The sequence below is a fragment of the Eumetopias jubatus genome, unplaced genomic scaffold, assembly GCF_037043125.1.
Source record: "Eumetopias jubatus isolate StellerSeaLion01/CBP00866 unplaced genomic scaffold, mEumJub1_p1.0 scaffold_2, whole genome shotgun sequence".
Classification (NCBI taxonomy): domain Eukaryota; kingdom Metazoa; phylum Chordata; class Mammalia; order Carnivora; family Otariidae; genus Eumetopias; species Eumetopias jubatus.
In genome coordinates, this window is record NW_028274808.1 from 87,530,186 (window position 1) to 87,674,364 (window position 144,179).

The 144,179-nt window shown below is 36.5% G+C and overlaps 1 protein-coding gene and 1 pseudogene across 1 annotated transcript; both read left to right on the forward strand.

Moving 5' to 3' along the window:
- Positions 1 to 17,650: 17,650 nt before the first annotated feature.
- LOC114208273 (protein SGT1 homolog pseudogene) lies at positions 17,651 to 18,548 on the forward strand (annotated as a pseudogene).
- Positions 18,549 to 32,031: 13,483 nt separating this feature from the next.
- Positions 32,032 to 111,519, forward strand: SLC7A11 (solute carrier family 7 member 11). The gene is made up of 12 exons (XM_028102289.2): positions 32,032 to 32,616; positions 36,161 to 36,287; positions 39,876 to 39,991; positions 48,237 to 48,362; positions 52,454 to 52,553; positions 60,593 to 60,637; positions 86,505 to 86,628; positions 88,545 to 88,648; positions 89,484 to 89,580; positions 91,120 to 91,269; positions 92,537 to 92,714; positions 103,955 to 111,519. The coding sequence occupies exons 1-12, from the start codon at positions 32,340 to 32,342 to the stop codon at positions 104,020 to 104,022; spliced, it is 1,512 nt and encodes a 503-aa protein (XP_027958090.1). The 5' UTR covers positions 32,032 to 32,339; the 3' UTR covers positions 104,023 to 111,519.
- The last annotated feature ends 32,660 nt before the right edge of the window (positions 111,520 to 144,179 follow it).

Here is a 144,179-nt window from a genome sequence, read left to right on the forward strand (position 1 = left end):
CAAATTACAGGTAGAATACCAAAGCCAAAAAGACATGTTTTCGATTCTAGGAATGAAATGTTCCTCATCATATTGAAATATGCTGCTGCTTATTTTGCACTTTTAAATTTGTAATTTAAATAGTGGTATACAAATATGCAGATGTGTGCTGCATATATGACACACATATAAAGGATTTATGTTTTTTAGCCATTTAAACAAAAGCAGTGTCATGTCCCTATTAGCAGTGAATGGTTTTCCCATACAACTGGCCATACTAGTGTTCAGATATTTAAAACAGAGATCAAGATTAGACTGCTAGTACTCCAACTATAACTTGAGACACATATACATATAAAATGAATTCTTTATGACTTCCCTACCAGGTTAAGTTCAGACTTTTTTCTTTCATTGTCAAGAGAAAAGAACAAACACAATGCTAGATGACAGCAAGGAGAGAAATTAGAATACAGGGGATGCTTAAGTTGTATAATAATCACTAGCTTACCTATAATATATGGGTGTTGTGACAGTAATAAGGTGTAGCACATTAAAACATTTTGGAAAATGTAAAATGCTATAGCCAAACATAATTATGTTTGTGTTTTACAATTATATTTCTCTCTACTTAAATATAGATATTGACCCAATAAACTGTGCATAGCAGGAGTTCTTGTTTTAAAAATTCACAAAGATTTAAATGGATTAAAAAAATTTCTTGGAAACCTCATGGTTCTAATTATTCCCATTAAGTTGAATGTGGTTTCCTAAAAATAGGTCACTTTAGAACCATGCAGATTTTAGCAAATAGTATGTTTGAAAACAGTTTTTGCCGGGAAAAAATTAAGGCCAATAAAGACGTACTCCTGAACATGCCTGAATAAATCCAGTGGAATAAAATGCAAGATAAAGATTTACTTCAATGCAGTGTTAGCTTATGTTTTACCTTTTCCCCCTCATTCTTATCTGCCTGCTTGTTACAATATTGACAATGATATTTTCCCGTAAATTTTATTAAAACATTTTTCTCTATAATGGAGGCAGTGATCACAGATGTTGGTAGTTCCTGGTTACCTTTCCCCTCACCGCCTGCAAACTTTACTTTGATAGTCTGAATGAATTCCACAGGATTAATATTAGGAAAAAAAAGAAAAAAACTCCAATTCTGATTATTGTCTATGCCTGTTTGTGGCTCATAAGGCTATAAATTGTCAAACTTTGGGTTTAGCTTACAAACTTTGTATAATATATACACTATTGTTAACTTTTAGTGTGTAACATAATTAATATATATTTAAATGTGGACAGATATATACAAACAATAAATATCTACATATATTTGTGTATTTTTAAACATTGGACCATAAAAGACTAGACCTCTATTTTGCTATCATAGGATGATATTCCAGTTGTAACAATAAGGTGTAGTTTATAAATAGAGCATTTTATGTATCAGATTACTTGAATTGTGAAGAAATAATCTCTTTGCTTAAAATTATTGAGGTCTAACACCTGTAAATACTTTTTAAACCATAAAAAATATAACAGAGTTGCTCTCACAGCTGAAGATCAAGGGCATGTATCAAACAAAAAAAACAGACATCCCATCTGATTTTTAATTCTAGCAAGACACAGTCCATATTTCAGTTTACGTCTTTTCTGATTGATTCAGCAGGACTGACGCTGAGCAGCATATAATATCACCAGCTTGATGAGGTGTGACCTGTCCTAAGGTCACTGAGTAACTGTAAAAAAAAAAAACAAAACAAAAAAATCCCTGCACATATGTTCCCTAGTCTTGGGCTTCAAAATTGGACAATGTTACTTGGAAATATATTAAGAAATGATGTTGCCAATTGCTATGCACTTTTAAGGTTTACTTTGCTGAAAAGAATATTCTTTGGAGTAAATAGCAGTATTAGAGACAGAGCCAAGGAACATTTGTAATAGGAAATACTGAATTACTGTAGTGTAGCAACGACTTTTGCATTTCATTAATGAAACAAAAATTCCTTTGCTTTAAAATAGACAGTTGAGTTAGATAATTATGTCATTTTCTTTCTAGGTCTAAAAGTCTATAAGTAAACAATAAAGATTAATATTGTAGAAAGAAAAGCAGCAGAGCCAAATGGAGGCTTTCTTCTCATACTTTGTAACTTGGATCTTTGTTCAGGCTTTTCCTTTCAAATCATGTTTTCATTCAATGTATTAAGTATCCCAAACAGGAATCATCAAGTTAAATCAAGCAAAAACTTAGTAATGAGATAAACCAGGAGCTATCCAGAAAGGTAGCTGATGTGTTTATAGTCCTATCATTCTTGTTCATTCTACTTTGAAAATGGAGTATTTGTATGTCACTAGCAAAGTCCTTAGCAAAATAACCTCCAAATCTGTTTTAAAGTGGTTGAAAGGGAAGAGCAAAAGATAATTTGACTTCCACTCTCCCTGATATTTTCCCTTCCATTAAAAAAATCCATTTAAAAAGTGTTTAAAAGCTCTTATTTTTGACAGCACTGCAAAGGCAGGTCCTACGGCTGCACCGTCGTGCAACTGTCAGACAGCACGACCCGGGAGCATCTGGTTGAATAAATCTCCGGAATGATCCAAAATGATTATTGGCAATAAGTCATTTTTCCTCCCTAGCATCCTGGTCTTCAGTGTTGAATGACTTTCCTGTCTGAATATGTTTCCTAAAAGCATTGATAAGCAGAGGTGATGTGGGCAGAGATCATTATAAAGAAACATAATCTTAAAAATTGTGCTAATACCTATGCTTGGAAATGGTTATGACTTACTCTGATATATTTGTGTTTGCTTTCTGGTAGGTCTCCTAGCTCATGCAGCATTTCTAAGTTAAGCGTAGAAAATAGAGCCCCAGAAGCAAAGGGGAGGAGAATTTGGTAGGAAAATTTGCACCCTAATAATAGGATAAAACACTCCCACCTCTCTGAAATGTATTTAATTTTTGTAATCACTTTAAAGAAATAGTTAATTTAAAAAATACCCAGTGGAAAGTTATGTGCAACACTTGTACATTATCAGTTTCTCCCCTAAAGTTTTCTTAATAGAGAGATTATTTTTCTAAAAAGATCAAGGAATTACTTATTATAAAAACATTCTGAGTAGGATAAATTACAAAGCTGCTTAGAGTAGCATAGCTTAAAATATAATTTTGTCAAGAGCGTAGCACTGTAGCATTAATTTTCAATTACGAAAGTTTCAATTATGAAGTATGAACATCATAGATATTAAATATAAAATCGTAACTAAATTAAATCATTCTTAGGAACATTATTTTACCAATCTTTTCAAAATTATATAGAATATTTAGGGATTTTTGATAGAATTTAGAAACAAGTCAGGATTGTGTTAACCCACCCATTTTGTAGATGAGAAAATTGAGATGGAGACAAGATAAATCATTTGCCTAATATCCCATCAGGACTTGGTGTAGAATGGGCAGCAGGACTGTTGTTCATGGATCACACTTACTCTCTGCCGCCGGAATCCTTCTACGATGTAGACTGACATAGTGACATGTATCAGATGTAAATCCAGCGCCAGGAAATTTTTACCTAACTTCATATTGAAAATGCGTGTAATATTTCACAGTCACTCTGATGTAACATAAGTAAAATATTTTATGATTCTAATGAGTATTTTGATTCATAGCACAATACTTTCTAAATACTGAGGTGATTTGTTATTTGAACATGGTACACTCCTCGTGTCATTGCATGTTCTACTTCAGTTATCAGATGCACAGCATAAATGTATCTGCAGATAGAAGTTATGCTTTTGCTTTTGAACTTCACACCTGTTCATTGGAGAGAAAAAAAGTAATTACACAATTATACACTATTTAGTATATTTAGGAATTTGAATATTATAATCAAATTTTTAAAATCGTTTCATTTGATGAGAGTATCATTTTGGGAACATGTTGGCCAAATTGTAGCTTCCTGATGCAGGTGTCCTCAGAAGCTTACAGTCTATGATAAACTGAGGCTTTGTAGAGAACAACAACTGAGACTTCAGATACTGTTGCTACTTCCTAAAAATCCAATAGAGAGAATAACAGATGTGTTTCCAAGCATACTTCTCAATGCAAAAGGAAAAAAATGAAGAATATTGAGAGGTCAGGGATTATACACGTAGGTTAGAGATTGAAAAGAGGTGAAGTAAGCGTCAGAAAGCTTCGGAAAATAGGTGGATGTTGAAACACACGGTTAGACATAATTTGTGCACGGGCCCAAAGCTTCCTCGAAGCAAGGAAACATACTGTCAGAGAGGGTATGAAATGGAGGTTCGTGAGGAAAAAATATCACGGGAATCGAATTGTATGGGAAGGGAATTGGATGTTAAAGAGATAGGCGTCCTCTCTTATGCTCATGATTTCTAATTTCATACAATTCACACTAAACACAGAATTATGGACAAGAACATGGATTCTGGAAGCTTTATAACTTAAGTGTTCTAACTTTAAAATGTGGATAATAATTCCACTTACCAAATAGCACTTTTTGAAATCTTATTATGAGCCAAGATATAAACTCTTTACGTGTCAACTCATTAGACCTGAGGATAACTCCCTGAGGCAAGTTCGAATGCTCTTGTTATGAGGATTAAAGGGACAATTAAATGCCATGCACTTCAGTGAATATAGCAAAATCACCAAAAAGTTAGCAGTTAGGATCATCTTAATGAGATGGTCTTCAAATTAAAATGGACATACATTTAATCCAAATCTAGTAAGTTATTGTTGGTAGTGATATCGCCAATGTCAAGAGAATAAATGAACAGTTGCAGCTAGAATTATTTGTGAATTTGAGCTTCATTATTGTACCTGAAGATCAAAATAAATCATCCCATCAAATGTGGTGATGCTTCATATTTGTAGGTCAACTATTTTATTTGTTCGTTGTCTTTCAGGAAGTGCCTATTTTTACTGTACACAGATATGCCTTGAGGATGGGTTTTCTAATGAATACATTTTTGCTCTTGGCTAGTTGGTTCTGTTTAAAACAAGTGTAATTTGGGGCGCCTGGGTGGTTCAGTTGTTAAGCGTCTGCCCTCGGCTCGGGTCATGATCCCAGAGTCCTGGGATCCAGCCCCGCATCAGGCTCCCTGCTCAGCGGGAAGCCTGCTTCTCCCTCTCCCACTCCCCCTGCTTGGGTTCCCTCTCTCCCTGTGTCTCGTCAAATAAATAAATAAAGTCTTTTAAAAAAATAATAAAATCAATGTAATTTCTAATAAAATCTGTTAACCTTATGGTGGAATTTAGTTGATTCCTTAAGGATTTCCGCTCCTTGTCCACACCAGTTTATCTTTTCTCACTGTGGCAAGGCCTATCAGAAAATCTCAGTTTTCATAACAGAACTTTGCAGAAATAATTTGGGCCAAGGTTCTCCAACATGTTGGAACAGGTGCTGACTCTAAGCAACCGGAAGTTAATGACTTTAGCTGAAGCTGAGACTTGTTTCCACATCTCCCTGGTCTGTGACATAGAGCAATTAGGGTTAAGTAAGATAGGTATACTGATCTACTATAATATACATGAACTGGTGCCTATATCAATTGCAAATGAAGAAAAGGACAAAGGTCAATACCTCCTGAATAGTCACCCTAGATAAGAAATAGATTTGTCTTTCATACTAGATTTTGTGGTTTTCGATTGAGGTGTAATTGTTACCTTAAAATCTTTAGCTTTTTCTAGTTTTCAGATATTTGTATATTATAATTTAGTCAACTAACAGTCATTAATCAATAAATGCAGTATGAAGTACAAGATAAAGTGACTTGCCAATTAGGCACATGATTACTATCCTTGAGAAAACTATAATCGGGCAAATATTAGGGATATATTTTATTTTAGAAGAATGTACCTTTTTAAAAAAGATTTTATTTATTTATTAGAGAGAGAGAGAGCACTAGAGAGAGAGAAGAAGCATGAGTGGGGGGCAGAGGGAGAGGGAGAAGCAGACTCTCTGCTGAGCAAGGGGCATGATCTCAGGACCCTGAGATTATGACCCAAGCCGTAGGCAGATGCTGAGCCACCCAGGCACCGCAGGGATATATTTTTGGTTTCTTTTTTAATTAGGGGAATGATATGAATCCCTGGCTACAGAATATCCTTGGAGATTGGTGGAAGTTAATTTATGCAATATATTCAACTCAACATGATGGTCTATTTCTGTTATGATTATGTTGCAACTTTTTAGACATAACTCTAAAAGATAATATGCTAACTTGAAGAGCATATTATAAAAGTAGAGAAATTGAGCTCTGATACTTTTCAGAAAGCCAAAAAAGGAAGAAGTGGGAATAAATTTTGAAAAGTGTTTGTGAGGCTAAAATAATGATCTCAATAAAAATGCAGGAATAAAATATAGGCTGTGCTCCTATAAACGAGTAACCTCCTTGGCTGGGCTTCAAGTAATGCTCTTTCTGACTGAGCATTTTTTTCTTTAACAAGATGCAATATACACGTTGACTTGTCGGACTAATGAACCCCTCTAGAATCCACTGATGGCGATTCAACTCTTAACTCTGAGAGCGTTATATGAGATCTGATATACTCATCCTGAAGCTTCTTTTTCACACATAGGATGTTATCTCTATTTTTATTTTAATTTCTTTCTTAGTACGGAGAATCTATGTTGACCCACGTGGGTTTTTTTTTTTCTACCCTTCTTTTGTTTTCAGTGTTGTCTATATTCTTTTGAGAGTGGCTTTCTTCCAGTTGTTGACTCAATAACTTAGTCAACTTTATAAATCAGTTTCTACTTGGATCCAGCTTAAATTTTAAATGGATATACTGATGATTTATATGCAATCCCTTTAACAGCAGAAGTGATGACTGCCTTCTACAGTGATACAGAGAATGTTTTGCTGCAAAGCTATATTTGGAGTCTGTACATATTATCAGAGACAGAAAAACAAAACATTTGTCTTTATGGGAAATTGTACAGAGTAGCAATACTTTCACACATATTTCAAATACTAATTTTTCTCTGAGGATTTAAGAAATAATGCAGTTTTAGACTTCAAGATCCTTTGAAAATAATGTCCAGTCTTCTACAGTTGAAGAGGCAATATAGCAGAGTACCAAGAATAGATTTTGGAGAGAGACATCTCCAAGTTCAAATCACTCCTCATGGGACTTTGTAACCATCTGTCAGGTTCCTTAAACTCTCTGTGACTCTAATTCCTCATCTGTAAAATAAGGATTGTAGTATATCCCCCATAAAGTCATTGTGAACATCACATGGGATATGTGTGATTAAGCAAAGTAAAACATTATAACAGTGGGAGATGACAGTTCCAAAAGAGAAGAAAAATTTATCAAATTACAATGAGAAGTTTGCGGTTTATTTCAGTATAGAAGCTACTCCAATCATATTTGGTCTTGCTTTGTCAGAATTGAGAAGTAAAGTCTATAATCTAGGTATGCATAAACATTTTTGGTAGCCCCACAAACTACCTGTTTCTGCCCACGGAGTGTAATGGAGGGGAGCATGCTGTTCATATGGTGGTAGAAGTTTGTAATGAATGACTGGACCCTGGTCTGGCTCTCAACAGAACCAAAGTGAAAACATCAATTTAAATAGGAATATCTTTGACATTTTGCTAGGCAAAGAGATGGAGCAATGAATAAAAGAGACAAAATTTCCCGATTTCTTAGAGTTTATATATAGGGGAAGAGGACAGACAATAGATATGATAAATAGGTAATTTTGAACATATAATAGAAACAGAATAAGTGTTTTGGAGAAAAAACAATAGACTGATTGGGAATGCTCATTGGGTAAAGAGGGAAGGCCTCTTGCTCAAGACTTAAAAGAGGGAAGGAGCCGGTAAGTCTCTGGGGCTAAGTGTTCCAGACAGAAGAGCCCTGGTAGACGCCCTGAGGCATGAAGGAGCTGGCATTCGCAGTACCAGCGGGAAAGGCAACAGAAGAAGGTACTGAGGAGATGAAGAGTAAAAGCCCTCAGAAAGGCTGCAGAAACTTCTAGGCCATTGTAAGGACTTCTGTTTTCACTTAGCATGAGGCAGAAACCAGAGGACAGACCTGATAGGACTTCACATTTTAACTTAACTACAATCACTCTGGCTTCTGTGTTTCAAACTCTATGATCTGTGAAGGTGATAGGGAAGATGATTTATTTAAAATCTTAAAATTTGTGGGCACCTGGGTGGCTCAGTCCATTAAACACCTGACTCATGATTTGGGCTCAGGTCATGATCTCAGAGTCGTGAGATGGAGCATGGAATTGGGCTGCAGGTTCAGCAGAGTCTGCTTGAGATCCTCTCTCACCCTCTCCCTCTGCCCCTCCCCTTGTTCACGTTCTCTCTCTCTCTCTTAAATAGATAAATAAAATAAATCTTAAAATCTTAAAATTTGAAACTGAAGAATAAATGATAAAAGCAGTAGCATATACCTCTTGAAAGATTTACCTTCTGGTTAAATCCTGCATAGGTTTCATGTTACATAATCTCATTTAATCCTCACTAATGTAAGAGGTGGTACATATATTATCCCCATTTTACAGGTGGGAAAATGAGTTTATAGTTCAAGCAACTAAGGTCACAGGACTAAAAATGAGTCACATGGAGAAGATCTGATTCTAGAGTCAGGACTTGAATATGTCTGTCTTCATAGGACATTAGGTGAGATTTTGAAACCTTATGTGTGTGTGTGTGGATTTATTTGTGTATGTATTTAAATTTTTTTCTTTAAATTCTATCTTCTTTCTACTATGAGGCCTACTTATTAGTTTTTAATAAAACACATCGTCTTTCATATTAATGACCATGAGTACATGAAAATATCTTCACATTTCCACCTACTGTATTTTGTAGCAAGGACTTAAGGTTAGCAAACAGTTTTCTGTAAATCATATGAAATACTACTTAAATTAACATATGAATGCTCCGCAAGGGGAAGATATGTAAAACATTGATTCATAAATGTACGCTCTTTATGTCTTGACAGTCGTTAGCTAGTACAGGAGAAACAGACATGCTGGTTTTTGATGTAAAGTGTATTTCTTTTTTTCATTTTGACACACAGTTTGGCATCCTAATTAAGCCTTTCCAGGAAAACAGAAGATTTTGAAATGGATTGAAACGAATAGATATTTGCCTTTAATCTTAAACTCTTCTCATCTTTCAAATGTCTTCTGCTCAGATTCTAGTGTTATAGTTAAAAGTCCAAAGTGCAGTGACTGTTTTCAAAACACTAAATGTTTTTTTGAAAGCCTGAGGAATTAGTTTAGTTTATGTCCTGGTGAAAACATGAACATAATAACTGATCATAGCTTTGAGCAAGTGGAAGGCATATCTTACTTTGGCTTTCATACAGAAAGGTTAGTCTTCATGTGCTCCCTGTGGTAGGCTGAATAATATCCCCTACCCCCCAAAGATGTACAAATCCTAGTCTGAACTTTGTAAATATGTTACCTTACACTGCCAAAGGAACTTCGAAGGTGTGGCTAAGGATTTTAAGATGGGAAGATTATCTGGGAGTATGTAGGTGGGACCGATGCAATCACAAGGGTCCTTAGGGGAGGGAGACAGGAGATGAGAGAGGAGCAGTGGATGTGATGACCAAAGCAACAGTTAGAGTGAGACAGAGAGTAGCCATGAGCCAAGAGAAGAAGGTGGCCTCTGGAAGCTGAACAAGACAAGGGAAATGGATTGTCCCTTGCAGCCTACAGAAAGAACCAGGTCTGTGGACAGCTTGAGTTAGCCCAGTGAGGCTGTTGAATTCACTTCTGACCTCCAGAAATGTGAGAGAATAAATTTGTGTTGCTTTAAGCCAGTAAGTCTGTGGTAATTTGCTACATCAGCCTTGGGAAACTAACACACTCCTGTATTTCCCTCTAGTCTCTGTGCCAATATTCTCTTACAGCTGAACCTTTCCTTGAACTCTCTGCATAGAACAGCCATGCTCTTCTTACCAGCCCACCACCTCTGGAGCACCTTTCCTCTTCATTTGGTACTCTGCCGTTGAGGCTCTCCTTAGTGCAGAGTTTCATCTTGGGAGGCAGCGTCATTTGGTTAGTTTCAGGAATCCATGGGGTGTGGGTAACTCAGCACAGTCACACCTTACTATGACCCCTTTGCTCTCATCCATAGATTGGAGCTTGCAGAGCCCACTTGAAGTTTTTGGTGGCTGTTTATAGCTGGCCCCACAAAGCTTTCCAATGAGTATTTCTTGGCAATCGTTGATTTCTCCAGTTCTCAGGGCCCTCAGAAATCCCCTGTGCCTTACCTCTATTTTTTCCTTAACAGTTTCTGATGCCATGTGGTTCTTTCTACTTTTGGTGGCCTTGTGGCCACTAACTCATATTTTGGGATTTATAAGGATACTCTGTCACTTGAGTTTGTTGTAGATATTGTCTGTGAGTTTTGAGTCTTTGCTTGTTGTTTATGGGGGATTCAGGGAGATTCCAAGACTATGCCTCCACTAGTATCTCTTCCCAGAATCTTCTAATATCATTTTAAATATTCACAAATCTGGGAATGGGGCTTTGTGTTTTGTTTGGCTTTTATTTTTTTAAAACAGGTTTTTGAGAAACAGAAAAAACAATTATATATTACTTAGGGATTTTGCATCTAAAATTTTTAATTGACACTTACTAAATAGACTATTGGCTCAGTATGAACTACTACTTAACATTTTCTTACGACAGACCTCTCTTATTTAGAAGGGAAATCAAAGCTATTTCATTTACTATATGTTAGGCACTGTGAGGAGTAATGGGTGTACATTCGGTCAAGTATTCTATATAGCCTTATGAGGATATGTTAGCCACATGAGACAGTTAAAGACACTTGGGCTGAGTATGTTTGGTTTGCTTAAGGTGGTAGGTGGGATGCTTACAGAACGCTGGCTCCTGAGTGTGATGCAAAGACAAGGGTTCCCAAGAGAGATGTAGTCAGGGTAGAGCTCTAATTACAGCAGAAAAGAAGATGTGGAGAAACAGGAAGAAAATTATTCACATGGGTTGGGTTAGCATGTTATGGGTTTGGAACTTTAGTAATGGGATGGGCATGTGGATGAGCAGGAGCTACTCCTGCTGGCTTATGGGGGAAATGGGACAAGGCTTTCTCATCCTAACTCCCGAGTGAGTGAGGCTGAAAATTCATGACCTGTCTTAAGTAGCACCTGGGGTGATTAAGAGAGGGAGTGCTGTGGAGACAAGATAAGGCCAGTACGCTACAAACAGAGTGATAGATCGTTGGTTTTTAGCAAGAGTTAACAACCTATTAGAAAATCTATTGAATTAAAAAAAAATCTATTGAATTATTGTGTAATTACTCTTAAAATACATGGAATAAGATTACTCTGTCAGAGTAAGCAGGAGGTGCTTTGAAAGTTTCCAGGCCAAACAAACAAGCAAAAACAAAAGCAAAAACCAAACAAAATGAGACAAATAGACTAAAAGACCTGCCTACACATACCATACCATCAATTGATTTTAGTTAGAAAATATGTCTTTGATGTTTGGACTTGTATCTGCCCCATCTGTACTTAGTATGAATGTCTTTCAGTGAGGCTGCTTTTTTTGTTGTTATATATAAAAGAATGGGAGTTTTCATTGAAGAAAGCATTATTTTCTGTTATGGGGCACTTTAGTGAAAAGTGAATTTAGTTGGGGGATTTCAACAGACCAAAAGCATAACAAAATATTCAGCTAAAAGGAGGGAGAGGGACGACCAAAGGATGCCAGCAATAATTTTTTTCCTCGTTTACCATTTTCCCTAGTATACCACTGGAAACGTTCTCTTGGGAAGACTCCACATGCCACAGATTGCCTGTACTTCATCTTTGAAACCAGCAAAAATATTTTGATTCTGTCAAAATTATAAAAAATTGTTGATTGCAGTTTCTTTCTCTCTTATATTTAAAATATGTTGGAGAAAAATGAGTTATTATAATTAGACACTTTCCTCATATGACATTCTCAATGAAAATGACCACAAAACATGCAGTCATGTGTATACTTTTAAAGAATGAGCTTCTTCATTCTTTCTTTCCTCTTTCCCTCCCTCCCTCCCTCCGTCCCTCCCTCCCTTCCTTCCTTCCTTCCTTCCTTCCTTCTTTCCTTCCTTCTTCCCTCCTTCCCTGCCTCCCTCCTTTTCTTCCTTTCTTCTTTCTTAGAATGCAAACTAGCGTTGCCCCAGTTTGTTAGAAAATGATATGTGACCCTAACAGGTACAGTTTGAATCCTTATTTCTTTGGCATGTTGAACACCAAATCTTTAAGGCTATCAGTGGTCAAATTTCCTACCATTCTTATCAAGAAATCCAAGCCACCAAAATGTGATCAAATAGTTAGCTATGACAAATGCACTGCATGTTGCTGCTGGGTACATCACTGAAATGGCTGCATTCTGACCTGACGTTAGTGGAAGGAAAAGGCGTCTTCACCAAACTGAAAACTTGCTTCCAATTTAGAGCTTTGCAAATTTAAGTTATTGTCAATCATGCTGCATTTGAGTATACAGTCCCTAAGCATAGCATAACTAGCTGCATTAATTCAAAATTTTACACATGCCCTGAGTTAGCTTTACTTCTCATCTTCCCCTCCTTTTCAACCTTCTCATGAACACCTGTCAGGTCTTGACACTTTTTTCCTTTAACATTTTTCAAAAAGTGTTGGTTCCAGATTCATTGTTACTTTCCCAGGACATGATATATGTTTTTGGTTAGCTCCAACCTGGCTCTCTTTCTTGGTTCTTTCCCAAGACATTGTGCATTTGATCACTGTAGGGTTGGATGGGACAGACTGCTAGGTTGCAGTTTGCTCATTAACTTGGTCGATTAATCAATTCAGAGTTTTCATGGAAGGCAGAACAAATGTACCACATTGATGTTTGGTATGGTTGTCATTTCAGTGGCTACTTTAACCATCCTCACCTTTTTGACCAACACCTCTCCCCACCCACACCTCCCCCACACCTACACGCCCCTCCCCCAGCCTTGCACAGTGTACTTAACTTCCAGGAACCATAACTATGCCTGCATTTCTGAGCTTTCTGCCGCTGCGTGTCTGTTAGCCAATGTCTTAACATTTTTTTCACTTTGTCTTCATGTTGTATTTTGCCATATATTAGACTTTTTAGAAACTGTTGGGTACACACAACCCACACATAGTGTTAAATATAAACTTGTATTTGTTGGAGGGAATTCCATTATAATTATTTTAATAAAGCACTGTTACTACGAGGCACTGGCCAGAACTTTTAGACATATCTATTACAGCACATTTTACCTTTCATTATTATTCCTTTGATATTGATTTGTTTGCTTTTGCTTTATTTTTATTTACAATTATGCTTTCAAAATTGTAATAAAGGGGAAAAAGGAACCTGTTAGCTTAAACGGGAGGAAAGAATTTCTCTACAGTGAAACAAAGGAATTTCTTAAGTGTTGCGAGGGACCATTTGGTTTGTGGAATGATATCTTTCAGCATAAAAATAGTCTGAGCTAGGGGCATCTGGGTGTCTCAGCCAGTTAAGTGTCCGACACTTGACTTCAGTTCAGGTCGTGATCTTGTGGTTGTGGGATCAAGACCCCTGTCAGACTCTGTGCTCAGTGCCAAGTCTGCCTCACACTCCCTCTCTGCCCCTCCGTGCTTGCACTGTCTCTCTCTCTCAAGTGAATAGATGAAATCTTAAAAAAAAAAAAAAAAAAAGAGTAGTCTGGGCTAGGAGTGAGGCAAAGGCAAACCAGTTGCTCTGAATGGCAAAGTAAGAAGTTTGAATTTCTCTAGGCAGCCTGAGAATGAGACAGATGATGAAACTGGGAGAGGGAAGACAGGACAGTTAGCAACTTCCTATATGGAAGGAGGGTGGCCAGGCAAAAGTCTTCAGCGTCAGGAGTGTTTTGAGACCACATCTCAAAAAAGAGATTTGAGAAACAGGTCTGCCTAATGTTTAATTTCAAGTTGTTCTCTATATTGCTCTGGTAGGTAATCCCCACCTCCCACTCTGATTGCACCAGAATTTCACTCCAGTCTGCTAGACACATGTAAATAGGTAACTTTGAGTGGTTGCTATTTGGGTGTGTGTGAAAGGGTTAGGGCACTGTCCAAACAGGATGGGGTGAAGAGGGGAGGAAAATCAAAATAATAAGCAAAGGCAGAACAGTGATATAAAATTCAGTAAAGTAACCCGTGCCAGAGGCAGTTGGCAGAAATATAAGCGCTGCCCTCTTCTCATTCCAAATCTGTAACGTACCTGAGATGAGAGGTTTGGTTGGCTTTACTTAAGGGACAAGGTGGCCTTACAACTGTGAGAGGCTTTTCTTGCATCCAGGGGCTGACTTTTGCATCGCTATGTGATCTGTATGGAGGAAGGATCTCTGCTTCTGGGAATGCCACGATTATGCATGTATGTGTACTGATAGCCACAGGAGATCAAAAAGGAACACAAGGAGAAAGGTAGAAGAAAGAAGGGAAAGAACAACAGAGGGAGGAAAAGACATGTCAAAGTTCTCCTGTGCTTTTAAAATTGATCATGAACCTGCCGGCGATGCTCTTCTCTCCTCCTTTTCTTCCCTTTTTACTTTCTCTTCTTTTTTCTCTTCCTTCATTCCCTCCTTCTCCATGCCCTTCTGCTCTCATTTTCTTCTTTGCAATAAAAGAGAGCAGATTGAGAGGTAAAGGTGGCATGTAAGAATTTGGGAAGAAGGTAGCTCTCCATTGGCAGTTGCTGCTTCTCTTGGGTTTTACTTAGATGGCACAAGGAAATAACTGTGTGAGTGCCCATAGGAGTCTCTGCATACGAAATGGATGAAGGATATTTGCCAAAATTTGGAGATGGAGGCCAAACATGGGCTCAGCACCAAAGAGTAGATCAGGATGTGGGGAAGAAAGGGGTAAGAGGGAGGAAAGGGCTGAGTAAAGTCCATAGGGATCTGGCATTGGCTTTCAGAGACAAGCTGTATTGGGCAACCAGAGCACGATAAGGAAATTGCTGGAAACTGGGAGTATTCTTGTGCCTTCTCGGGGACCTCATCCCTGACTCTCAGACCATCTCCCTGTCATTTTGACTCGCAAAAGATTCCTTTTTAGTATGCATTATAATTATAATCAATTTATTAGTTGTTCCTTCCCTACTAGTTTGTAATCTTCATGAAAGTAGGGATTATAAAGTGTCTGGACATAACATCATCATCGTCATCCACTAAACATTCCCACCTAGTATAATGTGTGGCACATGATAAAAATGTATTGAATATTTGCTGGAGGAAGAAATGAATGGACAGAGGCTCAGGAGGAAAGCATAGATTGAAGAGGTCAATGAATTGGATTGGGTCTTCCAAAGCAGATGTTCTCATCTAAGGGCTTTATACAGTCAAGTACTTGACTTTGTATAGTATTTATATGCCTTCAAAGGATGTTCAAAGTGGAAAAAGGATTTGTTTAGCAAAATTAATTCAAATATTTACTAACATAAACAGATTTGAAAAGTAATCCAATTTTAGCAAAAGAATTTTATATTTTTTTGATTTTACAATTTATTTATAATTCTTTGTGACACCTGCTGTGGTGAGTCAGCCATTTTATAGAAATTGTTTTGGTGAATTCTGGCCCTGAATTTTAGATTGCGATTTTCATACAACTCATGATTGAATTAGCTAGGTTTGATTTCACAATTCATTAGTTGTTTTGTTTAATAGATAAAGTATGTAAATTTATTTATGTTAGAGACAGGATTCCACCCTTCCCTCCTTTTGGGAATGCTTTTATTTTATTTGCAATCATTCTCTGGCAAATTTCTTTAATAAGCTCTTTTTTTTTTTTCCCCAGTACAGAATATAAAGTTTAGCGCCTCTAACAAATTATTCCAGTGAATGCTGACATAAACCATATTGTAGAGATGCCGTCAGTAGTAATGAAAGGTGTATTCTTTTCAGCAATTATAAGATTTCCGGCTTCTTAAAAGAGGAAGGAGTGGTAATCCAAGTTGAGACTTGCACATAGCTATATTGTGATGACTCAATATCATGATTGAAATCAAAGCATACGATTTTTTTTATAGCATCAATTCTTGAAATGGAAATACCATGAGAATCATGGTTGTTCAGTTGTACATAAGACCCATATTTAAATGTATAAGTTACATTTATAATTTTCCTTCATTGCTTCTGAAATTTTCTCTGGAGCTCACATTTTCAAAAAAATTGCAGTACAAAAATTAAAGATTTTAATTACTCTAAGTGTTTTGAAATTGCTTACATATGAATGATTTTAGTTTGTTTAGGTTTAATATAACCTCAGCCATCTGTTACAAAAGAGTACTTTCTGCCATTCCCTGCGGATTGATACAAATTTATTGTATAGGAGGCTAAGGACTCTTCCCAAAATCTCTTTCACGTCACAGTTTAGGCTAAGTTGAGTCAAATAATTATAAGCAAAACTGGACATATCTCACTATTCCAAGGATTCCAGTGATTCCTTTATGTGTGTGCTACAAATTCTCACTGGAGCTAATGGTGATCACTGGGACTTTAGGTAAAATTTGAGATGGCAAATTATTTTCTTATAGAATTCAATTAAATTTTATTGTTGAAATAATTCAAACCTACAGAAAAATTTAAAAAATAATGTAACAAACACAGAGTACACAATTTGGATTTAACAGATGTTATTTTCCTTAAGTTCATGTTTCCGTAAGTTCACACCTTATTTTTATTTGAAAGCAATGATACATTAAAGATCCCCACAAAACCTCATCCTTGTAATCCTTTCCTCTTTTGCCTCCTCAAAGGTAGCCAGGTAACCTCTCTTCTGCAGTTAGTTATATCCCCACATGGGTTTTTGGCTTTTTACTACACATGGAATAGATTCATAAACAATATGCAAAATTGTATTGTGTACTTTAAAAAATATTTATTTGAGAGACTGCATGAGTGGGGGGAGGGGCAGAAGGAGAGGGTGCGGTGAGCACTAGCCCAATGTGGGGTTCAGTTTCACCACCCTGAGCTTATGACCTGAGGTGAAACCAAGAATTGAACACTCAACCAACTGAGCCCCCCAGGTGCCCCTGTATTGTGTACTTTTAAAACTCTACATAAATGAGATCATACTGTGTGCATCCTACTGCAACTTCATTTTTCTCATGTAAGCTTATGTTTTGGAGATATTAATGCATGCAGATTTAGTTCACACTTCTTACCAGTTGTATCACATTTTATAGGAATAAACTGCAATTTATCCATTTCCTTATGATGAATATTTGGGCATTTCCACATTTTTTCAGTTGTAAACAATATTTCAGGGAATGGTCATTGTATTTGTCTCCTTTGAGCAGTTGTATGGGAATTTCCTTAAGACAGATTTCTGGAAATGAAATTCATGACTCATAGGGCAAGTGCAACTTTAACTTTTTTGGATATTTCTACATAATTCTCTAAAGTTGTTGTATAAATTTTATGCTTTCAGATCAACATTAAGGTTTATTTTCCCCCATATCCTCACCAACATGTGGATGTTATCCATCTTAAATATTTATCAGCCTGGAAAGGGTGAAACATTAACCCCTCTTTATTTCATTTCCCTGTATAAAATATCTGGTTAAGATTTGTTACTAGGAGAGGGCGGTGTAGCTCATAACCTCGGAGGTAGCAGCTCTAACAGCAACAGCGATTTTTAGGGATGGCGGCAGCTGCAGCAGGACCTGCAACAGTCCAAAAGTTTTTCCAGAGCTTCTCAGATGCTCTGATCGAGGAGGACCCCCAGGCGGCGTTAGAGGGGCTGACTAAGGCTTTGGAACAGAAACCAGATGATGCTCAATATTATTGTCAAAGAGCTTATTGTCACATTCTTCTTGGGAATTACTGTGATGCTGTTGCTGATGCAAAGAAATCTCTTGAATGCAATCCCAATAATTCCACTGCTATGCTGAGAAAAGGGATATGTGAATACCATGAAAATAACTCTGCCGCTGCTTTAGAAACTTTTATAGGAGGACAGAAATTAGATAGTACAGATCCTGATTTCACTGTCTGGATTAAAAGGTGTCAAGAGGCCCAGAATGGATCACAGTCTGAGGTGTGTGCATCCCAGAGGACTCATCAGTCAAAAATCAAGTATGACTGGTATCAAACAGAATCTCAAGTAATCATTACATTTACGATCAAGAATGTTCAGAAGAATAATGTAAATGTGGAATTTTCAGAAAAAGAGTTGTCTGCTTTGGTGAAACTTCCTTCTGGAGAGGATTATAATTTGCAGCTGAGACTTCTTCATCCTATAATCCCAGAACAGAGAACATTTAAAGTACTTTCAACAAAGATTGAAATTAAAATGGAGAAGACAGAGCTGTGAGATGGGAAAAGCTAGAGGGGCAAGGAGATGTGCCTAAACCCCAGATGTAAAGAACTTATATCCATCATCATCTCATTATACAAGAAATTGGGATACATTGATGGAGTCTGGTGGTACAGTTTTGAGTACCAACTGGTCTGATGTAGGTAAAAGGAAAGTTGAAATCAATCCTCCTGATGATATGGAATGGAAAAAGTACTAAATAAATTAATTTGCTATCACTGTATTGCATATAAAAAAATTGTTACTAGGAGAGCAGAAGATAAGGTTACTCCCCTTTATTTCCTTTAGGATCTCAGGTGGAAGGAATTTCATTTATTATATTCCTAGGTTCATGATACAAAATCATAATTAGTCCATGCATGATCATATTTTTATTTGCCTGTTTATTTGTAAATAATGTTATGGACATCCCTGAACTTTTAAACATCTCTCTTTGCCTCCTATGGCCCTGAATTTTAAGGTGTTATCATTTCCTTGCTTTTTAGGAATTGTGCATTCGTGTGTGTGTTTGCTTTAGCTTTTTGAACTTCTTGAAGAAAGTATCATGTTGAATGATTTTGGAGACTTTATATTACTTAACATTATGTAAGATCATCCATGATGTTGCATGCAGTTATAGTTTCTTCCTTCTCACACTCCATTGTGTGAATAAAACATAATTTAAAAAATATTCTCCAGCAGAGGGAATTTGCATTGTTTGTAATGTTTTGCTTTCTGATTTTTCTTGTGGACATCTCATAGCGCACATATGTGAGCAATGCTCTTAGCAAAACTGCTATGAGTAGAATTGCTGGGTTGTAGGGTATGCAAGTTGCCAACTGTACTAATCTTTGAAAGTTTTTGTAAGACTCACCTGTAAAACCATCCTGATCTGTGTTACTCTCAAGCTTTTGCAACTCTCCAATTTCCTTCATAGTTACAGTGCCATTCAGACATTTCATGTCTTCACAGGTTAGTTTCATTAGGCTAATTTTCCCTAATAATTTGTCACCTAGGTTTTCATTACATTTGAATAAAGTTGTTGATAATATTCACTTACTACCTTTCTAATTTCAGTTGCATTATTGGTATCCTGTCTCCTTTATCATTCATATTATTTATGTATTCCCTGTCTCCTCTTATCCCTCAGTATTACCAGAGGTTCTCTTTTATGTTGTCACCTTTCAAAGATCTGACTTACAGTTTATGGAACGTCTCTATTTCATCTTTCTAATGATTTCCTTTACTTTCTTTGGGCTTACTGTTTGCTTCTAATTTTTTGTTAGACTTTTACTCTTCAATTTTTTGGTCTTCTTTTCTAACCTGAGCAGTTAAGGCTGTATATTCTCCTCAGTGAGGCCTTAATCAATGGCCCTAAATTTAAATATAGCATTTTGATTTTTATTAATCTCCACAAAATTTTAAATTTCTTGCCATTTATTTTGTGACCAATGAGTTCCTTAATGGGCATTTTATTTTTCCTATGCACAACTCCTTACTTAACTGTGTTGTGGTCAGAGAACATGACCTGTATGATAGATACCTTTCATCTGAAAAATTGTGAGATTTGTTTTATGGCCTGGTGTGTGGTCAACTGTGGTAATCATTGCATGTGTATTCAAGAAGAATGTGTTTTTTCTTCTGATTCTATTTTGGATGAAACTATGTTAGCCTAGGGTGGGTGAAGAAGCTGGATGAAGTTAATTCATGTCTAGGCGTTAACGTAGGGTAACTTGCAATCAAATTGTAGATTGTATACTTCTGAGATTGATGAGATAACCCTGGCCCAGATGAGGTGGTTTGGGCCCTTTCCCAGATTAGTTTACATGTAGAAGTAGTCCAGGATTATTTATGTCAGGCGAGGTCTGGAGAGTGGATGTCATGCACACAGAAAGCCAGGGGCACCTCACTCGTTCATATGTTCTGTTCTGCCACTGGTAAACTGGAACCTCCATCGCTGTTGAAGAATGTAGCTGAGATCTCTGAGGTATATCTTGAGTGCACTTGCTTCTCTGGCTTCTCTGCGCTTTAGGTAGGTAAGCCTCATTTGATTTTTCCAAGTGGTGCTGGAAGTGGCAAATTTATTATTGCCGTTTGTCAGTAAAGTGGTTGTGTACCTAACATGGTACACATTTTCATGTTTCTTGCCAGGTAGATTTTCTTTTCTGTGAATAGTCTGATTAAATCCTATATTTAATTGTTTTCCTTTTCTTATAGATTTGCACATATCTTTATATATTCTAGACTTTAAATCCCTCTCTTAGGGGGAATGTAAATATCTTTCAGATATGGCCTATTTCTACGTTTATGAAGATTTCTACAGAAAAATTTCAGCTCACTGTGGTAAATTTGTTAATACTTTTTAAAGTTTTTTTGTATTTTTATAATTATACAAATGTTATTGAGAGACTACTATGTGCTAGGTACTAGATCTTGGGGACAGAGGAGTGAACACAATAGATAAAGTCGCTACTCCCATCTCAACAGTGGTAATAATTTCTATGATGACACATAAAACAGGGTAATAATATAGAGAATATCAAGCATCAAGTATGGGGGCTACTCTCCTATATCTGGTGGTCAAATAAGGTCTTTATGACAAGGTGACATTAGAGCAGAGAACTTATTAAATGAGGAAGCAAGCCATATAGATATATTTCCTGTGTAAGAAATCTTTCACTATCTGGTGATATAAAATTTACTCCTATACATTCTTGTAAAATCTTTTTTTAATTTGCTTTTCATTATTTAAGGCTTTATCTGTCTAAAATGTTTGTGCACATGCATGCGCATGTGTGCGCACACACACGTGTGTGTGTGTGTGTGTGTGTGTGTTTGTGTGTGTTGTGTGAAGTAGGGGTATAATTTCAACTTTTTCTGCACAGGTGTCTTTTTTTACACTGTGCATTAAACAGACCACTCTGTCTCCACTATTCTGTATTGCTACGTGTCAAATACCAATACTTTCTATATAATTAAGTCTTTTTAATAAGCTCTCTGTTCTCTTCCAGTAGTCTGTTTTTGTACCAATATCCCATGAATTTAATTACCGTGTTTTTGTAATAAGTCATGATTTCCAGTTGGTTGAATCCTCTTATTACTAGTTTTTTTTTTTTTAATGTGTCCTGGATATTCCTGGCTTTTCATCATAACATAAATTTGAGGATCAGCTATCTAGTTTCATAAAATGTTAAGTTTTGATTTTAGTTTGATATCAGTTCACTTAGTGAGAACTGACATCTTTAAAATAAAGAGTTTTGTCATCCAAGAAGAGGGTATATATCTGTTTAACAAATCTTCTTGTAAGTCTTTCAGTAAAGACTATAATTTTTTTTCTAAAATTTGAACTTATCTTTAGGTAATCTGCATCTTTTTAAAAATCATTAATGATACTTTTTTTTAGAAGGGGTAACTTGGCATTTCACTTTTGATTGTTTGCTAGATGGAAATAATGCATATTTGCTTATTTAATTCTCTGCCACAGACCCATCACTTAGCAAATTTCAATTAATGATACTTTTTAAAGGATTATATTTTATAATTGTTTATTTTATGTTTAGAAATGTAATCTTTTTATATAATGATCTTATACCCAGCAACCTTACTGAAAATTCTTATTACTTTTAATATATTTATTGGTAGGTTCTCTTGGGCTTTCTATTTAGGTAGTAATATTGTCTGTGAATAACAAGGATTTTTAAAAAATAATTCTTATACTTTTAATTTCTTTTTCTGGCCTTTTTGTATTGGTTAGGAATTCCAAAAAATATTGAATAGCATATGTATGTGCATATTTTACTATATTTCCATATATAAAAATAATATATATAAAAATATGAAATAATTTTTAGCATCCACTAATTACATAATTTAAAATTTGCACTGACTTTTCTATTGTTAAACTAACTTTATATTATTGAGGTCACATGATTTGATTATTATGAATTGTTTAATACATTATTGATTATAGTTAATTAATATTTAATGATTTATGTTAGTACTTTAGCATGCATTTATCTGTGTTTCAAGTAAAACTGGACCCTCATTTTCCTTGTTTTTACTGTCTTTCTAATTTTTGATATCAAGATTACACTAACTTAATAAAGACAGTTGAGATTTCTTTTTCTCTTGCTGCTTTGGGTAACAGTTTGCTTAAGACAGAAAGTATGTGTTATTTGAATGTAGATTTTCCTATAAAATTACCTCTGTTTTTGGTTCATTTGTTATATATGATTTTTTAAATTCCTGATTAGTTTCTAACTATTAAAGAATGCAAAATTTCTATTCTTGAGTCATTTTGGTGATAAAGATTTTTCTAGAAAGTTGTCTGTTTAATGTGATTTTTTTCAAATGAATTGGCTTGAATTTGTACCACTTTCTTATAGTTTTTAAGCCTGTATTTTGTCGATAGTTATGACCCCTATATTTTACAAAGATTTGCTTTTACCTTGCTTGTTTATACCTTAATCCATCCTGCCGAAAGTATGCTTAACTTGTCAGTTTTTCATAGAATCATATGTTGTTTCTTTTGTTTGTTATTATCATCATTTATGCCAATTTCTATTATTGCCTTATTATGCTCTTTTTTCTACATTTTTTGAGCTTCCTCCATTGTTCTTTGTTAAAAGTATTGTTGTTAAAATAAGTATTCATTCACAGTGATTAAATATCAAATAGTACTAAAAAAAGGTATATAGTGAAAAATTCTTTCCTACTTTGATCCCATCTGCTCAATTTCCATGTGGAGATTTTATGCAGTCATATTTATACAGACACCCACACAATGAATGCTCTTCCTTTGTTACTTAATAGCATATATATTTTAGAAATCTATGTATATTGACATTAAGAAATTTGAAGGTTTGGGTTTTTTTTAAAATAGCTGGCTAGTATTCTATTGTATATTTGGATAATTATTTAACCATTCCAGTTTGGATGGGCATTGATGTTTTGAAACATTTGCTACCACAAACTATGATGCAATGTTAATATTTTACTGCATTTAACTTATCTCTCTTTAAACATAGTTTTGCTGAACCACTTGGAAATAAATTGCATACATTGTGATACCTTACCCATATTTATTTTATATACATCTGTGAAGGAAAATGATATTCTCCCATGTAATCACAATTTCATTGTCATACTTAAGAAAATTAACAAAAATTCCTTATATTATCCAAAACACAATTCTTATTCAAATTTCCTCAATTGTCCCAAATATATTTTTTATATCCTTTTTTAAAAATCTAAGGTCCAATCAAGTTTCACAGACTGCCTTAGGTTTTAATATCTCTTTAATTTCTTCTAATATAGAACAGTCCCCTTTCTCCCTTGTCTTGTATCACCCTGAATTTTTTTTACAAAATCATAGGCTACTTGTTAAATAAATGTTCTCTGATTATGGATGTTTCTAATTTTTTGCCCATCACTGAATTCAAATTAAATATTTTGGGCAAGAATTCTACATAAGTAATATTGGATTATCAGTATTGGTTACATCAATAGGCACTATTGGTGGTATTTACTTTGATCACTTAATTAAGGTAGTGACAGTGATAGCTCTGTGTTGTAAAAGGTCTGTTTTCTTTGAAAATTATAAATATTTTTTGGAGAGATAATTCAGACTTGTATAAATATTCTCTTTTTCAACAAGGTTTCAACCAGTGGTTTTGACACTCATAATGATTGTTATCTGAATCAATTATTGCATTGGATTACAAAATAATTGATTTTCTAATTCTTCACTCCTTTTACATATAATAGCTGTGATTCTTTAAAGAACAATTTTCCTTTTTTTCTTCTCTCCTTTCTCTCTTTCTCTCCTAGGGAAAATATACTTATTTTTTAAAATGTTTTAAAAAATATTTTTCTTTGCAATCATTATCTTTTATGATGCTCAAATTATTCCAAGTTTGGACAGTAAGAGCTGCTTCAAGAAAGCTTCTCTTCTTGACCAGCTCTACTTATTATTAAGCACATCCTTGATTTATGGAATTGCATTTCTCTCAATATGAGTAAGCTTGATCATCTTTTCACATGTATGAAAGGCATTTGTATTTCGTTTTCTGTAAAGAATTGATTCATACCCTTTGCTAATTTTCTATTTGGTTGATATCTTTTTTTCTATTGATTTGTATAAAATTGTTAAATTTAAAGAGACTAGATCTTTGCCTGTAATATTAAATATATCATCCCCATTTTCATTTTTGACTATGATTTTTTTGCCACATGGATTTTAAAATTTGTATTCTCTTAATATTATGATTTTTTTTAATAGCTTCTGGATTTTGTGTCACTTAGGTAAACTTTCTGCACTCTTAGATTCTACAGGAATTCTACTATATTTGTCATAGGACTTCTGTAATTTCATTTTTACATTGACACCCTGGATCTATTAGGATTTTGTTTCTCTTGTATGGTGTGTGGGACTGATTCAACTTTATGTTTTTCTAAATGGTTATCTAGCTTTCCTTACTTCATTATTGAATAGTTCATATTTTCCTCTCTAGTTTGAGATGATGCTTTTATCATTTGATAAAGTTCTGAATGTATTTAGGTCAATTCCTGGGTTTTGTATTCTATACTATTACTCTGTTTTTAAAATACTGATGCCTCAAAGTTTGAACTACTGAAGAATTATAATACATCTTGATAGTTTAGTATTCCCTCAATGCTTTTATTTTTCAGGATTAAGAAACAGCATTCTCAATGCAGAATCACTTTTTCTAGTTAAACAAATTTTTGGCATTTTCATTTGGATTGTGTTCTATTTACAAATTAATTTTAAAAATTGACAGCTTTATATTAGTCTTCGTATCCAAGAACATAACATACCTTTTCATTTGCTCAAGCTGATTTTTTAAGTATAGGCTTTGCCAATTTCTTATTAATTTAATTTTAATTTTAAATTTATTATTGTTATTATAAATAAGTACTTTCATTATTTCATTTAATTGTTTTTGTATGTAAACATACATATATCCAGTATATGAAAGCTACTGCTTTTCTATTCACTTACTTTTATTCGTTACCTTACAATACTTTGATTATGGTAAGAAATTTTCATTGTTCTTGTTAAATGTTTTGTTTTTTCCAGGTAATTATAAAATAGTGAGAATTTTTGCCTTCACTTCTTCATTTTTTTTAATGCTTAAGTTCTTTTTCTTATCTAATTGCAGTGGCTAGTACCAAATAGATAATATTAAATGATAATGGTGACAGTGAATTCCTTTTTCTTATTCCTGACATTAAGAGGAATGTTTCTAGTGTTCCCAAATACCAAAGAGCTTGTGCAAGGCAGTGCATCCCTTTTCAAGGGATGTGTTTTATCCCAGTTCACCTCGGGAAAGTCTTAGTAATTGCAATACAATAGCCTGACAGTGGCTATTAGTATTCTTCTTGCCACTAGTGTTGGGGTCTTTACTGCTGTTTGACAGGTGAGTGAGTAAACTACAAATCTCTTTCTTAGAGTTTGCATTCTAGACTACTTTCAATATCAACCATCTTCCGTCAGATTCTCCAGACGAATACTGTGAGATGAAGAATCACATCCAAGTGATCTACCAAAGAATGCTCTAATGAATACTGGTAAGAGTATACAGAAAGCAGGTTAGGGAGGATAAAGAAAATAAAGATACAATTTCAGGTAAAGTCCCAGCCTGTTCCTACAGGAAGAATTCTTAAGTCTCTTAAATAACTTCTCTAAGAAAGGAATTATTTAGTTCATGAAAATTCAGTAGGTCTCACATGTAAAACAAAGGGGGCCTCTTTTTTATTTATTTGTTGTCATTGTTTTGTTTTTTTGAGTCAAGCATATCCTTGATTACCACTTTAAATTGTTATTCAATTTTTCAATTTTTCTATTTATTCAATTTTTCTATTTCCTCTAGTGCCACTTCAAATTCTAATATTTGTTTTCCAGAAATATGTCCATTTACACTAGGTTTTCATATTATTTGCCATATAGTTATTATATTCCTTCATTATTTAAAAAAAACTGTCTAGCTCTCTAAGGTATTTTCTCTTTTTCATTCGGGATATAATTAATTTCCTAATTTTTCCTTGTTCACTTTTGTCAGACTTTTATCTATATTAGTTTTTACCAATAATTAAAATTTGCTTGTGGGGATATTTTCTATTGTCTTTTTGTTTTTACTTTCCTGACTCCTGGAATTATCTTTTGTCTTCTTTGAATATAATCTTTTTCTCCCAAATCTTGTGTTGGATATTTGACTTATTTGCCCTAAATTTTTCTCATTTTTAATTTTTAAATAAAAAAAATAATTCTAGTATAGTTACCATACAGTGTTGTGTTAGTTGCAGGTATACACTATAGTGATCCAACAATTCTATACATTACCCAGTGCTCATACTGAGAAGTGTACTCTTGATCTCCTCACCTATTTCACCCATCCACCCTTTCACCTCCCCTCTGGTAATCATCAGTTTGTTCTCTATAGTTAGGAGTCTGTTTTTTGGTTTATCTCTTTTTTATTTTGTTCCTTTGTTTTGTTTCTTAAATTCTGCATATGAGTGAAATCATGTGGTATTTGTCTTTCTTGACTGACTTATTTCACTTAGCATTATACTCTCTAGATCCATCCATGTTGTGCAAATGGCATAATTTCATTCTTTTTTATGGCTAATATTTCATTATATATATATATTATATGTATAATATATATATAGACCACCATATATATGTATATATATTAATATATATATTAATATGCCCCCTCTTATTTATCCATAGACATTTGGGCTGCTTCCATAATTTGGCTATTGTAAATAATGCTGCAGTAAACATAGAGGTGCATATATCTTTTTGAATTAGTGTTTTCATATTCTTTGATTAAATACCCAGTAGGGGAATTACTGGATCATATGATAAGTGTAATTTTAATTTTTTGAGGCACCTCCATACTGTTTCCCACAGTGGCTGCACAAATTTGCATTCCCACCAACAGTTTTGCATGAGGGTTTCTTATTTTTTGATTAATGGACTTATAACTTTGAATTTTTTCTTTATTAATTTTTTACTAAGTCTCACAAATTTGAACATATACTTTATTTAATTTTTAGTAATTTGTGTATTTTTCCCATGTTTCTTTTTAGTGTAAAGATACATTGATAATATAGTTTTAAATTTCCAGACATGCAAGGTTTATTTTTTAGTTTTACAATTGCTATTTTTAATTTTGATGCATTGTGATAAGAGTGTATAGTGTTGGTGTTAATTCTTCTCAACGTATTGGGGTTTCCTTTTATCATAGATATGGCTTCTTTTGTGAGAGCTTTATATATACTTTAAAATAATCTGTATTTTCTATTTGGTGGATAGGAAGTTCTCTATAGAGCTACTATCCTAAGTTTGTTAATCGTATTCTTCAGATTTTCTCATGTTTTGCTTATTTGTTTGCTTGATCTGTTTTTGAGAGGCTATCATAAATTTTCAACTGAAATGTTTATTTTTAAAAAATTGAATTTTAACATAAATACAGTAAAGTACAAAAATACAAGTGTACAGTCTAGTGAATTATCACAAAGTTGAAAGACTAATGTAATTACTACCCAGGTTGTTAAATAGCACATTATTAGGACCCTAGAACTACCTTTGTGGCCCCCCTCAATCACTAGAATCCAGTTACCTCCAAAGACAACCATCAGAGTTCTTACCCCATAGAGTCATTTGCTTGTTTTTAAATATGTTAATTAAATCATATAGTATTTTATTTTACATATATCTTGTAATATTATGTGAGAGTTATCCATAATGTATATAGCTATTGTTCCTTTTTTACTGTCTTGTTGTATTTCACTGAATAAGTACAAAAATACATCTGTCCATTCTACTGTTAATGGACATTTGTGTTGTTTTTATTATTGGCCATTGTGAATAAAGCTACTCTGAATATTTTTGTCTGTATCATTTGGCACGTGGATGTCCTGCATTTTTTGGTTTATATTCCTAGGAATATATTCCTATGGAATTTATTGGTCAAAGTGTACGTGTATATTTAACTTTAGCAGATTTTACTAGTTGTGTCACACTCTTACCACTCCAGGTGTTATCTTTCTCATGTGGGTCACTATGATGGTGGGAATTAATATCACATTGTGGTTTTAGTTTTAATTCCCCTAATGATAATATGGTTTTGCATTTTTTTAAAAAAATGCATTGGCCATTTTATCAAGTGTCTATTCAGATTTCTTGTGGTTTTTCTATTAGGTTGCCTCTCTTATCCCTATTGATTTGTAGGAATTTATTATTTATTCTGGATATGAGATCTTTGCCAGTTGCAAATACTTCCTCTTATTTTATGGTTCACTTTTCCAATCTCTTAAGCATGTCTTTTGATGAGCGGAAATTCTTAATTTTAATATATTTCAATATATCTTTCTTTTGTGATTAGTACTTTGTATGTCCCTTTTAAGAAATCCCTTCTTACACCTGTTGAAGAATATATTTTATGTTTTCTTCTAGATCAGCACTGACTATTAGAGATATAATGTGAGCAAGAAATTTGTGTCACATATATAATTTTATTTGTTTGTTTGTTTATTTATTTATTTATATATTAGGGAGAGAGGGAAAGAGAGAGAAAGAGTACGGGGGTGCGAGGGGCAGACGGAGAGACAATCTTAAGCAGACTCCATGCCTAGCGCAGAGCCCAACACAGGGCTCAATTTCACAACCCTGAGATTGTGACCTGAGGTGAAATCAAAAGTTGGGACACTTAATGGACTGAGCCACCCAGGTGCCCCATGTACCACATATATAATTTTAATTTTAAGTAGCCACTTTAAAAAAATGGAGTGAAACAGGTGAAATTAATATGAATAATATAATTATTAACAAGAGTTTTTTGTTCTTTTTCTAAAAACAAGATTTCAAATTCTAGTGGCTGTTTTACATGTATAGCACATCCCAGTTGGCCTAGTGACGCTTCAGAAGCTAATAATTACATGTCTATAATGACTATCATATATCATATATCAACCCATTTGAGAAGCTTTAATGATATGCCATTTGCATTTAGCTCTACCACCCATGTCCCTGTTTTGTGTGTGTGGCATGAGGTAGCATATCTAACAAGGAAACTATGTAACTTCTAGAATTGAAGGACGATCTTCAGGATCTAGAGCCAATCTGGGTCCCTTGGGAATGAAATCAGGCCTTGATGATTCTGGGAATTTGAAAGTGTCTCTCATCTCTGCATATTCTCTTTTATTTCATGAGGATTTACTCAACATGGCAGAGCACATGGCCACCAGTCGTTCTGGGTCACATCTTTACAACTTCCAGTCGTTGAGAAAAGATAAATCTCTTTCTATTTAGTAATGGCCTGGCTCAGGTCATGTTCCTATACCTGGCAGCCAGGAAGAGGATTATTTTTGGCCAGATCATTACATGCCCATATATTTATAATCATGGGACAGAAATTATTACCAGAAAAGGGAAGCTACCACAGTATACCACATCTGGTTTCTTCTGTCAGACACTTTTAGAGAGCTGGGGTTATCCATTGTGCACAGAGAGCACTAGATAGATATTTGTAAATAGCACTAATTTGATAGGAATGCTTAAAATGAAGCCTGAGGCAGGAGGAATATAAATGCACTGGCTTAGAACTCATTTTTATGATAGATACACACATATTTGAAGACTATAAATTCTTAGTTTACAAGTTTAGGACTGTTGATTATAAGCGTTTGTTAACATTGAAGGTAACTCAACATTTTCTTTGTAACCTGAATTTTCTGCAAATTTGTGGGTGGTTGGAAGAGGTATGCTGTGCCTTGGTGACTATGTACAGCTTTGCAGAATTTTTGAATATGACTCTTATATGATAGTACAGTCCTTTTGGTCATTAGTCGAACTTCAAGTTTTCTTCAGAATACTGCAAAGGAGGGAAAATGTTGTTTGATATTAAAAGAACATTTTTTCTTCTTTTAGAATTTATCTGACTTCCTGTCTGAGTGGGGTCACAGTCTCAATTTATCACTTCAGTCATTTAGCCCAAAGTTTAAAGTCAAAATGTGGTTCCATATGAGGTAAAGATGAAAAGTTATTCCCTGGGATTCCTAGTGTTCTACTTTTAACTCCCTATTTCTTCAGCACTCGTCAGTTCTCCTTTTGGGGAAACAGAGAACTCTCCCCTCACTTGTGTGATGGGAAGGAGAGGTAGGGAGAAGAGAAGTGAAGAAGACTCTTCCTTTAGCTTCCTTTTTTTTTAGGAGTGTCAACAAGATTGAATGAGGGAAACTACCCATTTTTACTTTATGAAAGGCATTAACAACTGGGAAAACGTATTTATTTTGGCTGTCTAAAAACCCTGACTTCGGATACCCAAAGCACATTAGATAGGATTTAGGTGGATAATATAAAAAGGAAATGATTAAAGGCTCAATTATTTGGCTGGAAGAGCATTGAGGCGGTAGAATTTTCTCAGGTGCCAAAATAACAGAAATGGTTCTAACCTTCTCCGTGCTACGTTCCTAGTGGCTGTTCCTTTCTTGCGCCCTCCTGAGCTTCCCGCTCCCCTCATCCCCACCTCTCACACACAAGTTTTTTGTTTGTTATTCTTGTTCAGACATTTAGAAGTGTCGTTAAGGGTGTTTGTAAGTGTAGCTTCAGGTAGCTTCAGATAATGTTAAATTCTCACTGACTCTGAAACCATCTATAAATACAGCCAAAAGTGATATCTAAGATTCCTTTTCTTTTGGTATTTGTGTTATGGACACTAGATTAAGAAAGTTAGTAGGGTTTGAAAATGTTTTGCCTTTCTTATTGTTTAAAGTAAACATTTTAACATTAGCTTATATTTCCAGTTCATTTTATATTCATAATCATGATATAACAATAGATCATACCCTTTAGAAAAAAAGTCATACATAATATCACACCTTCCAAAGCTGCTATTCTATGTATTCCTTTTCAAGTGTTTGCTGTATGCATAGTTTTATATCATTGTGATCATTGCTTAATTTTGAAATTAATTTTTTTGGTAATGCAATGAAACAACATGCAAATGAAGAATATGTATCTTTTACTTAGTTTAGGAGATCACCCAGAGCTGATGAGAATCAGAAAATAGTTATTTTCTGTTTATTCCAGGTAGCAAGAAATCATTTTTATCTTTTAATGTTGAGTAAGTCTCACAATTGTTATGTGCATGACAGTGGCTACACAGACTCATCCTAGCTTTGTAAATACTAGATTTGCCTATATTACTCAGAGACCCCGCCCCCCCCCCAAAAAACTAAGCAGGAAACATGAAATCTAAAAACTTTTTTGTCATAAACAATGCAGCTTTGGGTTGTGTTCTGTTATCAAAGCAGTTGCATGTGAAATGTTTTACGCGTAAGTTAAAAAAGAAACTCCCTAAAAAGCAGTGATCATTTCCTGTTTCATTTTTCATTCTCTTTTCGCGTGAAGAGCTTTTGTCCCTCACTAGGAGTTGCTTTTGTAAAATCTCTGGGAAGGTCTGTTCCGAATTTACTGCTTCTGGATTGGTTAAGATCCCTTTTAAGTGTGTGCTTTGTTCTCTGAAAAGCTTAGGTCAGTTGAGCAACATGCTGCTAATTTTTTTTTTTTTTTTTTTAAAGAGCTGAGTAATGCTGGAGCCTTCTCATGTGGCTGATGCAAACCTGGAGAATTTGCATCATCATTAAGCTGGAATAAGTTGGTGTGACAGGCAGAAGCTTAAATACCAGCCCCTGAGGAAGCTGAGCTGGTCTGTAATCATAGGGCAGTAACAGCGGCCGCAGCGGCAGAGGTAGTCCGAGGAGGTGGAGGAATGAGAGCACCATGAACACACAGGTGTCTCTGAGGGGTAATTAGATAGCTGTGGAGGAGAAAATACACCTTTGAGTTCTTACCTGTGAACACAAAAGCACTGAGCGAGACAGTCTGAAAGCCAAGAGGAAGAGGTTTGGTCAGTCACACCAAGAGACACCAAAGTTGAAAGTTTGTTTTTTTTTTTTTTTTTTTTCTTCTTCCTCTGTTTCATTTTTCCCGTGTGCCACTACAATGGTCAGAAAGCCTGTGGTGTCCACCATCTCCAGTGGAGGTTACCTGCAGGGGAATGTTAATGGGAAGCTGCCTTCCTTGGGTGGCAAGGAGCCACCTGGGCAGGAGAAAGTGGTGCTGAAGAAGAAAATCACTTTGCTGAGGGGCATCTCCATCATCATTGGCACCATCATTGGAGCAGGAATCTTCATCTCTCCCAAGGGCGTGCTCCAGAACACGGGCAGCGTGGGCATGTCTCTGATTATCTGGACAGTCTGTGGGGTCCTGTCACTATTTGGTGAGTGCAGCTTCTTCTCTGGGGGTATGTCTGCGGCGCTGGGCAGTTTGCTGTCTGGGAAAGCAGAGGGTAATTTTTCAGGAGTGAATGAATGGCACAGGCTACATCAGATTTTCTGATTTTTGTTTAAGTGTGCAAACTACCCAAACACAGTGTTCACTCTTGGCAGGAACCTGAATTCCACCAAGTTGCTTCCTGCAGCCCGTACTCCCTTTTCCTGACTAAGACAGACTGTTTTCTGACTTTCCCTGTGGCCATGAGAGCAAAAGCTAACTGATGACCCAGTAAAATACATGTGAACTTTCTGTACCAGGCAGTTTGCTTAGTTACGTATGTTTGAGGCATCTTGGCAGCCAGCATGCTGAATGAAACACCTGTGAAGTGAAACCCGGCGTGGCCTATTTAGGCACAGAACTGAGCATTCAGCAGAAGTGTTACGGTGTTTTTATTGCCAAAACAAACCAGGCGGGATGGGGTGCAGTCTTTTTCTTTTTAACTTTTGAACTTCGCGTGCTTGTCAGTTCCTAATGTTTTCTCAAAAGGCCTTGCCATGATACCATGTATGGTGGCACATAACTCGATTCCTGTGATAAGTGGGAATATTGCAAGGGTCTGAGCATATTTCAATTTTTTTTCAATCTTTCATCTCTCCGTAACACCTATAAACTCTTGCAATATAAATAGGAAAACTGGAATTGGGTGTTAGCTTGCCATGCTTGCCCAGATCTGTTTCCTTCATTTATAGTTCACTTGGTCTTCAGGGACATGGATAACGCGTCCACCTGTCCACTGAGTCAGTCTGAACAGAACTACTAGTAGAAGCATGATGATACAATTTTGCTTCAAAATCTACATCGCTTTTATTGATTTGATGTTAATAGCAAAGAGGTAATAAATGCCTTTCATGGGGTGGGCAAATTACTAGAAAGCTGCCTGAGTTAGTTATAAAGGTGACAAAAACTGGTGGAGGGTCAAAAAAATTAAATTTTGCTTACACTATGTGGTAAATGTCCAAGATATATTTGCTCTTTTGTAACAACTAGTGTGTTTTAATTCTAAAAGTCTCTACTAACACAAAGCTTTGTCCTAACTCTAGGGCTAAGTCTTAACTCTTGGTCCTACGCGTACCAATCCATTCATTCTTAAGGCCTTGTGATGTTTTAATGCATTCCTTTGGGTATTCATCTAGAGAACCCAAATTTCCATTATTAGGAAGAAGGTATTTCATGGAAAACTTGTTAAAACAAAGCCTTAGTATAGAAAGATATATAGAAGAATTATTTTTGGGTTTTTAAAGAGTTTGTGGTATTCTGTATGGTTCTGGCATGTACATTTATAGACAAAAAGAAACCTAATTGTTGCTCTTAAATGACTTTGTGCACCCTCAGTCTTTAATCTCCTACAAATACTTGGTAAATTCAGAATACATCAATGTCTAGTAGGAAAAACCATAACCAATTTCCTGGACTTTTCATACTTGTATACATGCAGCTCCCACTGTGTGCTTTGATGTGTGTATGCAATAAAAGGTTATTCAGATATAGTAAAATGGATTGGGCTGAGGACTGAACTAGTTAAAATGCTATAGTGCTATGAAAATATGGTTCTGTGTAAGTATATCGACTCAAGCAGACGCAGAGGGAAAAAAAATTAAAAGGACTAGCTAAGGTTACACTTGAGTTTATATTCTTTGATTACTAATCACAGGGAGCATGCTCCTGTATTAATCTACTTATCTGTATTTACATTTTATTTGTCATTTAAGTTCCTAGGAGCTTTTTGACAGGAGTGCCTTCCTAACAGGAAGCAAAGCAAAATGTAAGGAAAACAAATCCTTTTTCTTAAAACTCTAGAACTCTGGGACTAAGGGTAAAGAATCTGTATATTTGGTTTATAATTTTTTTTTTTTTTTTTAAAGCCAGGGTCAATACATGTTTTTTTACATCCTGTTTTGAACTTTTTTCATCTGGGTAAAATGGTTATGGCGCTTGAGACTTTTAAATGAAAATCTCATTCCTCTAGAATCCAATTTAAACCTAGGGCAACCATCCTGGAGTTTCAGCAAAGCATACACAGGTCTGGATATTGATTCTCTGGCAATAAATTCTGAGGTACTTAAGACTTTCCAATAACATTTTATATTGGAAGCTTTTTTGTACAGGCTACCAGCATGGCAACTGGTTTCCAACAGAGTGAATTGCAGCTAGTTACAATTATTTACAAATAGGCAAGCTATATTAGTGATCCTCAAATATCAATCTGCAGACCAGTTACTTTAAAATCATCTGTACAAATTTTAAAATAATAGATTTCTTTGGATCCCTCTATTGGAGATCTGGACTCACTTGGTAGAGAACAGGTGTGGGGTATGGCCTTAGAGTCTGTTCTTTGTGTGTATTTAAGTAAGAAATTTACTTCCATATGATTCTGATACAGAGCTAGGTTCAGGAACAGGATAAATGATATTAAGATTTCACTGAATATCCAAATTTTACTCCTCTTGGACAGTTCTGCCTGAAGCTTTTCTGATCAGTAATAATTTCCCACACTTTTAGTCTCTGAAGTAGCTCTGCCAAAAATTGTGTTACATTTGAGTACTTTGCAGTATGAACAGCATTTTTCACATAGTATCAAGATGTATTTTTCATTTTCCTGATAGTTAATTGCTCAAATTAATAAGTATATTTCATGAGGTGTCCTCTGTGTATCAGGCCCGGTACTGTCCTTGGTGCCCATTATCACATGTGTACACACAGCTCCCTTATGAGGTAAGAACCGAGATCTCCATTTTACAAAGGAAGAAACGTAGGTTTGGGGAGGTTACATGACTTGCTCAGGTCCATGTGAATCGTATTGCTAAATGTTGAAATTGCTAACTGTTTAAAATTAATTTTACCTAATATACATAAGTTATAGCATCTCTTTTTAAACAGTATTTCAACTACCCAGAAGTGTGCATTTCAAAAGAATCCAAGAAAACCTTTTCTAGAAATAGAATATTGGAGTCAAAATTCATTTTGTTGACAGACCATGTCCTACAAATTAAATGAGGTCTTGCAAGGCCTAGAGTCTATACTTTTCTGAAGAACAAATAAATCTTGTTAATTTTGATGTGTGACAGAAATACCATTTATTAAAAGGATTCTTAATTTTATGAGGTCAGTTTGAGATAATTCCTTGTCTTGGTGTGTAGTTCCTTTAAAAATAGGTTAGCATTATTGGCATCTACTCTTTTCCTCAGGTTTGAGATTAAAAATTCTTAATAATATGATACTACTTTAGAAGTTTGTCTTTACCATTTCAAGTAAGATTACATTGTTTGAATACAATGAACTAGTTCTCAAATATGAGGAAGTTATAAGGAGAATTTGGTGGCTTCTAACAATCAGATGACTGTTTCTTCTCCTGAAATGAGGACCTCATTCAGACCAAATGATGTAGTAACGTTAATCTCATGTAACATAAACATTATTGTATCAATTCTTCTCTTGGATGACTTGGTAATATTTTAACTCTGTACCTTTTTATTATGTACTTTTCACAGGAGCCTTGTCCTATGCTGAATTGGGAACAAGTATAAAGAAATCTGGTGGTCATTATACATACATTCTGGAAGTCTTTGGCCCATTACCAGCTTTTGTACGAGTCTGGGTAGAATTGCTCATAGTACGGTAAGAGCATAGATAAGAAAAATATTAAGGAAAAATAAATCCATTCATTACACTCTCTTTGAATCATCTTAATTATTTTTAATGGATTAGAACTATGCATGTCACGTGACTATGTTGTAAACAGGCCTATTTCAGGGTTTGAAGCCTGTATGAAATACCTCTGTCAATTAATGTTTTTAACGCAGTTCTGTCACTTGTAGTACTTCTCTGTCCATGCCAGACTTTTAAAGTTACTGATTTTCTTTACTGTTCAATTATTCTCTGACATTTTTGGAAGATATGTTGACCTGAAAGGATACAAATCATGAAAATCTACCTTGATAAATCATACCTTTTGACTGGCCAGACAAAATAAGTGCTATGCTAGTAGTTGGGGTTTTTCTTCTTGTAGATTACATTGTCATTTAACTCTACTGAGTTGTCGTGACCAGGAAACTTCTGTGCCTAACAACTTAATGTGTCACTGAGTTTACTACTTTACAGAAAACAAAACAAAACAAAGCTCGAGTGACTCACTTCCTCTTGTCAGGCAAATCAGTGAACTATAGTTGTGAAAAAAAATTTTTATTGCTGTAAGATATGTGCTCCTTTCTAATTGGCTTGGCTTAAAATCAAACCAAATAGTGCTAAGTCACTCTGAATAGCAAATTTCCTTTACCTTTGCGGGAAATCTGTGATGTCATATGAGAAGTGTAGAGTATCACAGTTCCTTCAGGCTGACTGCTACCATAATGTGACTTGCACATTCTGATTGCAGACTTTAACAGAAATAACTGGAGAAACTTGCTCTTACCATAAACTTATCAGACATATGCAGCGGAGAGCTCCTGTGAGCTTTTATCCTAACATTTTTCTAACAAAGAGCTTAGAGTAGTATTTACTTCTATAAGTCTGTTCTCATTTTAGACAATTCTGCATTATTTTAAACTTGTTATAATGAAATAATAAGAAAGGAGTATTTTGGTCATTTTCTAAAATCTGGGATTTGCCTGGGGTGTACCTTCTGATCTTTTTTGATTTATTTGAATATTACTCTTCAAAGGTTAACCTAAATCCTGTCTTTTCCACAGTTCATTTCCTGTTCGCCCTAGTTTATATTTCTTTTCTCTCTTAATTCTTCGGAAAAAATGCAGTCTCTTCTTATTTGACATTCAACACGATATCTTGTAGTCTTACTTAGTATTTCCAGGTATCTATGTTCTGTTTCCCCTATCAGAAATGCAGGCATTTTAAGTACATAAGACCAACTCTCACACTTTTTGAAACCATTATACTTCTTAATCAGTGTCCTGAGTATCACAGATAGTAAATTCTTTTTGAGCAGCAATATTAAATTCTTTTGAATAATTTAATTCTTTTTGACTGAAAGTTTAAAGTTATAATATTTTGAATACAACATTCCCAGCACTCAAATGAGGATACTACTTATTTAGAGTGCTGGCCTATTAGGATGGTGAGAGCCTGATATAGCTGCACTTGAATCCCTCTTCAGCTGTGTATTTGTTGCATGGCTTTGGCTGATTGCTTGGCATTATAATGAACATGATCGCTCTTTTCACAGTAGCACAGATACAGTGCTCATTCACTTATTTATTCATTCCTTAAACAGCTACTGAGTGGTGAATGGTAAGTTAAAGAGATCTAAAGTGGAAGGAGCCACAATTCCTGTTCCCAAGTAGCACAAAATTAAACATTAGTTAACTGCAAGACAGCTGCTTCGTGGTGTGTGTGTGCATGCGTGTGTGCGTGTGTGTGCGTGTGTGTGTGTGTGTGTACTGACAGAGGAAATTACCCAGATATATTCTAGAAGCTTTTTTTTGAAGGGTTCATATATTCCTTTGTAATAAGGGACTCACATTGCTTGGCTGGTCTTCCAAATAAGCAGAGTAATGAATGACTTGAGGATTGATAAGATACCTAGGTACTTTAGTATTTCTCATCTGTTAACAACACCCATGGTGTCTAAATACTTAAAATGATGCTTCATACTTATCAGGAATAATCTGTAGGACACAGATTTCAAGAAAATAAATATCATACATCAGTACATAGCAGGGGTCTTTAGACTGAATTCACCTGTTAACCATATATTCAAATGTTTATTGGATTTCTACTTATGATAGATACTATACTAAACACTGGGGATAAAATAGTGATTAAGATGGACAGAGTCTGGAATTCATGGAGCTCAGGGTCACACGAGGGAAATAGTTATCAATCAAGAAATCACATAGTGAAGATAAAGTTGCTACTGTGATAAGCACCGTGAAAGGGAAGCCATGAGACTGAGTGAGCAAGTGTACTTACTCATAGAGCTCTCACCCAATCAGAAGGTTAAAGGAACTTCCTTGAGCAAAAAAAAAGATTGAACAAAGATATGGGTATAAAAAATGTCAGTGAGTTGCTGGGGTTCCTGGCAAAGGGTATTCATCTCCTAGTGGGAAGAAGCAAACCAAGAGGAAGGGAACGCTTAGACCAGATGGAGCATGGAAGGATTTTGCATATCCTGAGCATGTTTTGAAAGCACTAAAATGACGTGATCAGATTTTAATTTATACATTAAAAATTTGCAAATGATGTAGAATAGGAAAAATCATCTCTTGGGAGTGGAAGAGGGGAGGGTCTTTAGGAAAAGAAGAAAATCAAAAAAATATATGGTGCTGTCTATTACAAGCAGGCTAACGTTGGAACATAATGGTGGTTGGTTTTCTGACAATCTAGGGATTTAGCATGGGTGCTGAGTAACTCTGAGAAGAGAAGCTGAAAGCGAAGATTGGCATGAGAAGTTAGATAATTCCATGAACTTGCCTGTGTATTTAAAGAAGATGCATTCATATAGGAAATATATTTAAAGGCACATGCAATTTTCTCATAGAAATATTTGAAGAATTAAAGTAGAATGGTTTGTTACCTATTTTACTATAGACGTGAACTTATTTAATTTTCTTATCTCATGCACGTTTTCTCAATTGTATAAAATCACAACAACATTTTTATTTTTCAACTTATGCTTCGCATCTAAATGTTTCTATGAAGCTAAAAATAATCACTGGGCTCTTCAAGTTTTTGTCTGTACTGGAAAAATAAGAATATAATGTCAAGGACAAAAGCATATATTTGCAATGAGCAATTATTAATAATAGTTTTTGAAGTTGGGTTTTGTATTCATTTTCCTGACCATGCCCTGACTCAATAGTTCTGTACCCTTAACCTGTTTGTGCTGTGACTGGAGTTTAGTTGTTGACTTATTGAGAAGATGCTTCTTGTAAAGCTCAGCTCTGTTAGGATCTCAAATAGTAAACTAGATTTTTAAGAAAAAAAAAGTCAAATCTAGGAGAGCAGGGACAAAACTGATGTCACCCAGTCTTACTTCCATGGATAGGGGAAGTTTAAACTGGCCACCAAAGCTATAGGCCATATTTTACTTGGATTGTCTGTGACAACCTAAGCAAATAGGAAGTTTGGAAAATTATAGGCTTTTATATTTAACATGTTCTTGATGTTGAATAACATTACCTCAAGGTAGAATAAGTTTAGTGAAGATGCTATTTGTTTTTTCCTTTGTTAACCTAATTTTTTCTTTTCCAGCCCTGCAGCCACCGCTGTGATTTCTCTGGCTTTTGGACGCTACATTCTGGAACCATTATTTATTCAATGTGAAATTCCTGAACTTGCGATCAAGCTCATTACAGCTGTGGGCATAAGTGAGTATCGTAGGTATAAATATGAAAAGGAAAAAAAAAAGCAAAAGTGATTGATGACAAAGTTTCTATGGAACTTTTTTTGCATGATGGGACTGCTCTCCACATCCTGCTCTTTTGGCTTCAGTTCCTTGCCAAATCTGTGTTGGAAAATAAAAGAAGGATTCGGAGTAATCCCTGGTATCACATTACATGCCAGGTTTGCATTGGATCAATAGATATGATGTCTAACCTTTTGATGTAGGCAAACAAAAACCACCTTATTAGTAAAATAGTACACAAAAAGAGAATTTAACAGATGAAAACCCAATTATTTTATGGATTTTTGAATTAGAAATTATCCTTCCTCACTGATAATATGTTGAATGATAACTCACTTATCCTCATGTGTTGGGTGTGTATGTTGTGTTCATATATTTTATAGTGTTAGCAGACTGTCACTTTCAGTGTTACAGTTTTAGCTGCCAGTTGATGGTCATGATAAAAGTCTTTTAATATGTGATTATTAGTAGCACTTCTCAGATTAGGTCTCCAAATTAGGAATTTGTTCATTTTTATCAATGGGCACAAATACTAGACTTTTTTTAAAGAAATAAAAAAGAGGAAAATACACAGCATTACATAAGTGATATGAAGCCAAACCTTTGGATATTATGGGAAACAATAGCTCAATTTTAGATGCTAATTGAATCAGTTCTAAGAATTAATATGATCACATTTGATTAAGTTTGAACTATTTGGAAATAGTAAATGACACAGGAGTAGCTGAATTGCATACTCAAGAAAAAAAATTCAGTTATGCATAGCAAAAATATTTCAGTAGAACAATGAAGAGAACAATGCACATTCGCCAGTAGAGAGGTGAGTGCTTTGTTTGCAGGAAAGAGTTAGGAATTACACATAAAAGTACCTCTAGTGTAGATACATATATTTTTGAACTTAGGTCCATTCTGGATTTGCGAAAATGCCAATTCACCAAACATGCACATGCTATTATTCTATGAAATGTTTGAAGAAAGACAAAGAAAAATACTCGAAGTAGAGATTTCTGAGTTCTGGAGAGGTAATGGCAAACTTCACTCATCATGCCCTTAACACACGCTACAGATGTGAGACTCAGGGACAAATCATTGAACCTTTCCACACCTCAGTATTCTTACCTGTAAATCCTGCGGAGTCTCATCGGGTGTCTTGTGAGGATTAAATGACATTAACTGAGACAATGTATGTATAGTGTTTTGGGTAATGCCTGCAATTTATTAAGAACAAATTGCAAATGGTAGCTGTTTATACTCTTGGGGGAAAGCATCATTTGAAGTTCCCATGAGACCAAGGGTCCTTTCATTGCTATATTTCCAGGCCTTCACGTGGCTCCTTGTGTGATATTTGTGTTCACTAAATATTTGTTGACTCACTGGTTTTTTTGAGAGAGGTCTACGAATTTTTCTCTAGCAGAAAAATCTCCTTGTTGAACCTGGAGGATTACACATCTTCAGTTTTCTCAGGCAGTAGGACAATGGTGGTAAATGAAACAGAGTTTGTTCAATGTGATCTTCAGATCTAATAACATGAGCTTTGGTGGGATGAACTATCTTAGCATAGTAGTTACAGCTTAGGCTCTGAAGGCAAACAGCCTGGAACTGAAACTTATTGTGACAATTTCTTAGGTGATTTGGAGCTAAATATTAAACCTACTTAAGTATTACTTTTATTAATTGGTAAAATATCTGTGAAAAGATAATCTGTCTTGGAAGGCCGCAGAAAGATGAAATCACGTCAGGTTTTTAAGGCCTTTAGCAAAGTGCCTTGCTTGTAGAAAGTTCTTGATAAATGTGGTGTCCCACTAAGGGATTGGACTAACAGCCAGTATTATAACCGTTATATTCTTGTCCCTTGAATGACTGAGGCAGAATCATACCACAATTATTATATTAAAAAAGAAGATAGAGGTAATGTTGCTGAGGGATTTGTAAATTTACAATAGAAGTTTTAAGAGCTCTCTCTTGTGTAGGCACGCATATTTCTCAACTTAATTAAAAGAATTAGCAAACTTTCAGTAGATTTTATGTAAACATTTACAAGTCTGCAAATATTGCCTGCTTTGGACTTCAAATGAGATGGATAATCATGACATACTACTACATCTGAGAGTCTGGATGACTCTTTTTCTTATCCCAATGCTATTAAACTTTTTGAAGGGAAAATTTGTATTTTGTAGGAGAAAATGGAAACTGTTCAAACCAAAATTTTAACACAGTTGTAGGTAAGGCCAATTGTGGTTTACCAAACTCCTGTGGTAGAGATGGATGATGGAAGAGTTCACAAAGCCTGAGTAAATCTTGGGTGAACCTAGACATTTTCTTCATTTTTGCCATTAGTTATGACATTAGCTTACAAATTTTGATGTTCCGTTTGCAAGCTTGAGATTCTGAGGAAATGCATTCCTATAATCAGAAGCACTGAAAGAGGAAACAAGGTATTGTTATGACTCAGTGGTAGGTCGTGCTGTGGGGGAAGGTGAGACTCTTCTTTGAGAAGAATTTAGCTTTGATGCAGCAACAGGGTGGACATGGAGATGCAGTGAGGAAAGTGAGACTCTTCTTTGGGAAGAATTTAGCTTTAATGCAGCAACAGGGTGGACATGGAGATGCAGAAGGAGAAATTTGGCTAGGGACAAATCTCTCCTATTCTGCATTGTTGAAAGTGAGTATCCATGATTTTCTGCCTGTGAAGGGTGGAAGTTTAGTGAGATGTGGAAAACAGAGTTTAACTGCATGAATTGCTTCCCTGTATTCCTTGGGGGAAGGAAACAGTTTGTGATACTTTGAAATCTCTAGTTCAAGTGTAGAAGAAGCGCAAACGTGAAGGATCTTGTTAGAATCAAGTCACAGAAAAAAAGGAATGTCAAGTTTTGTGAAATGTCAACCAACCATTTGAGAAATGATAGTGGGGTGGGAGTGGGGAGTTACTAAATGCTAATTTTATCTGCCCTTTGTTGAAAGTACTCGATTTCATTTCTGTCAATTTGATAAAGATGAAAAGTTTTTGCTTATCCAAACTCCTGTCCATTTGGGTAAACACGTCAGGCACAGGGAAGTCCAGCTGGAAACTCATACACATCCACACGAGGTGCTCTCCTCTAGCCCAGTCTCAACATCATACCCATGCAACGCCAGCAGGTTTCCCTGTCCATGGAGCTTTGGCAAGGATTGAAGGGTGTTCGATCCGTAAAATGATATCCAGTCTTTTGTTCTGGTCTTCTGAAACTCTTCCTTATATAGTATATGCTTGAATGGCAGAATATTATAATAAAAATACTTTCTTCAAAATATGAAACCTCATCCCAGATCCATTCCTAACAATCTCCGAGTCTCATTTTCTTCTCTCTTAGTGTGTGTATAGGTGAGTAAAGGACCCCACCCTGCTTCTCATACCTGGTGGGAATAATTAGAAGAAGCAAAGAAAATAACACTTGTGACTGCATTATAGGAAAAAAAATAGCCAGTTCCATTCCATATCACTGTACTTTCTTTTCCCAAACTATTTTCCTGGCATCACTGAATTACATGAAAGAAAATCAAGGATCAGTTCTGGGCTAGCATTTCAAATACAGCATGTGGAGTGGTTTTGCGTAAATATTCTGAAGTCTGGCTCTGCCACACCTAAATTACCAAGACAATGTATTCTTAGGTAGATATACATGGTATTGAAATATATAAGCACTACAAATCAATAACCATATCCTTCAGGAGGATGACAAATAAAATGTAGGATCAAAGTATCCGGAAACCCTAGCCAAGATAAACATGAACCTTAGCAGAGAAGCAGAGCCACTAGGAGTTTGGAAGACCTAGGTATACTAGTGAGATCACGTGTGTCTTTTGAGCTACTTCCTCATTGTTACTTGAGAGCTAGGCGTAAAAGTGTGGACCCTGAAGTCAGTTTACCTAGGTTCCAGTTTATCTTTAGGCTTACCTGTGTGAACATAAGCCTGTTAAATACTATCCCAACTTTCAGCTGCCCATCTGGAAAGTAAAGCAATGATGGTGACCCCATCATAGAGAGATGAGGGTTAGATAACATTAACCATGTAAAGTCTTTGTACAATGCCTGCCATGTGATATTAGTTTACAATTATTTAATGTTTACCAATTTCTCAATATCGAGATCCTAGATATAGACTGTCTCTCCTTTTTAAAGATGTTTATGGCTAGACGCGTTTATCTTCTCTGAAATCAATGCATCCAGGAAATGACTGCGAACAAAGAGAAAGGTAACCCAGGCAGCTGTTATAAAAAACCGGGGAATGATCGACTTTAACTCACCACATGGCATACATACAGCATCCATATATTTTATCAATTTAGCGTGAAGAAGTCAGAAGTAAGAAACCATTGAGAACCTGAACCTGGGAGAAAAACCAATATATCCAGGCTCAGTAATCTTACTCAGCAAATCTGAAGATGGACTTGAATTATAGAAGTGCAGAAAGAAACACGTGGCAGTCCTTCACATTTCCCTAAACATCCTCTTCAGAAACAGCTCCCTTCAAATATGTATTTCTTATCTCCAAGATTTATACATATAGCTTTCATGGCTGTGTTTCAGTTCTTAGAAAACTGCTCTATAAATAAGTAAATAAAAATTATATGTCCCTGTTTTTTCATTTTGGTAAGGAAAAAAAGCCAAAATTGACATAAATAGTTTCTAATGTGTGACATTTGCAATTATTATTCAAAGGGAGTAAAACTAGGTGGGACCACAGAACTTACTCAGATTTCTTTTATTACAATGTGGGTAGACCATCTATAAAAATCAAAGTAGATATTATTTGTTGCAGAAACTCAGAAAGCTCTTGCATTTAGTGAACCCCAAAGCCCCTTTTCAATATTGTTGGATAAGCAACATATGTAGACGGAAATTTCTGTGTAAAGGCACACGATGAAACAGCACTTCTAGTCACTTGAGGACCTTCACGGTGCCTCTGTCCTGGCTGCCTGTTAAGCTGTATCCTTCAGGGTCATAGAGGTACATCTCAGCTGGAATCTGGTGTACCAAATAATGAGTGCAATGTGTGGCTGTTCAGATACAGTGGGATTTTGAGAAACCTTTGAGAAGAATCAGTTTTAACCAGAATTTTTACTACAGCTGCCCGAGGGGAGTGCAAGATGAGAGAGATTATCGATTCATAGTATTTGCTTGATTTTGTCTTCCATTTTTAAGAAAACTTTACAAAATAGAAAATAAAACCCCAAATGCTCACTTTTTTTATTTCAATAGGCATTAAGTCTTATATTCTTTATGAAAGTAACAAATCCTCTTTCCTCTCCTCAAATATATAGATAGAGGTTCCAAAAATAAGAATGCCTCTTTCTTTGTCCCTCCTCCTCCCTCTCTCTTCCTTGCCTCCCTCCCGTCCGCCTTTCTTTTCTTCCTCCCCCACTTCCTCCTTCCCTTTCCTTTCCTCTTTTTCTCTTTCTCTTTCTCTTTCCTTCGTTCTTTTTTTCTCTCTATACAACAGCTCTTTTCTATTGTGGAGTACTTTCAGAAATAGTGTTTTAGGTTTTAGGAGCTCTATTTAAAAGAAAACAGTGCTTTTTTGTTAGTGGTGGGAACATGAGTCCAATTTTTTTCAGGCCAATTCTGAATCTCCTTAACTAAAAAAATAATGCTTTTCACATGATGACTCATTTATCACAGAGTCATTTGCATAGAAAAAAAGAAAAGAATAACTGGATGATGAAGTGGGGAAGAGGGTTGCATTAAATTATTTTCAGCACAGAAGTGCTTTATGTTGAAGAAAGAAAAATAATTTTACTGTTTTATCCTCCGTCTGATAAAGTAATGCACTCTGCCATTAACAATGGACCTGTCTTTCTTCATGTGTTTAGCTTCAAACATAGGTAAAATATTTCCCTTAGCCTCCCATGGAGATTATTTGGGGTTCCAGCCTTTCTGATCATTCTCATCATTACTCCTTTGAAACATTTCATCATTAGTAGACCCCTATTTAACTTTGTATGGGATCTTCTGATCCCTTATTTTCCCATCTTTGAATTTTTCAAAAATGAAAATTGTTTTATTGATTTTCACTTAGAATGCTGCATGTCCATTATAAAAAATATTGAATGCAGAAAAAGAAATAAAAATAAAAAATTATTCAGTATTCTGTCATCTATAGAAACCTTCTGTTAGTGTTTTGGTGAACACTCATTCAGATATTTTCCCTTCATTTCTCTCTGTCTTTGTCTCTCTCTCTGTCCATCCATCTATCCATCCATCCATCCTTCTCTCTGTAACTTGCTATACTCGTCAGTAATATATCAGGAACACCCTTTCATGAAATACATATTTAACTGCATCATGATTTTAAATGGTGCATAGTAAATCATTAAAAAGGTGTACCTTAATTAGCCTTCCTTTAGGAGTCTAGGTTATTTTAAAATTTTTGCCATTACTGTATATGTTATGTGTTGGTAACATTTGTACTGATTCTAAAGTTCTGAAATGAGCTAGTGATTATACAAGGCAATGGAAACTATGAAGATAACTGATGACTGTGTAATAGGAATACTTCCTATTGCAACTCGAATTATCAAAATCCTGTGTATTGTTTTGTCCCCTGAGAAGTATCTTCATACATCTGTGTTATTTGTTTAGGACGGATACACCTTTTAAAAGATAAAGCTTATAGAAAATAACTGCAAACGTCAGGTATGAAGTAGCTTTGGCGGGGGTGGGGGGTTAACACTGAATATAAACTTCTGGGAAGAGCATGAAGTTGAAATCCGTGCTCTAGAAGAACCTCTAGAAGTCATTCCAGCTGAGTATAAAAGTCAGGGTCTTAGAGTATCACCATTCGTTTCATGCCTTCTTGGCTGAAGGGTAGTTTTTTTAAACTGAGGATCCAACTCATTCATTTATTCAACAAAATTGTGTTGATTATCTTCTTGGGCTAAGCATGGAGCTGGACACTAGCAATACAGAGATAGAAAATGCTTGTTCTGGGGCGCCTGGGTGGCTCAGTCATTAAGCGTCTGCCTTCGGCTCAGGTCATGATCCCAGGGTCCTGGGATCGAGCCCCGCATCGGGCTCCCTGCTCCGTGGGAAGCCTGCTTCTCCCTCTCCCTCTGCCCCTGCTTGTGTTCCCTCTCTCGCTGTGTCTCTCTCTGTCAAGTAAATAAATAAATAAATAAATAAATAAATAAATAAATACAAATAAATCTTTAAAAAAAAAGAAAATGCTTGTTCTATCCTCAGGGTTCTCATGCGCTACCATGTGGGGAGAGTGGATAGTTGAGTGCTACTCAGGAAACTGTAGATGGCATCATTAAGAAAGGGAAATTCTGCTGGCTTCACACCCAAGGTGTATCCTAGGCCTGGAACTCTTTTGGACTCATTACTTAGAACTCTTTTTGTCCAAGTCCCCAGACACATCTTGGAAGCCTGTATTTTTAGGGTAGGTTGAAAGTCAGTCACTCCTTCATGTGCTAATTGGAAGGTGGAGAGGAAAAGCAGAGTGCCCACTAGGGCGAGGTCTGAGAGTGAAGAATAAAATACTAGCCAACTTCTTGACATCTTTCTTGAGTGATTCCATCCTGGCAAGTGCATATGCGTAACATCATGACAGTAGGAAATAGTTGCCTGACTTACCAAGCTGGAGAGTCATATTCAGCAATTTGATTGCATATTATGATGACTTTAGGATTTGGTTAGAAGATAGACATATTTTTTTAAAGATTTTATTTATTCATTTGAGAGTGAGAGAATGAGAGAGAGCACATGAGAGGGGTTAGGGTCAGAGGGAGAGGCAGACCCCCGCCGAGCAGGGAGCCCGATGTGGGACTCGATCCAGGGACTCCAAGATCATGACCTGAGCGGAAGGCAGTCGCTCAACCAACTGAGCCACCCAGGCGCCCAGTTAGACGATATTTTTATATGATTTTTAAGAAACTACAGTATATGCCCACTCTTACTGACATATACAAAGACCAAGAAATGAATTTTTACTGTCTGGTGGTTTTATCCAAGCTTCTCAAACTTCAAGGTATGCATAAAAATCACTGAGACATCTTGTTGAAATGTATCTATTAGGTCTAGGGCAGTTCCTGAAATTATGCATTTCCAAAATGCCTCCAGGTAATGCCAACTTTGCTGGTTAATGGGTGGCACTTTGAATAGCAAGGACCTAAGATGTCTTCATGCCAATGAGAATTCACCTTTTGTGACTTCATCTATTTGTTTGCAGCTGTAGTGATGGTCCTGAACAGCATGAGTGTCAGCTGGAGCACCCGGATCCAGATTTTCCTAACCTTTTGCAAGCTCACAGCAATTCTGATAATTATAGTCCCTGGAGTTATGCAGCTAATTAAAGGTATGGACTGGAAAGTAAATGCTTTTTAAAATACGTATCTGCTTTTGATCTTTCCTAGCACTAACTTCCACTTGTACTAGCAGAATCCCTTAATTAGTCTCTGTTTGTGGAACTTAGACTCTATACTGTCATCGAATTGATTTGAAAGACTGCTGCACTGGGTGGGGGGGTGCACTGGTATTTACAGCTGAATGGCAACAAGAGAATTAAGACTGGGCCAAGCAACAAAATAAGGCATCAATGAATTCTCTCCATATAAACTCTTTGGAGTGAAAACTCAAAGTGGAAAAACAAATCTGCCATTAGTTTCAACTACAGATAACTATAGCCTCTTATATTTACTTTAAAATAGTTCACTAATAGTAATAAAGACTAAAGGAAAAAGGATATCTGGAAAATAATGAAAGATGACCAGTAATTCTTTTACTCTATGGCTATTATTACTTTTACCTTGAGAATAGTTTTGATGGAAGGGGAGTCAGATATGGGAATAGCATTCCGAAAAACCAAATATTATCTGACAAAAAAAAGTTGTAAAAACTTAATTTTTATTGTTACTTTATTTTTAAAGTAAAATATGCTTTTCTATGGGAATGTAATATCATTCTGGGGGAGTATATGTAGAGTTGACTGTTTAATAAGAAAAGATGAGATGGTTGAGCAGGTGATGTTATTTAGAGTTTCAGCTGTTTTAGGGAAGAAGCTACATGCAATTGCTTGGATCCAGTGGAAGTTGTTGGAAGCGTAGGAGGTCCAGGTGAATTCATTGACAATGGGCTTGGTAATAGGGAATAGGAACGTGAGATGAAATTGTGAAAGAGTGACGTATAATTTGGGCATCTTAAATATTTAATGTTTACATTGATATTGTCTGTTCCAGGAAAGGGAATTTAGAGAGAAATTTTATGAAGTTGCAGGAGAAGAATTACACAAAGCAAAAGGAAATGCCAAAATTCAGCAAAATAATTGCTGATGATAGAGGCATCAAACAATAACAAACACTGAAAGATCTGTCACTCTGTAGCTAGGGCAAGGGAGCTGCTCTTGTGCATTTACTAATGGAAGATCTTAGAACTCTCCTGGCTAAATGATTGCATCAAATCAAGCAACTTTGGCCAACTCAGAGTAAACACAATAAAGATTTTAATGCTATGGCTTACACTAAAGAGAAGACGTGAGCTCGCTCTTCTAGTTCACATTGGCCGCCACGGAGCTGGCCTGCTCATTTTATCTGATCCATTAGAAGTGTGGAGAACATAATCTGTTTTGTTAGTGCTTTCTTTTTATGGGCTAACTCTTTAGTCTTCTGTAAGGAGTTTCTTCCATTTTTGGAGAGTGCAGAGACCCTGAGTCATTGACCTTACTTCAGTTCTAGTTTAGGTTCCAAAAGATGATATACTATCCTTTAAAACTCTAATATAAGACTGTAGTCATTTTTTTTTAACCACCTATTTATATATGTATGTGAGATGAGGTGAAGTTTTCCAAATGCTATTTTATTGTAAATTCCTTAAGAACATAGATCATAATATATCTTTTGCATCTTTCTCAATTTAAAATAGAATGATCCTTTAATTAATATTTATGCTGTCTTATCAGTGCTTAATGTGAACAGGCTTCCTTTTATAGCTCACCTAATAGAGAAATGCTGTAACAATATTACTACATTTAAAGAAAATTTTATTATTTTGGAGACCATTCTTAGCAAGCATATTTACTCTATTAATACAAAATGTTGATTTTTCTTTCTAACTTAATCACAAATTTTTCACATTAATTTGAAACTCCAGGAAGATAAAAGCTTTACTAATACAGAGTGTGCATTTATTTCCACTCTAATCAGATCCTGAAAATAGTTGTATGTTCTGTACTTATGAGGATTTGTTAAACTTTCCTTTGAATATTATGACTTTCATATTCCTGAGACCTCTGTTATTCATCCGAAATATTCCTGAAGTCTAAAAAAGCCTCTCTTTTGTAATACTCTCAAAATAACACTTTTTAGGATTTATACTTTAGGACCTGATCTTCAATAAAGTTTGGTTTTTCTTATTGCTTATTCAGTACTCTACCCTTAGAATATTATCTCTTTAGGCCAAGGAGACCATATGTCATGATAAAAGAATATTCAACAGATGTTTTTATCTGAGCTCCAGTATTTATATTTCCCTTCTATGAGGACACAGAGATGTTTTAGTAAAACAGGCATTTCTGAATTCACTGTGTCATTTTTTTTAAATGAACTATATTTTGGCACTGGTTACTTTGAGGGAACAATTATTTACTGTACAACTCAACCTTCTCCATTTTTGGTCTCAAAGCTCGTACATATTATATTAATATATATTGTTGTCTGGGCAACCCAGGCAACAACTGAGGTTTCAGTGAAGAGAGAGGGTCATAATCACATATATCATCTACCTCCCATCCCTCTTTTTTTTTCAGATAAACAATGGATTATATTTTACATAAGTATATCTCAAATATTCCATGACACATAGTTAAACTAAAAAATTACTATTTCTACAGAAAAATAACACAGTGATAAATATTCTGAATCTTTTATATGCCCATCCCTCTTTTATTTACTTGAGTGAAGACCAATTTTGAAACAAAATCACATTTCCCATTTTGGTGATCTCATTTGCTATTTTCTTTAAGAAAGAGACTTTTTGTGTTTAACTTTGAATATTGGCTAAATCTGAATTTTTTTTTTTTGTAATTATCCAAAGGATAAACAAGAAAAAGGCCCAGTATGATTCACAAAGTAGGGAAAAATGTTATGAATTAAAGCATTCAATCCACATGTTGATGCAAAATTTGTTAAGAACTATCTATTTTAAAATTCAGTATAATCTCTTTTCAGTGTTTCTAGAAGGAAACCATGCCATTCTCTAAGACAGGGTCAGTGGACTTTCTCTATAAAGGGCCAGATGGTAAATATTTTCAACTTTGCTTGCCATACAGTCTCCTTCACAACTACCCAACTCTGCCATTGCAGAGTGAAATCAGCCATAGACTGATAATATCAATCCTAATACACAAATAAGTGGGCCTGGCTGTGCTCCAATGAAACTTTATTTACACAAGAAGCTTTGGAAGGCAGATTTGGTCCACAGGGTTTTCTACCACTGTGGGTACTTAATAGACTACAGGGGAAAATAGAAAACAGAATGAAAATTAAATGATGTGAGAAGGTGGTTCTTGGGTTTTTTGCTACCTCCTCATTGAGAGTAGAACTGTGGATATTTCTTTCCAAGCGTAGATGCCAAGGGCAGTCTGCCCCGAGATGGGCTGCTTTGACATGAACATTATTTTGAGTTAAAAGCAATCAAAACCCAGCAGATTCAGGAAAAGCTCTTTACCTCCCCCTGAGCTATTAACAAGATAGTTTCCTCTTTACCTAAGAGACTCATCTTACATAGTAGGGCAACTTTTGTTTTCCACACATCTCCTTTTACCTTCCTGCTAATGTTCTTTCTCCCCTTTATATCCTCAGAACCCTACTCCCCTTCCTAGCTCATGTAACTATCATATTGCCTCACTGTCTTTGGAATTTCCATGTCTGTGGAGGTTCCCCATATGTATGCTATTAAATTTGATTTTCTCCTGTTAATCTGTCTCATGTTAGTTTGATTCTTAGTCCAGCCAGAAGGATTTTAAAGGGCAGAGGAAATTCTTTCTCCCCAACACAAGCATTAAATTATCTTTATTTAAAAGAATTCTATCATACTCCTGTTAACTGTAATCTGTATGGTTTACAGATTATTCCTTAGTCTTCTTTTATGCTCAAACTCTGTAAGAGTAGAGGCACACTCAAACAAGGAACTGCTTTGCTCTTTGCTATAATTTTATTAAAAGAGAAATGTGAAATAGTGTCAGTGGTAATCAATATACCTTTGGGACTCCTCCTCTAGAATGGATACAGTATTAATAGATGAATCTGGCAATGAGCAGGAAGTGAGAAATCTGGACCTGAAACAGTATAGTTCATCCCCAACTCTCCCATTTCTTTCTCCATGTTTATGGTTAAAGAATGAATAATAACCAATTCTTTGAAAAGTCCTAAAATCTTTCTGTTCTCATTACAGGGCAAACACAACACTTTAAAGACGCCTTCTCAGGAAGAGATGCGAGTATTATGGGGTTGCCACTGGCTTTTTATTATGGAATGTATGCATATGCTGGCTGGTAAGTTGATATCTCTAGATCTGGTGGTTTGTATGGGTCATTAATTCCTTCGTGTATTTTGGTTAAGTGCCAAGCAAGCTGCTAGACGAGTGTGAATAGTCACAATCCAGCACAATCTGCCTTTTTTGAAGTGAGGAAGATGGTGTGGCTCCCTCCACCAGGCCACTTACTGTGCATATGACTTAATGTAAGCACAACTGAGTTTTTCAGTCAAGTTAACTATTAGACTTAGCCCGATGTTATAAAAAACAAACAAATGTGGGTCTTAATATTGCCAAAAGATCTGTTACAGCCACTAAGTCAGGAAACAAATGGGGAGGCCTGGTGTACTTTGCCAGGGACAACTGCTCCATCCTGGGGAATCCTGAGGGGGCTGAACAAATTGAAAGTACAGCTCCTGACTGGGCTTCCCAATACTGTTGCTGAACAAACTCAGATGAACTTGTTGCTAGAGAAGCCAATAACTCAAGCAACGAGGGTTTAGAAAAGGGAAAGAGAAATTTATTTCAGATGCTGGCACCTGGGGGAGGTGGCAGGCTCAAGCCTTAACAATCAACCTCTCTGCCTGTAAGATGAACACCTATGGGAGAGGTTTGGGGGTTAAGTGCAAGAGAGCAGACAGGATGCACGTAATCATGGGGTGAGTATGTGTTCAGCCCTTGATCATGGGTAGGGAAGGGGACATGTGGGGTGTGGTCTTCTAGGCATTCCATTGTTAACAGGGCTTTTCTGGTCCAGTGGTTAGAATGTTCTGGTCATTGCAAAATGTCTTTGTGCCTCAAGAAAGTATAATAAGAAACAAGCACAATGGGTTTAGTTAGAGCATGAGTTAAGTGGTTTTGTCTATTTCTGGTTCTAACTGTTGGGGTCTACAATTGAGCAAGAGAACTCGCTGACATTAACCAATGCAAATCACTTATAAGTCTGTATCAGTGAGGACATAATAATGCCATGAGAAATTAAAGATTAATTCTTTGCTTGTCAAAAGGGCTTTCAGTTGAAGCTCCAAGGTTGTTTGCAAATAGTGGTTAATTGATTTTTCTCTACTGTCCCATGAGAATGAAATCATTCAGATATAGAAATAAGTAAGGTGTTCCCAGAAGGTTAAATGATACTCGAAAAGCAGGGTAGGAAAAACTAAGATGGTGAAAACAGGTATACTAGATAATCTGTTACATTTAAAGGCTCTTACAAATTCCTTAAAATTTCCTCAACATTTGAAAAACAAAATATTCAGCAAAGATGATTAAAACCACTATGCCATGGGTACATTTCCTTTGTGCTTGTTAAGCTGTGATAACCATTCTGGTTGAAGCATTAGAACTTCATATTTATGCCTTATTTTATTCAGGAACTTGAATAACAATAATCATGGATAAGGGTGTGCGATTTTTTACTAATTAAATTTTATTGATCTAAGACTCAGTGGAAATGACTGTTACAAGAAAGCCCACTAGGTAGAAAAGTATTGCTTAACCATCAAAATCATTGTAGTAAAATTAAATTTCACTGTTTTGGAGTTATTAATAGCAAAATCTCTTTTTAAAAATTATTTATAGAGCTAATAGTTGTACAACTTTAGCTGTGAGAATGTTCTATGAACATAAAAATAGTATCAGGAAACCACACTAACTCAGAAATTATGTAAATGCATTTAATATAAATTTTATTTTCTTCCGTTTCTTTAGTTTTTAGATTCTTACCTTCCAGTTAGTGCTGGAATATAAAGATATGTTTCAAAATAAATGGAGTATTTACCCTATTAATCTCATTGAATTGTGAAAATACAGCATTAGAGGAAAATTAGGAGGGTATAGGAATTTAAAATCTTAACCTAGCTTTTGAAGAAAAGTATGTTTGAAAGGCATTACAAGGTTGTAGCTCTATGTGGTATAGGATAAAATATTTGTATATTCAAGAAATATTCTTACAGCTATTGTGTATAAGTATCAATCTTGAATCACACAGTATATTTAAAGTCTTTTTATTTTTGTCCAAAGCACAATGTGGTGCTGGGCAGAGAGAAGAACAGAGTTGTGATCACAGGGTTAGTAGCAGAATCCACCATTCTATGGCTATTCAGCCTGCATCAAAGCTCTGGTGCCCTGGGGCAGCAGCCAAGCTACTGGGAGGGTAACCCAGAGACCAGAGTGAAGTGGGGAGGTGGTAAAAGCTTTCAGCTAGAGCCAAGTGTTGGGAGCCCAGCAATATTCAATCAGGAATGTGGAATGTGGAGATAGTCACAAAGGAGATTTGATTAATTCTATTGAATGAAGTTTCTTTTGCCTTTGAGTGCCATGCATCTGTTACCACCGAATCTTAAAATATTCTTCTATCCAACTCACTCTCCCACTACCAGTACCAGATATTCAGGTCAGCAGCTTTGTGTTGAGCAAACCTTCTCTACTTCTGTAGGCTTTGGAGGGCTGAGGGATTTTTCCATTTCTCTCACTCTTTTCATTTTAAATTATCTTATTATCATAATATTTTGTTTTATTGATGCTGAACCTAAAATGCTGCTCATGCCAAAATGATTTAAAAAATAATTTGGGTGATATAGACAGACTTTAACAATTCATGAAGTGGGCAGTCTCTACTTTCAAGAGTCTAGAGAACCACAAAGTGGGGTGGAAGACAGGAAGCTTTTATAGGATATGCTTTTATAGAAATCTTTCAAAGCATAAGGGACAAGGAAGAGAAAAATAGAAAATGAGTAAGGAACAAGGAAGTAAGTATAGATCCCAGAGTTGGCATCTGGGGACTCAGTGGCCCCATTTTGGGCCGAGAAATGTATTTCAGTGCTCTCTTTACAGGGAACGTGGGTTTACGTGAACTTTTGTTTACACTTTTACCCATATGATCCTTCTCTCCACTCCCTATTTTAAAGAAGAGGAAACTGTTGATTTTCTCCTGTTCTTAAGAGGGGTTCGAGTATAGTACTGGAAATGAAGACCGGGATTTTAAATGCAATATTACCTGATACAAGTGGCTTGTGCAGAGACAGAGGACTAACTGCATTTCTCTAACGTGGTTGTTATGCTACCTGAATGCTGCATTGTGGATAGGTAGAAATAATCTGGTTGTTAATCTGTGGCCGTCAGTCTTAGAAAAAGGAAACTGTGTCTAGAAGAAATAGTCTGTTGGTTCAGAGTTCCAGAGAAAAAGTTAATATCTGGTTGTAAGTAGAACAAGATGGAGACGAAAAGAGTTCACAGAGAGGGGTATTTATTCCCTTCCCAAATGTAATCCTGCCTCTCTGACCTCTCTCTGTCTTTCACAGTATAATGACAAGACTAGGTGATGGAATTATAAATGGGACACTGTAAATGAGTCTCCACTCCCCATGCAGCTGCCGTGACAACGTTTGATGCAAACAAAAAGTGTGGGGGGCATTGCAAATAAGTCAGACGGAAGCAGCTACTGTCATCAGAACTTAACCACCTAGGGTGTAAGTAAAAGCAGCGAGACCTTTGTCGATGGGGAGGCCTTGCTCTGTTAGTAATTCAACTTCGACATGGTGAATAGGAAAAAGACCCTGCCAAACCTTGGGTCTGAATAGAGTAGGCTTTTGGCTATGAGCAGTGCAGAACCTTTTTAGAATGATGAAAACTCCTTCACAGAAACATGATTAGGGGGAAAGAAATCATTAACCCAGCCAGGGCACAGAGTTGGGTCAGAGCAACTTTAATATTATTACCAGTGTCTGCATTCAGAGAGATATGTCTGCCAGTCTTCCTTGTGGCCCAAGGGAACTCAACCAATTTCAGTCCCATATCCTGATCCAAAGCTAAATATTGCTTTGTGGGGTTTTTTAAAACTGTGTAATAGAAAGTTTTTCTGTGTCTTTTTTCTCCCTTTTAAATCCGATCCTCGGTGGATTTAGTCTTTCTAAAGTACCTGCTGGGATTATTTGGTACCATTGTGTCAAATCTAATCTAAAGAATAAGCTTCTTTTTAAAATAATTCACATAGTTGGGTACTGGAATGCATTGCCAGCTTTGTGGTACTTTTTATACACAATTATGGAAAAGCTGAAACAATAGATCTTGTGAATATTCTCGAGAGGCCTTGAGGAGATGTAAAGCAAGGAGAATGCTATGGACTCATTGCTGGAGACTAGGAAAGCATAAAGGTGTATTTCCCACAGGATGTGAATGTTTGGACCAAAATAAGAAGCTTTCTCCTTCACACCCCCACCCTGCCCCAGGCCCTTTCCTTTTCTCTATTCTCTGGAGCTATGGCAAATATTTGAAATTGTGTTCCTTTTTTCACAAATATTTCCTTTCTTGCTGTAAACATTGTTGGAAAATACCAGTTTTTAAAACAACTATTAAGAAGGAGCTGGATATTTTTGACATGAGAAGCCTGGAAACGTGTGTGTGTGTGTGTGTGTGTGTGTGTGTGTGTGTGTGTGTTGGTTATTTTATATTTGGGTTTCTTTTCTTTCTTTCTTTCTTTCTTTCTTTCTTTCTTTCTTTCTTTCTTTCTTTCTTTCTTTCTTTCTTTCTTTCTTTCTTTCTTTCTTTCTTTCTTTCTTTCTTTCTTTCTTTCTTTCTTTCTTTCTTTCTTTCTTTTCTTTCTTTCTTTCTTTCTTTCTTTCTTTTTTCTGCAGGTTCTTCCTGTACTTCCCATTGCTTTGGCCTTATAACAAACACATGAAATCCCTCATAGTGCATATCCCAGATATAAGTATTGGTTGTTGCTTGCCTTCATGGTATAACTACAGCCTCTATTTTTAGAAGCTTACTTTCTAGTCATTAAAAAATAAACTTGACTGCTAACTTTTTAGATCACCTTTACTGCTACTGTTCTGTCAGCTATTAAAATGCTTCTACTTAAGACATAGTCCTTAAAATATTGGATGCCTTAACCTTGTTAAAAGATAAACTGAAGCATATTAAAATTTTTAAGAGTTTATTTGAGCAAAAGTTGATTTGAATCAGGCAGCATTTAATCTAGCAGATAGAAAGGAGCTCTGAGGAACTGCATAAAATGAGACTTTTATAGGCAGAAGGGAGCAGGAACAAAGAACTTAGTGTAGGCAAAAAAACAGGTTGGTTTTTGCAAGGTTACTTTCATGTAAGCAATGGCAGGGATCTGTCAGGAAGATTACCTAACTAGTACCAATCAAGTGATTCCTGATTGGTTTAAAATTCCCTTACTGGGAGAGCAGAAACTATAATTATCTTGGTTTGGTGTTGTGGGGCTTAGCATAAGCAACTCCATTTTGGACTTGTTGTCTAGTTTTTGACAACCATGAACATCAACTTCGTAGTTGTGAATTTAGATGGGTTTTTATAAAGATGAGATAAGACAGGTTTCTCTTTCTTATATTAAGTTATGAGATACTTTAAGTATATTAAAGCTGTTGGGCTAATATTTTAGCCATTTGGTTTTAAGTAATAGAAAAATTTGTACTTACAGACCCAAGATTCTGTGTACCTATATAATGGCTGTTTTGCCTTCTGCAGAAAAATAAGAGAGCAGAAGAGTGTTTTGAAAATATGACTTTTTATTTTGTGGAAATGACCTAAGCCTATCAGATGAAGAGATAGACATGTCTTTGTCTTTATATGTTTAGCTCTCCCATTATGATCCCTTGGTTTTCCCATCTTCACAATTCGGTTATCTATGTATGCTTATTTGAGGATGGAGTTTACCTCAGTTGTACATCTTGGAACCTGGAAAAAGAACTATATGTTGCCTAACTGAACATAATAAAAAAATTATAAGGGCTTTAAAGAGTCTTGAGCAGTCCCTTTCGATTGGAAAAATAAGGGTACAAGGTGGTAGACATTTTCTGGGTGGGATAAGTAGAGTCACAGAGTAAAAGAAAGGAATCTGAATTTCTCTAGGGCCATAACTTTAGGGTAATATTTGTAATCCTATGAAACTTGAAAGTGAAATATTGTATGCCTAGAATGCTTTTTGTCATGTGAGGGACCCAGAAAAGTGTTCAGAACTTGGGAAAACTTCATAGTCTTGTGACTTGAGGTTATTTGGATGGGCATATACCAGAAAACAGTGAATGGAAAGGAAGACATGCAAATTGAGAATCTATTATCTTTGATACCATTGTCAGTTCCTACTTGCCCTTTTGTGTTTATATATGGCCAACTCCCTAAAACTGTGAAATGCTATTGTCATACATTTCTTGCCCTATAAGCTTTGATTGACTTGCCAACACCACTAAAATCTGGATTCCTGGAAGCCAAAGCCATCTGGTACTTAAATTCTGTTCTTGCGGTGCCTGGGCGGCTCAGTCGTTAAGCGTCTGCCTTCGGCTCAGGTCATGATCCCGGGGTCCTGGGATCGAGCCCCGCATCGGGCTCCCTGCTCAGCAGGAAGCCTGCTTCTCCCCCTTTCCCACTCCCCCTGCTTATGTTCCCTCTCTCGCTGTGTTTCTCTCTGTCAAATAAATAAATAAAATCTTTAAAAAAAAATAAATAAATTCTGTTCTTACTGCTCCTGTCACACTTTGCAGTGCAAAATAGTAAACTGTTGCTCACACCCCCGTGCTCGTGCAGGGTACTCAGTCTGGACTGTCCTTCACCACTTCACTAGGGCTCGATGTTGAGCATTTCTGAAGACTCCACTTGGGTGATGCCTTCTCTAGAAAACCTTCCTGACTTGCCAGTCTGGGTTAGGCTTTGTCCCTGGCTCCCACTGTCCTTGTATATGGTCCAGCACTGACGCCTGTGCTCTGTCACACTATTCTATCGGCCATTCTATAAACCATGGGCTCCTTGAGGAGAAGTACTGTGGGTTTCCCACTTTGTTTTCCCCACTCACTGAAACATGATAATCTCCTATATTGCTGGGAGTGCAAAAACGGGAAAAAATTGTTTGACAGTAAATGTACATCTACCCCATGACCCAGTGATCATATTCTGAGTATATGCTGAAGAGAAATGATTGTGTGGGCCCCCAAAAAACATGTACAGGCATATTTATGATATCTATTATAACAGCTGTAAGTTGAAAGTAATCTGAAACCATCAACAGTAGAAAGTATGGTGTAATAAAATGAACAATATCAATAAAAACAATGAATTATTGCTACATATAACAGCATGGATGAGACTCACAAAAAAAAAGTCCAGAAAGAAAAGCCAGATGCACAAAAAAATAATTATTGTATAATAGTGATACAAGCAAATATTAGTCTATTGTGGGTTTTTTTTTAAGATTTTATTTATTTATTAGAAGAGAGAGACCACAAGTAGGTAGAGAGGCAGGCAGACGGAAAGAGAGAAGCAGATTCCACGCTGAGCAGGTACCCCAATGCGGGGCTTGATCCCAGGACCCTGGGATCATGACCTGAGCCCAAGGGAGACACTTAACCAAATGAGCCACCCAGGCACCCCAGTGTTAGTCTATTTTGATCAAACAAGTAAAACTAATCAGAGGTGATAATAGAATAACAGTTGCCTTTACAAGAGAATGGTATTGACTGGAAAGGGCCATAAGGGAACTTTCTAGGGTTCTAGGACTGTTTTATCTCTTGATCTTTTCGTTGGTTCCATGGGTGTATAAATATGTAAAAATTCATCAAGTTGTTGATTAAGATTTGTGCACTTTACTGTTCATATGGTATACCTCTATAAAAATGTTAAAAAATAAAAAAATAACTCTGTACATATGGTTTAATAGAAAAATGATCTATGGGAACTTGGATTGTTGGAGATTTTTATCTTACAGTAAGTATTTGTTTTTAAATTTTTTTTTAAAGATTTTATTTATTTAATTGACGGAGAGAGAGAGAGAGAGACAGCGTGAGAGGGAACTCAAACAGGGGCAGTAGGAGAGGGAGAAGCAGGTTTCCCGCTGAGCAGGGAGCCCAATGCGGGGCTCAATCCCAGGACCCTGGGATCATGACCTGAGCCGAAGGCAGTTGCTTAACCAACTGAGCCACCCAGGCGCCCCTGTTTTTAAATTTTTTATAATTCTGAGTTTGATTATAAATGTTTAAGAATTGACATTTTGTGTTATAATCGTAAAATATATTGATAATATATAACTCATTTATATCTTTTTAGGTTCTATCTCAACTTTGTTACTGAAGAAGTGGAAAATCCTGAAAAGTAAGTGGCCATATTTACTCTGAAATATTTATGAGGAATAAAATGTAACGTTATACAATTGAAAAAGCAGACCTAAAGAAGCTCCTCAGTAGGGGCTAATTACCTTGATCCTTATACTCCTCCTCATTTTCTTAGGCAGATAAAATTTATTTGAATTTATTATAAATTAGATGTAAATAACTTTAGTATCTATTCCACATTCAACATGAAATTATCTGATAACCTGACAGTATAAAATACTAAAGTTTTATTTTAAGTAATCCATTTCGTAAAAGCCTGCATACAACTTACCATGGACTTTCAGCTGCCCACAGATGTTCCATAAGACATGAACTCTTTCTAATAATTCATGTGAGTTTTTTGGTAACTATTCAATTAAAGAGAATAATGCAATTAATGAACAGTTAGTTATGAAAGCTGAGAAGTAACTGCAGAATACTATAAAAACTTGTAAATTTTAGTAGCTGGATGATTGCTTTTACTTTTTGTTCCTAGGTAATACTTTTGATGATTAGGTAATTTGATGATGATTTACATAATGTTCCTAAATTGAATTATTTTTAACTCAGGACTTAGATAAGTGAATTTTGTGGTTTCCATAAAAACGTTTGACTTTCTACAGGAAAGCAACATAATCTATGGGCAGAAGAGGGAAATTTTAAGAAATGCCATGTAAGATATGGACTGAATTATTAAGTAATTTAACTCATCTGGCATTCATTAAACTTCTACCGTGTTTTAACCAATGTGCTAGGAACTTCTTACATGATGAATAAAGCTTGTATTTACGATTTTATGGTCTAGTCAGTTAATCAAATGTGTAAACAAATGAAAGTAGCATAGTATGATGCCATAATAGATTATTTACTCAATTTGACAGAGAGTAAAGGAGGAAATACTTAACTCTGTCTAGGGAGATGTGCTTATTATGTAGGGTCTCAAATGATGAACAGGTATTTTTAGGTAAAAAAGAGTGAGAAAGAGTGAGAGTGAGAGAGAGAAGGAAAAAGGGGGAAAGACATCCAAGAAACAAAACATGTACAAAGGTGAGCAAAGGTGAGTCAGTATGAAATTGCCTAAGTATCAGAGAATAAGCTCAAATGTTCACAATTCACATTAAGGTAAACAAAGAAATTCTGGCACTGAGTATATCGGGAGGGAGATAGTAAGCCGATTAGATCTGGCCACGTAGTGGGGTTGTCAGAATTTTGAACACGCAAAACAGCAATCGGGGTTAAAATGATGTGTCATACTATCTGATTCAACTGTTATGCAAATCAATATGTAATTTAAACATGTGAAAAAGTTATTTTATTGAGAAATATGAGAAATTTATGACAGCACTTTCATATTTATAACTGGAATTGTGGTAGAGAACATACATTTACCAGGAACTCATTTCTTCTAGCATTACTTTGAAATGATAAGCCACTTTGTGACTCCAAATCTATTGATTACAGAGATAAATAGGTTGCCCTGTTTTTACTGTTTTTGAGAATAGTGTGTAAGTGGTAACACAGAGAACATATTGCTCTTACTAGGTTTATATATGTAAAATATGTATTGAATTTCCATTGTATAAAAGAGATATCTATGGTTTATGTCTTTTAAGTCTAAAGACCCTTTAGAGAGCCCAGTTACTAAAAATCTAGTATCAGAAATATTTCTTAGGGAAAAAAAAAGGCAAGGTGTAGGTTTGTGGATAGGACCTATAGTGTGACATTTGTTATATGGTACATCAGTGGTATAGATACAGTTCAGATTCTCTTGTAATGGTGTTTAACAGTTTAAGTGTGGTTTTATTTGCTGTATATATAATACTATTGTGTATATTAAGCATATTTTGAAATTATTTATGCCATGATTACCTTGATCTGAATTTCTGATGCATTCTATTGAAAAAGTATGCCATTCAAGATTTTCTCTCTCTCTTTCTTTCTTAATTTAAGGGTCTTAGTTTTACACATTGATAATGTCCATGATTCAGTATGTACAACTACTAAAGAACAGTTTTGTATTGATTTGGTGTTTTGTTGTTTTTGTTGCAGAGAAGTTTCCTCATCTCAAAAAAGTGAGAATAATTATAGCACTTACCTCATTGGGTGGTGGTAATGAGTTAATATGCATAAAGTGCCTATATTAGTGACCGTACTTTTTAATCTCTACATAATTGGTTGTTTTTACTGTAATTATATTCTGATTTTAAGAACAACATAAAGTATTACTCATATTAGAGTATTTCCTCGGTTACAGTATCCTAAGCCATTCTCTTTCTTCAGTATTTCTGAAAGAAATATGAAAAATTATTTCACACCATACTGAAGCCTGTTCCATAAACTTTCAGCACTGAAATTGAATATCCATTTTATGATCTCTCCTCTTCTTGTGTACAGATTTCATTTAATTTTTTATATTCAGAGAAAGTAAACTAGTATTTTAAGGGAAAAACATAGGATAGAAGAGTTTCATAATAATTTAAAAGTAACTGTCAAAACTGATTTAGACTGATTATTATCACTGGGTATGTCAGACAAAATATTTTCATTTTCTGGCAATCATGATTCTGTAAATGTCATTAAATATTTCTAAATACTTTTTTTTTCAGTTTAACTCTTTTATTTATTTATTTATTTATTTATTTATTTATTTGTTTGTTTGTTTTAATACCCATCACCAGGCTAACCCATCCCCCTACCCCCCTCCCCTCCAGAACCCTCAGTTTGTTTTTCAGAGTCTACCATCTCTCATGGTTCGTCTCCCCATCCGACTTACTCCCCTTCATTCTTCCCCTCCTGCTATCTTCTTCTTTTTCTTTTTTCTTAACATATGTTGCATTATTTTAATTTGATATTTTAAGGTCTTAAACTAAGGAACTCTCAGGAGAGATTAAGTAAGAATCTATGGAATTTTAGGTCAAGATAATTAGTAACTGCTAAGTCTTAAGTTGAAGAAAGAAACCTCTGGTACTTTTTTGTTCTGCTATACTAGGGTACTTAAGTATCCAATTTTTGCCTAGAAGATTCTGTGTAAAACTTAGGTTACATGTTTGTTTTCTCAAAATCAGAATATAAGAAATCCACAAAATCCCCTTAATGGAAAGCAAAGACTAAATTTGTACTGTGTACTTATCAACCAAAGAAATTCAAGGTTTTAAGCAACTTATTCAGTGTCTTAATTTTAAAAACAGCATTTCCCTATAACGTTGACAATCAGTCCAGGTCTTTTAAAACTAAATCTTATTTTTTAAACACAAGGAACAATTTGGGAAATATTTATGGTTGAACATAGAGAACAGATGGTAAAGTTATGTGAACCTCGTCCAGATGTGTAATTTGTATTATTTTGTAGGTAGATATAGCTCCAAAATATCTTTAGTTACAAGGGAGAATAATTATAATTCCGTCTCCTTTGTGACATGCCAAGATAAATGTGTTTCCCAATCAGTCATGGGTGCATGTGTCCAGGTGTGCTGCAACGGGTAACTTTCTGGCAGCTGGTGAAATGAATCATCGGCTGAACATACAACACCTTTTACTATCCCCCTCCACCTAGGCAATAAAATTTTGCTAAAATTGTGACCTAATAGAAAAAGTGATCATTAATTTAGATCACTGAAAATAACAATGTGATTTAAAATATACAGAATGTAGAATAAGGTTTCATGATCACAATTGACTATCCTTTACATATAATTTAATTTCGGTGGAAATCTTTCAAATTACCTAATGTCACTCTATGGAGTAATTTCGGAAGTGCTGTTATGAGCATGACTTATAGTACAGTTCTCTAAGTGTTAAAACAAGTGAGAGGTAAACTGGGAGATTAATGGAATCAAAATAACTAGCTCCTGACTTCTTTCTTGTATTATGTCTCACTTTCTCTTTAAAGCTTGTAAAGCACTAATCCTAAAAATTGGGGTAAAATTCCGGCTATATGATTACATTTATAATGCTAAAAATGTTCCCAGTGTCTTTTTATAATGTTTTCTTCTCTAAGAGTAGTTTTGGATCTAAGGAAGTATCAATCCTTTAAGAGGCACTTAATATATTTATGTAAAATGACAGTAATTATTGTGGAAATTTTTGTAACATTTTGTAATTATCTATAGCATGGTGGCTGACTCCGTAAGAGCAAAAATAGTATTCTGAGAAGCAAGAATGTCCGAAGTTTGGACCATGAAGGTGATAGAATCCCAAAGAATATCTGAATGTCCCCCCATCAAATGAAATGCCTAGTAGTAGTAAGGATGGCTAATGTGTACCTTCGTTTTTAAACACCGAAGTGTTTTTCTTCGCAAATATAATGAGTTTTGCCTTATGACATTACTTGTGTGGAGACTGTGCAATCTATCATTGTTCCCAAAGTTACACAGTGCAAAGAACATATCATTGAGATGTATAATGTTTGTAATCCTGCTCTTCAATTGATCAATCATGTCTTGTGTTGAGGAAAGCCAAGAAATGAATTGCTTTACTTTGACCTTGGGGGTCTGAGATTAGTCGGTTTGTCTATTAGACTTGTTCCAGTGTTCTTCTCACTTCATTTATTCCCTCTGTCTTCAAGAGTTGGAAATAGTCGACTTGGTGGAAGTCAGTAAAGCTTGATATCATCAGTCATTTTTAAAGAACAGGCTATCAACATGGTCTGAATAATCAACTTTAATAGAAGGTTTAAATAATCAGAGTGTCATGTTTAATTAATACTTTGCCTACTTCCAATTTATATTAATTGATGCCTGAAAGTCATCACACCTTGTACCAACGATAACTTGGAAGAAGAGAAACTTGGCTTGGGGAAGATGCCCAAAGACCTTTATTTAGGGCAGTGTGATCGATCAGACTGGTTCATAAATGGTCCATGATCACGTTATTTGCGTTCAGTTCAGATATTGCCATCTTAAATTCTTATGTGTTTCTATCCTTATTGATTGATATTAAGTCAGTGTAAAGGCATTTCTTAATAACATTATACTGTTTTATAAGGCCTATTGCTTACAGGACATGTAAAACTGTTAACCTGATTAAAAACACAGCAGAACAAACCAATCTAAAAATCTTGCCCGAATGTTCTATAGCTAAGTTGCATGACAGAACATTAAAGGTTGATTTGAGGTCTTTTATTTTGCATTTTGGCATTTTAAGGATCCAGTTTTCTATGAGAGACAAATCTTCATCTTTATCTACTTTGTAGCTTTCTAGCTTAGCCGTTGCTGGAAAATAGCATATAATGTCACGAGTATATAAATGTGTAGATTACAGCACTACTATGAGTTGTGATTTTTTTATTACAAAGCAATGTTATCTGCATTCTTAGAATATTTCTGAAGTTTATTTGACAAATACTCAAGTGATATATGTTCTTAAGGAATGTAAACTAATTTCCACAGAGAATTAGCTCACTGCAAATAAATGCATATAAAAAATCTGGATTATTAAGCAGAATTAATTTGTAAAAGTATTTGCTGAATGAATTTCTTCAAAATGATGTCTCCTAATTGGGTTAACTTATAAAAAATTTTTAAAGATTTTATTTATTTGAGAGAGAGTGAGATATAGTGAGAGAGAGCACGAGCAGCAGGGGGAGAGGGAGGAGCAGGCTCCCCGCGGAGCAGGGTGCCCGATGCAGGGCTCTGTCCCAGGACCCTGGGATCATGACCCGAGCCGAAGGCAGACGCTTAACCGATTGTCACCCAGGCGCCCCTAAAATTGAATTTATACCCAAGTTACAAAGATTACTTTGGCATAATGAAGTATCTCTTTATTAATGACAATAAGGAATTGTTAGAATTATCTTAATATGTGACAATGCTTCTCTTCAATCATTGAAATAATTGATGCCTAAACTAAAATCATTCTATTTTGTGCATTTCTTCTGGAAATATAAGTAAAAAGTTTGGTATATCCTTTTTTAAATATATTTCAAAATATGTATATAATCATACTGGTTGAGCCACTGATATCACAGAGAAGAGATGATTCTATGTTCAAAGAACAAGGTCACCAAGTTACTCTTCCTGGCTTTGCTTAGTCTAAAAATTTCTCAGTGATGGAACATGTGGTTGATGTACCCTGGGATCAAAATTCTTGCATTTCTCAGCTTCACATATGCATAAAAAATACATTTGGCTCAAACACAGTTTGTTCATGTAAAGTTGAAGTGTCAAATAAGTGGTGCAGAAATTATAGGATTATATTATAATATTTTATCAGGCAGTAATAGAAGAAGACAGATATTAATCCTTCAAGTGCTTTGTGGAAGCCATTTAGTTTAGTTTTTTTTTTTTTTTTTTTTTAAGGATTCTGACCCCATTAGGTGGCAAAAATTTGAAGGTCAATGCTTTTGACTGTTTTACATCCTTTCATATTACTTGTTGCTAAATTTTAATTTTAATTTTATTGAAGTTTATATTTTGAGTTTAGAATCATGAACTAATGTTTTAGGTGAAGTACAAGTGGCTGATTTAAATTTACCCTATGTTTCTGTTTCCTTTAGTTATTCATAAAATAAGAGACCAGAAATGGTATAATGAGTGGAATCAAAAAATTTCAGAATTAGGAGGGCTCTTGGACACTGTGTAATCAAGCTCTCCATCAGAGGCATGAATCACCTCTATAATATCTTTAAACAGATGTAACTCATATAAAATAAAATGAGAAACCGACTATACCTATTGTGAACTGGGCTACCAATATTTTTTCCTTTCACATGTTGATTAGCAGCCTGCTAATTTCTGTGACCATTTCAAGCTTTGATAAATTGTTGGTGGGTAGTATAAAGAGGGTAGGGCAGACGTTTTGACTGTAACAGGTACAACCCAATGAAAAATTAAATGACACACATCAGAGGTTACAGAGTTAGAATTCTTTTATCTGAAAGGAAATACCTTTTGCAATCAGATGTAAATGTCAGTCATTAGATTGTCTCCTGCTTTTGAGTTCACAGTTTAGTGACTCCCTTATCCATATTCTCATTTATGCAAATAAGCTACTTTTCTCTGTGCCTGGATTTGAATGTTAATGATCTTACCCCAAAAAGTAGCTGGACAGATAAGTTTTACATTCTGGGGTATACTTGGTGAAAAACTTCTTAGACCACTGATATCTTGTCTGTGGTCTGCTGCTTGGCATTTATTCAGATTCAGTGTTGTTTAAAATTCACAAAAATAGGATATCCCATGTTGTTCTTTATGCACAGAGACAAAATGTGTCCAGGCCATTGTATTTACACTGGCCATACACTGTCATAATTTTGATAATTTTACTCTAGTCATAATCAAACATTGACTCAGCTTATCGATCTACTCAGGAAAATGAGTAACTTTTGAATTTGTATAGGCACAAGCTAAAACTGTATTACCAATGTAAACATCTAAAATGAAGCAAATGAAGTTGAGACTTCCCAGTGAAGAAAGATTTCCTTCACTTTTAAATGAACTGTGAAAATATTTACTTACTGAGTCTTTGAAAATAGCACCAGTTTAGGAAATCAAAATTCTAAGACTATCTCCTCTTTAAGTAGCTATTTGACCTTGGGCAGGCCTCTAAGTTGCTTCTGAATCTTTGTTTATCAGTCTTAAATGGAGGGTGTTAATTCCCATATTAGAGTTCTCGTGGGGTTGTGAGGATAAAATATGTGAAATTCAAAAATGTTAATGAGCTCGACAAGTAATATACAAACGGTTGCCATCTGCAACCCAAACCTATATTCTTGAAAGATTAGAATATTTCATAATTTTTGAAAAAAATTAGAGGATTAGCATAATTGTTTTATGAACAGGGGTGCCTTTTCTACACAAATGACCTATTAATCAGCTTGAAAAGTTGTTCTGCATCATCAGCAAAGTACCCAATTATTAGTAGATAAAAGGTTCAAAAGATGATGAGAACTGCTTTTTATTTAGTAGTCTCTAATCTCCCTTAGGTAGCAATATGCTCACGCATCATAATCAGGATAAATTTCTTGGCAGGTTTTTTTTTTCCTTTTAAACCAAATATTTGTATGCCCACACCCATACTGTCACCAGCACACTGTGGGCTGATGGTGCTGATATCATGGATGGACTATTTGTACTTCCAGTGCAGTCACTTATTTTTAGGTTTACTCTCTCACCAAGAAACTCCTTTATGAAATTTGACAAACAAGGGTTTGATCTGAGTGACTGGCATCATGTATTTAAATTTTTATTCTAATTTCCAGAAGAGAAGCTATTGAATTGGTATAAAACAGGAGAACACAAGTATTAGTTTACCCCCCAAATGTTTTTTTAATGAATTTTTGCCTAACTGAAAAATGCATAGCCTTTATTAAAAATATAAATTGTATTTGTTATCTTAGTAATAGATGGATTACAAAGTAACACTTCAGATTATTTTTCAATAATATGATGTATATTATTTCCATTGTTTTTTTTTAACGTGGGGCCCAAACTCATGACCCCAAGATCAAGAGTTGGATGCTGTACCCACTGAGCCAGCCAGGTGCCCTTATTTCCATTCTTCAGTTGAGAAAGTTAAAGCTCATAGAAGTGAAGTAATTTTTCATGGCTGTGTAATTAGTGAGAAGATTAGGATTATAATCCATGTTTGACATAGTGCATGGACTGTTTGTTTTCAGAGAGCTTGTACCCTTTCCAGCATGCCAACTGGTCTCTTTTAAGAGGCAAAGCAGAAGTGACTCATGTGTGTACAAGGTGTTGTAATGGCTAAGAAAGTAACTTTGCGGTGGAAGAGGAAGTTGGAAGAAAAGTAGGATTTACAAAGGCAGAAGAGAGAAGTCAAGCCATCTCAATGGGGAATGGGCATACACAAAGTCCTAGTTTCAAGGAATAATGTATAGATTGCTCTAGCTTCAGCAAAGGATTGTAAAGAAGAGGGGAAGGCAAAATGGTAGTAAGATGTGGATGCTGATATGGGGTGAGCCTCCATTATAAGAATTTTGGACCTGAGCCAGTAGCCAATGGGATAGGGTGAGTGGGGGTGTGTAGCAAGTTTTGGGTATATATGAAATGGTGGTTAGGGAAGATGTACCTGATGGCAGGTTCAGTGGGTTTTCCTTTTGTGACATATGTACAGTTTAAAGAGAGTTATAATCCACGAAGTCACATTTCAGGCTTCTTTTATACGTTTATTATCAATAACAGCAAATGTCTTTGAAAAGTTAATTGCCTTCTGGACCTGAACATTACTACAGTCAGACATGGTGACAAATAATGTGGCAGAAAATTCTGGCAAATAGCATCATAATGGCCACATTGTCCCAACTCAAAGATAGGAACTAAACTGCTTAGAGAAAATGGATGAGTCAACCTGGTGTTTACCTACTCTCTTAAAAAATAGAGTTGTCCTTTTTTTTTTTTAATGAAAAAGATGGAATAATTTATTCTCTATTCCAGAGGAAGAGCAAATGAGATCAATTTAAATGAGAAGAAAGTTCATTTTAAGATAAAATTATATTCAAAAGTATTGAAACAAGAAAAATCTCAAAATAGAGATAAAAGAAATGATCATTTAGCCATGATTCTTTAGATACTTAGGTGGAAAAATGAGGCAGACCATTGCTTAAGCTTGCTTCTAATTCTATAATATTTTGGTTCTATTTTTAAGTTAGTGAATATATGGGAACCAACGTGGGGAATCACGTACTACACCACAGGTCTGTGTTACTGGAGAGAGGTGTCACATGCTAGGAAGATAAAGGAAACCCTTGCTTAAATTGTAAGGTCAAATAGAATCCTGAGTCAAAGTTTGGAAATATTTCAAATAAGATGTGTCAATGATCTGGCTTTCAAACATTTGGTATTCTAGGAAAGGGCGAGTTAAGGAGGGGACGGAGACAGCAATGTCAGTACAGGGGAAGATTTGGGCTGGAAAGCAGCGGGTACCACCAAGCACAGTGAGACTCACATTGGTTTTGTGGAAAGAGCTCTGTGCCTGGAGTCATGTGACTAAGAACTTCCAGTTCTGGAAATATGTAATTCTGTGACCATAGCTATATCCTTTAATCCTCTCTGAGCCTCCAATTTCTCAGCTGTGGAAATGGAATGGTAGAGTATCAAATTCTGAGTTTCCTTTCAACTCTAGTATGTTCTATGATTCTTACAGATGACATGGAAGTACCTCGTTTAACATGAAGATATCATTTGGGAATATGGCCAACGGTGAGAAACATAGGCAGGAGATCTGTCTCAGGAAGAAAAACAGACCCAGAGAAAGGGATTTTGCAGCCAGTTTCTAGATATCATGATGATTGGGAGATTAGGTAGGACTAAAACTTTATGAGTTATTTCAGGAAATGATAAGAAGTCTGAATGGACAAATGGGGAAAGGGGAAACAAAACCAGAGCGATACCCTACCACATGGGAACTTAATTATTAGATCCTGACATTCTACTGTCATGGTCATTCTTTTAGGGAATAGATAGCAAAGGGTGTGATAATGTCTCTAAATTTCTAAATTCTTTCAGTTTTCATGTTACCCATGTGTACAAATAGTTCTCCACCCATTCACCTTCTTCCATTCACACATTGGCATGCTGGCCTAGTTTATTAGACTAACTACCTATTACAAATAAAAAACACAGTGGACTTGACCTTGAGAAAATATGTCACAAAAGCCTGAGATTTTTGAGTTGGGAAGGAAGTAGCCGTCAAATTTTCTATCCCTTTCATTGTAAAGATAAAGAACTGAAGCCAGAGAGATGGATTGATTTGTCTATATTTACATTTGTTTATATTTAAAATAACTGATCCCTTTCTAGTCCTCTTTTCAAACACATAGCGTTGTTGAATACAAATCTAAGAGTGATGGATATGGCAAGATTTTAGCCTCGAAATTAGCTGGGGGGAAGAATGTAATCATTAGGAGTGACTGTATGTTATTTGAGATTGGAACGAAATGGCTTTTAAAAATGTATAAAAGCATTAACATTTGCCTGCATTTGACTTTCTAAAGCTGTTTTCAAACACATAATGAAAGGGGTCCTAGGCTAGCTGAATTAAATAATCTATTTCAGGTTGTTTATTGAAGGTCATTTGGTTACATGATTAAAACAGAAACTTTATGACTAGGAAATGCTGAAATGCTAGGATATTGTAAGGAAATAGTTGCTTTTTATTTTCTCTAAGATTTTTACTAACACACTGATTCTCAAAATAGTTCTGATATCTCTTTGGGGGGACAATATTTAATTTTTCTGTATTGATATTATCAAACAATCAAGATCTCACTTGCCATATTCTGGCCTGGGGCAAGCAAAAGAGAAATTGATATAAAAGACACGGTTAATTTTGTTTTGAGCCAGAAAATGAGAAAAGAAATGAGTGAGATAGATTGCAAGAGGAGGTCATGCTTATAAACTACTGATTTGTAGCTGCTCGGGGTCTGGTGGAAGAAAGGGTAAATGTGTTTTAAATGTATGTAAGTGTTTTGCTATTTGATCCTCTTCATGCCATGGCCTCTGGCCAAGGAGAGGCAATCAGTGGCAAGTGCTGGAAGAAGACAATGGCCTGTTGAACTCAGCGATGTCCGGAGCCCTTTGTCTTTTTGTCGAGCCACAACCTGAACTCTGAACTGCAGTGAGGGAGACAGCTTCAGCCTGGGTATGGAGGTGCTTTTCAACCTTCAAGTTTCTGATGCAAGTCCTCTTCTCCAAAAGACAGGGCTACTTCTGCTCCTGTTGTTGTCATTTCTTTTTTTTTTTTTTTAAGATTTTTTATTTATTTGTTTGAGAGAGGGTAAGACAAAGTGCACAAGCTGGAGGGGAGAGACAGAGGGAGAAGCAGACTCCCTGCTGAGCAGGGAGCCCGATACAGGGCTGGATCCTAGGACCCTGAGATCATGACCTGAGCTGAAGGCAGATGCTTAACCGACTGAGCCACCCAGGTGCCTGTGTTGTTGCCATTTCTAAGGCAGCTCCCTGCAGACTTCCCTCACCTCTGAGCCCGGGCTTTCCAGCTCCATAGCTCAGATCAGGGGGCACCCGGGAGCACAAGACAGCCTGACGATCTCCCGCTCCTATTTCTCCTAAAAGACACATCTTGTTTATGCCATTTTTAAGTGGCTAGGATGCAAATTTCCACCTAGCAGTTATGGTCAAATGATCCATTTAATCAAGTTCTAGAAAGGAAAACTTCTATGTTTTCTAGACCCTGCTAGAAAAAGTAATCGTAAAACTTTACGATTTTCATAGTATTTTCATTAACAGTAGGGGGTCTTCCCCCTTTTATTTTAATAAAGTAGTAGTCAAATTTTAAAATACCAAAAACTATGTAGAAGAAAATTACAATCACCTGTTGTCTCATAATCACATCACATAGAAGCCCCGTTACTCTTTTGATGTTTTGCTTTCTCCCCGCGGTGTGCAATGTGCCTGTGTTTGTGCTTTGCTCATATGTATTGCATTATATTACTTGAGCTAAATGTACGTATGCATTTTTCATCGTCACTTTGGCATTACATTATGGGTTTAATTGTTTATGTGTTGGCTGTTTCCCCTATGAGGGCCTGGGCCTCCTTCTGTGTCATTCATTGCTCTATCCCCAGCAGCTCAAGGGCAACCATGTAGTCTATCCTGCCATCCAGATTTGTTGTATCTTAAGCTCAGCTCTAGCACTTTTTATTCATCTAGATCTATACTGCTTTTCTCACTTAACATCATTTCATTAGATTTTCCTGGATCTTGTGAATCTTAGCAACACCGTTTGTAATGGTGATACAGTATTTCACTGGGTAGGTATACCAGCATTTACTCATTTTTCTGTTAGGCATTGAAAATGTTTCCAGTTTCTTTTAGTGTAATAATGCTGTGTTATACATTTGATAGATAAATCTTTGTACATATTCAATTATTTTCTTAGGAAGATTGCTGGAAGAGAATTACTATGTCAAAGGCAATAGACTTTTAAAAAGTCTCTCTTTGTATTACCAAGATGCTTTCCAAAGCATGTACATTGGTTTCCTCACTCAGTAGCAATACTTAAGAATACTTAATCAGCATTGAGTGTCATTATTTACAAAAATCTTTGTTAATTTGTTAATTGAAAAGCAAAAATTATACCTCATTGTTTTAAATTGCATTTTTAAAATCACATATGAGGCTTAATACTTTCCCCATGTTTAGTAGCTGTATGTGGTTGACATTTTGGGGCATGAATATTTGTGATTCAACACAATTCTTTGTATATTATGGGTGCTAATTCTTTATTATATTGATTGCCAAATTCTATCACAGTTTTTCATGTAACTAAATTTTCTTTATGATTTAGCTCATAGAACTTTGAATTTATATATCATAATTTAATTAAATATTTAAGTTTGTTACATTTAAATGTAAGTTTTAAAAATATTTCTGTGTATTGCTTTTCTGTCATAAATCTTTTTACATCCCTAGATCATTTAAATATCACTCATATTTTCTGTTTGTTTGTTTATTTGTTCCTGATTTCTTTTTGACATTAAGCTTTTTCACTTATGTGGAATGGATTTCTTTTAGCATGATATAACGTAGGCTTTTGATTCCCCTCCAATTTTTCAATATCCCAGCATTTGTTGAACAGTCATATTACCCCCTAGTTTATGATATTTACTTACTTAGTTTATAACATTAACTCATAAATTATGACAGTTGTTATATACTAAGTTGTATTTTGAGGTAATTTATTCTGCTTGACTTATCTTTCTATTGATACATCAGCCAATTACTATATAATTTTTATTGAAAGTTTTAATATTCTTTCTTATCTGGACAGAAAGATGGCCTTACTTATTACTTTTTCTCTCTGAATAAATAAATATTCAGTATAACATATTTGGAGGGAGGCAGTTTCTACTCTTGGCTTTTCATGAATAGGGAGAAAAACTGTATAATGCTTTGAAATTTAACACTCACAGTTTTTCAAATTATCTTGGTAGTATTATCTTGCAGTAGAATCTGCCCTATATAAAGATATATTCTATATGTATGGCTAAATCCTTTATGGTCCATACATTTCCTTTCCTGTATCCTATAGTTAATTATTAACTTGTTTTCTTCTCTTTCTTCTTTCACATTTTGAAAATACTAATTAAAGTAACCTACAAGGTACCTGTCATTGATACTAGTCTCTTTTCCCCTTTATGCCTTTCTTTTTTAATCCCTGAACCTTTCTAACGGAGCACAATTTATAATGATTTTCTGTTTCCCAGAATATTTTTTTAACAAAACACCAAATGGTGTTATTAATGGAAATATCAATGGAAACATGCAAAAAATATTTCCTTATGATCCTTATAATTGTTGAAACTGCCCTTTTAGGGATCAAACATAAATGAAGTTAATTATTTTATATATATATATATTTATACATTATATATATTGTATTATATCATATTATATTTGAACCAGTTGAATTTATATTCCTGATAAAAAATCCTTTACCAAGTACATTATAAACATGGTAATAAACACAGTTCCTAAGCAAACATACATTAGAAAGAATAAGATATTTTTTCCTTGACACCTTTCTTATATATGAACCAAGTATCTGTTGGAAAATATTCGAGTCACATTTTTATACATCTTTTAGGTGTTTACTCCTTTTTGTTTTTTACAGAAGGAGAATGGCAATGTTGGAATATTTCATTACTAGCCTCTGTTTTCTTACGGTGGTTCCCGTTCACTTGGTATATTCTAAATTTATGCGTAAAATTCAACACAAAACCACAATTGAGTTGCTGTCTCAAATCTAACAGTCAATCGGGAAGCTCAGGGTTTTGACCAGGACTGTGAGTTGGCTGCCTTAGTGTATTTAGAAATGAGTTTTCCTCGAGCCCCTTTGCCTTCCTCACTGACGTCGGTTCAGTCTGCGGTCCATTTCCATTGGCTGCTTCATCTTGATTGCGAGGCCTGATCCCTCCCACAGTTCGAACACCCTGTTTGTTTGTTCTGCCGACACCCCACTGATGGCCGCCAGCCGGTCGTGCCGTGCTGTGTTTGTGTTTTATGGGGAAGTGTTCATGTGTGGTTGCTGTGTTTGATATTAAATCTGAGATGAACTTCAGGAGGTTTCCTGCTTTTTATTAAAAATGATTTTGGCTAGGGGCTGTGTTATCCTGTTCATAAATCAGACGTTCTGAGATTTAATAATTTAGAATTCTCATGAGGATTTGGTGGAATAAACATTTCTTTTCTCAGTTAAAGCTGCCTCTTAACTTTTTTTTCTTTTTTCCTCTTCATAGCTTCCATTTATTTATTTTTTAAAAGTCTTCTTTTGGAAGGTTTGTGCAGATCTGTCTCATGGCTGTGAAAACAATGTAAAAGAAAGTCAAAATGATAGCTTCGTTTGGTTGAAGTAATTTAAATTTGGTAACTTTTTTTTAAAGATTTTATTTATTTATTTGAGAGAGAGAGAGAATGAGAGATAGAGAGCACGAGAGGGAAGAGGGTCAGAGGGAGAAGCAGACTCCCTGCTGAGCAGGGAGCCCGATGCGGGACTCGATCCCGGGACTCGATCCCGGGACTCCATCCCGGGACTCCAGGATCATGACCTGAGCCGAAGGCAGTCGCTCAACCAACTGAGCCACCCAGGTGCCCCTAAATTTGGTAACTTTTATGAGTCCTCCCATCACTATTGCAAACAAGTTTCTATTTTAAAATTTTCTTAAATCCCATGTTATATCTTTCAAATTAGTCCTCTTGTCTCCCTACTTTAATGAACCACGTGTCCTAGAAATAAAAGATTGATAAAAAGAAAAAAACAACAACCAGAAGCCAAGGAGGCCGGGAACTCTTTCCATATGTGGTTATAAGCTACATGAAAAGCAGAGGTATCTTTGAGGGTAACAAAGAGTCCTGTCAACTCCTCTCAAAAATGTTTGCACTACAGATTTAAAGGAAATACTTTGAGGGCACTTTATAATGCTCAGTGAATGGCCTTAAGTTCTTTGTAAAATTTGGTGAGTATGAATAGATGTAAATGACAAATGATAATATTACTACAAATGTCCTCCTAAAATTCAGGTGATTTTTTAAAAAGATATTTGCAATACAGTTTTGATAAAAGCTGAGGCATAAAATATAGTGACTTGCAAAGACATTGCATGAGTGTCTCTGATAAAATGGTCTTGTAGTGTGGCCTTCCAGAGGTCTGACCTGATCTACCGATACCATTTTAGAATCTGGAAGAATGGACAGCCACTTTTCCTTTAAGTGATCTTTAGTAATGATCATTTTTTTTTCAGCCAGGGTGATACTTTGAAGTTGTAATGATAGAAGGTGCTTTGATGGGCTGGCATTCCTGGTCGAGGATAGAATCATAATCTCCAGAGCCCAGGAGAAGAGATTGTAAAGTCAGCATCCTATTCCTTCCTCCGAATGACAGGACAAGGCAATGGCAGGCATTTCCTAGGAATGCTCTGGTACACGAGCAAGTGCTCCACGGAGTTTTTAAAGTATTCTGTCAAACAATCTTTATGGATTAGCTCTATTTGCTAAAGTGGTTGAATAATAAACTTTCAGGTAAAATAGATTTTAGACTCTATTCATTCAATACCCTTTTTAATTTAATTATTTTTATTTATTTATTTTTTAAAGATTTTATTTATTCATTTGACAGAGAGAGACACAGCGAGAGCAGGAACACATGCAGGGGGAGTGGGAGAGGGAGAAGCAGGCTTGCCGGCGGGCAGGGAGCCCGATGCAGGGCTCGATCCCAGGACCCTGGGAACCTGACCTGAGCCGAAGGCAGACCCTTAACGACTGAGCCACCCAGGCGCCCCAATACCCTTTTTAAAAAAAGATTTATTTACTTATTTGAGAGAGAGAGAGAGAGAGCGAGTGCACACACGTGTAAGTTTGCATGTGTGTGAGTCATGGGTGGAGCAGAGGGAGAGAATCTCAAGAAGACTCCCTGCTGAGCATGGAGACGGACCTGGAGCTCAATGTCAGGACCCGTGAGATCATGACCTGAACCGAGACCAAGAGTCCGAGGCTCACCTGACTGAGCCACCCAGGTGCCCCAATTCAATACCCCTTTTAGCTGATAAGGAAGTTTAAACCTAGAGAGATCCAGTGATCTTGAGTCCCTGCAAGTGACTGGAATGTGAGCAGATCCAGCCTTCGGATTGGGGTCCAGAACATTTTTCAAAACTCTATGAACTTAAGACAAAATCAAAAGCAAAACTCTAGAGAAAAGATGTTGCGAAAAGACAATTTACAACTGGGATGGTGTATATATATATATATATGTACACACACACACACACATATACCAATATTTATATTGGTATTAGGATTTGGGGAATGGGGCTGAGAGAAGTATGAAGGAGAGGGGGAATTAAAAGATGGGCAAATGTGAGGACTGCTTCTGTTTTCCTAGTCCCTCAGTCACTGCACAGTGTATCTGACTTGAGAAAATTATTCTTAGAGAGAGACTTGCCTATGAATCCTTGTAGCCTAAGAAAGGGCATTAGTAATTATAAACTATAGCACAAAAGCTTATTGTTCAGAGGGTTTAACTTTTGAGCCAAAAGATAAAAGATCACAGAATTTCCGTTTCTGCTGTGAGTATGAATCTCTGTGAATGGACAGCCTGGAGAGCAGAGGGACGGCTTGCAGGAGGTTCTGCCATTCTCTGGGCCTTTGTGACCTTTTTGGGGAGTTGTGAACTGTTCCAATCAGGAGTCTGCATCATCACTTTCTTGACAGTGACATATCACCTCTCTCAACCGGCAAGGTGCTTGGCCCATCAACTCTATGTCTTCTCATTGTTGCCTTTCTCTACTGCTTCATCAGCCTGCTGTGTCATGTTCTCTGTGGTCCTGCCATATGGATTTACCACGTACTGAAGCCGGGCCGTAACTCTTGGCTCGTCTATCAACTTTGAACCTTTCCTACTAAGAATGACCCTATGAATAGGGAGTATAAATAGGGACTTGTTGCAGTAAAAAACATTATTTTCAACTTTATAGGGTCAAATATATACATACATACTTGTATAATCATTCATATATAGCTACTTTATGAAACGAATTCATGTATTTTCAAAACCGTACTTTAGGAAGCCAGTATTGGGTCCAAAAAATAATCTGAAGACATAATTCAACATGTAGAATGTAGAGCAGTGATTTTAAAACTATTCAAAAGCCTCACTTGTGTGGCAGAATATCAGTGCATAAAACAAATAAGAGAGGACGGATTTGGTTGAAGTGCGTGAGAAGAGGGTGGTTTGTAATCTTGCCAATTGTCCAGTTTCTGTTCCGATTCCCAGAGCACCCAACTGGGAAATCACTTGTCTATATGACCACCAGATATCGAAGTAAAATTATTACTAATAATTAGATTTGTCGTTGTTGGTCAGAAATGTCGAAGGCAATTTTTGGTGGTAGGAGCAGTAGTTTATTCGTCATGGCTGAACGTCTCCATGTTTACCTATTCCATTTCTTATCATGTGGCTGATCAGAAATGTGCCTGGACCTGATTTATGCATGTGTAGTAGGAGAAATGTTGTCTCTTCCTTCCAAGATAGTGCTTATGGCCTGAGGGAATTTTGACTCTAATTCTCATTTACTATGCCAGAGTGGGTATATTTATTTTACGTGGCCTTGTTCTTGGCATAAAAGTATATTTATGTAACATTGCATTGTGTATTATTATATGTCCTTGGTCAAAACAAGAAGCGATTGTGCTTTGATCTTTGTTGGATTGGTGGCAATTGTTAGAAGTGCAGGAGATTTTGTATTTTAAAGTGGCAAACAAGGGGCTCTATCTTTGCTCTGTTTCTGGGAAGTCTGAATAATGACTAACTTTTACTATTCTCAGAAGTGAATGTTTTCATTTGGCTTTTGTAATTTGGGACATTGTTTTAAGAATTTTATATCATATACTGGTCTCTTATAAAACAATAAATACAGGATAAAATTTAATGAGGACCCATTTCAACTCTTATATAAACTAATTAATTGAGATCTTGATATAATGAGGCCTTTTATTCTATTAGTTAGGATAACACTGACTGCTACAGCAGACAAACTGCAAGTTTTCAATGGCTTTAAACAATCAAAAATTTAATTTTTAAATCATGTAACAGTCCAGTGTTGGTGTACCTGGCTAACTGGTGGGCCCTCCTCCACATGTTGATTCTGTGACCTAGAGTCCTTCCATAGCGTGACTTTGCTACTCTGTAGATCCTCTGCAACAGCTCTCAGTTAGGCAAAGGGGTTGACAGGCGGCCCACTTCTTATCCAACTGGGCCTTTAACTGCCACATCAGTTGACATCAAGGATAAGTCACCTTCTCACCTAAATACAAGATAGTCTGGCAAACATGGCCCATGTGAGCAGCTCTTCTCAGGAACAATTTATACTGTGGAAAGAGGTACGCAAAGTGTGGTAGGTAGTTAATGTTTCAGCCATATATCTGAATTTTAGGGACTCTGTTACAAAGAATGGCTCACTGAGATGTTGCATTATTGTAGTGTACATCAGGCCAAGTCCTGAGGAAAATAATGAAATTTTAAAAGGCATATGGTAAAAATAGTGTAACAAAAATAAGAACTGAACATCGGGGTGAAATTCATTGTTATTAAAATATTTTATCTTTCCAGTTATTTAATTGCTAACATTTATTGGAAACCAATAATGTTTTTGTGTGTTCAAAATTGCCTACTAATATCTTTATGTTTATCCATGATAAATATGAATCATTGTAATATATCTGGAAAACATACTCTAAATCTCTAGAACATGAGAAAAAGTGAGATGTAGCCCATGGTTTGTTTTTTTTTTTTGAGTAAAATTCAAGCAAATGAAAATTTACTTTCAAGATTAATTTTATTTAGTGATGGATTTATTTTAATAGGATAAAAATAAGTATTTTGGGGGATTAAACGCTTATACTAACGCTTCTGATTGCTTCTCACCCTCTGTTTCTGAATTGTAAGTTTCCATCTCAGTTCTTTGTTCTCTTTGGTGTTGTCGTACCTACTTCCCTCCTTACGTTCTCCCACGAGACGCCTTCAGCCCGGCAGTCTTTTAATCTGTGTCTGTTCATTTCTTACATCTCTCTGCAGGTCTTTCTGTCTTCTCTTTCTGTTTACGGACTTCTTCATCTGTGGACAACGGAGAATGGTGAGATTTAGATTAGACCTGAGCGGTATTGAAATTTAAAATGTTTCAGTGGAAACATCCATAGCCTTGCGGTGATCCTGAGGAGCAGAGGGCTGGTGTTTAATGCCTGAAATCAGTGGGATCACTGTGTACCTTTATGTGACACTCTGCTGGTCACATCTCTGTGTTCATCCTTGGCCCAGAAATTGTCATTAAGTCAGAAATGAATATGATTCGTCCCTCTTGCTACATTTTTTTTCTTTTAGTGACAGCCTACACATTTCCCTCAGCTACTTGCCATGTCTCCTCAAGTACATTTCTTTTATGTTATTAACAGCCCAACTCCCACTCGCCGTGGGTAGCTAGAGATGTAGTGATAGCACTAAATGACAGTGAGGCAAAAATCACTGAAAAGGTACAAAGGAATCTGTGATTCCAGCCATCTGTAATCTAATTGTTTCAAGTCTGGAAAACTATTAAAAACACTTTTTTGTAATTCAATCCCTGCTAGAAATGTCAGAAATGACATAGCCAGATAGGATGATTCTGTGCCCAGGGCTCTCTGGAGCGTTTGGTATGAGCAAGAGTCAGGGAAAGTATGCAAAAATGTATGGAAAAAAAAAATCACGTGAATGAAAAGTATAGATTGATTTTCTTTAAGATATACTATTACTTATGTTTATGTCTATAACACATGACTGAAGTTTGAGAAGTGAGATAAAATTAACAGCAGTGTATAAACAGAGTGATTCAGCAAAAATTAATTAATTCATTGACCGGTGGATACAAAAGAGAGAAATAAAAGAGGTGCTTGAGTCATTTCTGTGTCAGGGCTATAGAAAAGCTCTCAAGGTCTTTATAGGGTAATTATAAAGAAAGTGTGAAACAAGATGATACTAAAATAAAAACTTGGAATCAAGAGGTACTTAATATAATTTTAAATAGGTAGTGTTGAGATGAATCACAGTTACATTTTCAATTATATATGAATAAATAGTACCTAGTTTATTAATAGCCTTGCAAAAATATTTTGCAAGTTGTTGTACATTTTTTTTTTTGCATCTCACATATTAAGAAGTTTACCATTTTCTTGCACTTCTTAAGCCCTCCTTCCCCTGCTCCTTTCTCCTGAATGTTATATACATGTGTTAAAATATTAATGATTTTTAAATAGAAAGTGTGAAGCATCAGTTACTTCCCTTAGAAAATTCTTGAACATAAAAGAGCAGGCTTCACAGAACTGACTGTCATCATGCCCAGTCCCCTGGCTCAAAGACAACTTTAGATGCTCCACGATCAATGAGTTCTGTGGTCCCCATTGTGTGGATGCAACACTTGGGATTGTGTGTGAATTATTTTGGTTCACACAAATCTAGGAAAATTTGGATCAAGTTATAAAACAATTTTAGGAATATTCTAAATTCAAGTGATGACTAAATGCCTCATATGGTTTGACAATCAGGAATCCCTGTAACCTTCAGGTGTCCTCAAATCTCTGGAGAATCAAGCGAGGTTGACTCTGTTTGCAGCAAGAGTCTTTCTAGTCAATATAAAACATTGGAAACAATGGTCATTTCTGATGTTTTATTATACAGTTGCAAAGCATATTGAAAAATGCATCCCATGCGGCATTATTTGCAAGTTTATTTGTGATGACTGTTTGGTTCATAGAGAAAATACACTTGGCATAAAACGTGTCACATTGTTACATCCAGCCTTCGGGTATTTGGGTTACTTATACAAAATAAAACACATGTTTGTCAGCTCATAAGAATCCTAGGGACCTTGTCCATGGAGTTAAAGCAGGCACAAGGGAAACATGGTATCATGACAGGATATATGGTGAATGTGGAATCTGGAAGATGTAGGCTCAAGTTTCAGCCCTCCTACTTATTCTTGTAACCTTGGCCACATCACTTAACTTTCCGAGTGTTGGTTCCCTTATTTGAAAATGGTGGGAACAATTTCATCAACCTCTTGCTTCATTCGGTTGTTGTGAATTTTGTTTGTTATTTGTTTATACTCTCTCTCATTCCACAAAGGATTTGGAATGGCATGTGTATATTTGATGATAAAGTGTATTTGTCAGTGCTTTGTAGATTATACAAATATAAGCTACCAGCCATTACTTTCGGGACCATTTGTATTCCTGGGGAGGTCTGTTCCTTAGAATGAAGTGCTTTTAAGCAGATGTTGCAGAGACTTCCATTTAATAATTTCAAAGAAAGCAAATATTCATCCATGTGTGACATAGACAGGTTATAGGTACCAATTTAAAGTAAACCCACAGGAAAAGAAGACTATTCAAGACCTTTTGATTGAAAACTAAGTGCAGCTAATAAAATTATTGGATTCTCACATACTTAATGGCCTTTAATTGAAAAGACTTTGTATAATGACGAGGTCTTAAGGATTAAGTAACTCTTTTCAGTACATTTGTATTTTGTTAATCATAGCAGACATGCACAAACATTCAAAAAAGAGTAGAACTCATAGGTGTGAGTCATTTTTATTCAGCTTAAAGACAATGCTTTTGTTGCACTTAGAATTGGAGGGTACCTCACAATAACACAGAGGCTTTGAAATATCAGTGGTCTACTCGTCCCTTTAATTCATTTTATTATCACGTGCCATTTGCCTTAATCTTGAGTTACTAACCGTGCTTATCTGCCCTCTGCATCTAAAGCCTCCAGAAAGATTGCTCTGGCATGGCCTAATAGCTTTTATCAGCTCACCCAGTGGCTCTTAAGCCTTGATGCTTGAAACCCAGGAGTTAACCACATGGTGCCAAGCCCTTCTGAACACGTCAACTGCTTTCCTCGGTAATTGATTGCTGTTTAAGCCAAGGCAGCCACAAACTCTTCTCCTCCTTCCCTTTGTCAAAGTGAAAGGGAACCTGAGGACAGAAGACAGTGGCTCTTTTGCCACACCCCCTCCAACTCTCACGGCTTAATTTACTCAGAGAGGAATTCCTGGGCATGTTATGAATTGCAACAAGGTTGGACCCTTTCTCACTTTTGTCTTGTATTTTAAGCTCCTTTGATTTTTCCCTCTAGTATCTATATAGTATATCTGGCTGATCGTAAAATTGTTAATAATCTATACATTTCAGCTTCTCTGACAAACATGCTTGCTTTTCCTCCTTTCCTGCAAAAATTGTTTAGGGAAATTTATTAAGTGAGCTTCCGTTGTCTTTTAAATCTAAAAAAAAAAAAAAACCCATTTCCTAAAAATTGAAACTTTTGAAAACATTCACTTGACATTACGGTTCATGTTACACAGAAAAATTATAAAAATCATGGAATAACTCTCTTCCCGGCCTTTATAATAAATAAAACTGCATTTTCAGTGACTACATGAGAAATACAGTCTTGATAAGAGCTTTGCAATAAACATAGTCAACAATTATGATTTCTCTGAAAATGAAGAGTTAAAAGATTGAGGATTCACATGCATGAGAGAGAGAATAGTACACTTTCGTGGTTAAAATGCTGTGACTTCAGCAAGGATCGATCAGCCGATTTCTGGGTTCCCATTTACCAGTTGGGAATCCTTAAACAGTTATTTAGACTCTCTAAGACTTCATTTCCTCACATATAAAATGGTGATGATGCTCCTAACTCACAGGATTTTCCGAAGATAAAATGAGGCAAATATGTAAAGTACCTAATAAAATACCCGGCACGTAACAGCCACCAAGTAAACGGCAGCAGCTATTGCTATAGTTTTTGTCATTGACAAGCAGAGAAAAAAAAGTTGGATTTTTTAGGATTCTTTCTGCTAAAATCAGTTTAGAATACTTCCCTCAGACATACGATAATGTCAAAGCAGGAAGCGGGGAGGTTGCCTTGGAAGAGCCGAGCAGAGGAGAGATTCTATGCTGGGAGGGCCACAGCCCACGTTTCAGACTGACTTGTCCCTGCTATTTTGCAGTGCCACACAATGTGACAGGGCTACCTGTCCTGGACAGGTTAGCTGCTTCACTGCATTTAACAATGTCACCTCAGTTTTTATTAACAGAAACTTTACACTTCTTAATCCAATCCTTGCAAGGAATAGAGAGTCTCTCTCTCTCTCTCCCCCTCTCCCTCCCTGCTTCTCTCCTCCAGAGAAGGAGCTTAACACACCATTTGGGATGCTGTAAAAACAGAAAAGATTCAAGTTTAAAATAATACAAGTGAGTGGTTGAAAAGCTGCACATATACCTTCAAGTTTGCCTTCTTAGCCCTTTGCATTTACATCTCGTCTTTCTTTCAGAGAAACAGAATTCATCTTTAATGTGCCTTATGCCTCTCACTCCTTTGTATTTAATTGGCCCAGTGATTTCCTCCGCTTAAATTTAGCATTTATCAATCACAGCTAGCAATGCATGTTATCGTGTTAACAGAAAATTCCACAGGACCCTGTTCACACTGGGGAAGGGGAACATCTGCTACTTTTATATTAGGATGCCAGGATTTAGAGGTCAGTGTGTTTCCCCATCAAGGCTTAAGGCTTTGGGGATCAGGGGAAGTGTCAGGCTCCAAGCAGCATAATGAATGGCAGTTGCTGACTGGCTAGGTTTGCCCGTTCTCAACAGGGGATAGTGCTGTTCAGCCTAATGAGCTGGGACTTTGTGTGCTAAACATACCCAGCTTGGGGAGTGAGGCAGGCTGTGCCTCTTTTAAAATTTTTTTCCTCTCCCAGCTCTGAACTGTATTTTCATCTTGGAAGAAATTATATTGAGGTCTTCATTAGTGGCACCCAGCAGGGTTAAGGCTCCATGAGGGCTGATAAGCTGTGTGGCTAAAAAACCCATCAGCCTTTGTGCAGGGAGCTGAAGGTTTAAGTTGCTTGAACTGGAAAGAGTCTGAAGAGGCGATTATGTTAAGCAAGTAATGTGTATCGGTAACACGGAATCAAATTATTAGGGTCAGTAACTCCTGGCTTTCCCGGTGCATTAAATGAAGACATAACATTGCATTTGTGCCGGGTACTTGTGGATGCCGCAGAGTGTCAGCACGGTCTGGTCATATGTACTTCTCAGCATGTCACCTCTAATTTCATGGGATTATCTGCACTGTTGCTTTAATAGAAACTCACGATCTTGAGCTTCCTTTGAACTCACAGCAGGGCAGTGCAAAGTCATTATTGCGAGCACTTCTGTGCTTTTTGTGTTATATATAAAATTATCATTACTATCATTTAGAATGGTAGATATATCTTGCTCTCACTCATCCAAAAGCGTACAACTTATTTGCTGATACGGGAAGCTACTGAAGGGGAAAAGCTGAATGTGAAAGACCTTCCTGGGGCCTAGTATTGGAAAGGTGTCGAGGCAGTAAATTAGTATTCGAAAGGTATATAGGCCCATGGTTCTCAAAGTGTGGTCCCCTGGCCAGCAGCAGCACAATCACCCAGGAACTTGTTAGAAACGCAAGGCCTACTGAATCAGAAACTCTGAGATGGGATCAGCAAACCGTGTTTCAACAAGTCTTCTAGCTGATGCATGGTCACGTGTGAGAAACACTGCTGTAGCATTTATGGATTCCAAGAATGGGATGGACCCACATGTTCTGGGGGTAGAGCAGTAGACAAGACAATGAAGTCTCTGCTCCCATGGACCTTATTAAATTACAAAGGACTCTGTAGTGCTTCACCCTGATAAAATATACATGCCCAACAGAGCCTATAATTATCATACATACTATTTTATTCTTTGTTTGAATTAGCCTGTTGTCGTACGGTCTTTGCTTTCAGAGAATGACTAACAATGCTGACTAATAAGCAATTCCTTTGTGCATTTCAGAACCGTCCCCCTTGCCATTTGTATCTCCATGGCCGTCGTCACCGTTGGCTATGTGCTAACAAATGTGGCCTACTTTACGACCATTAGTGCCGAGGAGCTGTTGCTGTCAAATGCGGTGGCGGTGGTAAGTCCAAGTTGAGAAAAGGCCAATTTGAATTTAGGTTAATGAGTTGATGCAATTTCACAGTAGTTCCCTCCAGCAGAAAGTGTTTTGAAATTCAGTGATCATTTCTTGACCTGAATAATTATGAGCATTTAAAAATTTTAGAACACACCTTAGCATACTCCATTTAACTGATACAGCCAAAGTCCTATATGATTTCTCTGCATTGTTCATTTCGTGTAAAACATTTCCCCATATTCATGCTTGAAAACACATTTCCATGTGTGCATGTTGAACAGAAGATAGTATTCTCCCAACGTGACTTTCAGGATAGGTGGGCAGTTACTGAATTTAAATGAATGTATTTTTTGGTATGCAAATTGTAATTTATTCTGTACTCTTTCCTGTTTGTAAACTTTTCAGATGCTAACTGAAAATCTTTTTCCCAAAGTACCACTTGAGAATTTCCAAGGGATGACCATATATAGTTGTTTGTTCTAGTATATCCTTTTGAATACCAGTAATAGGATATTACTAATTTTTAGAAATGCTGTTATTCAAAGTTAAACAGATGTCATTGCTACAGCACTTCTCAGAATATTGAAGATGCTAATGTACATTTTAGCTCCCTAAGAAGTGGATACTCATAATTTTACAGCATTTTCCAAAATTTATTTGACTTCAGGACCATCTTTGCTCTCAAAGGTCAGGTTATGGGCCTGTTATTCTGTGACACAGACTTTTATTTTGTATAAAAACTTAGCTGGTAAGGGGGCATTTATTCATGACCTCATAACAATGAAAGGTGAAAAAGTAACTTCCCATCACTAGATGTCAGTTCCTTTTAAAATAGTCGCTATTACCTCATATAGGCAACATCCACAGGGAACAAATTATCTCATTTCATGTGAACCTATGTACGTGTTCACTGTATTAAAAAAAAAAAAAAAAGACTTTGCCGCTGCTGTAAGTCCTACCAGACAACCAAGTGTCCAGAGCTTACTGAGGTTGGGTCAGCTATCTTGTCTTACTAGACAAAGGGCACCACTTACTCTTTGAGTATAATGTGGTCTATTAATTACACAGCACCAGCTGCATCAAGGACAACTAAGGAACCTCACACAGTTGTTTTGTGTGTGTGTGTGTGTGTGTGTGTGTGTGTGTGTGTGTTTAATACATCCTTCATGGAAATTTGCAGTGTTGCCTGTGCCATGGCATAAAAGGAAATTTCAGAAGTTTTGTCATTTATCTTTCATATTTTCTGTGGCTGGATTTTCTCATTGTATTTGCATTCTAGCCTTTTTATAGAAAACCACAGAAGGAATTGGCAGATACCTGAGAGGGAGGGAGCGACTCAATAAACAGACATTCAGCTAATGTGATTATTTGAGGCAAAAGATTTTCAGAACTGCTCGTATATGCGATATAAATGATTAAGTCATCAGTTATATCTCACTGTACTTCTGTGTCATAACAGAAGGACTGGTATATGAAACAAGTATGGGTGATACTTCTCGGTGTACCTTTGTACTTCGCTGTCAAAATATGGCTTTCCAGGCTAAAGGGAAGGCATTTTACAGAAGGCTTTCTGTTTCCAATAGGAGAACTTCTGAATTGAGCTTTTTCTACCTACCAGAATCAGAGACGATAGATATCACAGTTGATAAAGATTCCATAAATGGATCGTTGATTTTTGAAAGTAGAGAGAAGGTGCTTGTTTAGACCTTTGCCCATAGTTTTGCAACAAGCAATGCCATGGTACTTGCTTTTGATTATTGTCTAAGAAGTTAGTCTGACCCTAACCAAAAAGAAAGATTATAAAACATACACGTATCAGCAGGCTAAAAGAAAGTCATAGAGCGAGTTTGGACTAAATTGCTTCATTTTATTTCACTTTCTGGCAGAGCATTAATTTGCTTCATTCTGTCTTTCACTAGACCTTTTCTGAGCGGCTACTGGGAAATTTCTCATTAGCAGTTCCGATCTTCGTTGCCCTCTCCTGCTTTGGCTCCATGAATGGTGGTGTGTTTGCTGTCTCCAGGTGAGTGAGTTCAAGCATTTCCAGAAATGCATTTCTGTTTTTGAGATTGGATGTGATAAGGGTAGGTTTAAAAAGAAAAGAAATAGTGCCTCCAAAGCTGTTGTTTTTAAAGAGACATTAAGATTGAAATCTTTGTCCAAGTATCAACAGCATGTCTCATTCTGCCCATTAGAGGGCACTGCTTGTCTACTCATAGCCTACACTGAAGCCGGGCATGGAGCCTTTTTTTTTTTTTTTTTTTTTTTTTTAATAGTATGTCTACAGAGTCTAACAACAGCATTTTATTTCTGGTGATAAAATCTTTTGTTTCTCTAAAGGTGACAAGAAAAAAAGTAAAGTAAGAGACACCAGAAATCACCACCCTACCACCCGTATCCCTTTTGTTTTGTTTGATACAAAAACCCCTTTTATTTTAACATGAGATTAAGATCCAATCAGAAAAATGTAAATGTTACGCGTGTACATGGGCATGTCTGTGTGTGCGCGTACCTGTGCATGTGTGTGTATGTTGGGCTGGATTGGATGGACAGCACACATACAATACTAGGAATCTAGAACTATTCCTATGTAGGGAGAGCCATGCTGAACCGGATGTTGCTATTGTGTCTCCTCAAAGAATAAGAGAAATTATTGGCAGATTTTATAAAATTTGAAGTCAGATTTCTCTTGATGATTCTCTGCCTTACCTGAACAGTGAAACTGAAGTAATCCACCTAAGAAAAGCCAAACCGTTTGGTATGGAGTTAGATGCAAGTTTTCTCTTAGATTTCTGGATTTTTCTCTTTTGAAATGATCAATTGTACAGTCAATGCCAGCCACGTTTTTCTCCCATCAGGTTATTCTATGTTGCGTCTCGAGAGGGTCACCTTCCAGAACTCCTCTCCATGATTCATGTCCGCAAGCACACCCCTCTGCCAGCAGTTATTGTTTTGGTAATGCATATTAAAAAGTATACCTGCATATAAGTTTGAATAACCAGTTAGCAAAGAGGATTTCGAAGCAGACTTTAGATAGGGCTTTACTTTCTCATTCATTGCTGGATTGGCTCTCTCTGTGTGTATCTTGGAGTTTGGGAGGCAGGATATTTTCCATCGCTTCCCTTTGTTCAGTATTTCCGATGCATATTTGATGCTATGGGGCAATAAGCACATCACTTCTTTTTCACCTTTGTAGAAATTTGCGAGCTCTGAGGGAAATGACTACCTTGGCTTCTGTCACTGACACAGAGCCTCACAGAAAAGGATGTAGAGCAACAAGTCCCAATTCTGCGAACTGAAAGTGGAGCTAAAAGCCACAGTCCAGAAACACCTAGGTGTACATTATAGTATCGTAGGCCCCTTATAGTGAAATGCATACAAAACTAATAGAAAAAAATCTCATGAAGTCCTAGACAGTGCAGTAATTCTGTGATTAAAAGTGAGCTATCTGAGACCAACTCTATAGGGAAGAAATAAAAGCACCAAAACTGAAATTTGAGTTGTAAAATTCTTAATGCAAAGTGTTTGTGAAGCGTGGGATACAAAAAACTGCATAAGGTGCAAAAGTCCTTTATAATACCCATTGGCAATGTTATATTTGTTTTTACCTACTATTTTTGTAACATTTTTGTCAAGTGGAATCTGCTGTCAGGAGCACCATAGAATACATTGGACATTTTGTTTCATGTATTTAATTTGTTTCAGAATGTTTCCTTTGAAATCTCTTTGTAAAGTATGCATACTCTGTACTCTCTGTGTGGAATCTGGAAGTTAAACCGTCACTCACTCGTGGGAACAGGATGTATTACTCGGAGGAGAGGGCTTCCATTTTAAGCCTCTGCTATCAGTCGTGCTGTCCTTGGCGTGTGCAGCTGCAGAGACTTGCTATGCTGACCTCTGTGCTTCATTCTTTTCTGTGGTCTTGAGGGTCACACATGGCAAGCGCAGGGGGAGAGTAAGTGTGGAGGAAGGAAAGGTCAATATTTTGCATTCAGGAGTCGGCGGAGTCACCTCGAAGTGGCTGTGTTTCACGTGTGTGCATAGCCAAGGGCTTGTCAGAAACCATTTACAGAGTGCTCTGCGAATTTTCTAATTGGGTACACTTTTGATTTTTAGTATTAGTTATTTGCTAACCATCTCAGTCTCTGGGTCTTTAAGTTTAAGTCATTGACGATCCTGTGTTCTACTCTTGGAAAACACGTTCTCTTCTCTCAAATGAAAAAACAACTAAGAACTACACTTCCATATAACATTCCGTCTGATTAAGTGGTAATGGTGATGATCTTCTCACGCTGTTACTGGTGCGTAATGGGGTATAAGAGCAGAATATAGATAAGAAGTTAGTTGAATATAGGTTTTAATCACTGTGGTCGTTTATCAGTATAAATAATCATATGAAAAAGGTAATCATAATGTGTAGTGATGTTATTGTTTGTTATCACCTGTGCTCTCTTTGAACTCACTGAGCGAGGTTTCTCTCCCCCTTCACCCTAGTACCCTTTGACGATGATAATGCTCTTCTCTGGGGACCTCTACAGCCTTTTGAATTTCCTCAGTTTTGCCAGGTGGCTTTTTATTGGGCTGGCGGTTGCTGGGCTGATTTATCTTCGATACAAACGCCCAGATATGCATCGTCCTTTCAAGGTAACCTCAGTAATCTTGATGGGTTTACATAAATCTTTCTTCTAATACCTAGTCCTCCCTTTATCATAACCTGATGATGAGGAGCTTGGGCGGGGGGGCAGCATCCTCTGGAATAAAATGTTTAACTCTTGCAGGTTAGTGCCTTCATGTTGAATTTATGTTAGCTTGGAAAAATAATTCATCAAGTCGTTTATGTGATGTACCCAACTTTGTATGTCACATCTCTGAAAAGGGGTAGATATATAGATATATATATATATAAGGTATTTGTTATGTTGCTATTTCTTGGATGTGTCTAATGACCTGATGTGTTCAAAGTATGGGATACTTGTATCTTTATGCTGAGTAATTGTGGATAGCCATGCTGAGAAAGAGGGAGGCAGATATATGTGGAATTGTCACTAATTGAAACTCTACAAAGGATGCTGCTTTACAAAACAGTCGTTTTAAGTATTCTTAAATCTGACGACTTGTGACATTGCTCTTTTTTTACATTATATGTTCTAGAAGGAATAAAAGTGTACACACATGGGGAAAGTGAAGGTATATGTATGAATGTATCACTTAAGAGAATACCTTTTACTATAACCAAGCATTTCCTTTTGGGAGGGCTGACGAATCTATTTCTCATCTCCTTTAGCTGTGAATGTTCATGGATTGATTTGACCTCACTATTTATTTGCTTTTAAAAAATAACACAGATAATGTTGTCAGTCATGTTGTCAGAATTTGTTTCTAATTACATCCATTGCCTAATGCTAGCAACATCTTTATTAGCGGTTGAATAGGAATTGGTCTGTTTTATTCCTGTCAGTTCTTATTGTGAATCTCCAACAGAAAATCAATATGCACTGAAAGACTTTAACATGTAACAAGCAGCCGTTGCTCTTGACTCTACATTAAAGCAGATTCTAGTCACAATTATCAGAGCCAACCTTTTAAAATCAAAAACGTAAATCATAATGGTACTTATCTAGTCCAACCATTCAAACAAAACATCTCTAATGAAACACACTTATTTATCCTCAGGTTTTATTCTATTCAAAGATTTTTTTTTTTTTTTTAATTTAAGGGAGTGTGTTTGCTACATTCTCTGCGCCCTATCAAACTTGCTGTTAAGGTAAAGGTAGGATGGTGCCGGTCACCTGCTCACATGACCAGTGGGGATCATCCGATCCTATGACTGATGTGCTCCTCTTGAACCCATCTTCTGTCTCTGGAACTGTTTGAAGTGATTTTTTTTTCTTTTCCCTGTGCTGTGTTCCAGGTGCCGCTGTTCATCCCAGCATTGTTTTCCTTCACGTGTTTCTTCATGGTTGCCCTTTCCCTGTATTCGGACCCATTTAGTACAGGGATTGGCTTCATCATTACTCTGACTGGGGTTCCTGCATACTATCTCTTTATCATATGGGACAAGAAACCCAAGTGGTTTAGAAGACTGTCAGGTAAGACTTTTGCAAAGTTTCAGGACCTCTTGAGGGACCATGTTGTGGAAAACCCATCTATTTGTACACCCACACCCCTTAAAGTTTAAGAATATAAGTAAGACAATTGCTAGTTTAAATACATTATTGCATTTTAATTAGAACTAGGAGAAGAAAAAGCAGGAAGGATGTTTAGGGTACAGCCACTCAATCCTTTCAGGATATTTAGCTTGAGCTGCTCTAATCACTTCTTAAGAGAATAGTTATTTTTTTTAGATAGAATTTTATCAGCAGTTCTATAAATAACCTAACTGCTTTCCTGAATCCCTTACTGACCTAATTATTTTTTATTCTGGGTTGGACTCAGTTTATTGATTCTATATCATAACATGCTACTTGCTGAGTGACATGAGATTTGGTAGGGAGTGAGATAGAGACCCACAAAGGTCCTAAATATCACGATTATGACACAACCCTATTTAATAGGCATGGCAATTCACAGAAGGGTCATAAGAACAGCAAGAACAATGAAGAGAAGAATAACAACTCATATTTACTGTGTGATTTCCGTGTGTTAGCCCATATATGACCTTATTTAAATCTGTATAACAGCCTTCTGAGGTAGGAAAAGTTCTCATCCCCATTTTATAGATTTTGCGTTATACTGTGGAAGAATTCATGTGACTTGTTTCAAGTCATGCAGATATTAGGTAGACCAGCTAGAATTCAAACTCAAGTAGTGTTGTATTTCATAAAAATCATCCTGGGTATAGTGCGAATAGATTAGAGAGGGTCGAGGCTGAAGAGACTCAGGATTGGTAGTTACCACAGTAACCCGTACAAGGATTAAGAAGAGTCTGAACATGGACAATACTGGCAGGGTCCAAGAGAAAATGAAAGCTGTTAAAGAGGAAAAACTCAAAGGGCTTGGTGACGAGGTAAGTTGGGGAAAGAGGCAATATAGGCTATGAGTAGGTAGGAAGGGTACTTAGGAGCAGCCTCTGTGGGGAGCCTACCCCTTTGTCAGGGGCTCAGCTGGGTGAGGCCTTTCCCCACACACATCATCTCATTCCATCTTCCACAAGCTCCCTGTGAGACATAATGTTTGTTATTCCCATACCCGGTGGGAAACCAGGATTGAGGCAGATAGAGGATTTATCTTTGAGTGTACAGATCTTAAACCATTGAGCTAGGATTTGAACCCACATCTGCTGCACTTCAAAGTCCATGCTCTTTCTCCAGTAGGTGCTTGGGGGACAAGAGCAAAGTAAAAACCTGTAGCCAGAGGAACAGCCATGTTCTTGCTGGTGAGTTTGGTGAGTTTAGTGAGTTTAGAAAACAGCTATTGTTCTTGTCCTTCATTTTAATTTACTTCTTTAACCATAATTAATTTTTAAAGGCCCAGTAAGAAGTTCAGGGAGATTTCTGATATTTCCGGTAAAATGGTTAATAAATAATGTCAGTGTTACTAAAACTAAAAAACAAAAAAGCCCGAAATATGTATACATATTGGCTCTCCAGTGTGCTACACAAACTCATTTAGAAGTCAGCCATTTCAAATAGGCTTTTGCTACTACTCTTTATTAGCTTTTAATTGGTATTTGGTATCTTTAGACCTTATGCTACGATTTGTAGCTGAATTTTTTTTCTAGCCAGCAACACTTACTCCCTGAAGAGGCATTACTCTAAAAGTTGGGTTCCTTAAGGCTAACACGGGCACACTGATTGTCTGGCAGAGTATTTAATCTCTATTTCCTGTTAGATCACACTCGTTTTCTGCAGAGTATTTTTAGTTACACTTTCTCTGTTGTAGGCAATAAAAATAGAGGCTTTCCTGAAAAGAAAAAAAAGAATATTGTTAAGCAAACTACCCTTAGGATTGCTGTCCTCATTACCAATGTTTGGGACAGATTAGCGTTCATCATTGCGAGGTCTGTGTCTGTCTCAGATCCTGGCTAGAGACAGTTCAAAGCCCCGAGAGCCATGGGAAAGCAGGGGAATTGAGGAAGAGAGAGCTAGTAGCCCTAGAGTTGGACGATTATGAGGCAGAGCATGATGAGAGAGCAGATTCCGTGCCTTCTCCTGCGTAGTAGGCATTGTGCTCCTGCAGCTGGGAGGCAGCCAACTCTAAACATCCTTTCCCCTCGCTACCATGTACATATTTTGCAACATTTCTTTGTCAGTTTTCACACTTGATCCTTTTTTTGATGGTTTTCCATGGTTATGTGATTTTGAAGTTTGTTGTTGTTTTTCTGTTTCTAATGATGTTTCAAACATCTCCAAGGATTCCAAATTTAGTGTAGCCATTGTGAAAGCAGCCGTGATGCGGTAGTCCCATAATGGTTATCTGGATCTCAAAAATGCCATTACGTCTTACCAGGGAGCATGGCAATTCTGCCTTTAAACTGCGGGCCTTGTAACCCTTTATCTTTATAGCCGCCTTGAAAGTGAGTAGCAAAAAACAACAGTCCTCCATAATTTTGTTTGATTTTCCTCTTAGGCAGCATTCTTGTAGTAAAATAAAGACAATTCATAATATTTATTGCTGCAATACCAAGTAGTTTCCTAGCCTTTGGCCAAAACAAAACTCTTGTACATAGACACACCAACAGCAGAGTCCTGCCCACCACCTTGCCTCTTTTCCCAACTGCCTCCTTGTTGGGGAAAACCTCAGTGTGAACTTGGAGAGCTTCATATCAGATTTTTGTTGTTGTTGTTGTTGGGTAACATTCTCTAGACTTTCTATTATCATTTATTTTCACCCTGATATACAGGAACGGGTTAGCCTTCTGAAATGATAGTTGATCTCAATACATCTTACCTTAGGTGCTTTCACAGACTATGTGAGGTGACTGAACAGCCTTCAGGAAATGGTGAAAAGCTGCTTGGTACAGATAGCCAGGAATGTTCACAACCTGAGGATCTGAGATTTTCAGAGATTTGATGAATTTCTCTGGCCACAGGATGCCAGTATTGAACCACAGTTTGTTTGATAGCGTTCCTAGGGTGAAAAGAAAATGTGCTCTTAAGGGAATAGTCAGATACACAGAACACATTTTTCTGCCATCTGTGACAGAGTAGTGAATTTTTCTGGGTATTTATTTATTTATTTATTTATAGAAACATGAGCTTCTTACCCAAGGAAAATGGGGCAGACACCCCACTGACATACTCACTATACACGAGGGTAGCTAGACCTGGCGAGCTCTGGCCAGGGCTTTCAGTAGCTTTTGGCTTGGCTGCTTCTATTTATCAGCCGGACTGTCACAGCTGAGATGCGTGGGATGACTGGAAGCTGGTCCCTCTTGCTAAAGCAAGATATGGAGGACAGCTGCATTTAGGCAACATCTTTGATAACAAAGAATCATACTGGGGAGCACCAGCAAAATGATCATAGTCCATCTCTGTAGACAATGACTTTGCAATTCCGGGGTCCTAAAAGCATTATGCTGCTTATGGTGATCATTGGTAACTTAGCTTCTGATACCTCACCGAAAGCTCCTTAATGAGTTTGGCTGGCTCTTCATGAAGTCTGCAGGGCAATATTTTAAATTAGTTAAGCTTGCCTACATCTCTTAGGGGCCTAAACCATCTTCATTGTAAGGATAAAATGAGACCATACATGTGAAAAGTTTTGGCAGCCTTTTTAAAAACAACACATACTATTATTTTCATTATGACTTGTGGGGAAGATTGGTTTTGTGCTAATACTTCACAGACTTAGCTTTGGCTATAGATCTCATGCTTGTATCAAGCGTGGTTGGGTAAATCAGATTTTGCAAGGTCAGTTGTTGTTTCAGCTGATTTCAAAAACTACTTTACTACTGAAAAGTAAAACTAAAATTACTGCAATTGCTTTTTGCTCTTGTAACTTGCAGTTACTGAAAACACCAAGTATAGACTCATTGGCTCAACTTTATTTAAAAGAATAGTATCATGGAGGGGCTCCTGGGTGGCTCAGTTGATTAAGTATCTTGTCTTCAGCTCAGGTCATGATCCCAGGGGCCTGGTATCGAGTCCCATGTGTGCTCCCTGCTCATTGGGGAGTCTGCTTCTTGCTCGCCCTCTGCCCCTCCCCTGCTTGTGCTCTCTCTCTCTCTCTCACTCTCTCTCAAGTAAATAAATAAAATCTATAAAATCTATATATGTAAAAAAGAAGAGTATCATGGAGTTGATTATCCCCAAAGTCAAAAGGCTTATATGAGCACAGATGCAGCTGAATACTACATGCGCCACAGTTCTCCTGGGCGAGCAGGAAGCTTCCACAGAGGCTTATTTGGGTCTGCTGAGTACTCCTATCTGACCCCATCGCTGTAGATGACCTAGAAGGAAAAGCTGGTGTAGTTCCAACAGCTTACTCATGGCCAAGATCGGTCATTCTAGCCAAACCTCCATTATGATAATTATTCAAATCTTGGGATCCCAAGGGAGAACATAGAAAAGTCATAGGAGAGAATGTAATAGGACTGATTGAAAATGGAAGAAGAGAATGGGTGCACAGAACCAGAAAACAGATTCTTTGGCTCCATATGTACTGCTGAATAGAAGATCTAAATTGAGTTTCAGAAAGGAGAATGTCATACGAGCAAAACATCAAGATCTCTAAGTTGCTCTCCTTTTCTCTGGAACTGATGCAGTATTGTGACATGGGTAAGTAAGATGTCTAAGAAAGCAAAGGGCTGGGGGTCCCAGAATACAGAAACAGACTTTTGGAAAAGGCTTTTGTTCAGGAGATACATGCCTGAATAGTCACACACACACACACACACACACACACACACACACACACACACACACACACACACTCAAGTCAGTCATTGTAGGGGTTAGTTCAGGGAGGAAGAGATGGAGAGGATATAAATTTAATCCCAATGCTTTGCAATCCAGCATTGCAGATGCCTAAAATCTCTTACTGTTTCAACCTATCAGAGAGCCCTGTCTCCTTCTCTGCTTACAAAAGCCATATATCCCATACTATTGATACTTACTTTTCCACAGTCTATTTTTCTCAGATAATTTTGCCACTTCCCTTTTCTGTAAACATGGACTGTTATTACTCTTGAGCACTCCCTTGTATTCCACATATATATCTCAGTGTAGAGTGGGCTGTAACAAATATGATTTATTCAAGAAAGATTTACATGGGGTTTATCATTTGCCAGAACTGTGCTGAGCTCTTGATAATTAATGTATATTATAAAAATCAGTGTGTGGAGAAAAACAACTTTGGGGAACACCATTATAAAGCAAAGGATGAAAAAGATATCTTTTTTAGTGACGTGAAATACTGCTTGAAAGGGACTGTTACAGGTGACAAGTCATGAAAGAGGAGAAACATTGCATGTCTGGATGAGAGACAACGTGGGTCTGAAACTATGAAGAAGATAAGCTCCAGAGGTTCCAGGATCAGTAGCAGTTTAAAGAGATTCTGTAGGGATCTATTACAAAGATAAGAGATGAACAAGAACGAACACCCTGGGAAACTAGCATCGCAGAGTTCTAGGACTGCCAAGATAAAATGACCTTAGAAATCATCCAGCCCACTGGTTTCTATATTTTAGTGTCTAGCAGAATCACAGATTTCTGGGCCCCACCTTCAGTTTCCAATTTAGTAGGTCTGGGATAGCACTTTGAAAAGTTGCATTTCTGATAACTCAGGCTATGCTAATATTCCCAGTCCAGGGATTACACTATGAGAACTACTTTCTAGTCCAAGTCCCTTCTTCTTTTTTTAGTTATCTTTTTTATTGAGATTAAATTTACGTTATGACGTTATATAAGTTTAAGGTGTATAATGTGTTGGTTTGATATATTTGTATATTGTAATACGATTACTACACTAGCATTAGTTAACCTTTTATAATGTCATGTATTTATCATTTCTTTTTGGTTCAGATTTAGTCTCTTAGCAATTTTTGTAATTTATTGTACTGTTGACTATAATCACTATGTTGTGCACTAGATCTCCATAACTAAATTTGTACCCTTAAACAACATCTCCCCAATTTCCTAACCCTCTAGTCCCTGGTAAACATCATTCTACTCTGTATTTTAACAAGTTCATTTTTTTTTTGGATTCCATAATGTAAGTGATATTATACAGTATTTGTCTTTCTCTGTCTGACTCATCCCACTTAGCATAATGTTGTTGCAAACGGCAGGATTTCCTTCTTTCCCATGGCTGAATATATTCCATAATCACATCTTCTTTACCCATTTTTCTGTTGATGAACACTTAGGTTGTTTCCGTATCTTGGCTATTGTGAGTAATGTTGCAATTAACATAGGTGTGAAGATATTCCTTCAAGATACTGACTTCAGCTTCTTTGCACACATAACCAGGAATAGGATTGCTGGGTCACAGGTAGTTCAATTTTTACTTTTTTGAGGAATTGCCATTATGTTTTCCATAATGGTTATACCAGTTTACATTCCCACCAATAGTGTTTAAGGGTTCCCTTTCCTTCACATCCCCACCGATATTTGTTATCTCTTGTCTTTTTGATAAAAGCCATCCTAACAGGTATCAGGTAATATCACATTATGGTTTTGATTTGCATTTCCCTGGTAATTACTGATGTTGAACACCTTTTCATATACCTGTTGGCCATTTGTAGGTCCTCTTTGAAAAAATATCTATTCAGGTTTTGGCTCATTTTTAATTGGATTATTTTCTTTTTTTGCTATTAAGTTGTCTGCGTTCTTTATGTATTTTGGTTATGAGTCCCTTATCAGACATGATTTGTGAATGTTTTCTCCCATTCAGTAGGTTATTTTTTAAATTTGTTGATTGTTTCCTTTGCTCTGCAGAGCTGTCTAGTTTAATATAGTCACACCTGTTTATTTTAGTTTTTACTGCCTGTGCTTTTGGTGACTTATCCAAGAAGTCATTGCCTAGACCAATGTCAAGGATCTTTACCCCTAAGTTTTCTTCTAGGAATTTTATGATCTCAGGTCTTACATTTAAATATTTGATCCATTTTGAGTTAATTTTTGTGAAAAAGGTAGGGGTCCAAGCTAAGGTTTCATTCTTATGTATGTGGATTTATGTATATAGGCTCTCTGTTCCATTCCTGTATGTGCCTCTTTTTATGCCAGTACCATACTGTTTTGATTACTGTAGCTTTGTAATATGGCTTGAAATAAAGGATTGCAATGCCTCCCACTTAGTTCTTTCTCAGGATTTCTTTGGCTATTCAGGGTCTTTTGGGGTTCCAAACTAATTTTAGGATAGTTTTTCCTATTTCTGTGAAAAATGTCATTGGAATTTTGATTGGGATTGCATTGACTCTGTAGATCACTTTGGGTCATTTTCACAATGGACATTTTCACAATATTAATTCTTCCAATTTAGGAACATAAGGTATGTTTCCATTTATTTGTGTCTTCTTCAGTCTCTTTCATCAATGTCTTATAATTGTCAGAACACAGGTCTTTCACCTCCTTGGTTAAATTTATTCCTAAGTATTTTATTGTTTTTGATGCTCTTCTAAATGGAAATGCTTTCTTAATTTCTCTTTCAGATAATTTGTTGTTACTCTATAGAAATGCAACTGATTTCTATATGTTGATTTTGTATCCTACAATTTTACTGAATTCATGTAATAGTTAAAACAATTTTTTAGTTGAGTTTTTAGGGTTTTCTGTGTATGAGATCACCCATCTGTGAACAGAGATCATTTTACTTCTTTCTTTCTGATATGAGTGCCATTTATTTCTTTTTCTTGCTTAATTGCTCTGGCTAGGACTTCCAGTATATGTTTCATGCATCCTTGCATCCCAGAGATAAATCCCACTTGACCATATGTAAATGATCCTCTTATTGTGTTGTTGAATTTTACTTGCTAATATTTTTGAGAATTTTTACATCTATATTCATCAGGAATATCAGTCTGTGATATTCTTTTTTTATAATGTCTTTGTCTGACTTTGGTGTCAGCATAATGCTGGCCTCATAAAATGAGTTTGGGAGTGTTCCTTCTTTTAGAATTTTTTGGAACAGTTTGAGAAGGATTCATGTTAATACTTCCTTGAAGGTTTGCTGGAATTTACCAGTGCAAACCATCTATTTCTAGGCTTTTCTGTGTTGGGAGGTTTTTTTATTACTAATTGAATCTCTTTACTTGATATTGGTTTATTTAGATTTTCTGCTTCGTGATTTAACTTTGGAAGAACATATGTTTCTAGGATTTATCCATTTATTCTAGGTTATTCAGTTTGTTGGCATATGAGTGTTCATAGAAGTCTCTCATAATCCTTTGTATTTCTGTGGTATCGGTTGTAATGTCTCCTCTCTCTCTCTCTTTTTTTTTTTTTTTTGAAAGAGGGACAGAGAGAGAGAAAGGGCTGGTGGAGGGGCAGAAGGAGAGGGAGAGAGAGAATCTTAAGTAGGCTGCATGCCCAGTGCGGAGTCCGATGCAGGGCTCCATCTCACCACCCTGAGATCATAATCTGAGCTGAAATCAAGAGTTGGATGCTTAACTGACTGAACCACTCAAACACCCCTCCTTTATCTTTTGATTTTACTTTTTGAGTCTGCTTCTTAGTTAATCTAGATAAAGGTTTATCTATTCAAATAATCTGTTCTTAATTTCATTGCTTTTGTTCTGTTGTTTTTCTGTCTCTATTTCTTTTAATTCTGCTCTGATCAAAATGAGAGTATTTTGAATTTGACTATATATTCATCCTCACCAGTGAATTTTCTACTTTCCTATGTTTTCATGTTACTATATATATATATATTTATCTTGAAGAACTCTCTTTAGCATTTCTTGTAGGCAGGTCTATTGGCTATAAATTCCCTCAGCTTTTGTTTGTCTGGGAAAGTCTTTACCTCTCCTTTATTTCCTAATGACAGCTTTTCTGGATAAAGGATTCTTGGTTGATGGCAGTTTTTTTGTTTTGTTTTGTTTTCTTTGAGCCCTTTGAATATATAATCCCATTCCCTGCAAGTTTTCTGCTGAGAAATCTGCTGATAGCCTTACTGGGATCTTTTTGCCCATGGGAGGAAGCTCTAGTTAAGGAGTCCCTCCTTGGCACCTGGTCAGTCATGCTGACACTCAGAGCCCTCAGAGCAGAATTAGAGCTGGCATCCTAGACTCAGGTGCATGTGGAACTATCACAGTGCCTAGATCCTGGGGCATAGATGTGCTGGCTGTGGCTCTGGCACTAATGTCTAGAGTGTGGGAATATGCAGATATCCCATGTAACTGGTACCTGGGTCTCAAAGATTCACCACTGTGACTTGTGCTGGTAGGAGGGAATGCAGCAGGGGCAAGAGTCCTGGAATAACAAGATGTGACGGTAGCACAGCCTGAGGATGTGGGTGAAAGTCTCAATTCTGGCAGCAGTACACTCACAAGATAGCAACAGCACAACTCTGGTAGTAGTCTGTTTGAGGTACATGTAGGGCTCCAGGGATCTGGGCACAGGGCAGTGGCCGCACTGCCCTGGCAATGACATTCTAGAGCTGCAACCCAGGACCTGGGGGGTAGGGTTAAGGGCAGCAGTAGCCTTGTCCCAGCAATGATAGGTCAGACCCCCAACGTGAAACTTGAGGGATGGGGCTCCGGGTAGTGTCAGTGCCCCTAGCAATGATGGGTCAGAACTGTGACCCAGAACCCATAGGGCAGGGATCAGGGCAGCAAGAGCCCATATCAGCAATGACAGCTCAGAGTCTTGACCTGGGATGGGTGTTCTCAGAGCAGTAGCAGCACAGCCCTGATGATGGTAGCCAAAGTGTGACTCAGGACACAGGAAGTGAGTGACTCTTAGGGTAGTGGCAGTGCCCCTGGCAATGATGAGTCCGAGCCAGGACCTGGAAACCAGGCGTAGGAGTCAGGACAGTAAGAGACTGTCTCAGCAATTATAGTTCAGAGTCTTGAACTGGGAAAGTTGTTGGAGGAGGGCTCAGTGCAACAGCATAGTCCCGAAAATGACAGCCAATGAGTAACTTGGGACCCTGAGGGCAGGGCTCAAGTGGGGAGAGGTTGCCTCAGTAATTATGGGACAAAGCCCCAGTCTGGGGCTGGAGTGGGCAAAGAACTGTGGCAGCTCCAGTCTTGTGTATGGTGATGTGCTATAGCCCCCCGTCCTTAAGAGTGGGCATATCAACCATCAAGACCCCCAAGGGCAAATCTCACCTCAGCAACAGCCTCAGCCTCTGGGAGCAGATGCGGAGTGGGGGCGCTGCAGGCTGCTCCATCAGCTGACACCAGTGTCATTGGGGAGGACTGTGGGAGAACTCTGTAGCAAAAGCTGCATACATCCACAACACCGAGGCTTGCTGGGGTCTTTCAGCTTCTGACTGGGGGATGGGATGATGCAGGCAAAATGCTTTCTTTACTTTTCTATGCAGACATCCTCAATTTTTTTTAGCTCTGCCAGACTTTTGCCCCCTTTTCTTTGTTGTTTAGAAATTTCCCTGATTTGTTTCCTTCAGCCCATAGCTGTTTATTTATTGTTCTTGGGGTGTTTTTGGTTCCCTTGTTCTTTTTTTTTTTTGTGGGGAAGCAAGTGTTGGGACCTCCTAGCCCTCCATCTTGCTGATGGCACTCCCAAGTCCCTCATTCTGCAGATGAGGTAATAAGGCCCTGGGACATAACATGTTTTATTCAGTAACATCCCACTTTTTTTTAAAGATTTTATTTATTTATTTGATGGAGAAAGACACAGCGAGAGTAGGAGCACAAGCAGGGGGAGTGGGAGAGGGAGAAGCAGGCTTCCCGCCGAACAGGGAGCCCGGGTGCGGGGCTCGATCCCAGGACCCTGAGATCATGACCTGAGCCAAAGGCAGGCACTTAATGACTGAGCCACCCAGGTGCCCCAATATGCTACATGTTTAAGACTGGACATTATAGTGTGAGTCTTTTGATTTTTCTGAGGAATTGGTTGTAATCTCATAGGTACTAAAACAACAAACGAACTTTAAACTGAATATGAAGTGTATTTTTGAACATTTATTTATATCTTGGTTCTATTGCCTCAAAATATTTTCAGCCTCCTGGTTTATGAATAAAAATTCCTATTTGAATACAAAATATTAATGTATTCTTGCTGAGAAGCCATCATGGGAAGTTACAGAAGTGACAAATTAATTGAGCATGATGGGATTCTAATGAAGTAAATAATTCTTGAAAGTGCTCTATGAAATATGCGGTTGTGTGTTTTCAGTATTCAACCCCAAATAATTCACATTTTGCTGTTTTTACGCATTTCTGAGTTCTGTGCACTTTTAATTTCTCTTCTTTATTTCTTTGTAGACAGAATAACCAGAACATTACAAATAATACTGGAAGTTGTACCAGAAGAAGATTGTCATAAATTATGAATTAATGCATTTGAAATCTTGGCAATCTATGCTTGGCCTTGTTTCTGCCCAAAGGGCTGAAACAAAATGTGGATCTTCACTTCATTTTATGAAAATCCAGAGGATTGCAACTTTGGTGATGGACTAAAGGAATCGGTTATTGCTATTCATATCTTTTAGTGTGTTCAAGTTGGTTTCTAAGAAATTTAGTTATAACTCCATGTAGTTATTGAAAGCAGATATGCTATGCAAGTATTCCATGAGTTCACATGATTTTGGAATTCCTGATACCTACATGAAGTTAGAGGAAATAGACTACCAAATGAACAATTACTTTAGGGGTCCATATAACATATCTAATCATGAACACCGAGATGTTTTCTGTATATATGGCTTTTATAGAAACAATTTTTATATACTGCAGATGACTATACTGTGAAAAGTGTTTTCTACTCTTCTGGGGCGGGGGAACCATACATCATCATTACGGACCGAAGAAAGAAAGAAATTTATTTTATGTTGGCATTGCATTGCTTCCCCTTAGATACCAACTTAGATATCATTCATCTTTTAGTGTGTTATACCCAGAGCATTTTGAACAAAGGACAGAGGGGATATGCCTAATTTTAATGAATACATTAAAGAAGAGTTTCCAGGGGCTATTGTTTGTGAGAAAAATCCAGGAATTATGTCTAAAAATTCTTGATGATTGATTATGTTAAGACTTTTTTTTTACTCATTATCAGGAAGCTCCATGGTTATGGGCCACTTTGTTTTCGTGGAAAGCCCACTTGATCAGGAAAGGATGTAACATCTTTCTTAGAGCAAAGCAATAGTCAGTTTGATATTAAAGGCTCTTAAGCACAATCATTTGTTTCACTAATAATTTACCCCTTGGTAATATAGCTAAATATATGCATTTTTAAATCTTCAAATTGCAATGTCCATATAGGACAGAAATCAACAAGAAAGAGAATACCCAAAATATTATGCCCAACCCTATAATCATATCTATATGCAGTGTTAGTAATTATGAAAATTTTTTTAATCTCATAGCTATTTTTACATGGTGATAAATTTTGACAGTTTGTACATTTCCTTTATATATTTTATATTCTGTTAAAATATCTCTTCAGATGAAACTGTCCAGATTAATTAGGAAAAGGCATATATTTACATAAAAATTGAGGAAGAAATGTCACTGCTAAATAAGATTTACAACTGATGTTTCTAAAATTTTCCACTTCCTTATTTCAGCTTTGTCAGTAATTTCCTCACCTTAATTATCATTCAACTTGCAAAAGAAATAACTGATAACAAATTCACTGAAAGAAGGAGAAACCGTGTGTATATTCAGACAGGTGTTTTTATGCAAGGTTTAGAAAATATTGTGGAATTTTCAAATAGTGTAATATAATGATGGAATGTGTAAACTATTATTTACATATATCCAAGATTAAATAGTCATACCAGAGTATGTTTCATCCTCTAATTTTAAAAGTAACAATTTTTGAAACAACTACACTGATTAAAATCATTAAGAGCTGATATAGGTTCATAGAAAATTGACCAAAGTAGAAATGATGATTTATAATTTGAGGCAATTCCAATTCACTAATTTCAGATTTTGCTCTTGATAACATTTAATACACATCCAAGATTGACATTATTTTCAGCCAAACCTGGTGTTTGGGTCTGTAAGTGAATTCACAAAAATTCCTTCCTTTTTCTCTTACCATCTGGTTTTCAAATTTGATCTGTAGTCTCTGCTTCTTATATCCATTTGTCTGTATCTCATGCCATTCTATTGTTGCTGAGGTAAAAAAAAAATAGATTGTCTTTATATGCCATTTTTTTTAACAGTCTAGGCCCATGTAATATAAACCAGGAAACTCTTCTTAAGAGTTTTTGTGGGGTTTGTTTGTTTTTTTGTTTGTTTGTTTTATCTAATGAAAAAAAATGGTAAAATCTCATGGAGAGGTTTACATAGTTCTTGATTATTCCTGAGAGTAATGTGCTTATAACTACAGTGGCAGATAGGTCTCATTTTATTTCTTTATTTTTTGTTTTAATTTCTCTTTAAATATAACATTATAAAAGCTAACTAGGATCCATTCTCATTATTTTTTCCATCATTTTCAAAAATGATTTTTGCATTGTTAAATTTCCGATGCTACTGTAATACCACTTTTAGCCAGACAGAGAGTCAGTCAGTAATTTTTTTTTAAAGTAATAAAGATTAACTTGTCCTTCAGCTTATTTTTAGGATACATCATGACAAGATGCAGAATTTCTATAATCAGGAAATCAATATTCATAATTTTTATTCAGATGGTATCACATAAAGCCAATTCTATTTGAAAACTTTCCTGAACACTAATATGTATATTTTTATTTATACTAAGTAAAATTTTTTCTCATATATTTAAAATTATATATAGAGAGAATTATATGTAAACCATTACAATATACTTGCACCAGTGTGGATATTCAAATGTTTATATACATATTACGAGTTTATTATAACACAAAATGTAAAAGTGGCCAATACAGTTTAAGACAACTAATATATTATTTTCAAGTGTACTACTTTTTGGGTAACATGGAGTCTCAAGTATTGAATTGTGGATTAAACAGATTAGTAAAGACTTCCAAAGCTAAAACAATTTGATTAAAAAATGAACTGATTCTCCTTACACAATAGGAATATTTCAGAAATGTTTTTGACTCATTTTTAAAAATGTTAGGTTATTTTTCTGAGATATTTCTTTGATCAGTTGAGGAAAACTAGACTACTATGAATGTTTAGGTCAGCTGGAAGTAGACCTTGTTCTTGTCTTTCTTCAGGAGATTAAAGATTTGCCCTAGAAAAGATGGCGGACTCCAGTACCCAACATAAATGTTCACATATACATGTGTGCTTATACTGTATTCTCCCCCATCTCTGCTGGCACAAAAGTAGGATAGGTTATTAGGTTACATTAGCAATGCATGGCAGTTTCTCTAACACAAAACATGTATGTTGAAACAAATTTCTGGATTATTTTACATGCCTGGTAAAATTGTTTCCCCAGTTGCTATTTGGTATATTAACAGATAGTTAACCTGAGTATAATTACTTAATTTTTTATGAACTGTAATCAGTCTTCAGGAAACTCATTATTTTATCTCTATTTGTAGATGAATGTAATGCCAACCAAGAAAGAGGGCATTTTTGACCTGTAGTGGATTTCTTATAATTGAGGTGTAGGTTATGAAAAGATAGAATACTGAAGGTCAGAGTAGCAGGAAATGAAAGATAGCATGTGACTGGAAGTAATGATATTTTGATGTAACTTATTATGCAGCATAGTCAGAGAAATATTAAAAATTAATTGTCTGTTGTGCATAAGTGGATATCCCAAGTAGCTAATGGAATGTAGCTTCCGTGCCCCTCACTTAGACATGCCCCTTCCAAGGTCCTGTACCTAATGTTGCATTAGGAAATGTGTATTAATTTTCTTGAAGAAGATCAGAAAAATTGTATACATTTCTGGCCCTACAAATTCTGCATCTTTCCCTGTGAGCATGGTAAAATAAACTTCCATTACTTTTTCTAGTAGAAATAAACATGGGCCATTTATAGAATACATTTTTAAATAATAAAGTTTTGAGTTAATTGAAGTATCTATATATAATTATAAATGGCTTTCTCATAAGATATATTTTGCGATATATAAGGAGAGAGTTCACTTTTGACATATTTTATGATTCAGTGCTGAATGATAGAAAAACAACAAATAGGGTGTTAATTGTAATTCTTTTTCTTAGGAAAGAAATATAGTGATATTTGGGATTTTAATGCAAATGAGTAAAAGACTGATTTTCCTTAAATGTAATCTTTCTTCATTTTACCCAACACGATATGCTGTATGTTAATGCTGATAATTTTTACAGAGTCACATTTTACTTTGTTAACAATTCAAAGTCAGGAATTAAAGCATAACATTGTGTAACTGGCGAGAAACTCGTGGCAGATATAGAGTAGATAATGAGACATCTTGACAGCTTCTGTTTACATAATTTATATGTAAGGTAAAAATTTATTACCCATACCTGTATTTTAGGTTACTGTTCTCATAAACAGTATACCTAAAAGTGTAACCTCTAGGTAGTCTTAGTACTGTTCTTAAAAATGTTATTTTAACAGCCAAGTTTTTTTTTTATTTTAAAGATTTTTATTTATTCATGAGAGACAGAGATAGAGAGAGAGAGGCAGAGGGAGAAGCAGGCTCCCCACTGAGCAGGGAGCCCGATGCGGGACTCGATTCCAGGACTCTGGGATCATGACCTGAGCCGAAGGCAGACGCTTAACCATCTGAGCCACCCAGGCACCCTTAACAGCCAAGTTTTAAAGATAATCCTTACTTCCTTTTGTTGCATTTTCAAATTAGTTGGTGTCTAAAAATAAATGCTTGGTCTATTTTTAGATTCACTACAAATTCACAAAGGTGTAAATCCTGGTCTCACAGAAAGTTCCCCAGGTTTCCATGTTGTGAGATATTGTCCTTTATAACCTCTTAAGGATATTAGCTTAATCTTTTTGAACCATTTCTGTTTTTTCTTTTAAATGAATCAATGATTTCTTTGTTTTTTTGGTCATATTTTGACTTGATAGCCTTGAGATGGGAGTGAGTCTTAATTTAAATTTATACAATGACCCTAGATATCCTTAGTGTGAAACTGCCATTTGGTTTACTTCCTTGGGAGTCCTCACCTCTCTTCTCTTTGTTACCACTGGCCTTAAAATATCACTGGGAGATGGTTATCTCAAGTAGTTATCTATTACATGCATGTATTTCAACTACTTGGATCCAGGGTACCTTTATGGTATCAGTAACAGCCTTAACAGTTTTATAGATAAAAATTCTCTCAAGAAAACTCTGGAGCGGTAGGCATCTGAGAGACGTGCAGATGGATGCACTGGTTTGAAAGTGAACATACTTGTTTTTCCTTCCACAGTAACTTACACTACTGACTTTTTTTTAAAGTATGACTTTCAAGCGAATTAATTTATTGGTTAGAAGACTTGTTTGCTGAGTCCTTCCTTATTACCTCTTGAAGTCTTTAAAGGTCATGCTGAAAGCTAGAGAAACAAACAAAAAAGACTGAATCACAGTTATATCTTTTGCAGAAGTGACTGTATTTTGAGCACCTTGGGTGACAATGTACTTTGCACAGAATCTTATGGGAAAACATATTAGGCCTTTCGATGTTACATCTAGGTAATTGGATGAGTTAGGAGGGATTTGACTTAGATGATGACTGAAGATAGACCTCTCTTACTCCTACTAGGTTAACAGTCTTCAGTACATCCTCAGAAGCTCATTTGTATCACACCTGGAGGCAATGCAATGTGGTTTCTGGTTCTAGGTTTGAACTGTCTTATTTCAAAAGATTTTGGAATTATTTTTTCTCTAGAATTTCTCCTTCGTTCCAAATTTCCATTTACTGACTAATGTATAAAGAAAATTATCTTAAAGTAAAATAATACCCTGGGGAAATAAAACAGATTGTTTCAAATGAATGTATGCTTTTAACAGAATATGAGTGATCTATATTAAACTACTGTTGTTTTAATGATTTCAAACACTACAATATAGCACTTTTTAAGTGCTCTGGAAGCAAAAATAAAAAAAAAGACCCCAATATATATCTATGGTTATCACATAAACCACAAGAATCCTCCAAAAATTTTCAGTAGTCTTGGATTTTTTTTTTTTTTTTTTTGATCCTCTCCTGGAGAAAATTTTTACTTAATAGTTTTCCCTTGTGAATAGTATTACCAATGCTATAAATCTGGAACTAAACTGTGGATACTTACATCTTGAAAACCGGATTCTTCTTCTGACATTATTCATGTACAGAGAGTGACATATGACTTTACTCTTTTAGGATATTTGGGGCCAATGTTATTTTGAACATAGGTGTGGGCCTCAAGTTTCTATTTCTTTGTAGATGTGTTGTAATGTAATAGTAATGAGTTTTCAGTGGTACCCCTCAACATTTTGAGAACTTTGCAAACATAAGCAATAGATGTGTTAAGGATGTGTTAAGAGTTCATTGCTTAGTACCATAAAATATAGAGTCTTCTCTCTGTGTCAAATTGGTGAACAGACATGTAGTTGTGTTTACTAATGCTACATGTTGGCTACCTGTGTTTTTATAATAAGCAAAAGTTAGAAAAAGGCAAGACAAATGGCCTTTTGTACTGAATGCTTGACAAACTTAATTTGTCCTACTTTTCTGACAAATATTTCACTCCAGATTTCATAGACTCTTGTTTTTTTTGGTTTTGTTTTGTTTTGTTTTTTAATTATTGTAGAGTGGATTAGATGGTAGTGATGCACTGGTAGAGATGGTGTTTAGTTATTGACTCAGAATTCATTTCATGATGAATTTTTTGTGTTTTTATTGTATGTATATCTGTATTTACTTTATATAAAAATGGATTTAGTGAGCTTTGTGTTAGATCTACCTAGTAACAGTGACTTTTTTTTTTCAATTATCAAGGGATAGCAAATATGTGTGTTGGTATGTTCATATTAATATATTATTAGGTTCTGTACATTATTGTGTTTAAATGCTTCTGACATTCTATATGGCAAGCATCAATAATTTGCACCACGGAATCAGGTTAGACCAGTGGAACAAATGGTAGTCAGAATCCTCTGGAGGGTTGTGCTGGCAATCACCTCTTTGATCTATGTTTCAGTTGTAATTTATAGACCAGCTCTAACCCCTACCGTGAATCTGGAATGCATTTGTCATGACCTTGTACCATTCCCCTAACTGAGGGGCAGGGGGAACAGGGTTTGGCTCGGTTGTCTAAAATACAGGAACAGAGAAGTTCATCTGAGGAAGAATGAGCCTCAGTATCCTCAATGGTCTTCATTGTGGTGGGGTTTCTTCACTCTGACAGTATGATGATAAAACTTGGTAAAGGGGTCTCTGTGTATTTTGTACAAATGCTACACAATGTCTTACATTGCTAAATTCTTAAGTAGCAAAATTCCTTTTCTGTGTCTACATTCCAACCATATTAGGAGTACTGATTTATTTAGATATTTAACTATGAAAATATAAATGGTGCAAAGGGACTTTCGTGTGTGGATTGTGTTATGTTTCTTAAGGTTCTCTGGCACTGATGCCTATACCATCATGTGATATGTGAAATAAAATGGATTTTTCTACAGTTTAATGGCTTCCCTCTGGGGAGAGTCCTGGTACAGCAATCACACTGCCAGATGGTGTTCATGGGCTCTTTGTGTGAATGGTAAGATACTATGAAATAAGAGTGCTTTCATCTGATGGAAAGTCTTGACATGTGTGTTTTTGTATAGAATAAATTTTCGTGCAATATGATGTCACTCAATTTTGCAATGAATTTAATTTCATTTGTATTTATGTATCTGCATACCCGTCATGCTTCTAGTTGCTTCAAGCTTTGTATATGTATTTTTGTCCATATTTTTTACTTGAAAGTATTTTAAATGGAAATAAAATAAACATTTGATAGTTTACATAAGAAAAGTCATGTTTTGCTTTTTTTTTTTTAAGCAATATACATCCCAACAAATTGAAGGCTTTGGTTTTGATGATTGGATTTATCTATCATTGATTCTGTGAATTTGTTGGTGTATTCCCCTTGGCATCAATTCCCTATATTAAAAACTCAGAGTGGTAGCAAACACTACAGTAAAGACTGTAGACACTCTTCTCCCTCATGGCTTATGTCCGTCTGTGCTCTGGTCTGAAATATCTACCAACTTCTCTCTTCTATTGTCTGCTGTCTTAGTTCAGTCTTCTTTTTTCTTGCCTCAATGGATGTCTCATGTCTTGTCTATCTCTATTTCAGCCTTCACATGTTTCCCCAGAATGTTCTTTCTGAAACACAAATATAGTAAAAGTCTTCGGTGGCTTTACATTTACTTATTTATTTTTTTGGATGGATAAATCCAAACTCCTCTGCATAACACAGTGCTCTGAATAATCTGCTGTCCTTCTTTCTCCAGGTACTTCTACATTCTCTGCAGCCATATAAAATGTTTTTTTTTTCCAGTAGTTTAACAATAACAACAAAGAAGATGCTATTATTTCATTTGACACACTGTGGATTCCAGGAATTACATTTTCCTCGCCCATTCCTATCATCTACTTTCTGCATAGCAAATTTCTACCCAGCATTCAAGACTGAGTTCAAAAGTCACCTCTTCCAGAAACCTTCCCCAAGATTGATCCCTAAATACCCACCATCTTGGGTGCACCTTTTCTGTAGAACTCATCACACCTTTGAAATTGCTGTACTTGACTCCCTTCTCTGCCTAGATTTGAAATTGTGTGTGTGTGTGTGTGTGTCTCTTACTGACTAAAGCATAGTAGGTACTCAATGTTTATTAAATTAATGAATAAATGAATGGCTTGTATTCATTGGGTTTCATGATAAGTTTTTCTTAGATGCAGTTTTTATTACCTCTAAATTTAAGCAATCCATTAGATTCTATGGAAAGAATATTTCCGTGGAATATCTTAACTTCAGAATGTAAGAAAACTGGGGAGTTTCAGTCTCTGCCCTCCCCCCCTCTCCCCTCCCATTCTCTCTTTTTCTTTCACTTCCATTGCCCCCCATCCCCAGTTCATGTCAGTAAGTGGGTCCTGATTGAGGAAAGGAACAGTCAAATGACCTACTATGAACTTTTCCTGTGAAAAGACATTTAGGTTTTTATATTTTCAATAAGGTATCATTTTCATAATAATTTGAAAAAAATGCTCAGAAATGTAGAGTAGAAGGAACCTAACGTTTTGATGACCAAAACTCTCTTTGAAGTAGACATAGGAGATTGAGTAGCAGTTTCCCTGGTGAAATGCTTTGGGAGAACAACAAAGTAAACTAATAATGTTGGCACCTGTTAAATTTAAACTATTTTCAAAAGAAATATAAACCATGTCATATGTAGATATACTTATTTTAAAGTTAATGAATATGACTGGAAATGTGTTTAATAAAAATATACAGAAAAACTTAGATAATACATAATGGCTGATAATTTGCTTTTAAACTATCATTACGCTCTTAAACATGCTAGTTTAGGTTTACAAAAACTTTTGCTGCCAAACTACCTCTAATAATTTTCTACTTGAATCTTTAAGCTATGTCTATGAAGATTTGAGATCATTATATATGCTGGGATTGGGTGGGTGAACCATGGATAACTACTGTTGCTTTTGCCTCCACATGCCCTAAAAATTGTATTTGCAGACTTCCTGGAGATCTGACTTTGAAGGTCAGGTCTTTATAGCCATCTCATTGTTTTTATAGTCTTAAGCTTAAGAACACCTGGTCACCAGCAGGCATGGGCTAATTCTTTCAAAAAATGTTTGATGTTTGAAAGAATTTGGAAATAAAAATGTAATTAGGATTCAATAGCTTTTAAAACTTTAGCTTTGAAGATTTATTAATCTCTGAAAGATGGGAAACAGGGTTTCAAAGTCGTTAATTCAGGTTAAATACTACAAAAATTGAAATACCCTCCAGCTATAATAAAATAACGAAGTATAAATGAGGCTAACCCTAAGAAAAATGTGAGCAAGCTAGTTATTTTCCTCTCATTTTATTTTTTCTTAAAAATATGAGAAACTAATTTTACTTTTGTCATAATAATTAACATTGTGATTATATACCTGAATGTTCTTTTATCATCATGCATTCCATTTCCTAAAATCTAAAGACACCATAAAAATTTCTTTCATGTTCTGAATTCTGCCTTAAACTTATGTTTACTTCTTATTCTCCCATTGTTATGTTCCTTTCAGAATTTGTTACTTAAAAGAAGTAAAGTCAAAGTTTTAAGTACCTCCCCAGTGCTAAGCCATATGATAGGTGCTAGAGATACAAAACGGTTAACAGTTTGTATTGCCTCTGCTTCATGAAGCTGGGGGGTACAAATATTTTTTCTCCTAGTCATTCAAATGTATCATTAAAATTAGGGTCTCGGGTGCTATAAAACAGTATACCCAGACGTGATCTAGTCCTAAGATGTTGGGGAAGGCTTTCCTAGAGATGTAGTATGAATTGATATTGAAGGATGGGTAGGCATTAATCTGGTAAAGTGGAGCCGGGTTGAGGAGTGTTATAGGCAAAACAGTGTGATAAAGGCCGTGAGCCAGAAAAAGTAGGGCTTAAGGAAATAAATGCAGGACCAGTGGAACCAGAGCATGGGGACACCATACGTAATGTACCTCTAGAGAGGAGCAATTGTAGAGGACTTATTAATGTTCAAGACATTGGTTTTTACCCAGTGTTATGGAGATGGCATAGACAAATGAAATTCAGACATAATATGCACATTGAACTTTATCAAAATTTCAAATCTTACCCTCTGCTAAAATCTCTGAATAGAATAATTTCAAATAGTAAAAAACAATTTCCATTTTACTTCTTTTTTAAAATTATTGTCATATTTTATCTAATCAGTTTACATTGCCAAAAGTGTTAGTAAACGGCAATAAGCTCAAGGTGTATATTTTGAAAAGAAAAGTAACTGCAAGAATTCTATAATCAACAAATGGAAATCTTTTTTTCCAGAAATTTTACTGTTGTCTCTCCTTAGCATGTTTTCCCTCCTCTTTTTCAAATTAAATTACATCTGACCTACACTGTTGAGTGCTCACCAACATTCATCTCAAGGCCAATTTGCAATTTCTTTTTTTTTTTTTAAGAAATATTTTTCTGGTGCTATAATTTTTTAACCTAATTGTAACTTCCAAAATATTTTTCCCCAAGTGAAAACATTAAGCAAAAACTACTTTGCATGACATATTATTAAACAGAGACATTATCTTAGAAGAAAAGAAAATCTTCATTTGACTATAATGTTTTAATATGAAAAATGTGAGTACAGTAAAATTATTTGAAATTTTTTCTGGTTTTGCAGAAATAGAATGAATTTTTAGTTATTTCTACTCTTCATAATTCACAATGGATGAAAAGTGACTCTTCTAGCAAGATAACATTTGTTTAAGGAACTAGAGAAATAAAGAAAAATTATTTGAGATTATTTAAAGAACACTTTCTTGGAAAACAGGGAATTATCTGGTACAGTTCCCCCCCACCCAGCTTTATTAAGATATAATTGACAAATAATATTGTGTAAGTTTAATATATATAATGTGATGATTTGATATATGTAGATACTGTGAAAATGATTACCACATTAAGATTAGTTATCACATCCATCACCTCACATAGTTACCACCTTTTTTGTGGCAATAATATCTAAGATTTACTCTCTTAGCAAATTTCAAGTACACATTTTCATCATCCATTCATCTGCCATTGGACACTTTAGGTTGTTTTTATATCTTAGCAATATAAATAATGGTGTAATGAACAAGGCTGTATAGATATGTCTTTGAGATTCTGATTTCATCTCCTTTGGATATATACCCAGAAGTGGGATTGCTGGGTTATATTGTAATTCTATTTTCTTTTTTTTTTTTTGAGGAATCCCCAAACTGTTTTCTATAGCGACTGTACCAATGTACATCCCTACCAACAGTGTGTAAGGACACCCTTTCTCCACATTCTCATCAACACTTGTTATTTCTTGTCTTTTTGATACTAGTCATTCTAACAGGTATGGGGTGGTATTTCTTTGTGGTTTTGATTTGAATTTCCCTGATGATTAGTGATATTGAACACATTTGCATGTACCTGTTGGCTATTTATATATCTTTTTGGAAAATGTTTATTCAGGTCCTCTGCCTATTTTATTTTATTTTATTATTTTATTTTATTTTGAGAGACAGAGAGAGAGAGAACATTAGTGGAGAGAGGAGCAGAGGGAGAGGAGCAGAGGGAGAGAGAGAATCTCAAGCAGACTTTCTAATATAAAAATCCTAACATGGAGGAGTAGGAGACCTAGATTTCGTCTGGTCTCAGGAATTCAGCTGAATAGGGATCAAACCATTCTGAACACCTACGAACTCAACAGGAGATCGAAGAGGAGAGTAGCAACAACTCTCTGAACAGACAAGCGACCACTTACTGGACGCTGGGACCCAACAAGCGGCAGAGCCGGGGAGACTCCCCTTTCTCCCCCGGGAGGAGCAGCGCGGGAATGCACTGCAGGGATCTGCTGGGTTTGGAGACTCCACACGGGGTCAGGTGCCAGAGATACAAACGCTCCGTCACAGGCCGGGTGAGCATGGAGTGCGGCAGGAGACTGGGGACACGGGAGTGACTGCTTTTCTCTGGGGGCGCACTGAGGAGCGGGGCCCTGAGTTCTCAGCTCCTCCGGGTGGAGATTGGGAGGCCACCATTTTCGCCCTGGTCCTCCAAAGCTGCACCGAGAGCTTGCAGGGAACAAAGGCTCCTGAGAGCAAACCCGAGCAGCTTGCTTAGACCAGACCGACAAGGGCGGGGCAATTCAGCCTCCGGCAAAGACATTTGGAAACCACAGCAACAGGCCCCTCCCCCAGAAGATCAGCACGAACAGCCAGCAAGCCAAGACCAAGTTTACCGATGAAGGAGAACGGGAGAACTCCAGCACTAGGGGAATACTGCACATAGAATTCATGGCTTTTTTTTACCATGATTCATTAGTTCATCAAAGTTAATTTTTTTAACTGTTTTTTTTCTTAATTTTTCTTTTTCCCTTTTTCAACCAACATCTTATCAATCCCTTTTTTAAAAAAAATTTTTTTATTTTTCATTTTTAGAGTTTACAGTTTCTTCTAACAGATCAAAATATACACTAAATCAATAGTATATGGCTTTGTTCTAGTCTCCTGCCTGACCACATTCTCTCCCTTTTTTCTTTTTTTTTCTTTTTTTTAAATCTTCTTCTTTCTTTTTTCAAACAACTTATCTTATCAATTCCTTTTATAAAATCTTTTATAATTTTCATCTTTACAGTCATCTTCCAAACCTTCATTGTATCGACCCTTATTTTATACATATATGTCTTTCTTCCTTTAAAATTTTAGGAGGCACTTTTTTCTAACAGACCAAAATACGCCCAAAATCTAGTGTGTGACACTGATCTATGCACTAGCCTGATCATATTTGATCATATTCTGCTTTTTTTGTATTGTTCTGTTTTTGTTTTTATCTTTTTTTTTCTTTCTCTTTCTTTTTTCTTTCTTTCCCTTTCTTTTCCCCTGGTTTCAGGTCTTTTCTGATTTGTATACAGTATATTTGCTGGGGACGTTGTTAACCTGTTAGCATTTTGTTCTCTAATTCATCTATTCTCCTCTGGACAAAATGACAAGACGAAGAAAATCACCTCAGCAAAAAGAACAAGAGGTAGTACCGTCTGCCGGGGACCTACTCAATACGGACATTAGTACGATGTCGGACCTAGAGTTCAGAATCATGACTTTAAAGATACTAGCTGGGCTTGAAAAAAGCGTGGAAGTGATTAGAGAAACCCTTTCTGGAGAAATAAAAGAACTAAAATCTAACCAAGTCAAAATCAAAAAGGCTATTGATGAGGTGCAATCAAAAATGGGGGCACTAACTGCTAGGATAAATGAGGCAGAAGAGAGAATCAGTGATATAGAAGACCAAATGATGGAAAATAAAGAGGCTGAGAAAAAGAGAGATAAACAACTACAGGATCACGAGGGCAGAATTCGAGAGATAAGTGATACGATAAGACAAAACAACATTAGAATAATTGGGATCCCAGAAGAAGAAGAAAGAGAGAGAGGGGCAGAAGGTATATTGGAGCAAATAATAGCAGAGAACTTCCCTAATGTGAGGAAGGAAACAGGCATCAAAATCCAGGAGTCACAGAGAACCCCTCTCAAAATCAATAATAATAGGTGAACACCCAACATCTAATAGTAAAACTTACGAGTCTCAGAGACAAAGAGAAAATCCTGAAAGCAGCTCAGGAGAAGAGATATGTAACCTACAATGGTAGAAACCTTAGATTGGCAACAGATCTATCCACAGAGACCTGGCAGGCCAGAAAGGACTGGCAAGATATCTTCAGAGCACTAAACGAGAAAAATATGCAGCCAAGAATACTATATCCAGCTAGGCTGTCATTGAAAATAGAAGGAGAGATCAAAAGCTTCCAGGACAAACAAAAACTAAAGGAATTTGCAAACACAAAACCAGCCCTCCAAGAAATATTGAAAGGGGTCCTCTAAGCAAAGAGAGAGCCTAAAAGCAGCATAGATCAGAAAGGAACACAGACAATATACAGTCACAGTCACCTTACAGGCAATACAATGGCCCTAAATTCATACCTTTCAATTGTTACCCTGAATGTAAATGGGCTAAATGCACCAATCAAAAGACACAGGCTATCAGATTGGATTCAAAAACAAGACCCATCAATATGCTGTCTGCAAGAGATTCATTTTAGACCCAAAGACACCCCCGGATTGAAAGTTAGGGGGTGGAAAACAATTTACCATGCTAATGGACACCAAAAGAAAGCTGGGGTGGCAATCCTTATATCAGACAAATTAGATTTTAAAACAAAGACTGTAATAAGAGATGAGGAAGGACACTATATCCTACTTAAAGGGTCTATCCAACAAGAAGATCTAACAATTGTAAATATCTATGCCCCTAACATGGGAGCAGCCAATTATATAAGGCAATTAATAACAAAAGCAAAGAAACACATTGACAACAATACAATAATAGTGGGGGACTTTAACACCCCCTGACTGAAATGGACAGATCATCTAAGCAAAAGATCAACAAGGAAATAGACTTTAAATGACACACTGGACCAAATGGACTTCACAGACATATTCAGAATATTCCATCCCAAAGCAACGGAATACACATTCTTCTCTAGTGCCCATGGAACATTCTCCAGAATTGATCACATCCTAGGTCACAAATCAGGTCTCAACCAGTACCAAAATATTGGGATCATTCCCTGCATATTTTCAGACCACAGTGCTTTGAAACTAGAACTCAATCACAAGAGGAAAGTCAGAAAGAACTCAAATACATGGAGACTAAAGAGCATCCTACTAAAGAATGAATGGGTCAACCAGGAAATTAAAGAAGAATTAAAAAAATTCATGGAAACCAATGAAAATGAAAACACAACTGTCCAAAATCTTTGGGATACAGCAAAGGCAGTCGTGAGAGGAAAGTAAATAGCAATACAAGCTTTTCTCAAGAAACAAGAAAGGTCTCAAATACACAACCTAACCCTACACCTAAAGAAGCTGGAGAAAGAACAGCAAATAAAGCCTAAACCCAGCAGGAGAAGAGAAATAATAAAGATCAGAGCAGAAATCAATGAACTAGAAACCAAAAGAACAGTAGAACAGATCAACGAAACTAGGAGCTGGTTCTTTGAAAGAATTAACAAGATTGATAAACCCCTGGCCAGACTTGTCAAAAAGAAAAGAGAAATGACCCAAATCAACAAAATCATGAATGAAAGAGGAGAGATCACAACCAACACCAAAGAAATACAAACAATTATAAGAACATATTATGAGCAACTCTATGCCAGCAAATTAGATAACCGGGAGGAAATGTGTGCATTCCTAGAGATGTATCAACTACTAAAATTGAACCAGGAAGAAATAGAAAACCTGAACAGACCCATAGCCACTAAGGAAATTGAAGCAGTCATCCCAAATCTCCCAAGAAACAAAAGCTCAGGGCCAGATGGCTTCCCAGGGGAATTCTATCAGACATTTAAAGAAGAATTAATACCTATTCTCCTGAAACTGTTCCAAAAAATAGAAATGGAAGGAAAACTTCCAAACTCATTTTATGAGGCCACCATTACCTTGATCCCAAAACCAGACAAAGACCCCATCAAAAAGGAGAAGTAGAGACCAATATCCGTGATGAACATGGAGGCAAAAATTCTCACCAAAATATTAGCTAATAGAATCCAACAGTACATTAAAAGGATTATTCACCACGACCAAGTGGGATTTATCCCTGGGCTGCAAGGATGGTTCAACATCCGCAAATCAATCAACGTGATACAATACATTAACAAAAGAAAGAACAAGAATCCTATGATCCTTTCAATAGATGCAGAAAAAGCATTTGACAAAGTCCAGCATACTTTCTTGATCAAAACTCTTCAGAGTATAGGGATAGAGGGTACATACCTCAATATAATAAAAGCCATCTATGAAAAACCTACAGCGAATATCATTTTCAATGGGGAAAGCTGAGAGCTTTTCCCCTAAGGTCAGGAATGTGGCAGGGATGTCCACTATCACCACTGCTATTCAACATAGTATTAGAAGTCCTAGCCACAGCAATCAGAGAACAAAAAGAAATCAAAGGCATCCAAATCAGCAAAGAGGAAGTCAAACTCTCACTCTTTGCAGATGATATGATACTGTATGTGGAAAACCCAAAAGACTCCACCCCAAAACTGCTAGAACTCATACAGGAATTCAGTAAAGTAGCAGGATATAAAATCAATGCACAGAAATCAGTGGCATTCCTATACACCACCACCAAGACAGAAGAGAGACAAATCAAGGAGTCGATCCCATTTACAATTGCACCCAAAACCGTAAGATACCTAGGAATAAATTTAACCAAAGAGGCAAAGGATCTGTGCTCAGAAAACTATAAAATACTCATGAAAGAAATTGAAGAAGACACAAAGAAATGGAAAAATGTTCCATGCTCATGGATTGGGAGAACCAACATTGTGAAGATGTCAATGCTACCTAGAGCAATCTACACATTCAATGCAATCCCCATCAAAATACCATCCACTTTTTTCAAAGAAATGGAACAAAGAATCCTAAAATTTGTATGGAACCAGAAGAGACCCCGAATAGCAGAGGAATATTGAAAAAGAAAAGCAAAGCTGGCGGCATCACAATTCCGGACTTCCAGCTCTATTACAAAGCTGTCATCATCAAGACAGTATGGTACTGCCACAAAAACAGACACATAGATCAATGGAACAGAATAGAGAGCCCAGAAATGGGCCCTCAACTCTATGGTCAGCTTATCTTTGACAAAGCAGGAAAGAATGTCCAATGTCAAAAAGACAGTCTCTTCAACAAATGGTGTTGGGAAAAATTGGACAGCCACATGCAGAAGAATGCAACTGGACCATTTCCTTACACCACACACAAAAATAGACTCCAAATGGTTGAAAGACCTAAACGTGAGAAAGGAGTCCATCAGAATCCTAAAGGAGAACACAGGTAGCAACCTCTTCGACCTCAGCCGCAGCAGCTTCTTCGTAGAAACATCGCCAAAGGCAAGGGAAGCAAGGGCAAAAATGAACTATTGGGATTTCCTCAAGATAAAAAACTTTTGCACAGCAAAAGAACCAGTCCACAAAACCAAAAGACAACCGACAGAATGGGAGAAAATATTTGCAAATGACATATCAGATAAAGGGCTAGTATCCAAAATCGATAAAGAACTTATCAAACTCAACACCCAAAGAACAAAAGATCCAATCAAGAAATGGGCAGAAGACATGAACAGACTTTTTTCCAAAGAAGACATCCAAATGGCCAACAGACGCATGAAAAAGTGCTCAACATCGCTCGGCATCAGGGAAATCCAAATCAAAACCTCCACGTGATACCACCTCACACCAGTCAGAATGGCTAAAATGAACAAGTCAGGAAACGACAGCTGTTGGCGGGGATGTGGAGAAAGGGGAACCCTCCTACACTGTTGGTGGGAATGCAAGCTGGTGCAACCCCTCTGGAAAACAGTATGGAGGTTCCTCAAACAGTTGAAAATAGAGCTACCATATGATCCAGTAATTGCACTACTGGGTATTTACCACAAAGATACAAATGTAGGGATCTGAAGGGGTACGTGCACCCCAATGTTTATAGCAGCAATGCCCACAATAGCCAAACTGTGGAAAGAGCCAAGATGTCCATCGACAGATGAATGGATAAAGAAGAAGTGGTATATATACACAATGGAATATTATGTAGCCATCAAAAGGAATGAAATGTTGCCATTTGCAACGACGTGGATGGAACTGGAGGGTGTTATGCTGAGTGAAATAAGTCCATCAGAGAAAGACATGTATCATATGACCTCACTGATATGAGGAATTCTTAATCTCAGGAAACAAACTGATTGTTGCTGGAGTGGTGGGGTGTGGGAGGGATGGGGTGGCTGGGTGATAAACATTGGGGAGGGTATGTGCTATGGTGAGTGCTGTGAATTGTGCAAGACTGTTGAGTCGCAGATCTGTACTTCTGTGACAAAATATGCAACATATGTTAAGAAAAAAAAAAGAAGAAAATAGCAGGAGGGGAAGAATGAGGGGGAGTAAGTCAGAGGGGGAGATGAACCATGAGAGACGATGGACCCTGAAAAACAAAGTGAGGGTTCTAGAGGGGAGGAGGGTGGGGGATGGGTTAGCCTGGTGATGGGTATTCAAGGGGCCACGTTCTGCATGGAGCACTGGGTGTTATGCACAAACAATGAATCATGGAACACTACATCAAAAACTAATGATGTAATATATGGTGATTAACATAACAATAAAAAAATCCTAACATGGAACAGATCTTCTAAGGAACATGTACCTGAATTATCAGATTAGTGAATCTCCACATCTTCCAGAACTGTATCTTTCACTCTTATGTAAAAAACCAAATCTTTTTTGCAGCTCAGACTATCAATCAGCTTAGCCACCCAGGCGCCCCTCCTCTGCTCATTTTAAAAATGGATTTTAAAATATTTTGTTTTGTTTTGTTTTGCTATTGAGTTATAGGCGTTCCTTAACATTAACCCCTTATCAAATATATGATTTACAAACATTTTCTCCTATTTCACAGGTTGCCTTTATATTTTGTTAATTATTGCTTTTGCTGTGCAGAAGCTTCTTATTTTATTGTAGCCCCACTTGTTTAATATACTTTTGTTACTCCTGCTTTTGGTGTCATCTTCATAAAATTATCACCAAGAACAATATCAAGAAAATTTTTCTTATTGTTTTCTTCAGGAGTTTTTATTTCTAGTTTTTAAGTCCTCAATCTATCTCAAGTTAATTTTTAAAAAAGATTTTGTTTATTTATTAGAGAGATTGAGAGAGAGCGTGAGTGGGGCGGGGAGGAGGGACAGAGGGAGAGGGAGAAGCAGGCTCCCCGCTGAGCAGGGAGCCCGGTGTGGGGCTCGATCCCAGGATGCTGGGATCACGACCCGAGCCGAAGGCAGACACTTAACTGAGCCATACAGGTGCTCCTTGCATGAGTTAATTTTTGTGAGTGGTTTCCGATAGGGGTTAAATTTCATTATTCTGCGTGGGATTATCCAGATTTCTTAGCACGATTTATTGAAGATTACCTTTCCCTATTGAACATTCTGGGTTTCCTTGTCAAATACTGGTTGGCTGTCTATGCATGGACATATTTCTGGGCTCTTGATTCTATTCCATTGGCCTATGTGTCTACTTTTATGCCAGTGCCATACTATTTGATTACTACCGCTACATAATAAAGTGTGAAATCAAGAAGGGTGGTGCCTCCAGCTTTGTTCTTCTTTCTCAAGTTTGCTTTGGATATTTGGAATCTATTGTGGGTTCCATACAAATTTTAGAATTTTTTTTCTATTTCTATGAAAAATGCCATTGGAATTTTGGTATGGATTGCATTGAATCTATAGATTGCTTTGGGTTATACGGACATTTGACAATGTTAATTTTTCTGATCCAGTAACATGGGATATCTTTCCATTTATTTGGGTCTTCTTCAGTTTCTTTAATCATTGTTTTATAATTTGCAGTGTACAAATTTTTCATCTCCTTGATTAAACTTATTTTTAAGTATTTTAGTGTTTCTGATAATATTGTGAATAGGATTCTTTTATTTCCTTTTCCAGATAATTTCTTGTTAGTATACAAAAATGCAACAGGTTTTTATGTGTTGATTTTGTATCCTGCTTCTTCACTGAATTTGTTTATTAGGTCTATAGTTTTTTTGATAGAGTATTTAGTTTGGTGAATATATGATCTTGTCATCTTCAAACAAAGACAATTTTAGTTCTTCCTTTATGATTTGAATTCCCTTTGTTTCTTTACCTTGCCTGATTATTCTGGCTAGGACTCCCTGTCCCATGTTGAATAGGAATGGTGAGAGTTGTTGCTGGTCTTAGAAAAGCTTTCAACCTTTCACCGTTAATGTGACAACTGTGGTTTGTCATATAATAGCCTTTCTTATGTCAAGATGTTTCTTCTATACTCAATTTGTTGAGAGTTTTTATCATCAAAGGATGTCCTATTGTCAAATACTTTTTCTGCATTTATTGAGATCATGTGATTTTTTGCCTTTCATTTTATTAATGTGGTATATGATATTTATTGATTTGCATATGTTATACCATCTTTGCAACCCAAGAATAAATCCCACTTGGTCATTGTGTGTGGCCCTTTTAATGTGCTGCTGAATTTGGTTTACTAGTATTTTGTTGAGAATTTTTTAATCTATGTTCATCTGACTTGGCTCCCCAGCCAGATATAGGGTGCCACTGGGTAGACTCTGTGTTCAGGCTGGGCTGCAGGCTGGGCTTCATGATTGTGCGGTCTGCTGGCTATGCTCCACTCTTTGGTAAGGCTTCTGGCTGGGATCCCTAGTGGAGCAGGGCTATCAGCTGCGCCTTATAGTTGGATGGGGCTGTTGGCTATGCTCCACGATTGGGTGGGGTTGCTGGCTGGGCTCTGTGCCTGGAAGAGACCACAGGCTGTGGGTAGTATGGTTGGCTCAGGTCTAAGTCTGCCTGGGGTCACTGTTCGGGCTCCCTTGAAGACAGTGTCAGAGGTTATGCTCTGCAGGTGGGCAAGCCTGCTGACTTGACTCAGCCTGAGGAGGGCTACAGTATGGACTCTACAGCCGCCCAGAGTCTTTGGCCAGGCTTGCCGGTGAGGCAGTACTAGAGACTATACTCAGCAATTGGATGGAGCACTGACTTTCTTCCCTGCCCAGGAGGGCTCTAGGATGTGCTTGGTGGTTTTCTATGGTACCTGGATAAAAGATTTGAGTCTTTGAGTTTTTCTCTTAATTGGAAGAGATGTATAAACTCAGGTGTTGTATAGCAGAGGCCAGTACCTGGAAGAATAGAAGTATTAAGAGTCACATAAAGCACAGAGATTAAGAAATGGAGAAAGAATGTTGCCTGGTTTCCTGTACCTTTTCAGTTCAAGATTTGGGGGCCCTTTCTGAGGCCAAACTGATAGTAGTTCTTTAAGACATGGCTAGTTCCTTATCCTATTCCCTCTTTTGCTTTAACTACTTGAATTGGTTTCTGCTCTTTACATCCCAAAGAGTTTTAGATTATGATATAATACATCACAATGAACTTGCTAAGGCTGAAATTATGTTTTTGACTACTTCTGGTAGCAGAAGACAATACAATACAGTAATCATTGTTGGACATATTTTCACTCACCACATACCTGAAACCACAAAGTCCAGGATAGCTGCCAACTTGAACAAAATATGAGAAATAGAGGATGACATCAATGAAATGCAATATATTGTGTCATCATCCCAAACAGACATTTATCTTACATCCAAAGTCTTAGTAGGTTCCCACTGCTCTTTTCCCTTTTAGTTCCTCTGGTTCCTTCCATTCCTCCCCAGCTCATGCAAGCTTACTCAATGGGGGCCATGCTCTTCTCTTTTACACTCTCCTCAATGGAAAGCCATCAAGTCATGTCATCTTCAACTGCCAATTTTATTTGCTCATGTCATCAGAAAGTATTTGTTGAGTAACTGACATCTTCTAGGCACCATGCTTGAGTTAGATTATGGGTACAAAGTGAAAAAGACATGCTTTCTGAACTCAAGGTGCATTTCTATACAGAGTACTCCTAAATGTGATGAGTAGGGGTTGGGGGGAGAGGAGATGGTTCTTTCTTATACCTGATATGTACTTCCATGTGGAAGGAGCCATGTTAGGGAAACATTCATCCTCATTCTTGAAGAGATGTTTCCTAATTTTATTGGTGAGTTTGGAAAGGAAAAAAAGAAGCTAATTATGTGTCTTTTCTCTCTTGGAGCCATCCTGACTTCAGAGGGCATTAATTCTGCCATGCTGCTCCATACCTTTCCAGAGTCAGAAATCCTTGGGAAGAGGCCTGAAATGGTACAATGCTTGCAATGGGATGACCAGATCTTTCTAATCCTAGAGTTCACTCTTAGAAAGCCCACTTGCCCTTAGCTATGAATCACATTCTTCTACATTAGCTGTATCAGCAGTAAAGGTGATGTTTTTTGTGCTCCTCTTTGCCTTACCATTTTGACTTATGTCTTCTTGGTTTGTAACTCAAGTGGGGAAGAGAAGTGATATTTATCAGCCTCCCCAAGAATATTAACAATGTACATCTTGAATCCTCTCCTCTCTCCTGAGCTCTTGCCTGTAACCTAATAATTAGGAGCTGTATCCAGAGGAATTTTCGCTACCTCCAATTCAGCACTTCAGAAATGGAAATGTGCTCAAATTTCCAGTCCCTTCATTAAAAAGAAATGAGCTGTTTACCACTAAACATGCGTAATTCAGTCGCATGCTCCTTTATTCATCGGCTCACTCAGGCTTGAAACCTAGGAGTCTCCTTGGACTCCTCTTCCTCCTTATCCTCCATAATAAACCAAGCACAAACACTTGTTGGTTTTTTCTCCAGAATTTCTAATTCATCTGCCCTTTTATCACTAATCGCAATCTAGACTTTATGCCTATATATTGTAAAACTCATCAGCTAGATTTTGCTGATCCCAGATTTCTCCTCATAAACTCTCTAGCAGAGCTGACAATATAACCTTGCTCAGTAGCCGCTTTGACCAAATCATTCCCTTTAGAAATGCTTTCAGTAGATTCCATCTTCAGGTCAAACTCACTTTCCTGGTCTAAAAGCTTTGCCATAAGCAGACATGATACAATCAACTCCTCTGTATTGACTATTCTTGAATTGACTCCGACTTAACTCTTTTAGAAACCAAAAGTATGGTACAGTTGGCATACATGTCTTTCCTCAAATTGAAAACCACATATACACATCACTGAAAATGAACTTCTACCCTCCTGACCATCTCCTCCAAATGTTTAAGGGCCAATGCAAAGCCCACTACTCTTATGCTTTAGTGCATTTAGGGTTGTAACCCACAGTTTTATAGTTAATCACATGCTCTTGTGTGTTTCTGTGGCTTATTACAGATTCTTCTTTATCCAAGCTGAATTACTGTGAGTTCCTAGGGCTGAAGAATTATGGTATACTTTCTATATCATAAAATGTATTATTAATTATATAGCAGATACAAAATAAATATTTAATGACTACTTAACTTATAAATAAGACAAAGTAATTGTCTTCACTTAAGAAATATTTTGATTTAATGGTCTGAAATTTAAGAGTGACTTGATAATCAGAATTTCTATTCTGACCTCTTTGACTTTCTCTGTTGCTCTAAGCCAGTCATTTTAGCTATTCTGGATACATTTTCTTAATCCAAAAATGGAAGTAAGACTTGTCATCTGTCTTACTCATAAAGAGTGGTGAGGAGTATCATAGTCAATGCAAAGCACATGGCTAATACAAAGTTTAATAAAAATGATAAATAACATCTATTACAACATTGAACCATTGTTCAATTTCTTCTGCCCTTTCAGTTCTTTGATTCAATATTCTCTCACTGAAATCTGAGAGCTTTAATTTGAGAAAGTATTTTACTAATAGTCATAGACTTTCTACATTACCCTTTTCTTATCATTAGGCACACCTGGATGATACCAAATTATTCTTTTAAGGAAATCAATATATCACTATAAGTGCATAGAGAAACATCTGGTAATGGAACTTCAGGTAAAGCAAACCTGGGTATGACAAAGCTGTGTTAGAGCAGGATGGTAAAAAAGATGGTTCCCAACTTAAGCTTTCTTTGCAGAAGGAGCAACTAGCACCTACCCATAGATAAGATGCCTTTGTGAAGACCCCAGAACTTGAGGGTGAGGCTGAAGCACCCCCTTGGATGACAAAAACCAAGAAAAATCACATTAGAAATGTAAGAGGACTGATTTCATTTTGACCACATCTACCTTCCCCCAGGCCAGTGCAACACCACACGTAGGGTGGTCCCCTGGCCTATTTCTCTAGTGGGCAAAGGAAAGCCCAAGGTGGACACCCATAATTCTTCCCCATAATTCTGGGAAGTTTCCTATGAGCCCCACTTAGGTATTACCTCCTAAGGATCACTGGGGAAAATCTGCTAGAGACAGAGAAGGGGAGAGGGCTCACAGTAATTAGCATGTGGATCTTGGCAAACAGCATTCCTGTTGGCAGTGGTGCCCATACGCAGACCCAATCCAGTGGCTCTGTCTGTCCATGGAGCTTGGTTGGCAGTTCTGCCCAGTATGGAGCAAAATCCATCAGGCTGTCCCAGCGCAGAGCCCATTCTATGACCGCACCCAGACAGTAAGCGAGTCAGAAGTTCCATTTAACTGCTTCTGCCCAACTACAAAGACTCAAATCTTTTGTCTGGCCAGGTACTTTAAGAAGCCACAGGTCTTTTAGTCACAATTACAGGTAACAAATTTTAACACCAATCAATAACGGCCCTCAGGTCCCTGCACAAGTGAATGGGTGAATGGTTTTGAGGAAGCAGAATTCCCAGTTCCTGTACTAACTGTAAAAGGTTTTCTCTGGACACATGTATACTGTCCCCCCATACACAGATGTACATTCATATAAAGCATGAATAAATCAAGAAATTGGAAAGAATAAGAAGCACGAGATACAGCCAGAGACAAGATAAAAATAATTAATGTTAAACAAATGTGTACTATGTGCCTTTAACACTGTTCTGAGCACCAAGTAAAAACTAACTCATTTAATTCTCATGACAACTTTATGAAGTCCACACTATTTTTTAAAAAAATTGTATCTATTTATTGGGGGGGGAGCAGGGGGAGAGGGAGAAGCAGACTCCCTGCTGAGCAGGGAGCCCAGCATGGGGCTTGATCCCAGGACCCTGAGAGGATGACCTGAGCCGAAGGCAGACGCTTAACCGACTGAGCCACCTCAGTGCCCCAAAGATTTATTTATTTATTTATTTTTTGAGAGAGAGAGAGAGAAAGAGCGCAAGTTGGAGGGATAGAAGGAGAGAGAATCTCAAGCAGACTCCATGCTGAGCTCAGATCCTGATGCGGGGCTCCATCTTATGATCCTGAGAACAGGACCTGAGCTGGAACCAAGAGTCAGTTGCTTAACTCACTTTGCTACCCAGGCGCCCCATGAGGTCCACCCTATTAGGAAGAAATTGAGGTAAGTTGGAGTCAAATAATTTGTTCAACATCACATACGAAGTGTTTGGCACATTTTAGGTGTCTTTAAATAAAAACATTTAAAATTATTCCTATTCTCCAACCACCAAATGTTTTATTTTCCATCTGTTTGTAAGTATTGAAATTTCTTTGCCTACTGGGCAAAGGGAAAAGAAAATTCCATCAACAAGACTATTGTTGATGAATATTACTGATTCTTTAGGATATCCATAGGTAACGTGACATACTAGTGTTTATCTAGACAATGCCTTACTTAACTGTGGGGAGATGTTAGGAGTAGAAATGTAATTTGGGGCATTCTCTCACCACTGAAAAATCCTGCAAATAGTAAGGGAATTCAAGACAAATTACAGGCATCATTTCCACATCCTGCCATGAAGCCATAGCTAGTAAAAATGATTTCACTTCTAATTAACAATTCCACATTCCTCTTAGTTTCTTGCTTCCAGAGTGTTTTTGTTTTTGGTAGGATGCAGGTGACCTGTGGACAGAACAACAGGGATATTTGGATGAATTACTTATTTTAGTTGGAGATTTTAACACTTCCTCAGAAATTGGTTCAAACCCACAAGACATGAAGATATAGAATGTTTGAAAGTCACAATGAATTATGTATGTAATCATATATTTACATATAATTACATATAGTTATATGTAGGTTATATGTTTATATATAAAATTATGTGTGTATATGTATATGTAATACCCAGTAGGCAAATATTACTTATAATTTTTATTTATATTATTATTCATTATTTATAATAATATTATCGTTCATGGACTATTCTCACAAAAACAGTTTCTATAGAGACTTGATGAAAACCAACTAAATCACAAAGAATCAATATCTTGGAAACTATGACAATATATAGCAAAATTGGAAATGAATAATAAAAGGACAGTTTTAAAAAGTTTGTATATCTTAAAAATAGACTGCGAAGAAAATCCCAGGGAAAAGAAATTTACAAAATACTTGGAACAAGATAACAATGAAGAAAACAAGCCAACCTTCTTGGGCTGCAGCTAAAGCACCCTAAGGGGGAAATTTGGAAGGCAAGAGGAACGTAGAGGTAGATACCATGGAAAATCACAAGAATAACACAGCATAACAACAGTGATAAAAGCAGGAGACCAACTGTGCCCACTGATCAAGATGAAGGATTATGAACCTAAGAACTAATTAATAGTATTTTTAAAAGATAACAGTTTTGGGGCGCCTGGGTGGCTCAGTTGGTTAGGCGACTGCCTTTGGCGCAGGTCATGATCCTGGAGTCCTGGGATTGAGTCCCGCATCGGGCTCCCTGAGCGGCAGGGAGTCTGCTTCTCCCTCTGACCCTCTCCCTTCTTATGCTCTCTCTCTCTCAAACAAATAAATAAAATCTTAAAAAAAAAAGATAACAGTTTTGAGTGAATTAGCTGTAATAATGTAATAATAATGTGTTCCATTAAAATCAGTTTTTAGAAAAGAAGGGAAGTTATTTAAGAAGAAATTAAGCGGTGCCTGGGTGGTTCAGTTGGTTAAGTGACTGACTCTTGGTTTCAGCTCAGGTCATGATCTCAGGGTGGTGAGATGGAGTCTCACTTTGGGTTCAGTGCTCAGCGTGGAGTCTGCTTGAGATTCTCTCTCTCCCTCTTCCTCTGCCCCTCCCCACCACTTGCACTCTTTCTCATAAATAAATAAATAAATAAATAAATAAATAAATAAATAAAATCTTTTAAAAAAAAGAAAGAAATTTAAATGATGCTGAGTTGCAATGATGGAAATGCATGTCCCGATGAGATCATTGTCAAGATATGTAGTGAAACACCCCAATTCTTTTAGTTATTCATGCACCTGAGATCCATAAATGAGAAAGGAAAAAATAAAGAAGAATAAGGATGGTTAATCTATCTTACCTGTAGATCAGTGCCATTAGCTGTTTCACTGTCCAGGGAATTCACTACCACTTTCAGATTTCTGAGAAAAAACAAGTGTAGAACAGACTTTCATACTTCTCAGTTTCCCCAGCAGAATCTCTGACCTAATAATCAGAAGTTTCTCTGTAGTATAATTTTTAAGTACTAATATCATATGAATCATAAGATATTCTCCACAATTTACCTTTAATTCTATAGTAAAGGAAGAAACAAAAAGAAGCCTTGAGATGGGTTTATAACCTTTTAGCTATATAATAAGACAAATGTGGCAATGGAAAATCATTTCAGAGACTTTCATTTGAGTTCCAGTATGAATATGTATTTTAAATTACTACTTTCTCCTATAAAATCTTTTTCCTTCATTTACTAGACTTGAGTCTTATCTCCATCATACAAGTGCAAAGGTAATTTATACTTTTAAACTGGAAATGCACCACTGTAACCCTGCTTTGCTTTATGCAACATTTCCTGTCATAGATGAATTTTCCAGGTTGTAAATAACTGAATGAGTTGTGGTGTTTTGTAACATGCATTTAATTTCTTTTGCCGGTGACATATGTTTCTATCACAGTTCCTCAATATTATTCCAATTTGCTGTTAAATAAGCCCCTCCCTTTGCTAGAAAATGAGAAATGTGCAATATGATGTAGTTTAATTCAAAAATTTAATTCATTCAACAAATAATAAGCCACTCCACTGTGCCGGGTTGAGTGTTGTGCATTCAAAGGTAAAGCCCAGTTTTTCTCAGGTAATTGGGAGTCTGACAATGAAAGAGACCCATAAACAGATATAAGATTGTATTTTAAGGGCCTGGTAGAGGCATGCATAGGCATTATGGAAGCATGTAATACTAATACCTAATCCCACCTACAGAGAGTAAAGATGAAATCCTGGATGGATGACTCATAAACTGAGCATTAATGGCTAAGAAGGCAAAGGGTTACAGGAGGGTTGGGATTGTGGAAAGCATTTCAGCATGTGTACTGCCAAGGAAGGGGGGAGGGAATTGTGCAGAGTGCACAGGGACCTCAAGCTGAGTGTGAGGCAGAAAGAAAGGCTTAAGACTGGAGAGAAGTAGGCAAGGGCCAGGTCATATAGGACCACATAGGCCAGGGTGAACATTGTTTATGTGATTCCTTTGGGTAGTAAACAAGGGGACTTGCAGAAAACCCTATACTGATCAGAGGCTAGATTCTAGAGAATCAACACATAAGAAGGGTTACAAGGAAGAGGTTATGACAGTGTTCAGACGTGAGGAGACCAAAACTAGGGCTGTGAACATAGAGATTGTGGTAAGGGGGTGTATTGGTTTCCTATTGCTACTATAATAAATTACTGCATACTTAGTGGCTCCAAAACAATACAAACCTGTTATCTGAACAGTTGTGGTGCTCAGAAGTCTGAAATGGGTCTTACAGAGCTAAAATCAAGGTGACGGCAGAGCTGTGTTCTTTCTGGTTGCTTTAGGGGAGGATCTTTTTCTTTGCCTTTTCCAGCTCTCTTGCATTCCTTGGCTCATCACCTCTTCTTTGCATCACTCTGACCACTGTTTCTGTTGTCGCATCTCCTCCAACTGTGACCCTCCTGCTTCCCTCTTGTAATAACTGTGATCACACTGGATTTGGCTCACCCACATAATACTGGATAATCTCCTCATCTCAAAATCCTTAATCTCATCTGCAAAGTCCCTTTTGCTAGGTATGGTAATGTATTCACAGGCCTGAGGGATTGGGATGTAAGCATCTTTGGCAGGCCCTTATTCTGTCTACTGAAGGGAACACATTAAAAAAGTATTTGGGAGGACCGGTCAGTTATGAAGATGGTCCAGGATGAGTGAAAGACAAAGTAAAAACTCCCAGGTATTTAACTTATCTGACTTTAAGAAATGTTACTAACTGAAATGAAGAATACTGGAGGAAAACTCATTCAGGTGTGAGGTGTGGAGCATGTGAAGATGGGGGTGCCTGTGGAACCTCAAGCCAACAGGAGATGTCTAGCAGGTATGTTGCTATCTGAACCCGAAGCCTGGAGGAAAGTTGCATTGGAGATTTAGATTTGCGTGTTCTCAGTCTCTAGAGAGTAGAATTGAATCCATGTTGGATGAAAATACACAAGAAGAGATTGAGAATAGGAAGCACAAGAGGAAGCTAGCATTTAGGGGTGTTTGGAAAATGGTCAGTTCTCAACGTTGGCTGGGGAGGACTGGTCAGAAATGGAAAATCGGGAGAAGAGAGTCTCTCATGGGCCAAGGGAGCAGAGCACTGGTGTTTACCCTGTGCTGCCCAAAGTCCCAGTAGGTGTCACTGCACTTCACAATAGAGAAGGCAGGGAATAGATGGTACTCCACAGCTCTCCCCACAATTAGAGTAGCTGCTTTTACTTGGGTAACTGGTTTACGTTTTTTCATGGGATTTAATTTAAGTAAGGTGTTTTGTGATAAAACTGCACTTACATTTGAAAAACCTCCAGAGAGTTTGAGGTAGAGTAAATGATGAATGTCACATGGTTGTTTGGCTAGAGCATTGTGTGAATGTAGCCAAAACAGTGCAGCCACTGATTACTTGTATATATCTACATAATTGATGGTGAGTGCTGTTGGTTCCCTGTGTTCTCAGAGCATCTTGGCTACAGTTCCATCATGGCCCTTTTCACACTCTTCTTTTCATTTTTGGTTTAACTTCTCTGCTCCCCCTGTAGACTGTAAACACAAAATCTCTCCAGTGACTTTCATCTTTGTATTACAAGTGTAAAAAGATGAAGAAATATGTATTCACTAGACCTCATCTTAAGGAAAAAACTGCCTGTCTTCAGATAGAGAGAGACAGACCTCATAAGCATGCTCAAACATAATATGATGCTTCCTAAACTGCTGTGCAGGAGAAAGAGAGAAAAACGTTTTGTTCCTGAGGCAAAAGGAGAAGGAAAGGAAGAATGAAGAAAGAATAAAGGGAAAAAGCAAGATCATAAAGAGAAGGCAGATCTGATGATGCAACTCTGGCCCATAAATTGTCAATAATGTTTCTATGCTTATAAATTCTTCTCTTTAAATTAATAACTGATAGAAGCTATGAATTTTTGGCTGAGCTAATATAGAACAAAACAGAAACAGTGTGTGCAGAGGAGGTATTTGACAAAAGTGCCATTAAAATGTAATATACTGAGAATTTGAAGAGATCGTGAAGAGGCTTTGTACTATAATAGGCGAAGGGTATTTGAAATAGGATATTTTAGGCCAGTGCTGCCCAATAAAAATATTATGTGAGTTATAAAAAGCAAGCTACATATGTAATTTTAAATGTACTTACAGTCACATTGAAAAAGTAACAATAAATAGTGGAACTCGTTTCAATAATATGTTTTTAATTAACAAAATATATCCAAAATATTTTCACATAAGCATTCAATCACTATAAAAATTTTCAATGAAATATTTTACTCCTTTTTTGGAACTAAGTCTTCAAAGTCTGGTGTGCATTTTATACTTGCTGTACATTTCAGTTTGAACTAGCCACATTTCAAGGGCTCAATAGCCACACATGTTTAGTGGCTTCCACATTGGACATCAAAACTGTAGATCTCCACACTATAGATAATTTGCAGCCAATATTAAGATTTCATTTTGAGTGCTCCTCTGGGATTGTTGAACTGAGACCAATTATGGAGCTGCATCTTGGATGGTTCTTTTATCATCTTTGCATCTGTCAATGATTGCTTATGGCAGTCTGTGGAGTTTTGGAGAGTGGAATCTATGGATGTGTGGGCATGGCTTTCTAGGAAATGTCATAAAAGCTATTTGGCATAAAATGTATCTATTTCATAATTAAAAGAGGTTCTTTCTGTGTAAGGAGTGTAGTTACATACATTATTAGTGACCTCGTATATAATCAGGGCCAGAGGTATTTTAATATGATGAGAAAGCACGAAGAGCCACACTATGGATCTTAGACTTCTCTTTGCTTTGCCTATGCCATGGATTATTTTAAAACTCAAAATTATTACTGAAGCTTGAAATTCTGATTCATGTGAGTGTGGTTGGATAGTTCAGTCCTTTTTTTTTTAATTAGGAGGGTAGAATATTTAATATGAAGAAAATGAAATCTACGAAAATAAGCAAGCCTAATAACTTGGTTGTTAATATAGCCTCGATTATTAAGAAGGTACTTAACTGCTTAGCAGAGCTTATTTGAGCTATAGTGGTGCTGCTCTACATTTTAGTCACTAGCCACATATGGCTATTTAAATTTTAATTCATTAAAATTCAATAAAAATTCAGGTCTTTACTTATACTAGCCGTATCTAAAGTGTTCAATAGGCACATATGGCTAGTGGCTATTCTGTGGACAAGATGAATATCCAGCATTTCCATCATTGCAGAAAGTTCTGTTGAACAACACTGCTCTATAAATTAGAGAAACAATTGGGAAATAGAGTGTCATAAGCTAGAGAGAGACTTTGTTTTGAGTTAGAACATTCCAATAAAATAAGGCAGAGATGTCAAGCATGCAACAAGGAAAATAATTTGTTTTGGTTTTGAGAGATGGAAGTGCAGGAAAGGTGAGTGTTCAAATGGGGAGAGAGGCAGGGAACGAGAGAGCTGGGAGAGGCCATATGTTCTGCCATGTCATTCTATTCTTGTGGGTACTAAATGTTTAATAGCATTACTGAACTTGAGAATAGGCAAAATGTGTGTGTGTGTGTGTGTGTGTGTGTGTGTGTGTGTGTGTGTGTGTGTGTCTGCGTGCATGTCTGTGTGAATGTGTGGATTTCCTGTTAAAGCAACTAAGTTTCAGGTATGGATCGGTCTGGAAGTAGATGGTACCAGGAAAAAGTAGGGCTCTCGAATCCCAGAAACTGTGAGAATGACTTGATTTTCCTAGTATTTTGGAATTTGTTATTCAAGCCATGTATCTAGGTTTCTAAGAGAGACAAGGAAGATATATCTAATATTTTAATTATATTAGTACATGATGATGTCTGGCATTAAATAAATCCTCAACAAAATGGTAGAATAAATGGATTAATCCAGTACCAATTGACTTTCTTGAAGCAACTTTTGTTCATAGAAAATTATTAGTGTATGGAAGGTTAACACAGCCTAATCTTTGACTTGCTTTGATTTTGCAATGACAACATAAATTTAGATAAATGGTAATTCAGGTAGAATTACCTTTAGAAGCTGAAAGGTAGACTGGCTTGTACCGGAGGCCCCTTAACTTTTAGAAAACCATAGTGTTTCTTTATGTTAGATTTACTGCTACCTTCAAAAGTCTGAAGTAACTAAATATACACTAATCTGCCGCACATCTTCTTAAACTACAGAATAAACCTTATAAATGGAAAAGGACTTTGCAGACACAATCAAGTTGAAAAATGCAAAAAAGTAGATGATATGAAGACACTGACACTTTTGACTTGTTCTAAGAAAGACAATTCTAGAAATGCATCTCGGTTTTGATCCCAGCAAGCCAGTCCTGAGGTCTGATTTCAGTGCCAAATTGTCTTGTCTGGAAGCTGGTTTAGATTCAGTGTTACTAAACTGTATAAAAAAGACTTCATTAAGTCGGCTTTCATTCTATTTATGCCTTTGTCATTTCCTTCACTGTTTAAGTGAAAATAACACACGGGAAATCCTTGCTGACAGGCCTAGAATTTATCTTCTATTATTTATTGTGATAGCTCCCCTCTCCACCCACCATTACGTTCTAACAAGTCAAATATCAGTTAAAGGGGTTTAAGACCCTGTAATTCACAGCATGGTATCTGTTTTGACTATATTTAATGGCCAGCACTTACTCCAACTGAGTTAAAGCATATTATTGTGTAGGCATTTATTTTCACTATTTTACTGCCTTGGTAAGACGTTTTCCTATTTCTCCACTCTCTTTTTGTGTTCACTTGTAAAATTAAATCACAGGATGTAACTAGCTAATGAACAGAATTAGATCCTATACCAACTAGGTTGATAAGTATACAAAATTACCACCACACTGTTGTGTATGTATATGTTTATCCATTTGTCAAACACCCCATTCTCACATTTTTATGTCCATAACTACATGAGACCTTTCCCCCTTCACCAAATCCCCTTGCCTTGGGTTTCCCTCTTTTAGAGAATGATATCACCATTTATCTTGTTGCTCACATCAGAAATTTGGCGATCATTCTCAACTCTGTCTCCTACATTACTTTTGGTGACTGTAGCATTTAATTGTATAGCACACAAGATAATTTAGGTGAAGTTAAATTCTCTCCCTTCACCCCCTTTTAGAATGATCTAGATTGCATAAATGTGTACCATTTATAGACAATTAATTCTAGGGACCTCAGTTTTTCTTTTATTTACATTACTTTTCTGTTTCACAACTGAATTAATCATGATCTTGACTTTGTAAAGTCACATTGTGTTTAGTTATTGAATAAGGAGGGAAATAGGAATTTGAATATATTAAAATATCAGCTTTTACTGTTTTCCTTAAATTGTCTTCCAAAGAATTCTGATGAGACCCCGGTGGCCATCGATGCCAAATGTAGAATAAAACTCAGTTTACATGCTAGAATTAGCCTTCCTATAAATACATGTAAATGTTTATGCAGTTTGGTCACCCATCTAATAGCTACTGGTAAGAAAATGTTCCACCATCTTTTCGGTTGTCCCTATGAGTCAGAGAAAAGCATGTTTATAGTACTATTTGGTTAGTTGGCTAGTTATAATTATTATATGCATTAGCTTTGTGTAATTTACTGGAATAAGTATCAAGGGAAATTAAGAGAAAATAATGAACATAATATGTGCATATAAAGAGCTACATTCTAATGCAAAGGACAACACAAAAAGATATTTTAAATAAGTAAAATCCCTACTCAGCTAAGGCTCTAAAATTACATTTCAAGTTTGAGTATCAAAATGAAGATATTTAGTATCATTGGTGATGATAAACAATAGAAGACAACCTAAATGTCAATAGGACAATGAGTAAATCAATGAGATAGAACATAACCATTAAAAACGTTACTTTCCAAAAGTGTTTAAACATGAAAACTCACAATATTATGTTAAATAAAAATAATGTATGAATCAAAATCAAATACATAGTGCAAAAACTGAATCTACACAGCTTCCAGAACTGTATCTTTCACTCTTATGTAAAAAACCAAATCTTTTTTGCAGCTCAGTTCTTACAGCTGTTTTGCTCTCCCCCTTATTGTTGGGTACTATCTATTATATCCCCCATTAGCTCCTGAGAGCTTTGGCACCTGGCCTATATCCATCAGAATAGGTTATTCGGGACTGCAGTAATCAACAACACGAAAATCTTGTTAACTAATATTGATAAATGTTTATTTCTCTTATGCTAATGCCCCTCACTGTTTAGCTCTAGTGCTCTTGTGTTTCCTCTAGAACTCAGGGTGATGGTGCCATCTCTCTCTGGAAAGTTGTCACTACTTTGTCACTAAAGAGAAGAGAGACAAGGCAAATCACACCCAGGAGTTCTTAGAAGCTCTACATCTCATCAACTCGCACCACTTCATGTACACTTAATTGGCCAAAACAAGACCAAGTTTAGCAGAGTGAGAATGTGAAAGCATTCTCTGAGAATGTGAAAGAATGTGAAGAGAATTAATAACATTTGATCTCATGGTAAACAGTGACCCTCGTCTCTCATTTCTTCTAGTATCTCACATTAGATCATTTTGGTCACTACTGCAATTTTAATTATCCATACTCAAGTCACATCCTGTGCTATGGTTTCAGCCTCTCAAAGGAACTCAGATCCTCTTTCCCCACACAACCTCCTGACTTCTTATTCAAGAAGAGATGGAAATACTTCATTTAATGAGCCCCTAGAGGATGTGTTGCTCAAAGTCAAAGATGCATTATCATCCACTTGAAAATGGTTGGGGGATTTCTTCATGCTGCTCTAGAGTGGTTTGGTAATGTGGGTGACCTGAAGCATTCTCTTTCTCATAGATGGTTGGACCATTTATGTTTACCTTCCCTCCCCCTTTTGGATTTTTTTCCCACATGACCAGATAGGATGGGTGAGTGGAATGGGATAGGACCAATTAGCCTTAATAAAAACTGAGGGAACTCTTCTTTGTCTCTTGAATATCTTGAATATTCTTCTTTCTGCTTGTTTTTGAAATGGCGACCTTTCCTTGCATTGAATATGCAGAACATGTGACCATTATTTGGGCTTTGGTCTAGAAGTAGAAAGAAATTTCCTATTTAACACTTTAGTTTAGATACAGAACTTTTAGACTTCAACACAGAGTAGGTTCTCTCTAAAATGTTGTGATTGTCTCTAGCCTGTGGGACTATATGAGCCTTTATTTCTTTTATTTTTGTAGTTTTCCAAATTTTCCAAATTTTTGTTTTACAATAAATACATCATTACTTTCACATTTAGAAAAAAATGCAATAAAATGTGCAATCAAATACAATAAAATTTTAAAGAAAACAACATAAGAGAGAATAAAAAGTACTACTAGGAGAAATCAGAAATAATTCCAGGTTATTTATGAGTATATGTAATACCTCGTTCATTTTTATATCTCTCATAATTCCCAGTGTCGAAAGATAATAGTGTGAGCTTATGGTGGCATTAGTCCTAGGGACACACAAATACTCCAAATCTACACTAGACAAATCAGCCATTTTTTTTTTTTTTTTTGCGCTTCTGGGGCAAGATAAACAGGAAGCCACCATAAGGGAAAAGATACTACTGGAGATTCTGGGGCTTCAGACGCATACTCCAACGTAAAATTTGTGTGAGTTACCCTGAACCAAACAGAGAACATTTTAGGTATAGTTTGTCCATCTAAACCATGTAGGTTCTAGAACCTAGAAGTTAAGTAGACCACATGTCTTGTTATTTGCTTCCTGAAGCACAAATATGCTTAAAATTTTTTAATTTAAAGCACACCCACCAGTAAGCAGAAGAGAGTGCAGGAAACAAGATACCAAGCCTTGACTGCTTGTTTGAATGTTTTCTTAGGCATAGAGAAGCTTTCCATTTTTGTATCTATTTACCCAACAGAGGTAAGAGGGAGAGATAGAGTCAGTAGAGTCAAAGACCCAAAGAGAGATACACAGAAGAGGGGGTGGGGGCAGGAGCGGGAAGGAGAGAAAGACAGGAGAGTGAAAGAGAAAGAAAGATTGATTTTCTCTAGGGGCTTAGGTCACGGGACATTGTTTCATGGTCCCAGAAACAAAAGGTCTAGAGAAGATATACCCACAGGCGTTCACTAACAAGAGTGTCCAGTAAAATATCCTAGGGTCTGAGCATTTCATAGCAACACTCTTTCTTGAAGTAAGGTGAAACTTGTTGAGAGCATTCTGGAGCCAACACCTAACACAAGTGCAGAAGCTAGTCACTGAATGTTGAAATGAAGAGACAGATATTCAAATGGATGAATCTTCCACTATTTTAAATGGGTTGGAGGTAGATTAGGGTATTTTTTCTTAGAGATATAATCTTTGGCTTTTATTCATCACAACGTTAAGTCTTTACCCCAACCAAATGGAAGATTTGTCATCAAATTTTCATGCATACCTTTTATGAATAATATTAAAATCCTAACATGGAACAGATCTTCTAAGGAGCATGTACCGGAATTATCAGATTAGTGATCATAAAATGGACAAAGTTAACCCTTCAAGCATATAATTCTCTGTCATAGTGACAGCTTAACTATTACTTGCATTATTTTACAAATTACTTTTAGGGATGTTATGGTTTTACCAGAGCAATGCATTTGCATCATCATGGCTTCTCTGGCTGTTACAAAATTTCCTTTTGAAAACACTTCAGAAGATATTGCTGACCAAAAAAGTCAGGTGAAATTAATTAAAATTAAAACAATTCTAAGGTCGAACCTGACCATGTCAGAAATGAGTAAAATGTGGTGTAAGAAGAAAACTTAAAACAATCTCCAATAGTTTAAAAAACTAGCATTTTCCTATAAAAAAAGAGAATTCTTTACCACCTTAATCCATTATTAAAGGTGACCATTCATCCTTAGTAATCAGATCAATTTGTGCTGAAAATTTAGTTCTATATGTGTGAATTGGAAGTGATCTTTTTATTGTTCTACTACATCAAGTTTGATAAAATCCCTAATCCATTTCAGTTAAGTTTCTATTGATCCACTTAAGAGATCAATTTGGACTTGTTCGATTCGTTTGTCAAGGGATTTCATCTGGCTTGAGTTTAGCATTATGAAATAAATGTGATTTAGAAATGTAAGGTGAAATAAAAAAGAGTCCAGATGAGTGTTGACAATTATTTGAATTCAAGTTTTTGCATTTGAGCATTTGATAGGGGATTGCCATTTAGAAATGGACTAGAAAAATGAGAGGACAAAGGAGACAAAGAGCGCCTTGCCAAGTGGTTAGTCATAACTTCCCTTGCTTCCACTGGTGATTGCTTCCTGTGTCATTGAACAATTTGACATCTATTTGCCAATCAAAATACAAGTTTAGTTTTACTCTTAAATATGTTCTATATTTTCTTATATTGACTTTCATTGACTACATATTTCCTTCATACCTGTTTTTCAGTTTCCTGGCATTTTCTGCATTGCATTCTATTTTTTTTTTTTAGAAGAGAAAAAATGGATTTTAAAATGTCTGGAGATCTTGGGGACATTTACAGGAGCTCCACCTGATGACCATTTTTCTTCCTTCCTTCCTTCCTTCCTTCCTCCCTTCCTTCCTTCCTTCCTTCCAGAATAGTTTTAGGAGTGATCCTAGAAGGGAACTGCCCAGAAACATTCCTATTTCATACCTAATTCTATTCTCTTATTCATACAATGGGTGAGGAACTCCTTTAAGCAGGAAGCAGTCTTCTACCTAGTATAAAGAACAGATGTGTAGGCTTGCAGTGATTCTGCACATATTACATCATCAGGGAATTTCAAAGTAAACTCAGAATACAGAGATTTAAAGGTAGGGACTAAACATGATGCAGAAAGGTCAGAGATTATAATTGGAGGCAAACATGCTATATAATGCCATTGCACCCATCAGTTTCCAGTTAGGAAGAGAGGATTTAGTAGAATTTGTAGAAGAAATTAGAGTATAGAAAACTATAGGGGCTTGCTGAGAGACTGATGTTCTGGTAGGGGGATGTTGGAGAGTTAGAGAAATAGTTACTAAAAAGCATGAAAGTCCTGGTATAAGGAGACAAACTGAATCTTGTGGGAAGTCCAAGAAAGTGATGGCCAAAATGGGACCAAACGTGCGCATACACACGCTCCCGCAGTTTCTAACAGTGAAAAAAATAAAAAGGAAGACAAAATGTTGAAGAAAGATAAGGCCATGGGCAAAGAGTCAAATTAAGAGAGCCATTTGCACTATATTTTTATTTCAATTATTGGCAGTCTTAAATAATTATTAGAGGTCAATGTTAAAGACCTCTGTTAAAGATTTCTTATGTTTGTTGGTTTACCAGATGAAAGGTAATAGGCTAGTTGGAAAATTTCACCCTGGCATAAACAGATTTCTGGGTTCACCTTTTGCTTCATTTTACAGATGAGTAAATTAAGACCTGGAATGTTAAAGAGATTCACTCAATATGACAGTCAGGGCAGAGTTCCGTCAGTCAATGCCTACATCAGTGCTTTTTCTCCTCTGCCTTATTTCTCCTCGAAGAGACTTTTTTTTTTTAAGACTTTATTTATTTATTTGACAGAGAGAGACACAGCGAGAGAGGGAACACAAGCAGGGGGAGTGGGAGAGGGAGAGGCAGGCTTCCGGCCCAGCAGGGAGCTTGTGCGGGGCTCCGTCCCAGGACCCTGGGATCATGACCTGAGCTGAAGGCAGGCACTTAATGACTGAGCCACCCAGGCGCCCCTCATAGAGACATTTTGACTGAACTGCTGGTAAGGTCTCACACTTTAAAACCCTTTGATCCTGTAACTGGCCTTATTGACATTTACCTTAGCAAATCTACTTTTCAAGGCTTAGTCTTGAGGGGCAGGATGATCTCTTGCTTCCTCACAGACCACATCAAAAGGGTGGGTGACAAATTGTAATTTACTGTATCTTTATGACATAAGAATATTTATCTTTAACCAATTTCACTCAGAAATTCTGGGAACCTGTTATTTGCCTTATACTGTAGTAGGCAATATGAAGAGGTACAAAGAGGATCAGAGATGCCCCCTTTGCTTTCGGATGACAGAGGTTTCAGGTATTTCTACAATTCCATTCTGTTTTCTTGTGTCACATTGAGCTACCTTCACCTTAGCTTTGTAATGGTTGAAAATACTTGCTGAAGTGGATGGATTAAAAGCTCAGCCCAAATTTATTCCAGGAGAGCAAAAAATAAAGGATGTAGAAAGGGGTTAAATAAAGTATTTTTTGTTGTTGTTGTTGTTGAAGATACTTAAGGGGGGGGGGGGAAGTGCCAGTAATTGCAGACTGTATTTTGGCATAAGAAAACTTGACCTCTTTGAAAACTGGAACACGTTATGAACCAAAGCCTACCCTAAAATTTTACAATTTAAAATCAAACTCTGCCAGTGCAGTAGTCATGAAAATTGGAGTGCCTAGATTTCTGTGCCATTTAATATCCATTTCGTCTTCCATTTTCATGAGAATTCTGATTACCTGAGCAAATTATAACTGAATTTAGTTGTTTGTCAGTTTCTTACTATTGCTCAGTTGATGTCATGTAAAGTAGTAAGTTGCTAACACCATCGATTAATAATAGTCATAAGGACACTTGAAAGTTTAATCAATCTTCAAAATAATGTATTGTTTGTGCAGTTTGCAGTCAATGCTACAATAGAGATTTTTCTTTTCATACCCTTAAAAATCACAAATTACCTCTCTTTCTCCTTGAGGGTGTGGGCTATTCCTTCTCTGACTCTCTGGAAGTGGTTGGTAGGAATGAATTATAGTCAGTCTTTCAATAAACTACTGCAGATGGAATCA

What these genes read in the sequence shown, in the direction of transcription:
- SLC7A11 (XM_028102289.2), top strand. Translation starts at nt 32,340, where the DNA reads ATGGTCAGAAAGCCTGTGGTGTCCACCATCTCCAGTGGAGGTTACCTG. An exon ending in CATTACAGCTGTGGGCATAA is followed by an intron (nt 39,992 to 48,236) that starts GTGAGTATCGTA and finishes ATTTGTTTGCAG; the next exon opens with CTGTAGTGATGGTCCTGAAC. An exon ending in AGTTATGCAGCTAATTAAAG is followed by an intron (nt 48,363 to 52,453) that starts GTATGGACTGGA and finishes TTCTCATTACAG; the next exon opens with GGCAAACACAACACTTTAAA.